The sequence below is a fragment of the Electrophorus electricus genome, chromosome 17 (genome assembly GCF_013358815.1).
Source record: "Electrophorus electricus isolate fEleEle1 chromosome 17, fEleEle1.pri, whole genome shotgun sequence".
Taxonomy (NCBI): domain Eukaryota; kingdom Metazoa; phylum Chordata; class Actinopteri; order Gymnotiformes; family Gymnotidae; genus Electrophorus; species Electrophorus electricus.
In genome coordinates this window covers 2,534,265-2,654,773 of record NC_049551.1, presented here as the reverse complement: position 1 = coordinate 2,654,773, position 120,509 = coordinate 2,534,265, and the positions used below count along the sequence as shown (strand labels likewise).

At 41.0% G+C, this 120,509-nt stretch overlaps 8 protein-coding genes across 15 annotated transcripts; 4 read left to right on the top strand and 4 right to left on the bottom strand.

Moving 5' to 3' along the window:
- Window positions 1–1,987: 1,987 nt before the first annotated feature.
- Window positions 1,988–24,404, bottom strand: ubl3a (ubiquitin-like 3a). Its single transcript, XM_027022120.2, has 5 exons — window positions 23,805–24,404; window positions 9,612–9,720; window positions 7,548–7,634; window positions 5,960–6,037; window positions 1,988–5,560 (listed from the first exon to the last, which is right to left on the bottom strand). Exons 1-5 carry the CDS (start codon window positions 23,829–23,831, stop codon window positions 5,508–5,510), a joined length of 354 nt encoding a protein of 117 aa, XP_026877921.1. The 5' UTR covers window positions 23,832–24,404; the 3' UTR covers window positions 1,988–5,507.
- Window positions 24,405–31,041: 6,637 nt separating this feature from the next.
- On the bottom strand, window positions 31,042–42,087 carry katnal1 (katanin p60 subunit A-like 1). 3 transcript variants are annotated; one of them, XM_027022128.2, is made up of 11 exons: window positions 41,899–42,081; window positions 41,017–41,318; window positions 40,661–40,821; window positions 38,582–38,744; window positions 38,239–38,366; window positions 37,553–37,658; window positions 36,871–37,029; window positions 36,502–36,628; window positions 36,272–36,406; window positions 33,740–33,866; window positions 31,042–32,685 (listed from the first exon to the last, which is right to left on the bottom strand). In XM_027022128.2, exons 2-11 carry the CDS (start codon window positions 41,179–41,181, stop codon window positions 32,487–32,489), a joined length of 1,470 nt encoding a protein of 489 aa, XP_026877929.2. In that variant the 5' UTR covers window positions 41,182–41,318; window positions 41,899–42,081; the 3' UTR covers window positions 31,042–32,486. The 3 variants fall into 3 exon arrangements, with proteins under 3 accessions (XP_026877929.2, XP_026877930.2, XP_026877931.2); XM_027022129.2 differs by lacking the exon at window positions 41,899–42,081 and adding an exon at window positions 41,444–41,574; XM_027022130.2 differs by lacking the exon at window positions 36,272–36,406 and having other exon boundaries at window positions 41,899–42,087.
- A 2,415-nt stretch (window positions 42,088–44,502) lies between these two features.
- Window positions 44,503–48,056, bottom strand: hmgb1a (high mobility group box 1a). The gene is made up of 5 exons (XM_027022127.2): window positions 47,960–48,056; window positions 46,079–46,238; window positions 45,742–45,887; window positions 45,443–45,617; window positions 44,503–45,239 (listed from the first exon to the last, which is right to left on the bottom strand). Exons 2-5 carry the CDS (start codon window positions 46,223–46,225, stop codon window positions 45,093–45,095), a joined length of 615 nt encoding a protein of 204 aa, XP_026877928.1. The 5' UTR covers window positions 46,226–46,238; window positions 47,960–48,056; the 3' UTR covers window positions 44,503–45,092.
- A 1,856-nt stretch (window positions 48,057–49,912) lies between these two features.
- uspl1 (ubiquitin specific peptidase like 1) lies at window positions 49,913–57,119 on the top strand. Its single transcript, XM_027022126.2, is given in 10 exon segments — window positions 49,913–50,024; window positions 50,372–50,536; window positions 50,841–50,957; window positions 51,363–52,017; window positions 52,120–52,230; window positions 53,209–53,338; window positions 53,639–53,764; window positions 53,868–54,028; window positions 55,179–56,347; window positions 56,349–57,119. Coding segments are annotated over 9 exon segments (2,895 nt in total). The 5' UTR covers window positions 49,913–50,024; window positions 50,372–50,404; the 3' UTR covers window positions 56,643–57,119.
- Window positions 57,120–58,440: 1,321 nt separating this feature from the next.
- alox5ap (arachidonate 5-lipoxygenase-activating protein) lies at window positions 58,441–63,306 on the top strand. The gene is made up of 5 exons (XM_027022125.2): window positions 58,441–58,611; window positions 58,712–58,793; window positions 59,813–59,883; window positions 62,214–62,295; window positions 62,700–63,306. Exons 1-5 carry the CDS (start codon window positions 58,542–58,544, stop codon window positions 62,860–62,862), a joined length of 468 nt encoding a protein of 155 aa, XP_026877926.2. The 5' UTR covers window positions 58,441–58,541; the 3' UTR covers window positions 62,863–63,306.
- Window positions 63,307–65,422: 2,116 nt separating this feature from the next.
- Window positions 65,423–68,213, top strand: btg3 (B-cell translocation gene 3). 2 transcript variants are annotated; one of them, XM_027022122.2, is made up of 5 exons: window positions 65,423–65,503; window positions 66,432–66,638; window positions 66,858–66,995; window positions 67,194–67,395; window positions 67,588–68,213. In XM_027022122.2, the coding sequence occupies exons 2-5, from the start codon at window positions 66,466–66,468 to the stop codon at window positions 67,810–67,812; spliced, it is 738 nt and encodes a 245-aa protein (XP_026877923.2). In that variant the 5' UTR covers window positions 65,423–65,503; window positions 66,432–66,465; the 3' UTR covers window positions 67,813–68,213. The 2 variants fall into 2 exon arrangements, with proteins under 2 accessions (XP_026877923.2, XP_026877924.2); XM_027022123.2 differs by lacking the exon at window positions 65,423–65,503 and adding an exon at window positions 66,207–66,225.
- A 1,744-nt stretch (window positions 68,214–69,957) lies between these two features.
- Window positions 69,958–107,559, top strand: cltca (clathrin, heavy chain a (Hc)). 4 transcript variants are annotated; one of them, XM_035535968.1, is made up of 34 exons: window positions 69,958–70,299; window positions 77,941–78,148; window positions 78,560–78,562; window positions 80,708–80,976; window positions 81,224–81,385; window positions 81,792–81,905; window positions 82,163–82,336; window positions 87,657–87,854; window positions 88,059–88,259; window positions 89,218–89,370; window positions 89,517–89,639; window positions 89,771–89,908; window positions 90,100–90,264; window positions 90,459–90,639; window positions 91,459–91,622; window positions 93,169–93,294; window positions 93,387–93,529; window positions 93,902–94,136; window positions 94,232–94,354; window positions 94,581–94,726; window positions 94,813–94,996; window positions 95,257–95,449; window positions 95,685–95,842; window positions 96,188–96,352; window positions 96,476–96,583; window positions 96,908–97,075; window positions 97,528–97,677; window positions 97,864–97,995; window positions 98,460–98,570; window positions 99,416–99,586; window positions 102,243–102,464; window positions 104,142–104,162; window positions 106,523–106,598; window positions 107,275–107,559. In XM_035535968.1, exons 1-34 carry the CDS (start codon window positions 70,258–70,260, stop codon window positions 107,412–107,414), a joined length of 5,067 nt encoding a protein of 1,688 aa, XP_035391861.1. In that variant the 5' UTR covers window positions 69,958–70,257; the 3' UTR covers window positions 107,415–107,559. The 4 variants fall into 4 exon arrangements, with proteins under 4 accessions (XP_035391861.1, XP_035391862.1, XP_035391863.1 ...); XM_035535969.1 differs by lacking the exon at window positions 78,560–78,562; XM_035535970.1 differs by lacking the exon at window positions 104,142–104,162.
- Window positions 107,560–109,105: 1,546 nt separating this feature from the next.
- ptrh2 (peptidyl-tRNA hydrolase 2) lies at window positions 109,106–110,019 on the bottom strand. Of its 2 annotated transcripts, none has more exons than XM_027022135.1 (2): window positions 109,953–110,019; window positions 109,106–109,741 (listed from the first exon to the last, which is right to left on the bottom strand). In XM_027022135.1, the coding sequence occupies exon 2, from the start codon at window positions 109,724–109,726 to the stop codon at window positions 109,238–109,240; it is 489 nt and encodes a 162-aa protein (XP_026877936.1). In that variant the 5' UTR covers window positions 109,727–109,741; window positions 109,953–110,019; the 3' UTR covers window positions 109,106–109,237. The 2 variants fall into 2 exon arrangements, with proteins under 2 accessions (XP_026877936.1, XP_026877935.1); XM_027022134.2 differs by having other exon boundaries at window positions 109,835–109,984.
- Window positions 110,020–120,509: the final 10,490 nt, after the last annotated feature.

The window sequence follows — 120,509 nt, the reverse complement described above, 5'->3', positions numbered from 1 at the left end:
TGACATTCCTCAGGCTCATGCAGAAAAGGAAGGACGGGAACTTTATGGAGCTGTGATGAACTCAGAGGTACGGTCCATGTGAGGAATGTGCAAACAGCTCCAGTTAGGACAGGGATCTGAGGAAGACCAGGCTATATTCATTCTTCAAAATGCTGTATAGGTATTTTTAAACATTACTGTAAACGATATTATTCATATTATACGTGTTTTTTTTTACAGTCGCTAACCTCCTTTTGTCAAAACTGTGGTCACATTTTCAAAACTCACAATTAGCACACAATTAGCACAACATCCATCTGTTTGAACTATACCATTAATACAATTCATGGTGTTGTCACAGAATATGTAGTTAACATCTAAAATGTTATTTTCTAAAATGCTCAAATTCTCTGTACATACAAGCTTTCCCAAAATTATGAATCTTTCTAGTCTCATTTACAAGTCCTTGAACACAGCATTCCAGAAATTAAAACCTAATGTTCAAAATCTTATACACAATATAAAACATCTATTTCTGCAACAACAACATGACATACAGGAGCAGAGAGTAGGAAAGCGTGTCCGTATACTGTGTTTAATTTATTTCCGAGTCATGGATTTGGAGGCTAATCAGACCTCACACAGACTCATTTATGTAGACCTGGCCAAAACACGTCAGCGGGGAAGAGTCATCATCGGGCAAAATGACCACCACTGATGTGCCGGGTCAGAAAGGAGCAAATATCACAATGTGTCCCGCAATCTCGAGTGCTGGTTTGGTCCTGCAGAAATGCCAGCTTGTTCCCTACAACACTGAGCTCATTCTTTTGTTTTTGGATGACCTCTACTGACAACTGCTGCCAGGTAATAAGTAGGAGGAACCATGAGGACATTGGCGATTACATGGGACAGTACCATTCACATGCCAACACAAACTGGTCTGAAGCCCATCCAAGAATCGTGCTCCTAGTCCTCCCCCTCTACTCGCCTTTCCTCAAGCCCACAGAGGCATTTTCTCAGCCTGGAGGTGGAAGATGTATGACCAAACGTCCCTAATGGATACGATGGATCCCAGCTGCAGAGATGCCTCCGTTGAAGACTTCCAGGGGTGGGTACGGCATGCCAAGCGTTTCTATCCAAGGTGCATAGCAAGGGATGACATAAGATGTGGAAGAGAAAATGTGGCCAAATGCTGAAGACTATAGAGATTACTGTAAAACAGGATTGTAGAGATTACTGTAAAACAGGACTGTAGATTACTTTAAAACAATTGTAGAGATTACTGTAAAAGAGGACTGTAGAGATTACTGTACATTAACTGTAAAAGACTTTAGTGATGACTATAAAACTAGACTTTAGAGATTATTCTAAAACAGGACTGTAGATAATACTGTTAAACAGGACTTTAGTGATTACTGTATCGGGATTGCTGAGATTACTGTTAAACAGGACTGTGCATTTTTGTGTTTTGTTTTTTTAACTGTATTTGTGTATTTTATTTTTGCACCTTAGGGACAAAAGGCTATATATGTTGGATTTTTGATCATTGGCAGCAATTTCATGTCCCTACTATAATAACTCTTTTACTGCACCAAGTCTGTCATTAACTTTTTTTGTCTAGAGTAAATATACAATAAATATCACTCATTCACTTGTAGATAGTATGTTATCAAAAATGTACTCATTTGACTCTCAAGCAAAAAAAAAATGTAGTGGTTTCTAGTAAGAAGACTGTAATCATAAAAAAAACAAAAAAAACAATGGATGTGATGTCTATTGTTTGCTGGTAGAACTGACACATGAAAAAAAAATGCCTTTTCTGCAATGCCAGCAACTGTTTTTCACTGTTTTGTGCTTTGACTGACTATATGTTCCTTTTGGATAGAAAACATTCTGGTGTTTTAAAAGAATAACCTGATATTAAGGCGGGTTTGCTGTGTTTTGACACATTTAGCGTATGTAGAGAAGGTTTTCTTTGCTGTAATGTATTTAATGAACAAAATGTGAATGCCATTTCAATATTCTTTATTCAGTTTATAGATGTATTTCCATTTCGTAGATTGGATGGAGATAAGATTAGGTTCGTATTTACAACAACTTCTGAAAACCAGCACTGTACAGATTTGCAGAACCCTGATCAAAATAAGAAGTAAAATGATGGCATTGCTGTTTTAAGAAGTGTAAAAGGGAAAAAATAAATCTTGTTTTAAACATTTAAAAAATAAAAATACAGAAGAAATCACAAAACAATAATGTTACTGTTAAGGTGTTTTGCTGCTTTATGTTCAAGATGTCAGCAGATGACTTGTGTGACTGCAAATAAGATAGCTAACTGTTTAGACAATCATACACTATAGACACTGGTATAGCTATATCAATAATGGACTGTCATATTCTCAATATGATTTATATTAAATATATGCTACACAAATCTAAGCTTAAGGTTTGATTCCAATTTGACAAAAGGGGAGAACAAATCATACAAAATAACACATGCGTTTTGTTGTGCAAATGTATTCCAATCATCTTCAGTGTCCCTTAAGTCTCAAGGTAGACAGAAATTATTTAGATATAGGCCTAAATCTTTTGCTCTAATAAATCATTCCTTCATTTACAGATTCATATATATATATATATATATATAAATTTTTTTTTTTCATTTGTGCATAACTTCTCTTCCAAAATCATATACTAGTACCAGTCTAAATAGTCTATTAAAATCAATTGCAACTTATGGCATGATAAAAAGTTTATTTCATGTACTTTCATTCATTAATCCTTTCTTTCTTAGAAAATAGACAACGAACTTGAGAAATCTGTCTTTATACGTAAATACTGTAAATATATATTTAGTAAATTTCTGACATTCATTTTATGGGTCCTGACCTCCAAATTTTCCTAAACTTTAGAAACTTAAATGTAACTGACATATAGCTTGGTAGTCGAAAATACCTATGCTCACATAAGTTCACCAGTTACCGGTGACCACCTGGACACAAACAACTGGTAGCTGCAATTTGGGGATGTAATAAATTTCCAGTTTTAGAGTTTACTAATTGCCCTGCAAACTTACTAACAATGTAAAGTACCCAAATCCATGTCTAGGCTTGCAGAGATGACAACTCCAGATGAGTGAATTACTTCAAATCAGTTTAACATTTTGATATGAGACTTTACAAAATCAGAAATACCAGTGACTTGACTTGGACACTATGACCACTAGATTCCAAAAAGTGTATTTTTCCAACAAATGTGTGCTGGACAAACCCATCACATTAACAAAATGCACCAACAGGCTTGTACATTAATATAAGTACAGAATGTTTAATTGAGTTCATGGGTGCCTCCCTCGTTGATGATTTGGTGCATGTCATCCACTTCATAAAATCTCAATTGCAAGGGTCTGGGACACTTAACATAGCAAATCTCATCAGCTAACACTATAGCATGGCTATGGCTTTTCTGTGTGTGCAGGAATGCTTCGAATTTAGCTTTTAGCTTGTGACTATTTTTCATTAAAGTAACATATTCAACTCCTCTCCAAATAATGTTACTACGAAGATAGGTAGAAAATGAGTACTCGTCAGTGCAAGTACTTAAAAGTGAACTACTGGCTATCTTAATAGTGACATACTGGCTAAGCTGTTGTCTAGCAAAGTCTATGATTCAGTGTGAATATTTGCAAAATAGGCTGGAACAGAAGGCAGAATACATATAATGCATTATTAGTTTGTCTAACTATTTAATGCTATCTATACATTCTAAGTCTCATAAAACTTATCTCAGTCAAATGCATTATTTTGGTGTACCAATTTGAAAATTAATTATGAAATCAAGAGATTATTTTACTTAATATAAATTGACAGCATAATTATTAAACTAGAGGAATGAATTATTAAACTGAGCAAACAAGTTAAGCCTCTAAATATTTTCACCTGAGACATCAGGTGCACCGTGTTAACATGCCTCGTTTCCTGAACACAGCCTCATTCCTATAAGACCTCGTCATACTAGAACTGACACTGTTTAAAAAGTGATTGATGCTATGTGTATGATGCTATGCTACACAGACTTTTGAAACCTGAAATCTTAATCTAAGCTCTCTTACATTAGTAATTTAACTAGGCTTCGTGTTCAGCAGAGTTCCGTGTCCAATCAGTATCCTGTATTTTCCACGGTATTATTAATGTAAAAGCAAATATGTTATCCACACTTGGCTCTGATCATATGTTTTGTTTTTGACAAACTTCATCATCAGCTTTGCCAAGATGAAATAACCAACCCTACAGAAGTAACGTGCTCTGGTGTTTTGCTCCCCTGTCACAGTTGCTAACGCCACTAAACTTTTCAACTGTGCCTGTCCCTGATTTACACTATTGTCTATCCAACCAACAACATTGCGAAGGGCAAGTAAGACTTTGAAAACAAAGGCTTCAGAAACAACAGCAGCTATGATATGTCAATGAATGACTTTCATTTATGGACAACCATTTTATTATGATCTCTCAATGCTATTTATACATATAATCTGCCTGCTTCACCTTTAGAAAACAAAGGACAATTGATCTGCACACTCCTCTATGAGGAGGAATCAAAACTATCTAATAAGGGTGGACAGAACACTGGTTGGTCAGTTACAGACTGCAGTGACTGTCAAAAACACAGTCAGAAAACGTTAGCATGCAATAGCAACCAATAGCATTGCCCAGTTAGTGACAGAATCAAGTCTACTATGTTTGCTTGATCTGTGATCCTAAGAAATTGAACTCTCAGAATTAGGACATTTACCCATAACATGTGCACTTCGAAAGACACAGCGTTCATGAAGAGAGAGAATGAGGGAAAAAAACACAGTCATTAACATTGATCAGGTACAATAATACTTGGTCTGCTGTGCTGAAAACAATAGACTACAGATGTTGATCAAATGTGGTTAAATGATTGCCACTGTAGTTGAGTAGTGGTTAAACCACTACTATGTAAACTGTGCCTATTACACGCTAACCGATTGAGAGCTTCTTCACCTCCCTATTGGATACAGATAGCTCTAGAAACTAAATTAAAAATGCTCTGTCCATATCTGGTTTATCAGTAAAAGTGAAAAGTTCATCAGAGATTGTGTCATATTTCACAGCCCTTTCTCACTCTTGGTTCACTTGAACTAGGGGTATGGGTGTGTGTGTGTGTGTGTGTGTGTGTGAGAGAGAGAGAGAGAGAGAGAGAGAGAGAGAGAGAGAGAGAGAGAGAGAGAGAGAACGAACGAACGAACGTGAGAGAGAGAAAAGTGATATAAAGACAGGGATTGTGATCATCTACTGCAGTCTATACAGGACAGGCTTTCGCAATATCATGATGAATATTTGTCCCAGAGACTAAGAGCCCATGAATTGTAGATTAGAGTTCAGGATGATGTCCTTCTGTGTTTGTTTGTTGTTTTTCTGTCTGTGTGTGTGTGTGTGTGTGTGTGTGTGTGTGTTTCAGCAGCATATGGGACTACAGAACACGCTCAATGATGGAAAGGGAGAGGTCTACAGAATCACACAGCAGTTACTCTCTCCAGTTTTCTCCCGGTTTCTCTGACCTAGGACAGAAAAAAAGGAGATCACAGAGCACAGATCGGTCATAACCACCAGCAAAGCAACCATTTCTTCAAAACAATGTTTACAATTTAGAACACAAATGACATTTTTTCAGTGATAACTAAAACATTATGAACATTAATTGACAGAAGACAGGTCTACTCAGAAACACTGGAGGACCACAGCCCTGTTTTTAAAGAATAAAACAATATTCTGTCCTCTTAATAAACAATAACTGATTGGCTCATTACAACAGATTAGGTGTGTTCACTGTAGAAAAATAATTCAACAAAACTGCAATTTCACTGCATGAATTATACACACTATGAGTGGGAATGATCTGGGAGCGTGTGAAAGAGCAAACAGGAGAAGGGCAGAGAAGGTAAAAGCAGAGCGGTTACCTTGGGAATTTGGCTCAGGCAATGTCTCTCTAGCAACTAAATGCATCACTGTGGTTTTTCCAAGGGGCAGTTTTAAAGCTGCATTGAAAAGAGAGTGGAAAAAAAGCCTCAGAATGAATGGACAAGACTGGCCATTGCAAGGGCAACACACTGAGACACATGAAGTCTAAGTATGGGACTGACTCTTAAGAGGGCTTAGAGAGAGCTAGCTGAAGATGTAAGGAGGAACACAAACCCTGCACTGGCTTTACGGAAAACTGCCAGTGCCCTGACTGGCTCAACAGAGTTGACACTCTTCCTCGTGCCAGTCTTGTCTTCCTTATTCTCTCTCAGGATCACAGAACAATCCGCTTTTTATCTTTCTCAGTCCCTCTCTTTACTCATTTCTCTCTCTCTCTCTCTCTTTCTCTCTCTCTCTCTCTCTCTCTCCCGCTGGTGTCAGCCTGTATTAACAAACATTCATTTACTTGGCAGATTCTCACTGCATTCCTGGTCACATCACTGAGCGAGTAGATTGGGTCTTGGAGCTTCTTTGTGTTTATACAAACACAGAATGCTTTACCGATGAGAAAGGGCAAAAAAGGATTAATATGTTTTGAAAAGTGGTAATATTTGAATAAATAGTTAAGAAATTGTCAAACAACTGAATTACAGTCTTTTTGTAGAAGATCACGAATATCATCTAGCGATTTGAAAAGGACTATGAGCCCTTTAAGGTGATCTCAAAGTTCTTCCAGCAAGAATGCTTTCAAATTTTAAATCTTTCTCATCATTTTAATCAATTGTCTACAATGTTTTGTCAAGTTTTTTCAGTTAGTCTCCCTATTTCAGTATCACGTTTTACATTAAGAATATTTGTTTTTTTTCTCAGTGACCATGAAGGAACAAGCATTCTTGACCCTCTTTTGCCAGAGCCTTTAGCCTGTTTTTGTTCACTTGCAAAAAACTGGGAAGACAAAGTAATGCACACAAAGGATGAGGTCCACCCCTCCACTTTTGTTATAAAACAGCAGCCTGGCAACCTTACCTGCACTCACTTCCCAAACACACCAAAACACAAACACACAAGTCCCTGGGGTTTTCTCTCTCTCTCTCTCTCTCTCTCCCTCTCTATCAAATGTACAGACCCCTTTAAACAGTGCATAACCCCTAATTGAAGCAAAGAGGCATGGATGCACCTCCCACTCCTCATCATAGCCTTCACTATCTGGGCCTAATGCAGCTCAGTGCAAACTGAGTCAACAAAATATAACAGCTCCTACAGAAAACTAAAGACATTCCTCCATAATCCTAAACCCTGAACTAACCCTGAACTGCAAATAAAATTAGCCATTTGGCTAAATTTCCTACATTTACATCATAAGATAATGATGTGGTGTGCTGTCCCTGTTAAATAAAAAGAATAAACAAAAGTAAACTAAAAGTAAAATGCTGAATTAATTTGGAGGCAAGTTTTTATTTTCACTTTTATGCATATATTAAAACAAACTTCTAAACACAAACCGTCAGGTGAGCTTGATGTAAACACAGGAATGGAAAACGCGTCCCTGTGCCATTTTTCACAAGCTGTGATGGATTGGGAACTCACCCCCTAGCGTGACGTTGCCATGCAGAAATCGTCCCTGGTAAATGAGCCGTAGGATACTGGGACTGCTCACCTGCTCCTCTTCCCAGTCTGAGAGAGAGAACACCGAGCACATCAGAGGGGAGATGTGTGCTCCACCAGTAGTAGTGCGTTTAACCTTCATTATTCTTTCCCTTATTATACAGGTCAGTTCTTTAGGACCCCACATGAGCCTTGACATGACAGATCATGCCTGGTTGTACCTGAAGTCTGATGCGTGTAATGTCACGGCTTTCCTCTGGCCACTGAGCAATTTAACTCCATACAGTATAGAAGCGCTCTCTCCCCTGCCTCTAAGCCAACACATGGCTGCGATAAAGAGCTCGCTCAGTGTGCCTTCTGTGAATAATTCATCGTTCTGTCTCCTCCCGTCACCTACAGCCTGGGCAAGCATCCTCATCGCTCTTCCCCCAGCCAGTACCTTTCAAGTTCAGCTGTCGTCTTGCTTGACCCTAAATGCTCTCTGATTGGGGCTCCTCGGAGCAAAAGCAAAGATGTGACATCATACTTAAAGTGGTTTTAAGCCAAAACTACAATTCATGCTTCTACCTTTTATGAATGAAATAATAAGCTAAATCAAAACTAATCCTCTGTAGGATTCTTTGAAACCGGATGAAATGAAGGCTTTTGCTCTCTTTAGGAAATGTTATATTCCATGCTTTGTATTCCTGCCCACATGCTTTTTATAGATAATGGTTAAATGATGAATTTCATAAAATAGCACTTACAGGAAAATGGAGCAATTTAGAGAATGACAATATTCAAGTATGTATATAAAACTGTGGATAGTTCTCAGAAAAAAAAAGCAGTAACTATCTATTACCGTGCAGTGTGCAGTAACAGTGAAAACCAGAGAAAAGCTGTCTGAAATAGGAACTGAGACATGAAGAGAACAAAAAACCTGAACCGATGAAAGCATATACTGGATACCATCTGCTCTACCTAGAGCAAAATGAATAGAGGGGAGTGTGTGTGTGTGTGTGTGTGTGTGTGTGTGTGTGTGTGTGTGTGTGTGTGTGAGTGTGTGTGTGTGTGTGTGTGTGTGTGTGTGTGTGTGTGTGTGAGAGAGAGAGAGAGAGAGAGAGAGAGAGAGAGGCAGACAGAGACAAAAGAGAGAGACATTCCAGATTTGAGTAATGAATCTATTCAAGTTGAAAACTCACTGTCTTTTAAAACAGACTTTTTAAGGTGAATCTGTCTTCAGCCCACACACACATGCACACACATACAGGCACAACTACTATCTTTTGGGTAAGCCTCTCAGGTACCTGTAGTCAGTCAGGTAAACAACACTATGGCATCAAAGAAAAAAATCAAAACATCCACAAGCATTTTGTCAAGTGGCACAAGTGTCAGAAAATGCCCCAGTACACACTTGATATGTACAGGCCACCAATTTCACAGAACCCTGGCTCACACTAGCTTACTGGTAAGTGTGTATGTGTATGTGAGTCAGTCTAGAAAAGAACACTTGCCAAATACTGAACATGTAAATGAAACTGTAAGCTTGATTTACATATTTAGAACAAATAGTGTCACCCATGTAACATAACGGAAAGGAATACGATCCATTAGCATGATGTCACAGTGAAGGTCAAATGCATTGCTATTGTTTTAAAAGGTCACAGAAATTTAAGAAATAGAAAAGACTTGACAAAAAGGCAAAAATGACTAAATATATTTGGCTTCAGCTGTGATAAGACTTATGACATGGAACTGAGATGCACTGTCAAGACGCATAAATTATTGGATGCAAGTATTACTGACTAGTATACTATCATAGGCATAGTTTGTATTCATAATAATATGAACAGATGAAAATGTATGGCTGATGACAGGAAGTGTTTGTGTGCGTGTATACATGTGTGTGTGAGTGTGTGTGTGTGTGTGTGTGTGTGTGTGTGGGTGTGAGTTTGTGTGTGTGTGAGTGTGTGTGTGTGTGTGTGTGTGTGTGTGTGTGTGTGTGTGTGTGTGTGTGTGTGTGTGTGTGTGTGTGTGTGTGAGAGAGAGAGATACGCCTTCACTCACCCATGGGCCAGTTGTCATACACATGCTTGGCGATGTCTGCAGCTGAATCATTGGGAGAGAACAGAAACTCTTTTGTCTTTCCACTCACCAAGATGAGCCGCAGATTTATCTGAAACAAGCACACAGAAACATGGATCAATGGGCATCTCCAGTGACCTACAAAGCACTAGGGACTCTTAACACATTCACAGTTCATTTAAGAGGCCATCCCCTGCTCTTAGAACATCAGAAGACTGAAAACACAGTTCTGATTTGGAGAGAAACATGATAAATTGATAATTTTTCTAACCATAGTGGTATTTATATATTAAAATGAGAATAAGAAGACCTTTTCACCAGTACCATTGTAAGATGCCCAGATTTGTGTGAAAATACTCAGTTAGCAACATATTATTAACTGTTAATAATGCAAGTAGATATTAGGCATTTTTAAAAAGGTATTTATTTATATTTAGATATGCATTCTTTTTCATATGTTAGGGAAAGGTAACATTGGTATTTGACTGGTATTCTAATCAGTCCAATTTAACAATATATTATCTAAATATTCTTATAATGACATGATTCTTCTTTTGATAGAGAAACAAGACAGTAAGGTTGCAAGTAGTGAGCTCCCTGGGCAGTTTCTGTCAGATGCACATGTTTACTTATGTGGATCAATGTGCCTTTCCTCAGTGAGTCACAAACACAAACACACACACACACACACACAGAGTAACAGAGCTAATGAAAGTGGAATGAAATACAGTTCTTTCAAAGCACTTCAACCAGTCAGATTTGAGCCAGGGCCAGAGTGCACACTTAAACAAATCCATGAGCACAAACACACAAATGCCCATACACTCTTCATACACCAGCACACACAAATACACAAACACCCACATACTTACCTCACCTACAGGCCTCAGATATCACACATAATCACACTCACTCCTTTAGCTACAAATGACAGACAGTGAATGAACAGGGTTTGAGTGTTTGAGTAAACTTTGACATAAGATTCCATCTTGCATCATATGTGTGTGTATGTGCGTTCTTAAAACTAACTTACACACTCATACACATACAGTATATGCACACAAATACAAACAAATACAGCACACCTAACCAATCCTTTGACTATGCCAAATACATTCAATTGCACCCAACACATTATATTGAAGTGCAGAACAAACATGGCACCGTGAATATAGCGTATAATTACTAATCACACATTACGTATTGATTCAGAGTATTATTCAGAGCGAGGTATATTTCAAAAAAACTATTTAGGCTTTGGCCAGAAGTTGCTGGTACGCAGAAAAGCCTTCCCCTTTCTTTAATAGCAGAAACTGTATATTAGCCTCGACACTCTTATGGGAAACACTTTAAAAGGCTGTGGTGCTGTGGTAGACATGAATCAGGAATACGGGAAGGTTTAGCAAAGACTTCACTTCCTCCCATTAGCTTTCGTATCCGATTCAGCTCAATCAAAGCGACCCCACTGCTAGCTCAGATCAATAAAACGCGGCTCTGCAGTGGCATTTGATGATGTAATGTCGTGAGATACGTCACTCCCAATCTTCTTTGATTAATTATGGATATATATTTGCTTCTGGTTGCCCTTTGGGTTTTCTCTCGCACACAGAAGCATAGAGAACCTCACTCACACACAGTGGAATTCCTACACAGAATTCCCTTGACCATGACTTGCCGGTTGCCGCACAATAGCTAAAAAAAAAAAAAAACATCAAAATGAAGTGGAACAGAACACCTTCCAGTTGCCATAGCGATAGTTACTGTGAGCAGCAGTTCCTAGAGGAGTTCTGATTTGATATCACTTTACATTACCTGCAGACAAGATTCTTTCTCCCTCCACCCCCATCCCCTCCTTTTCCCACTCTCTCCCTGTCATGTCATCCTCTCCTCCTCACCTTCCCTCCCTCTGCGTCATCAGCACTGGCTCCTCCCTAAGATTACGAATGAGCTCTCCTTAAGAAGCCAAGAGAATCGATTCTATTGTTTCAATACGTAAACGAAACAACTGGCCGAAGAGAGAGTTTGTGTGGAGAGGGGGAGGGGGCTCTGTTAACATGCAGGACTGTCTAAGGAACATGTAATTGTAAAAGTCAGCATTTTCAACACACAGCTCTGGGGTGGTGTGATGCAGACGGAGAGAGCGATGATTTTGAAATAGCTTCACCAAAGCAACCCCTGATTATTCATGAAATAAACTGTACAATATAAAACACAACTTCATTATAGGGCTGATCTAGGATCAAGGATACATCGTGTACATCGATCTTGGTCTCTGTTATTATATATAACAGACTGATCCATGAACACCTGTTCAGATAATTTAAAAAAAAACAGCATAAATAAGGTATAGAAATTTCACACCCCTGCAAGCTACTCCAAGCAAACATTGAACTCCCACTACTAACTGCAAACGAAGTGAAAGAAAGGGATCATTGGTAATGTATCTGCAAAACTGGCTCACGGTACACAGGGAGGTACACAGAGAGGTTCACATGGAGGTACACAGCAAAGTACACAGGGAGGTACACAGCAAGGTTCACAGCGAGGTACACAGGGAGGTACACAGGAAGGTACACAGGGAGGTACAAAGCAAAGTACACGGGGAGATAGACAGCAAGGTACACAGGGAGGTACACAGGGAGGTAGTCACACCAAAATCAATAAGGTACAGAAATCACATACTGTACAAGCAAACAAACAGCACGCAGTCGCCAGTCAGCTGTACTAAAGAATTATGTGTTCTAAGCACACTGACAAACTAAAAAATGTTTATGAACATCGGAATAAACAATGTCAGCAGTTATTTAAGACAAGCCATTTGAATAGTTCAGTGTTGCTAATAATGATGGGACTTTGTGTTTGAAATGAAATGACAACACTGAAGAGCTGATGATGATGATGATGATGATGATGATGAATTTCAGTCTCATTTGTGTAAATGCCTAAGGGAATACAGACACTAGAACATGCAGCTCCCGAGTGTGGTAAAAGGAGAATGAACAGCACAGTGTTTGCTATGCAGGCAGTCAGATACAGAAAGCGATATAGTGGCAGTAATGTGGGAGCCAAGCCAAACGAAAAACAACCCACAGCCAATGACAACTAAGGTAGAACAGCTGACTAGCTTTGCCCTTTGTCATGTTTTGGGAATGACATTTATGCAATGCGCACACACACGCACACACACACACACACACACACACACACACACACACACACACACACACACACACACACACACACACACACACACACACACACACACACACACACACACAAAGCTCTTATGCAAATATGCATCCACGAACGCAATATCAGTCAGCCCCAGGAAAGGATTTCTTAAGTAAGTCCAATTTTTTGAATTAGTCAGCTCAACACAGTAACCTGCTGCTGTTGACATAACGCACCCAACCAAAACAATTCAGACCTGCATTACTGCTATTGGTGTGTTTGACCACACAAGCCTGGTGTGAGATTAATATTCAAATTAAAGAGGCTTTTACATTTAACAGGTGCCTTAATCATGGCCAGCAGATGTGACCTCCCCCCCCTCCTCATCAGTGACACAGACAGCTCCGCTTTCCACTGTATTTCATTCCACTATTTGTGTTTTACAGCGGTAATAAGGTCATATTCCACATATTCCAAGGGGGAACTTTGAAATTGCAGTTGCCTCAACAACGAAGAACAGAACAATGAAAAACAATTTTCAACAATGAAAAAATGTTCTAGGATGCAAGACTGAAAGATAGTAAGAGAAAGAGAAAAAGGCAGAGGACAGTGGAAAATAAGGGGAGAGAGAGAGAGAGAGAGAGAGAGAGAGAGAGAGACTAAGAGAGTAAGAGAGAGAGAGAAATAGAACGAGAGAGCGCGAGAGAGAAAGCGAGAGAGCAAGAGAGAGAGAGTGACAGAGTGAGAGAGCGAGAGAAAGAGAGAGAGAGAGAGAGAGAGAGAGAGAGAGAGAGAGAGAGAGAGAGAGAGAGAGCCTGGGAGTTCAACATGAGTAATAGGAGATCGCATAAAGACTGTTTGGAAGATCTGTCATTTCAATGTATACCCCCTACGTACTGGCAATGGATGTCATGCATAGACTAAACAAAAGGACGCTGACACAGCAGGAGTAAATGTCACATTCAAATATGGCTTATGCTGCACCGGATGGTCTATGTAATTAACGGATAAATTACACACACAATGAATAGCATGAGAGCCTGCAATAAAGTAATATAAACAGAACTGTGTCTATAAGGAAACAAAGAGGAAACTATATGAAGGATTTAAATTCAAAATACTAAATACAACAGAGAATTCTTAGACATCAAATAGTACCAAAATTTTATGACATAGGACTAAATGCAGACCTAAACCCAACAATCATTTCTCCATTTTACTTCCCAACAAAAACACTCCATTTTAAATTAAAAAAAACCTTTACCAATATAATCTAGTAAAAAGCATGTCTGTTCCTGTTCCTGTCTTTTTCAAATTGAATCTGCACCAGCTCTGTATTCAGATCCTGCAGAAGTAATAAATAAAGCTATGAGACCAGCCATCTTTTACCTGCCACCACAGTGTTCATTCAAAGAGTCTGTGTTTGTTGTGTATGTGTGAGAGAAAGCTCTAGATCAGACGGCAGTCATTCTGAAACCTGTGATCACACAGAACTCGCTCCACCGTCCTAGGGCGTTGACAGGCTGTCCGCTTTGAAAATGGAAGTGTGCTTCCTAAGCATCAAGAGTAATGAGCATTCTTGTGTTTGTCTGACTTGCTTGTTCTGAACCCTTAACACCCAAAGTTTTACAAAGACTTATATTAAGCATCCCTGCTGAGAGTATATGGATTCAGCAAAAAAAAATATCAAAAGATAAGATTATAATTTGCAAATTTCTCAAATTTATTTTGGATATGAGTGTCTGTCAGTTGTAAATGAAAATGCATCCTTGAAAACCACATTGTATTTATGAACTCAGGCAAACACTATACAAAGCCCACTAAGATGAAAAATAACGTGGATCACTTTATGTTCCAACCATGGTCATTTGTGCTGAAAGTGGGCAAAAATTCCATCTCTTCCTGTCATTGGTACAATTCCTCAACATTATAACAGGCTGCTACACTTTGCCAGCAAAGACAAATAGTTCTCAGCATTCATCTTGCAGATTAATCCAATACTTGTGTAATGCAACATACAATGACAACTTTCCCATTGTTATATAGAGAATTTGTACAGAATTCCAACATTCCAGCTCACTTTGATTTTATTCTGGTTGGAACTGCAGCTCAGGATAGTGCTGAGCAAATAATGCTGCTGTTTTATATCCTAAGGTTTTATCATCAACAAGGCATGTGAACTTTAACCACATAGTTAAAGCATATACACCATGCCCTTAGGTTCTAACTGCAGTCTGACCCATAAACACAGCAAATATGTAACATAACCATTACGTCACTACAACATAACTATATCTGCTACTATTATAGTTCAATCTTAAATGCATACCCATTAAAAACAGGCTGCACAAAACCTTAAATGACAAGTTAACACCTAGAATGACTAATACACTGATACGTTTCCTGGATAACTGTCAGAATAAGGATTCATTAAAATATTTTTTGTCATAAACTGTTTATGGTATGTTTATGGCATTTTTGACAGAAGAGTTGCAAAACTCCTTTAGGTTTAAAATTTTAACAGGAAACTAAACATATTAACAGGAATATAAATATACTTACATGTAAATTAGATTTTAAAGGTTTCTAATTAAAAATATGAGTACACACAAACACTCATGTCTAAGTTACCCGAGACAGCCAGAAGTTGGATTTAGTTGTCGGAGGCTATTTGAGTCGCGTGCCTTGAGAACATTTGAGAGATAGTGGGAGCTTATCCTCTGTTCCACCCTTGGCTATGACAACCTTGGAACCAACACAAACACAAATCAGAGATATGGAGGCATGGAAGTAGGATGAAAAAGAATTTAATTACTTCATGACTCACTTCTCCTGCAAATAACTGATTGCATAATTTGAATTAAAATGATCTTATACACAACTCATAAAGGGCTACTTGAATAACCTTATACAACAATAAGTCAGTGTCTGAGATTAAGGAATCCTCTGTTAATTGGTAAGAGATTAGTAAATGATTTAAGTAATACATCAGGTTTTTCCTCTCTTCTTAAAAACTGATAGAATTAAATTTAATTGTACTTACACACAAAATAAGATGTAAAAATATCCCATGCCAATCCTATGGCAGATAACCAACCAGACATTAATAAATGTACAATGAGGCGTAAGCATCTTGGCATTTCTCAGGGGTGGTCACTTTTGCACTGCAAATATTCTGCAGTATCACCACATAACACAAGCTCACAAAAACACAAATCATCATAAGTGAGCATTGCTTCATATTTTCTGCATCTCATTTCTCTCAATACATGTCCATCGTGGTTTCTCTTACCTACGTACCGTTATGTAATGAACATTTCTATTAAGCCATTAAGCATTAGGCAGGATACATCAGAAGCTGCAGCATGCACACAGCTGCACGCCTCTGGTGCCTCACAGCGTGGTTTAATTCATTCAGATGCTGTCAGGGATGTTGAAATGCTGCATCGCTACATCCAGTGTGTGGGGTAAAGCAGGAATTCAGAACAGTGTTGATGAATGTGCCTACACAATTATTACAGGAGCTGCAAAGCATGTCGCAACAGTTTGCAGGCCATTTACATCTGTGTTCACAATATTAAAGGAGTGAGTGATGGCACCAACAGCTAACAGTTAAGCATTGCTGTATTTGACTGACTGGTATATTAAAACTCCCTATCCTCCCTGCTGTGTTGTGACTGAAAAAAGCAGATAATGCAGTATTTCATGAAGAGCCTATTAATGCACAAACATATCCAATGGCAAAAGGATGTTTCTTTGAAATAATGGATAGGTTTGAAGGATGTTGCAAATAAACAGCTCAGCTTCTAATTCTGCAAAACAATGAGGTCCACAGACATAGTTTTACTGCCAAAATATTATGCAAACCAAGTCAAAGTGGAATAAAACTTAACAAGATTTAAATAGCAAGTTGGCACAAATAACGAAATAACCAATGTTAATGATAACTCTAGTAAAACAAGCTAGTCAAAGTAGCTTCATGTTCATATCGACATCTAGTTCCATACATACTGAAATACCATGATCCAAATTAAAATGAGTGACCTGATATGTTGACCTGATAAAGGGTGCAAGATTCACTGAAATATCAGGTCACATAATCCTTTAAAAAAAAAAAAAAAAATATATATATATATATATATATATATATATATATATATATATATATATATATATATACACACACACACTAAACTGACTGGCTTGTCAGTAATGTATGGCACACAACTTAACAGGAGCTCATAGCCAAGGGCATAGTGAGACTGCTCGCAAGAAACTAACTGTATGTGTCATGCAGTGATGTACTTTGATGCAGCTGGACAGCATTTTTTTTTTTTACAGTTGCAGCATTTAGCTGACGTTTTTATCCAAAGCAACTTACGAGTATGACTGAATACAACTTGAGCAATTGAGGCTGAAGGGCCTTAATCAGGGGCCCGACAGTGGCAACTTGGAGGCAGTGGGACTTAATCTGGCAACCTTCCGAGTACTTTAACCACTGAGCTACCACTGCCACAGTGGTGTGAGTTTTTCTGGAAATGGCAATGATCGTGGCCTTGATAAATGTGTGTGTGTGTGTGTGTGTGTGAGAAGAGTGAGTATCAAATAAGGACTTAACTAAGGTTAACCTCTTACTGTGTGCTAGCTAAAGACAGGCAGTCTCACAGACGCTGCCCAGGTGTCTCCTGATGTGAAGGGCAGGCTGCAGAAAGAGTGGGAACACTCACCCATCCTGCTTTCTCTTCACTTGTTAGTGATAACTAATTTTATTTATAAAGTACTTTTCATGAGGAAAAAAAATCCCAAACTGCCTGTGATTTGAAAATGTAATGAAAGGGCACAATCAGAATGCATCACACCGATCTAAGAAAGCCTCCCTGAACAAAGCAGAGGAACTGAAGCATCAGTTTCACAGAGTGAATTAATCCTGAAAAAGTTGGAGTTGTGCCAGTGAGTATCAGTCAGTCAATCTCTGGTCTCGCATTTCACAGCTCTGACAAAACGACACCAAATGCAGGACTTCTTTTCCTACATACAAACTCAAACTCCATGGGGTACCAGAGTTCCTCAAAATGCATGCAAATGAAAATGCATCCTCTCCCCTGATGGGTTCTTCTCGGAAAGCTTGACCTTTGTGTCTTGACCATGTGACTTTCTAAAGCGCCACAGCACAACCTCTCCTTCAATTATCCCACCCCTGACTTCTTCCTAAATCATCTGAGTGCATTACATCATAGCTGTTAGCTGTGGAGCGTGAGCACTGGGTTCCGGAGCTAATCACCAACACAGCACAATAGCAGCTGCAGCCTCGGTCTGTCCAGACGCCTCATCAGCAATCCTAAAGGACACTCAATCACACTCATACACTTGCTCCCTCTCTCACACACGCCACACACTCAGTATGCACACCATTCTGGCCTGAAGCGTACGAGAAAACAACGGCTTGCATGCAATAATGATAAATGTAACATTAAAGGACACCTGTCTGAAAACTACTAATACATCGACAACAGATGTATCAGATGTTTCACAGGTTGGTAGACAATTTTGTATTACTAATAATCCTAAATCAACACCAAAGATTGATATAAGATCATGAGGTAGCACAGAGGACAACAGTGGCATGCTACATTACCCTCAAGCTGAAGGTCTTCCAGTGTCCTTGAAACTAAATAAGAGGTGAAGTCTGTTGCTTCTGATCTCATCCAGGGTGAATATTCTGAACCAAAATATTCTGAATCAAATATTTAATCGTGGCATGATTGATTTGACGTGACGAGCATCTACAAAAAAGCTTTGTAAAGCACAGCTCAGTGTCTTGTACTGTTTTCACACCTGGGCTTAAAAAGGAATTGCATGTAAATGCAATATTTTGGTAACATTAAGTGCATTCTGAGGTGTGCTGTCTGACCTTGTATTACACTGCATTCGCTGCCTTTGTGAACTGTTTTATACATTTACTGTTATGCAATCAAACTATTCTGTAGTGCTAATCACATACAAACACATCCTGAGAGGTGATCTTTTTAGGTAGAGCAAAGATTATTGTATCCACTAAATAAGATAAGTCTGCACAACCCCAAATGTGTTGTGATCACATTCCAGACTCTAAGGGCAGTGCATGCATACACATTTTCTGATATATAGTTAGCAAGGGGATTACTGGAATGCTATTGAACCTTTAGTTAGTATGCATATCAGGTATACTAGAAGAATGTCATTTAACAGTCATCATAATACTGAGCTGTAAACTTTAAATGCTAAAACCAGGTTGGGGTCTGTGTCAAGAAATGTTCAAAGAGCAGTAAAAGGACAGAAGGAAAATGAGTAAGTGGGATCCAGAGGTAAAGAGGCCGGGTGGGAGGGGATGAACAGTGTTTCTTCCTGTGTGCTAGAAGAGGACAGGCAGTCTCTCAACCTGCAGACGCTGCCCACGTGTCTGCTGATGTGAAGGGCAGGCTGCACAAAGAGTGGGAACACTCACCCATTTTGCTTTCTCTCCACTTGTTAGTGATGACACTACATGTTAGTTATAAAGTGCTTTCCATGAAAAGAAATCCCAAACTTCCAAAATTCTCAGATCTAAAAATGTAATACAAAATAGTGCACAGGCAAAATTGATCCCAGAGATCACAAGCAATGCTCTCAACAAGTGAAAATGCAGTAAGGAGCTATGCAGCTTTAAGGCTGTCTTTAAATTCCATCTGGAGGCAACAAGCTACTGAAGAGAGAACATGGCCTTCCACTGAGTACAACTTGTTCCAAGGTACTTAAAGATTCCTGAACCTGAGACTGCCTTGACGTCAGGCTGTATAGAGAGTGTTCAAAGAACAATGTGCTCTTCCTGGGTGTTTCCATGAAACATGACTATGCATTGATATGTACAAAAGATTTGCTCAAAATTATCTCACACCTGACCAAGCAAAAGAAAACTAAGAATCAATGGGATCACCAAATATAGTGAACTAATGAGTAACATTTCCTCTGAGTTACAATCATAACTACAGCCTTGGATGCCAGCAAGATGGTGTCTGGTAATGCATCTTAGTCCTTCTCTTCCAAGAGCATCATATTATTTGTCCAGTTATGCCATTATAACTGGGAAGACACAGACTGGTCTATCACCCGACCAGACAATTAAAGAGTTCAGAATAGCTTCTATGTTTGTTCCTGTGTTTGCCAAACACCACAGAACCACATTTTTTCACAACCCTGCAATAATACATTGATTACCTATCCATTACACCCTTGGACACACATCTTTTATCCTTGGACACAGCCTTTCGCTCAAATGAGAATCCATTAGCTATGGTGAGGTACGAGCATGAGCTGATAAGATGGTTAATAAAATAGCTTCTTAAAATTCTACAAGAGACATTAAGACATACGGATGCATGAAGATACATCAAGATGCAAAAAAACATAGCTGTTATTTTTCAGTTTAATAAACTGTAAGCAGTAAAATGTAAGCAGTACATTTTACTCAGGCTTTCTCAGGCTTCTCAGGCTGCATGAAATTCTGGTATTTGTTATTGTGGTTAAGGGACTGTCTCACACAGCTCATTGGTACACTAATTTAAGAGGTAATTTAGAAGTAGTGCCTTTTCTAACTAGAAATGCATGGTTGTGATGTAGCAGTCATACTAAATAAAATGCAGGCTATTAACTACAACCATTTGCCATAATCAGGATTTGTATTTGCGCAGCTATAAAGTGTAACATATACCATGTATAAAGTTAAAGACTACTGATTATTATATTTAAAACAAAACATAATTACCAATCATGTTAATTGTTCTTAAATGACTCAACATGTCAAAAACAGAGAAGCCCCCACTGGCAGTTTAAGTAAATGAGAGCAGCACTCTTATAGAGCTGTTGTAAATTGTTCCCCATTCCTCTCAAAGACTCATTTATTGAGTCGGTCTCTGCCACTTCCTCTCCCTCTCTAGAAATGTTAACCCTTTCAGCACCAAAGGCTCCGGTTTCTGTCTGTACTATTATCTCTTAGCCGTTCTAATCAATATTAGTATGGATCCATACACAAGAGGTTATTCAGAAGGAGCCATCCATATCAGATGCCAGTTGTCTACAGCTTCTGTGGATAACCTAATCAAGCCTGACTCCACAGGTTTGCATTAATCCCAGGGGATTTACCCACCCTCACGCTGATATTAATCTATGGAAAGTGAAAGACTGTCCCTCCCTGTATTCACCTATTATTTTCTGAACTAGGCATCCTCTTAACACTGCTTGACAAGGTTGCTCACCTTGACACTCCATAGGCATTCAGTTTGCTGCACACAGAAACGAACCCGCAGATAATTATGATGATAATTATAATAACGATGAATGAATGCATGAACGGCTGCCAGAAATGCTGAAAAATAAAGGTGTGTCCACCTATTAAGTGAAAACTGAAAAGCTAATCTTTCGTACACTCAATATAAAACCAAAGCAAAGTTGATGAATAACCATGCACAATGACTTTGTAGATTAGAAAGAAAATCATATCAGAACTTTTAATTTGCCGATTTAGACCAGCTACTGTTATGTTTAATGGAAAAATAACTTCAAACAGTACAGCCAATAGCAGAATGACACAGACAAACAAATTACTGTTTCATTAAAAAACAACAGATAGGAATTACATCATACGAACACCTTGCTTGTTAATGTAAAGGAACACTGGCTTTGTAATGTAAACTAACACTTTTCTCAAAGGCCGATAAAGTGTGTCATGTATCAGAATTCTGACAGCCATATCACATATCATAAGCCATATTTTTAGATGCCCTCAAGGTGACACCGTCCTACATTCATACTACCTTAATCAGGATATTGCAAGATGTATTGAACAATTACAGTACAGGAGACCTGTCAGCCAGACATTACCATGGGAGACGTGAAAACAAAATGAAGTGGGATATTTAACAGCTAGTGTCTTTCCTTACATAATGGCCTCTCCTCCAGGAGGTCCCAGCTAAGGGTGTAGCATATAATATTACAACCTAAAAGCTTATTACAAACACAAAGTGATTTAGCCCTGTCACTCCTACTGTAATATAAAGTACTGAAAATATTACCACATCTATCTGTGTAGCACACTGACTGATCAATGCATTTTAGAGAATTTGAAATTTACGATTTATTTTCCTCAGTACTTATTCTTCCAGTGTGAAAGGGAGATCATTCCATAAAGAGACAGCCAATTCACCCAAATGCCCACACACAGACTAATGTGCCAGAGAACACACACACACACACACACACACACACTGCCACTGTTGTGCTGACCCAGCCCCCAACCAAACTCTGCTCAAATACAGACCACACACTGGAGTGAGGTCTTTTTGAAAATTGAGTGTGATGGTCAAGCCAAACAAATTCAAAATGAGCATTTAAACTAAAGTAGATAAAACATAATTTTCTTCACCAACTCAATTCCATACAGGCTATTATTAAGAAAGCTGCTTAAGCAGACAAACTAGTAACCTCCTGCCCTGTGCTTAAAACTACAGCTGCAACAGACTGGGTTGGCAAGCATAATGCACTCTTTTACACACTCTTAAAATCTTTTGTTACCCTTAGAATACTCAAGTATCATCTGAAAGATTGTAATGGTGATATATTTTAATGGCGTAGTGACCATGTCAAAGAATCCTGCAGTATCAAAGTACAGTACTAAGAGTTAGCCTACATTCCATAAACACGTTTCTGTTATTCAAATCAGGGCAGAGGGTTTGGCTATTACTGGGATGTTCTTAACACAGTAAAGCTAACATTACAAAGGCTCATTTACATAATCAGAGACAGCCAATAGATATGCTTTGCATATTCTACCTCATTTACAAACATAAAAATTAACAGACTGAAAGTTTGATTTTGACGGTGCATTATGTAGAATGTGTTATACGAACAAAACTGAACTAGACTGTGGCTAAATAAACAAGAAGTCTAAAAATTCATCATACATGTATGTTATACTGCTCATAGAAATATAACATTGTAATATATGGAATATAGTTACATTTTTAAGATTCTTTAAACAAAAAGGGTATTACATAAGTGTGAATCTTAATTCAGAGTAGAGGCCTACCATGAGATGGCTTTTCTGCAGTCAGAGGAGTCAGAGGACATAAAATCAGACACAGATAAAGTCGTCATCCATATTTAAAAATGCATACATGTTGGAATAAAATTGGAATTATGTTCAGTGGTCACCAGATCTCCTGGAGGTCTAGCTCCTGCAGGTTTAAACTCCAAACCCAAAACCTATTACACCTGATCCAGCTACTTCCGAAGAAAATAATGGATGGTGGATAAGGGTTGAAACTAAAACTTTAAGGGTGTGTGTGTCCCGGAGCATGGTGGTAACCACTGTTCTAAATATTTATACCTTTATTTATAAAAACAATATGCAATAATAGGACTACAGCCAGTTTTGATAGTTTGCAATCTCCAAAGGCTCTGACTGTCAATTTGTCTGATGAATGACGAACAAATCTGTTGTTCAGTGTGAAAGTCATAGCTACTGTGTAAACATAAGATATGCCAAATCACCATGTGAATGCACTAAGATACAATCCAACAGTCAAACGAGATTATATGGTCTGATATCTACAGGGCAACGACTGTCCTAAAAACGACACCGGGGGTATACTGTTATACTGTATACTACTGCGGCAGTGAGAGTGGTTAAAATGTACATTACGTTTCTCAAAAAAGTACAAAAGGTTACACAGATTTCACGATTTAAGTTTGGTGAACTATAGCCTGATCATCTGTCTTAGGTCAAAACAATAACACAAACAATAACACAAACAATAACACAAACAATAACACAAACAATATCACAGCCCGTATTTCAGTCATTATTTCAGAAGACCTAAAACTTCAGTAATCCTGACTCATGTACAAATAGACATGCTTGCAGTGTGGATGTGCCAAGAAGCAAAAAACCTGACATTGTATAAAAACTAATAATATATAACATATCCTTACCATATCAGAAGGGATATTGCCCGTCATTTTGGGCTCTTCTTTTCAAACGTCGCAAAAAAGTTTCCCTCCTTTTTGACACCACTGATAAGTTAAAATAAACCAGCTCACCGTACAAAAATGACTTGTGTCGATTTAGTTACTCCTCTTGTCGGAGTATATTCGTTTAATATCGCTGCAATTAAACGAATATGGAAATGTGTTCGCCTTTAAACACGCATCTAATTCGTTTATCTCTCATGGTAGCAGAAACCTTTCACAAAAGAAGCGAAAAATGCATTTATATTTACGTGGGAGGACTCCCTCCCATTCTGAAATAAAAGGTACGTAAGGAAAAGGTGTCCTACGCCATAGAAAAATCAAATATTACTACAGTAACATCCAAGACTTGACCTTTCTGGAAAACCTTGCCGATGACAAATAAATCCTAAAACTGACTTCCGTCCAGAGTATCGTTGACAGATAAAAATGATTTTCCGCTGCAAAAATCTGCTAACTAAAAGCAGTCTATACCAGTCTCCTTCTGCGGACTCTCTGCTGTCATACTGGCTCACGAAAACATGGCGGCAGTTCACGGGGAAACCGGAGCTGCACGGGGCCGTTCGGTGCGTAGACGCGTGCGGTACGCCCCCGCGCAGCGAAGGCAAGGGGCGGGAGGCGGGTTCCCCGGTTCTAAGAGCAAAGCTCTCGCCGCAGACCCAACGAAATGACGGAATAGCGTTAGATTAACCACACAAGTATTTGTTTGTACTTTCTTGCTAGATTTCAATCATTTCTAGAATAAACTGACGATTGCATTAACAACAATAATCTTTTCTATCTGTATTTTCTTCCTTTTCAATGTTTTTGTTTCTGTGATCTTCAACTACTTTTAGAAATTTGGGGATTTAATGCTTTTTCATGATGATCTACATACAGTATGTCCATCCCTGAATAGATTGGCCGATTTAATCCTCCAGGTTTGTAATGGACACCTTTGAATCCTCCCAATTTTAAAGTTACCACACATGTCAAAAAGGCACACAAACCGGTCCTTCTGGTTGTGTTTGCGCTTGTCGTTGTGTCTATGTATTTAAACTGGATGGCGCTAGTAAGCCCGACATCTGTATGAGTGCTGTTGGCTGAGTTTCATTCTCTTCTGTGGAACTGAGAGGAATTCCTCCCATCATAGAAAGTCTGTCTCATAGATCCTAAGGGGATTAACTCTTTAATCTGCAATTGATTCTTCTGTGCTGCCACAGTACAGGGTTTGTGTTCCTCTAAGGCACATTTCTGTCTGTCTTCTTAATGATAACAACTACACAAATTCAGGTGGTTTCTAGAATATAACGAGTTAAATGTACATTCACCACTCACTTTATTAGAGACATTTGCTTAGCACCTACACTTACTGGACACTTTGATAGGGAAAGCTGATTTTTAAGTGCTGTATTATAACAGCATTATAAATTCATTCCCAGATGGTAACCCATGTGTTGTCTTGTGGGTTAGAACCACCCTCTGCCCTATTCATCACTGGTCATTTTTTGGCCACGGGATCACTGCTGACCTGATATTATTTGCATGGTGAACCATTATCAAATTCTCAACACTTGAAATGCTAGTGTGCCCTGTCTGAAATTGATCACTGATCAAAAATATTTCTAATAAAGTGGATGATGATTGCATACTGACAATTCACTGAATCACTGTATTCAGAAATATGTATACTGACATTTGGATCACCATGTTCAAAAGTGTGTATGTGTCTCTTAGTAAAAATGTAACAACTTCCTGACTGTTAACTTTAATCTGCATACTAGGATGTTTACACAGAAGCCATTTTGTTGAAAAAGAGAACTGTCAATGACAATAGAAAAGCTACAGTACTAAAAGGGCACCACCCACCCACCCACCCATGCGCACGCACGCACACACACACACACACACACACAAAGACAAAAAGCAAAACAGTTACAAGTGATTCATGTAACAAGGCCCAGGGTTGGAATTAGACAGAAAAATGAACGATTTTCCTTGTCTGCCAGACATTTATTGTTTCAAGGGTGTCTGCATGTGATTGGCTACAGTATACAAAGAATAACATCAAGCACATAATAAATATAAGGAGAAAAATTGACACTACCCATTTACACACAATCCATACCATTGGAGATGGAATTCTGATGTTACTCTGATTAGCCATACACTGCAAATAGCCAAAGGCAAACAGTCATTAGACCTTATACAGGGTAGTAATTACAGTGCATTGCTGGTTATACTTATCCCTTTTGCACACACCAAAACTGTCTTATAAAAAGACAAAAATTCTCTATGAAAGCTTCAGTGTAGATGTGATAGATTTCTCAGTCACGCTGAAATTCTACAATCTGATTCACAGTTACCTCTTTTTAAAGGTTGCTTGTATGTCTACTCGAGTCATTGTTTTAAGTAACAACATTTTTACCTGAGTATGGGTTTACCTCTGCACTCATAATGAGGCACACTGCTCCTAAGATAATAATGGTGTAGGTGATTCAATAACTGTGCTCTCAATTCACAGTACTCTCATGGCCTGGGGGAAGGTCAGAGCCTGTTGAATGTGATGAATGCTAGTCACACCTCTTCTTGTCTTTAGGTAATTTGTTGTGCTAGATACAGATGTTTCATCAATTCTTCAGCCATTTGATATGCAGAAATGTGTCAAGTTGATTATTAACATTGTCAGTGCTGGACTCCGTTGGGCCTTGATCTTATTTTGAAGATGTTGGATTTGCTGTGCACAATTTACCATAAATAAACATGATGTCCCATTAAACCTTATGGCTGATATGACTGATAAAAGTTAGGCTGTGATTTTTAATGGATGATACACAGGTTCGTCTTATTTCCCTGTGTTTCCCAGTATGTTAATCTGTACCTATGTTATCACTAGTTGTCTGTGATTACACAAACACATTAATATGTTCTGCACATCTCTGTGGTAAAGAAGCTTATTTGTTGGAACAGTTAAACGGTGGGTCTTTCCAAGCATAGAACTTCAACACACATACCTGTTTATTGTTATAACCGTGAGTGAAAATGTGCAGGTTTCCAACTTTTGGCTCTTTCCAGTAGGCTGTTATGGTTATATGGAGCTGTATCCGTTGGAACAGTGACTAGTAATACTGGATTCTGCATTTCACTGCTCGGAGACTACTGTTCAGTTCTCCATGGCAGCCACCACAGGCAATGTTTTCCTTTCCACGTTTAAGCATATGCGTCTGCTAGGTTCCCTCAACCATTCCACTGTCTCAATCACATTTTTCAAAGCAGGTATTCATTAAACTTTGAAAATATTGTGCTTTCCCAAATGTTAAATAAACAAAATAATGATGTAGTTAGGGTATAACTCACTTGCTGTTAAATTCTTTCACTGAAATACCTAGAGTGTTCTCTTTTATTGTTCAAGTCAGCACGTCTTTGGGTGGGTTTTTTTTTTTTAGCATGTTTTTGTCCTGAACCTGTACATCCAGACCTCCTTTCAAAGAAATGCCTTTGTCAGAATTGGAATTATGAAGTCACACCAGCATTATGAACACACCCATGGACTGCAGTAAGCTCCTGTTTGGATTGACCTCCAGCCAGTTCTACAGCAACACAGCTGTGTTATTAAAGCATAAAATGTGGTTAGTATATTAGTTTCTTATCCAGAGATTCACTGTTGTGGAGACGCAGTTCTGGAAGACATCATCACTGAAAACATTTTTTTCTCCTAAATGCCTTTTAATGCATAACCTATCATCATACACCATGTGTTCCACAAAAAAAACCAATATGATGACCAAACTTTAATTTGACTGGTTACTATATGTTTTGAGGTTAAAGGTAACATCAATATGGTCATTGTGGGTGGTGATAAGTACCTGAGTCACAATGTTTGAGTAATGGCATACAAAAATCCTCTTATTTTGGGATAAACATTACCAGACTGAGTCTTCACTGTGTCTAAGCCACACAAAAAAACAAGCAAGAATCTCCAAATGGATGCTTAGTGTTGCTTGCAGTTAATCTTTTCCAGAGATATAAGAATGGATAATGGTTTCTATAATAATATTTTTTATGTTAGAGCCTGTTAGCCAAAGTGTTAGCGTCCCACAGTGTGTGCACTGAGGTAAGTGACACTAAACCCAGGCCAACAGTAGCAACCAACATATGATCATACATCATTATGACCTACTGATAATCAGTAGCCTTCTATTACACCAAAATATTAATGAACTATTTTAACATGAAGAAAAATCACTACAAATTTCATGTGGACATAATTCTAGACACAATATCCTTTTTACGTTCTCAGACACAGTGACATCTGCTGGACTAAAGAGTAACAAAATTGTGACTTGGTGACAGTGGATCAGCAGGACATGAGCATGTAATAACACATGGTAAGATAATGTGATTTATTTACACATAGTATTCACATATGTTGACAGTATTACCCACCTTCACATGTTTTTTTAAACATCCATATACGTTTTGAAAAGACAGTGGGTTCTGTGTCCAGACCTCGGCAGTAACATGTTTATTCCTGTTTGGGTGTGGATTGTTCTATCATCTGTAAGGGGAAGTGAGTGTTTTGTAATCTCTCCTGAGGGATATCCTGTATCTGACTGGCATGCTCATAACAAGGGTTCAGGCTGGGCCGAATGCGCTAGACTCATTTAAAGAAGGAAGCTCGTGTGATCTGAGCTTTGGCTCCAGCTCCTGGTCTTCCAGCCCAGAGACAGCAGCTACGAACGTTCAGGGCTGTGTAGGAGCCACAACTGTGACACCCTCACTCTGTCTACTTTCAGACACAAGTGGGAACATGCAAAACTTAATTCCATGGTACCTGTGAAAATAACTAACCACAATGATGAACAAAATAGGTGTTGTCTTTACCCCCAGTGCACAGGTATTGTGCATTATTGGTGGTTTCTTCTCTGATAAGTAGTATCCCATTTCGATCCTTGGCCATTCCACATGCTGTATTCCAAGTCATGTCAAGTATTAATTTCAGGAAGTGAGGTTTTTTTTCTGGCAGCCAGGGTATCACATGTGTAAGACAGGAAATTTGGGGCTGAATATCAACTGACACCAATAATCTCTGCTTCTCAAGGGAGACATTAGAGGGTGCACAACAACTCAGTTCCAAGTTTCAGAGAACAAACCAGCCCATAACTTTCAGGAAACACATGTTCAAATGTCCGTGGGGCACGTGATCTCAGCTTCCCCTAAAGTACTGAACCCGTTTTTAAGGCTCTGAAATGCAGTATGTTTAAACATAGGCTTAAAATGCATGATTTTGTTTGCCTTTACTGTACATGTGACCATCACAGAATCATGACAAATGAAGTATACGTTTGCATTTTTCTAAATACATATTTATTTCAAGTGCAAAATGATTTTCTCTACTCCCATTCATTTTTCCATGATATCCATTAACTGTATGGACCACGTGTGACAGAGGTCACAGATTATGTTACTGCACAGACATATGGTATAGACAGCCATTGACGGATGGATAAAAATAGATGCATTAGACACCCCACCAAGAATGTTCATTTATCCCTCCAGAGACAGAGAAATAGCATATAAACCTGCATGCACAATCTTACCAAGGACTTCCATTCATGATAATATTCTCCCTGCATTAAAAATGAAAATGTACTTGAATTTATATAACGAGATTGAAAAGATTTTCTATTTGGAAACAAGACTAGATGCAAAATACTGATGCAGATTCACTGACAATGTTCATAAACTGGCAACAGCAGGAAAACAGTTTGCTGTGAATAATCATAATCTCCTTCATAATATTTCTTTATCCGTCTACATGACAACAAGCAACAAACATAAGAGAAATGCCTTACAAGATGTGTGTGCGACAACAAGCAAAAAAATAACTGCATGCAGTGGTTTTGTGTGTCAGCAGCATAGACTGCATGGGCAAAAGTGAGTAATGTATCAGTTTTGGCAGTTTTGAGAAAAAATCCACTTGTACAGTGAACTTGATAGGAAATGTTTACAGCAAACGACAGAATGGTGCAAAGTCTTAAGTCACTTTGACTGAGAGCATTCAAGACTGCAAAATACTTGCTGCAAAATATTATGTAGGAGTCTGGTTATTCTGTAAATCTCTGGTGCATTCACACTAGGGATTTGTCACAGTATTGAGTCCATCTGTGACTGTGACTGTGCAGACCTTCTGTGAGGGTTTTGCAGTCAATAATGTTAAGTCATTTGAATCAATCAATTGATCTATTTAGATTTTTATATTCTGTAAACATTTTAAACACTCAGTTAAAATCCTTTCTAACTACCATGACTCTTTCACACAGAAATATGCACATATTAATTATTTTTACACTTACAAATGCAGACAAACGTAGACCAACACTCACAGTACAAATCACTGAAGATAAACTCAGTGCTACACACACACACACACACACACACACAGCCCATGAAGAGCGAGTCATGCTCTCTTTCCCATCATCCTCACACCACCAGAGCTTTCTGCCATCTGGGATGATTCAGGACCAGTGAACCCCATGTTCTGCACTCGCCATAACAAACTAGCTCCCTTCCACTTTTGGATCTGCTCCAATCTGGCTGCTAGACTGGTAATCTAATAAAGCAGTTAGTTACATAGAACCTTTCAAAATTAAGGTACATTCATTACAACTGTATAAATAGTCAAGACTAAACTGAAGTGTTTGTACATTACAGAAAACCAAAGACATAAATAAAACTCATTAACAGAGCATGTAGACTTATTTCATAATTACAAAACATTAACAAGAATAAGAAACATTGTTTCTCAGCTAGTGAAACAACAGCAAGACTGATCACCCATGGATGTAACTTAGATTTAGCACAGCCAAAAAGCTCTATTCAGTCATGATATACCAAGATAAATGCTGTTGCCTTAAGACATATAATGCGCTAATATAAGGCCTTTATAAGTATCAGAATTTGAAAGTTTACTTAGATCTTTACTGGTAGCCGAAGCCAAGTTGTGAGTTATGAGTTCAGTGTGAAACTCAAGACAGAAGCATTGCAGCAGCAAGGATTAACTAAATGCGACTGTCAGCAGAATTGCTAATCCATGTACAATTACAGTTCCAATATCAATGGGAAAATATCTGAAATGCTAAGAAAAAAAACAAAAGTAGTGATTTTTAAAATTCTGACCTGTTTTATATTGAAAACAGTACAAAAACACAATTTGATAGGGTTTCCTGAATATGATGTCTTTATTATTCTGCAAAATGTGCATATATCTATCAGTATTAATGGTGCCTTCACAGATGTTCAATTACCATGTGGCGATATCCATCACAGAAACATGACAGTTTTTAATGCCGCACCATTTCAAGGATCAAAGGTCATGGAAAGTCTGTTGGGGGTTTTGGTCTCTCTTTTATGAGATTTAGAGAACGAAAGAGGGTAAAATACCTCCAATGCTTGCAATCGCTCATTGAGGAATGTTGTTCTTAAATTGCTGTGAGTGGTGAACAGTACAAGCAAGACTGGGCCAAAGTACCTTTCCTGGGTACTCCTTTTATACCCAAGCATGACTGCATCACCTGTCTAAGATATTTTTTAACATTTCACAATTTTTCAAGTCTTCCGATGACCCAGTCTCTACTTTACGGGGACATCTTACAGGGATTAATTTAATCAATTAAGTAAATTTACTACAAATGATAAAGCTAATAAAGTAAAACATTAAGTATCATTGCTAGACAGACCTAGCAACATATAAACAAAAATATTTAAGGATTTCAAGATTTAAAAGAACAATGATAACGATGTTTTTCCTACACAAATTGTTGCGTGCACAGTGGATGCAATATAAGCAATTTAAGATATGCCCACAAAGCAAATAATCAAATCTTATTAAATAAATCAAAGGAACAGCAGTAGTGCAAGACAAATCCCCTGTCACTGTAGGTCACTCACCATGACTGGTGTGCACTGGACAAATATCTGAAAAGTAATGGTTTCTAGGTATGCTCTTTGATAATTATAAAACCAATACGACGGAAATGAGACCTTTTATGTAACATATCATATTTATCTTATGTGACTATTGTTACATTTTTTTTCTTAAATACACAAATAAAAATAAATTCTGCTTGAATGTAAACAATTTATTATGACTATCAGTCATTAAAATCACAATAAACACAAAAACACAATACATGTACCTTCAAATCAGTTCTCCAACAATTTACAAAAGCAAATTCAGACCCATCATTATGTACTGTCCTTGTCTAGTTTTACAGAGAAGAACTTTCAGAACAAATTAGACCGACTAGATGTTTTATAACTGGTTGACTAAAACATCATGGAATCATAAAATCAAATCAAAATCAATGTTAAATCTAACAGATAAAACTGCTTCAGTTTCAAGTTACAAAATTAGTGCATTTTTATAAGATAAATGTGCTAAGAACTAGCAACACTGAGCTGTCATTCTTGATCTCTAAATCTTGGTGGACACTGACAGACTGCACACTCTGAGTCCTCCATGTCAAAAACGGTACGTTTGAGAGAGCAGAAACTTTAGCCTTCAGTGTATTGATTTGAACTGTCAAATGCAAGAGATTTCTGAGGTTTTCCAGACCCCTCAGAAAACTGCACTTCCTTCAGATCATCGAGGTCCAGCTCTCTGAATCAAGCAGAGCCAAATTCGTTCATCCATGCTTCATATTTCTCAAGGTCAGCAGAAGAGACTGACTTGGAAATCTTTTTGAGTGCGAGCTCAAAGTCCTCCATGGTGACGGGCATCTGTAGCTCGTCTTTGGAGAGAGCTCGGATCTCCTCCGGGCTCAGCCCCTGGATCCGTCGACGCATTGCCATCATGGATGCATCTCTGCAGAGACCAACACAATCAGCTTTTGTTAAAGGTTCAGGAACGGATTTGGTGGATACACACTGGATGCTATATACAATATTATGTTACATGAGAAAAGAACACAATAAAAAGATGTAAGGTGTTGACACCAGTCACCAGCCACTATATTAGGAACAGCTACCTACCATCTGTGGGCATTAATAGAGATAGCTAGCCATTTAACCCTGTAGTTCCCATATACAATTTATGAGCTACTGTCAACCCTGTTCTCCATCGATCAGTTTCTGATTAGTCAGTCTGGAGAAACTGACCATGGATGAAAGGCTTACGACAGACTACCTGTACCCCGGCTAAACACTTTTTAATGGAGGACCACACTCAGCTCAGCAGTGACACACTGTATACAAACATTACCTGACAGACTCATACCAAAAAAACCTGCTGCTGACATTACAATGTCACTAGTGTGCTGAGAATGGTCTACCCCCTAAGTGATATCCAGTAGCAACAGTACTGTGGACCAGTGGTAAAAGGGGTAGAGGGTGACTGACAAATTGTGCATAGCAACATGAACAAATGATTACACTCTGAAATTGTACATTGTGCCCCTATGAGACAGGTGTACTTATTAAAGGCTGACAGAAGACGCAGGGTAGGTGTTCCAGAAAAAGTGCCTGGTAAGTGCTTTTTGCCACATCTACTGAATTAATTTGAATTAAGTTAAAAATAAATGTTCTGCTTCCCTTTCCCCCCCAAAGGATGGTGAAATTCCTGCAGTCACATGGATGTTAACGAAACGCCAGCTGGAATCCAAGCTATCAACCCACCAGAGGATTAGTCCGTTAACCTTATTTTTCTGTAGCCTAACTTCCATGCTTGGTAATAAAAACAAGCTGGACAATTCAGTTGCTATCACTATGACAAACATATTCCAATAATTTTCTTTTTTTTTTTTAAGTAAATCTTTAAGGCAAGAGCGAAATATCTCTTTAAGGAACAAGAATTAAGCAATCGCCACAAAGGCGATGCTATGTCTGGGACAATGTATGACTTATAGCCGTTTCCTGAGTACCTGCAGACATTTGTGATGTCGGCGCCAGAGTAGCCCTCGATCTTCTCTGCGATGACGGCCAGGTCGACATCTGGAGCCACGTCCACCTCCTTCAAGTTAATCTTCAGCAGCTCCGCTCGTCCTTTTGCTGGAGAGGGAAGTCTCGGTCACTACAGCGTTGCACCACACACCTTCACGTCCTCCCCGTTCTGTTCCAGCAAACCTCACTCTGCTCACTGAGGACTTGATCGCTGAATTTCTGTGATCCCCTCATGATCGTTTCCTATTTTTGCATACTTGTCACACTTAATTGTGGGTTGATTGTAAAGTGTCCTTGGGTTCTAAGAAATTTGCGATGCAAGTGTAACTTCCCTCATTCATTCATTCATTGTTTAAGATCTGCAAATAAAATTTTATATTACAAAGAAAACAAATAAACTCTCAAATACAGATGAAAATCCATCCTATACCAACTGGCCATGAGAAAAAGTAATTTCTCCCATAGTCGCTGAATAAAGGAATTAACTAAATTTTAGTTGGAATGATATTTTAATTAGGATTAATTAGATTACACATGAAGCATGATTAGCGCTACTGGACCTAAATATCATTTGGATTTTCCAGTAATATTAAACGGGCTAAAAGTTCTCAACAAGCACACATACTTTGCCCTGATAAAAAGAAATTCTGCAAGAGATAAAGTTATGGAAATATATTCCTCCGGAAAGGAATACAAAGCCATCTCTAAGTTTCTGGAACTCCAGCAACCCAGAGCGAGACCTATTATCTCCAAATGGAGAAATCCTGGAACAGTGGTGAGTCTGCCCAGCAGTGACCAACCTTCCAAAATAAGAATGCAGCGACAACTCATCGAGTATGTGACAGACAAAACCAGACGAACATGTCAAGAACTGCTGGACTCGCTCACATAAAACATGGCATTAAACTATAAGATTATCATGCCAAGTGTTCTCAGGTCATCTATGCCAAGTGTTCTAAGGCCACTTATGCCAAGTGTTCTCAGGTCACCTATGCCAAGTGTTCTCAGCCCACCTATGCCAAGTGTTCTAAGGCCACCTATGCCAAGTGTTCTCAGCCCACCTCTGCCAAGTGTTCTCAGGCCACCTCTGCCAAGTGTTCTCAGGCCACCTCTGCCAAGTGTTCTAAGGCCACCTCTGCCAAGTGTTCTAAGGCCACCTCTGCCAAGTGTTCTAAGGCCACCTCTGCCAAGTGTTCTAAGGCCACTTATGCCAAGTGTTCTAAGGCCACTTATGCCAAGTGTTCTCAGGCCACCTCTGCCAAGTGTTCTCAGGCCACCTCTGCCAAGTGTTCTCAGGCCACCTCTGCCAAGTGTTCTCAGGCCACCTCTGCCAAGTGTTCTCAGGTCACCTCTGCCAAGTGTTCTCAGGTCACCTATGCCAAGTGTTCTAAGGTCACCTATGCCAAGTGTTCTAAGGTCACCTATGTCAAGTGTTCTAAGGCCACCTATGCCAAGTGTTCTAAGGCCACCTATGCCAAGTGTTCTAAGGCCACTTATGCCAAGTGTTCTCAGGTCACCTATGCCAAGTGTTCTAAGGCCACCTATGCCAAGTGTTCTAAGGCCACTTATGCCAAGTGTTCTCAGGTCACCTATGCCAAGTGTTCTCAGGTCACCTATGCCAAGTGTTCTCAGGTCACCTATGCCAAGTGTTCTCAGGTCAACTATGCCAAGTGTTCTAAGATGTTGGTGTGCTTAAGGCTCTGGAGTGGCCTAATCAAAGTCCTGACTTGAATCCCATTGATACTCTGTAGCAGGAACTTCAATGGGCGCTTCATGCACAAAAGCTCTCAAATGCAGCTAACTTAAAGCAAGGTGAAAGAATTATCTGCAGTTATAGGAAGTTCTGGGTTGCAGATGTTGATACTAAAGGTGGAACAGCTGGTTGGGTAAAGCAGTGAAGGGGTTCTTTTACACATGGGAGACAAAAAAAAATTTCATTTGCTTTTGTTTCCCTTTTGTAAGAGGATTTTAAGCCAACTGATGTGACTAATAGCTCCTGTAGCTCCCCTGTTAGATGAGCTTGGTTGTGGTACTAGAACACTAAGGGCATGGGTTTGACGCACTGTTGCACTCAAATATGTAACTCACTCGGGTTGCTATAATGCAAAATGCTCTAAATGTAAATATGCAAAAATAGAGGGAATCAGTATTTTAGAGGTAATAAATCCAAAATAGATTACATATCTATTTTGAAAATGGACAGCAAAAAACAGAAAAAGTAGTAGTCTTATTCGCATTGTGGTCATCAGCATTAGTGAATTACCCGAGTGAGTGAGTGAGTGAGTGTAACACAAAACCACTGACTCTGTAACCCATGAATGGAGCATATGGAGGGAGACAAATATGTGCTCTGTCAAGGAGTGGGATGTCTGTGGGTGAACTGGAGAAGCAAAGACTGTTCATATGATATGCAGTAGTATGAGGGAGCGGGGGGGGGGGGGGGGGGGGGGGGGTGCGCACGTGTGCAAGACTGTGAGACGAGAGCGAGAGAGAGAGGGTGCATTTGATGTTACCACTGGGCAGGGGGATATAGATCCTCTTTTCCAGTCTCCTTCTCAGCGCTTCATCGATGTCCCAGGGGAAGTTAGTAGCAGCCAGAACCATAACCATTTTAGAAGGATCATCATTTTCTAATGTGCCCCCTACACCTGAATGTGATTTACTGGGAGTTAGGTTCACAAAATGATTGAAATTGTAATTAAATCCAAATCTCTCTTTGCTGGTCTCTCTCCCTCTCTCTCACCATCCATCTGGACCAGAAGCTCAGACTTCACACGTCGACTCGCTTCGTGTTCATCTGATGTTCCACGTCTCCCACAAATAGAGTCAATTTCATCAACGAAGATGGTGGTAGGTGAATAAAATCGAGCCTGTAAAAACACAGCATTATGGGAGGATCCCGAGAGGACCAAATTCAAACTGATCTGACCTCCTTCCCATCGTTCTTTACTTGAATAAAAGGCTTAAGAAATCTCATTTAATTAAAAGCCTACGTTTGAGCCAGCATATCATCTGCCTCAAATTGAATTCCCAAATTACACATAATTTTTTTTTTTTAAAGAGAAATATGACCAATTGGCTTGTAGTCGCTGATGCAGACAACCTCTCTTACCATCTCAAAGAGCAGGCGGACCAGCTTCTCTGACTCCCCTCGGTACTTGGAAGTGAGTGTGGAGGATGACACGTTAAAAAACGTGGTGCCACACTCTGTAGCTACCGCTTTAGCCAGCATGGTCTTCCCTGTGCCAGGGGGCCCCACCATCAGTACACCCTAACACGCCGAACACAGGCTCAGGAAAAGGCCACAAAACACTGCTCAGGCTCAGGAAGAAAGCTCTCCAAGCAGAAAATCACTGACACAAACGAAGTCAAAACTACAAAAAAAAAACTGTTTGTAAATATCTGGCACCCAATTTTAATTAATCCTATCACATGGCATAAATTGATGAAATGATGCCACCAAGTGGACTAAAATACTAGGTGCCATCTACATGGATGAATAAATTATATGCTTTCTATGGTTCCTTTCTTACATATTGTCACTGACACATGAAACACCTTGCTCCAAAAGAATAATTTTACAGTAGGAGAAGGATTTCATACAGGTAAAAAATTAGTCTAGTTTTAGATCCCAATGAGTAAAACCTTCAGAGGCCTAATTAAGGTTATTAGCGCTGCCAGTTTCTGGTGAAACAAATAAGGTCTACCATAAATAGAGTTACAAAATGTGTGTTTTGCTTGCAAGCCTGGGGCACAAGATTCTGCACCCCACTGGAAAGATCTAACATATTAACCTTCCATGGGCGACGGATGCCCTTGAAGAAATCTGGCATCCACATTGGCAGGACCACAGCCTCTCGCAGTAGCTTCTTGGCATCTTCCAGATCTGCTATATCGTCCCTGCGTGAGTCATGACACACAACAGCTTGGGTGAGTCACAGACCAACACCGAGTGACTCACCACCAAACAGACTGACAGCTGTCACTCATACTGCATGAGTCTAGTCCCACAGAGCGTAACAGATCAACAATGTGGTGCTGAACAAAATTTGTAAATTTCCCAATTTGTTTTAGCAATTTATAATGCATTAGCCTCATATTCAGTATTTAAGGAAAATATTATGGGTGAATTTTAGGCACAATTTTATGTCGGCACGCAAAATTTGTCATCCAGCCTCTAATCAGATCATCAACAGTCAGTTTCCAAACATAGTTTCCACTCAGCAGTGGACCTAAGGGTGTAAAATGTAGCATCAACAATGGCATGAGAGTGTTGCTAGGCTTTACACATCACTGCAGCTGCTAAGCTGTCGCTAGTCTACTACCAATTATAAAAGGCTACAGGATGATGAATGTAAGTTGTGCTTTGCAACAGATGACCTAAAGAGAGTGTTTTATTACCTAATAATACAACACACTGCTAAAAAAGTTTAAAAAGTCACTCAGTCAATAAGCATTCATCAAGGGGCACAGCATTTACCAGTGGATGTTTGGATTCCTTGACACAATGTCTCTCTCCAGCGCATCAACTAAGTCACTGTCATACCCTGTACCATCAAATTTCTTCAATTCTCCATCACCTTGCCCCTCCAGTGAACTCTTCTTAGACTGACAAGACAAACACAATAATGCATTACAGATGCATCTGTTTCAGACATAAAGCCTGGCTAATAATATATGTATGTCAGAAATGTAATTCAAAAGGATAGGACCTTAGAATCTCATCTGCTTATTTTTTAACTGAAGCATCTTTCGCTACAATTGAAAGCAAATTTCCTTAAACAGCACTGAGTTTTTGCTTTTTTAATTTCTGGATTACTGACTTTTTCTTCTTTAGCTTTATTTGTGCGTCCGTCACGGCCACCGGGTCGGTCTGATTTTAAATTGGGCTGGCCCTTCCCTGCAGGCACACGGGGCTGCAGCCCAGGAGAGTCCTTGCGCTGGGGCCTCAGGCCACTGGTCGGCCTCTTCACCTGGGCAGGTGCTCTGGGAATCAGAAAGCAAAGAGTGGTTTTTGTCACTGTGCCCAAGTGGCAGCTCCTTACTCAGGCTCCAGTAGGAACCGGTGCCCTAAAACCTGCACTGGCCATGTTTATTAGCCTGATCTCTCACCTAGAGGACAAGAACACATACATAAGAATGCGGTTAAAGAGCTTCGGTTCAGCATTCAGTACCATCTTACCTGCCATGCAACAGTCTCTAAGCAACAGATGCTGGGAATTACCGCCACCCTCTGGAGCTGGATTCTAAACTTTCTGACTAGCAGACCACAGTCCATCAGGCTGGATGATCAAACTTCCTCCACCCTCATCTTCACCTGCTGGTGTGGTGTTCTAGGTCTGAAGAAAGCTCATCTCCGCCATCATCCTCACCAGGTTCTACAGAGAACACCCTGAGCAGGTGCATCACTGCCAAGTTTGGGAATTGCACCGTCTCAGACCTCAAGACCCTGCAGCGAATAGTGATGACATCTGAAACCATCGGGGTCGCTCTCCCATCCTTCACGTATAGTTACACCGCACACTGCATCTGCAAAGCCCTCAGCATGGTGGATGATCCCATATGCCCATAACTTGAAATCTTCTCTCCTGTTGTCGAGAGACAATCATCGAAGCATTCAGGCCCTCATGGCCAGACTGCAACAGTTTCTTCCCCCAAGCCATCAGACTCCTCAACTACCAGAGACTGACCTTACACTCCCTTGTGCACACACATACTAAACTGAAACTATCTTACTGCCGTGCTTTCTCTGTCCATCTCCTATCTAAGTCAGTTGTCAGAATTCTGTATTTAACAAAACTGTGAAACTCACACTCTTATTTTTTCACATTCCTTAATAATCTATGCTGCTGGAATATAATATTTAACGAATATCCCAGTTAATAAATATTGTATTCTATATTGTTGTATTGGCTGCAACCTCTTTGAAAGCTGTGTTTATATATGCAATACGTTTATCTGCTAAACACTTGTATGTCACAGTATGTTACATCTTTGCATATCCACTCTGTGCGGTGCAATGGTCAGTGCTGCACTATGCGATTGTCGTTACTAGTCCTGCATTTCATATTTATTGTTGTTGCACTTGTGTTCTTTTGTGTTGCATTGTGGTCACGAAGGAAATGTTATTTTGTTTCATTGTATACTTGTATGTAGCTGGAATGACAATAAAAAATACTCGACCTCTGAACCGCCACACACCTGCCATGGTCCTGTTCACCTTCTACCATTTGACAAGCAATAGCAGGGCATCATGTTCCACCACACTAAAGAACCATCTGTAGCCTCATGCTGAGAAACATGTCCAGCATCATTCCACTGCCAGTGGACATGCGTAGACACTCACACTTTGCTGTCACTTTTTACATACTCTTGTATACAGCATTCTATTTTAGTTTATTTATATTTCATAAATCGGCCCCAGCACATCCTGTGTATACTCTATAAACAGAACAATTATGCACCTCCATGTTCAGCCGCACACTGTAAACCTCTGAGCACTTTATAATACAAGAACAACTTGCACACCTTCACACTTTAAAGAGAACCTACAACTGCACATGCATCCATGATACTGATCGGAAATACGGATTCTAATGCACTGATACATCTGTGGTACTGAACATTCTCAAAACCGTCCACTTGTACATTAACGGCATTTTATCCAAAGCGACTTACAATTATAACTGAATACAACTTTTGCAATTGAGGGTTAAGGGCCCTCAAAAGTTACAGTGGTAACTTGGCAGCATTGGGGCTTGAACTGGCGACCTTCTGACCACTAGTTAAGTACCTTAACCACTGAGCTACCACTGCCCATGACAGAGGAAAAGCAGAGCAACATGGAGGTCCTGTCTGTCCTATGCAGGAGGAGGGAATGGGCTAAAGAAGGGCCCGTATACCTGTGCTCTGCTGGAGTTGGAGGTGGCCACACCGCAGGTTCCCTTTTACATTCTTCTGGTTGAGGATTGGGGAAGTCAACTGGCTTGTCCACCTTGAAACTCTCCAGTGTGTTTACAATGCTTCTGACCTGCTCATACTCTTCCATCAGCTCCTGCCTAACCTGTAGCCAGGAGATAAAGAGCCACACTTTGTCCTGTTATTTCTCGTCATAGGAATTATTTATTCATGCTTGCCAGATAAGAGCACACGGCCACAGAAAATAAGCCATCGGTCCTGAATTCTTATATAGTTCATTACTTGTAATACACAGGCCAAGGATTTTACTATGCGTTGTAACTGTGTATTTTAATCTTACCTGCTGCCATTTAACCTTCAGTGCAGGATCCCTAAGAGCCTGACAATGTTTGTGGATCTGTTGTATAACACCCTGGTAGTACACCATGGAAGAGTCATAGTTCCCAAGCAATGCATACTCTCTCCCCCTCTTTGCATTGTCACAAATCTCAGTCAAATTCATCATGGAAAAAATCCAAAACACAATTTGCTACAAGGGATACAGGCCGAGTGATCAAACTGCCATTACAGTGGTTTGACTAGAGGGGTTTTTATTCTTGTCGATGTCGCCGACTGCAGACAAGCCATTGGAAGTCAAACGTCCTGCAAGGTACACAACAAGAGAAATACTTTAGTTGGGAAGCACTGCGGTAAATTATAGTTATGGGGCTCTATTGAACACTCATCACATCAGCAGTCATTCGAGGTAAGATACTGAATACCAGTACCTAAACACTAAAGTACCCTTCTAAGAAGGCCACATCTCAGTAATTATGATGCATTATTCGGGATTAACTCAAAAGGCGAGTTGAGAACCGATGAATACGCACGGCGTTAACCTGAGGAAGCAAACAAGCTATTCAATCATGCTTAAAAATTGAAAGCTAGCTATAGCCACTTGCGTCCTTATCGTTGTTGTGAGTCTTGGCTAGGGATTTGTAGTTTAATACACAGAGGCCCTTTTAGACGATCAGACAGCAAAGAGAGGCCAATGGTACAACAATTCCCATCAGGCACTTGTAAAAAAAAACGCCCCAAGACCTAGGCCGCCGAAAGCAGTGCGGGTTCGCATGGCAACACAATGTTTTTGATTTCTTTTGGTATCGTTAAATGAACATGTGACATTACGGATCAGTATTGCATTCTAATAACACACTTGATCGAGGAAAAATTAAGTAGTTACCGTTTTCTAAGGATTATTTATATGTTCTTCTGATCCGCTGATGTCCTTCACGTACTGATGTTACCATGGCCGCAGAAAGACGCCGAACGGCGTGACGACTGGCGTATGAAAGGGGCGTGGCTTACAACACTAGCCCATTGGGTTGTTTTCTAAGGATGAGATGAACTGTCACTCTCAAGCACGCATCTTTCAGCTGAACTGCAGCCTGGCAAAGAGATCACAGACAGAGAACTTCTTGTGTGATTCCTGTCACCAAGAAAAGGCAATTGAAATGTCACCTGATATCATGGTCACGTCACTGCCTGACCCGCTGCAATTTGCATACGAGGACGGCACTGGAGTGATGGTGTAGTTATCTACCTTCTAGACAAAACACAACAATCAGTACTGTGAGGATCTTTTTTATGATTATTTCTCCAGTGTGTTTAGCACCTTTCAGCCTGTCCTTTTAGGGGAAAGCTTCGTCTGATGGAGGTGGATGAATCTGTCACCTCATGAACTATCTGACTGGGTATCCTCGGTTTGGCACAAGCCTGCTTGTAAGACAGACTGTGTGTAGCACTGGGGTTCTCCAATGGATTGTATTCCATTGAATTCCATTCCTGTTCAATCTGTACACTTCTGATTTTATGTACAACACAAATTCATGTCATCTACATCAATTCTCTGATGACACGGCTATTGTTGGGTGTATCAGAAGTGGACATTAGGATGAATACAGGAAGCAGGGGGTGGAATTTGTTGACTGGTGTAAAACTGAACCAGATGTAACTCGACATCAGTAAGACTAAAAAGATGGTGGTGGACTTTAAGAAATCTCCCCTATCACCAGTCACCATCAACGGAAAGAGCATGGAGGAGGTCGGGATTTACAGGTACCTGTGTGTGCGTTTGGAGGACAAACTGGACTGGAGTACTAACACCCATGCAGTGCACAACAAGTGCCAGGGTGGTCTATACTTTCTGAGAAGACTGAGGTCCTTCTGTGTGTGCATTAAACTCTTACTGGACATTCCACCAGTGTATTGTCGCAAGTGCTTTATTATATGCTGTTGTGTGTTGGGGTAACAGTATCAACTGAAGTGTGCTATACACACTGATCAGGAAGACTGGCACTCTTTTAATAAGTCCATGTTACAAGAGTCCAGTTGGACCCTCTGGAGTTTGTGGCTGAGAGAAGGACCCTCAGTGAGCTGCTAACATCACATCCCCTGTACACTACAGTAGAAAAATAGACAAGCACATTCAGTGGCAGAATGATACAGCTGTTAGCACCATCCTTCTTACCCACTGCAATAAGGCTATACGACGAGAGCCTTTACTGCAGGGCGGTCCCAGCTGCCTGAATAATACCAACTACAATATACAGCTCAAAGTATACAGAAAGCAGCATGCACTGTACACTTGCATATTCCACAATCTGTAACTGTTATGACACTCACTTTCATTATGCACCTTAGACTAAGCACAGCTGCTCATTGTATTGGTAGTATTCATTGTGAATGAAACGGCTACATGCAAATGTCATGCAAATCCTCATATATGTATATAGATATGTAAATATAGTTCTCTTTTTATATTTATCTTTATATATCCCCTCCCCGTTCTTTTTGCTTAATATATGTCTGTTCATGTGTTATGTCTTGCTAGTGCAATGCTCCAATCTCCTTCAGGAATTATAAAGTTTTGATCTACATATCTTGTTTCCCAACTTTTCCACATCCCAACGAGTTACTCATGTTTTGATCTGCAATGACAGCACACATAATCTGTGGTAAATTCACATTTCACTGTCCTGCTGTTCTTGTCTGTAAGCAGGCTCACCATGTCATTATAAACCAAATGCATTTGGAAAGCCTGTTCCCCACGTTCATGGACAGGAAGTGTCCCACTTCTTAAAGGGTGTGCTTGCTCTATTTAAGGTAAGTGAAAAACAGTTTCTATTCTAGCATTCTAAAAACACAGCACATGGAAAACTATTCTTTTCGAACTATGAGGTCAGAAAAATCAATGTGGCACAATGTGTTTACTTTTATCTCGATATGCCAAAATTTCATCGTGTTAACAAGTCGACATCCCAACAAAATGGAAAAAAGTAATGGATTCTCTGTGATCACTGAAGATTGATCAATGTCCATTAGCTAGAGGGCTGCAAAAACACATACCAGCGTTTGGTTATAGGGCTATTTAGCAAAACATTATTTGACATTTTTATTTTGATAGACACTAGATGGCAGTACATTCCTCGGTATATTCTTTTGATGTCTGTAGTCTGAAGAAACAAGACACTAGGATAGGTGTTTGGGATTGCAGAAATTTAAGTCAAATCTTAACTCATTTTAGGCATTTGTACATTAAGTACAACTGGCAACCAGCAGCCCCTGCTGTTTTGTGGGAAGGATTTTACTCAGGTAAACGTAGGGCTGTTTGTTGTAATCTCCATATGTAAAATTAAAGTATTAGTAGTCCTAGGAGAGAATAACATACATATACACAATAAAATCAACACGGGCTATTCTGACATTTTAACTCTATAAACCCTTTAAAACCCACAATCCTCATATCTGCAGGATTTGGTAGGAAAATAAAAATAAAATAAAAACCTTTATTAAAAAAACGTTTATTGATGTCAGAGGCATATCAGAATGTCAATGAAACAATTGCATTTTTCTTTTTTTAATCATTGTGACAATTACAGTGGTATTCAAAGTACAGTAAAATAACTGTATGATACGGAAATGTACTAATGATAGTGACGTGAAAAAAAAATAAACAAAATACATTAAGATATGAACTACAACCTCACAATAAACTAGGTTGTTTGCTGCACATCTCTAAAACTCCAACTCCAAGCCAATTTTTCAACCCCCTTAAACTGTACTGGGCAAGGATAGTGGCTTAGGAACTACTGTTACAAAAGAATGGATTTTAAAAATAGAAAGAAAAAAGGGGAGGGGGGGGTACAAGTTGGAAATACAAACACAAATGACACTTTGTAGTGTTACTATACAAAAAAGGGGGGGGGGGGGGGGAAACTGTACAGCTTAAAAACCATATCATATACACCAACTTAATGTTTTTTCCTTTCCTTTTATTTTTGTCCTTTATTCGTCTACTTTATGGCCTCAGTTAAATGTGTACAGGGGGGTTAAATGTTTTATAAACAAGAAGCTAAGCTCTAGTTTGTAACCAATTTACTCATCGTCATCATCATCGTCCTCTTCATCGTCATCATCCTCGTCGTCGTCATCATCGTCTTCTTCGTCGTTGGTTTTGTCTGGCTTGGTGGGGGCTTTTGCAGCACCCCCCACAACTTTTCCCTTTCGATATGCAGCAATGTCCTAAAAGAAGTCGGCGTGAGTTCATCTCCAGTTACATGAGCTTAAAAACACAGCCATTTACTACTAGCTAGCTCCTAGCTAGCAACTACTAGCTCCTTCAAACAAATGAACAAAACAAGTGAAATTGAAATAGTCCACAAAAAGACTTCCAGGATTCATGCAGTAAGTGAATAAATGGATAACTGTGAGCGACATTTCCTTACCTTCTCATATTTCTCCTTCAGTTTGGCTGCTTTCTTCTCATAAGGCTGCTTCTCTTCAGCAGACGTCTTGTTCCACATCTCTCCAAGCTTCTTGGCCACATCTCCGATAGACAGACCTGGAGTCTCCTCCTTCACCTTGGGCCGATATTCCGCGCAGAAAATGAAAAAGGCCGACCTTGACGATGAGGAAGAAGAGAGGAAACTCCATGTTGGGATTTTTCAGACTGTTGACAATGTAAAATTACATCACCTCGTTATCCGCTGATGCGCATCATTGTAGGATCAACCAGAATTCTTACGGTGGTCTCTTGGGGGCATTGGGGTCCTTAAACCTCTTCTTCTTTTCGCCTCTGGGAGGAACATAGTTCTTCATCTCCCGCTCATAACGTGCCTTGTCAAGTCTGGCCATCTCTTCAAACTTGCCCTTTTCCTTGGCTGACATAGTCTAAGCAGAACATGGGGGGGAAAAAATATTAATTATAATAACAACAAATTATTATTATTATTAATAATAAATTGTTATTGTTAATAATAATAATAATAATAATAATAATAAATTATCATCATTATTATTAATAATAAATAGGAAAATAAATGTAAAATTTTTTTTTAGATCATCATGCAAGTATAACCTACCTTCCATCGCTCAGAGCACTTTTTAGAGAACTCTGAAAAGTTGACAGATGTGTCAGGATGTTTCTTCTTGTGTTCCTCTCTACAGGTCTGAACAAAATAGGCATAAGAGGACATTTTTCCTCTTGGCTTTGTTGGGTCTTTCCCCATCTTCAAAATATCCCTAAAATAGAACAAAATGATTAAAAGGATTGCCCCATAACGTCATCAATCTGTACAAACGTCCAGATATAACTACACCCCGTTTAGATCTGAATCTACTGTGCATATCCGACGTTTGACGAGCTCGAAATAATTTATGTATTTCCTACTCTTAATTGCAACTTGTAAAATCAAAATAGTTCGTTACCGTCACGACTTTGTTTAAAGTATTAAAGTTTCGGAAGCATTCAAAACTTTAAAAGTGAAAAATTAAAACTAAACTTAAAGTGATCATTGAGCATAATAAAAAATATATAAGTTTAAAATTGGCAATGATAGTAAAAAACAACCAAGTCGTTCAAATTTATTTTACGTTATAATGAAGGTTCAAAACTGTTTAAGCATCAAAATTTCTTAACATTTGTGAAACCTTTAATAAGCTCTCCGTTTTGTGTTTTTTTTTTTTTTTTAAGCGATTTCTTCAATGTACTCATACACAGCAATGGCGCACAAGCTGTCTTGTTGAAGGAAAGGAGGTCAACAACGACAGCAATATTTCTCCTTCCATTTTGTGCGAAAGCCTTCTTCATGAAAGAAAGTCCCCCTAAAATGTCTCCACCCGCCTTCCTGTTTGCTTTTTAACTCGACAAAGCAAATCGCGACGGTCGGCGCTCCTGACATATTCTTTCCCTTCGGAAAACCCTATGCACTCGCCCCGGTGTATAGTAACACAGTGGGTCTGCACTAAGCCTACGTGCGGGCTGTGTGGAGTTTGCTGTGGGCTCGGAATGGCCGCTTGTCTTCATGCACTAACACTGAGAATATGGCTCCTTCTCTTTGTGTCAGCGCTCAGCCATTACACTGCGTGCAATAGGGGGCAGCGCGACCCGCCTCACTTCAACCCAGAATTTGACAAGGTTGCGACGCGCGGAAAAACGCCAAAAATGGCTCGCTGCAACGGGGAAAGGTTGAATTTTTATTTCCCAGCGAAACGCGGTCCGCGTCGCCACCGACAGTGGCAGAAAAGGCGGTTTGAAAAAGTTGAAGTGAACTGCGCTGGCCACGGGCTCTGTAGCTTCGCCTTGTTTCCTATGCGAGTACAGTCAGCCATTACAGTAAAGCGCAGATCCTGAGGTGAATTTTTAAAATCTATTCCTTCGTCATTACAGCCAAACCGACCACATGAACAAAAACATGTCCAATTTTTTAAAAAAATAACTTCTTTTTTTTAATAAGTCCATTTTTCTATCCATTTATTTCTTACATCTGTACGTCCTCACATGTCAGACATCTCTTGCTATGCACTGCAATGGCTAGCTAAGCTAGGCTAACGTTGCTAGCTCGCTAGCTGCCAGTAACACCGTCCAGACCTTGTTTGTACGCAATTCAGTCAACCAGTTGTCCGCCGAACGTTAGCTACAACGAATATTCAGGAATTGTAAAATTATGCCCATTAAGAATTTCATTTTTAGATTAAGGTACACATTTTATTTTTATTTTTTTTTTAGCATAAAGAAATTAATCTACCTGAGGTTATAATGTACTCATTTCAATGAGAGAATAATACCCTGGTTAATTTTGGGGGTTATTTAACGCTTAATAAAAATTTAAATATACAAAATATCGACATCACGAGCTTTTTTTTTTTTTTTTTTTTTTTACAATTTACTCGCGACTCCTCGCATTATCCTAGACGTACCTTTACTTACCCACACTTCAAAATTTCTACAGCTTGACACTTACCAAAGGCTTGAGCTGATTCTCAATGTACTGCAATGGCTGTGTGGAGGTAATAGCGATACGCAGTCTTCTCACTCCGCTCTCAGCTCTGTAACGTTACTCTCAGTGGGGCTCGTGTCCTATTGGCTACCGCCAAGCCCAGCGTTGCCGTGATTGGGCCAAAGCTTTCCATTGTCCTAATAACGGGCCTGCGCGGATTGGCTGGCTTTTGTGAAACGTCACGGGTGTTTTAAATGGCGGGTTAATACGAACTGCGCAGGGTCTCTCTGCTGAACTCGAAGCAGTGTGTTGGTGGATAGTGTGCACTGTGTAAGCTATAGTATTACTGAGTTCTGTGTGTAGCACATGCAGCTCTGAATCACTGGGTTTATGCGCAGCTTGGTAGGGAGAGCTGTAGTGTGATGCCATGCACTGAATCAATTAGATCTTATCAAACCTGGCACACCTCTTAGCTGACGGTTTACAGGTGCTTGAGCAAATTTCTTCAAAGTATGCAATTACTGTTTAAATAATTTTAGATTAGATATTAAAATTTCTTATTTTGTATGCATTAAACGTGTTTTAAATGAGAGTCTGAAATCTACAGTTCACCACAAAATAACACATTTCAGGAAAGTGTTTATCTTATGAGACCCTAATGGGGTTAATTGGAGAATAGGTTTAAAAATATAAGTGCTATCCCATGATATCAATTCTAACTTCTGGGAAAGATGTTACTTGATTGGAGGCAATGTTTGCAGAATTATAGCATCAAATTAATTCTCAAATTCATACATGTAGATCCACATTAGCATCTAGCTTTTTTTTTTACATTTAGTAAATGTTATAATACATTTAAAAGTCTACCTTCGTTGACTGAACAGTGAAATATCTGGACTGTTTTTTTGTTTGTTTTTTTACAGTACATTTACTAAATGTAGACACATTATTACTAAATTATTTGAAGAAATTATATTTTGTATAATATATAGAGATTACTATTAAAGTGGTAAGGAATTTATGATTTTTAGTTTTATGAATTGTGTATCTATACATCTGCCTGTTTCTGACTGTTTTGCATAACCAACTGTTTGTTTACATTGATAACTGCTTAGAGTATATAATATTGTGAATATGTAATAGTATTAGTTTATGAGACTGTGACCAAGAGATTGTGATTAATGTTATTTGTGAGATTGTGACCAATAATTCCAAATACACGAATATAATAATAATAATAATTTGAACTTTTTATTGTTCTTTTGTGCACAAAAGAAATCAGTAGAATAGTTTTCTGGATAACTGATCACATAAAAAAAAACTGTAAGGAAGGAGAAGCCTCTGCATGTTAATGAGAATTTCTTGGGAAAATTATGCAAATGATTATGGTTAGGGACAACGGTGACAGCAGTAGTGAAGCAGCAGGGGAAGTGTGAAGGGGAGAATTAGCCGTCCTGTCCTATTGTTTCACTGGATGAGCAGCTGCAACAGTCGATGATGTCTCAGTGTGTGCTCACGGGTACAGAAACATGTCCTGTTGTATAGGCCTATTGCATACATTGAGGAGGGGGCTCTGCAGTACATTCATTTTGACTTAGTCATTAAAATTCAGTTAATAAAAATGAAAGTTAAAAAACGATCAAAGTAATGAATTGGTTTAATTATCTTGTTTTAACACTTTTTTGTCTGTAGGTAAAATGATCAAAATAAGATGGATCACCTGAAGAAAAAAAAAAGATGAAAACTTACAAAGACCATTTTGCAAAACAAATGTTCAACGTGTATTATAAAGTGTCATCTGAAAATAACACCTTATGTGACGCTTATTTTACATCTTACTTCTATTTCACTCGTTCATGCACTGTGTCCTGTGTTATTGTTTAGGTACCTGCACTACAGGTACGATACACATGGTGGCGCTGCTTTCCTTCAAAGTTCCCTGCGGTCGCCAAACCGGAAGTTGAACGTTGAATTTACGTCGGCTCGCCAGTCTGTACACATGGCGCTTTCTCCTACCGGCGTGTTGGAGCTGTCAAACATTTATAGGGATATTATTTTTAATCTTACACGTGGCGGACTCAGTTTAACGGTACGTAGCTGCGGTTTCATTTTTATTTTAACAGCCATTCTATAGCAAATGCAAAATGCTTAGCCTTAGTCAGGCTTTTGCTTAGCTTAGCTAGCTCACGTTAGCTGCCGGCTAGTCCATAAAGCAGCAGTTATCCAACCTCACTGCCCTTTCGAGAAATAGATGTTTGCTTTCAGGAATGCAGTGAAATTGATGGGTTGTGTTGTGGGAACATAGTTATTAATGATCTTTTTACATTTAAATGCATCATTGGAGCGTGATCGTGGGCTACCAAATGCTTGCTAGCTGGTCGGATCATTCATGTGCCCCTAACTCGCTCCTCTCACGGGTCTTTTGTGTTGTTTCAGCATCTGCTGGCCTGAGCCAGGCGATCCAGGGACATGGTAATGTTGACTTTATTCCGGCGGGCCACCCTAAGTAGCGGAGACGAGACTGAGCAGACAGTAGCGATGAACGGTGAAGGCGCTGTTGTAGGGCAGCGCAGCCCAGCGCTGGCGGGGTACTCCGGCGAAGTCAGTCCTACTCGGTTCTCCCCTTCTGTCACTTGTGCAAAGCTGCTTTGGTGATCTCTAAAATCTTTTCGAATTGGACGCTGCATGTGAACCAATGGGTTTTCTTGAACCTTCAGAAAACAGAGAACGGAAATCTTTTTAAAAGGCGAAAGACATTTAAGTGCAGCACTTAAATGGTGAAGCGAGATTGTTAACTGTAAATGACGTAGGCTGTGTGGTAACGGGTGAATTGTGATGGAGACAAAGAGTGTGTTTTGTGGATGCTTTAAGCTGTATTTCGATGCCTTGTTTTTTCCTCACCAAGGATGAAGGAGGGTTTAATGGACACTGTCCTTGGTGCTCTGCAAAAGGACAGACCAACAGCCTTCACTCATATGCAGTCAATTTTAAAGAATCCATCACACTATGTACCAGCCCACAGGTATGCCAAGTCACACCTTACCACTGTGAGGGTTTCCCTGCTTTTTTAAATGTGGATTTTATGATCCGAATAAGATAAAAGTTGCATTATACCAGCTTTATCTGACTTATCTTAGAAAGGTGTCCACCTATAAAAATAACTACTACTAATAATAATTATAACTGAAAAATACTCTACTACTAATTACTAATAATTAAAGCTTTACACTGCTAAGTAATTAAAGTAAAAAAAAAGTGTTAAAATGTTGTAGACCTGAAAGATTCATAGTTGATTCTGTAATAAATAAAAAGAGTCTCTTGCATTCCAGAATGCTTGACCTTTCAAATAAATGAGGCAGATATGCGCGGGAGTCCACTGGACCTTGTGTTTACAGTAACGTTCTGTCGTTTCCTTCTGCCTGTGCAGTGCCTCTTCCCTCTTGTCAGCAGACCTCTGGAAGATGTTCGTGCCAGCCTTTCTTCAGCTCCCCATGTAAAGGGCAGTAGGAAGAAGCCTTCCCAGGATGATTGTGAAGATTTCCACCCATCCCCCAAACGGAGTAAACATGCGGAGTCTGACGCTGTGTCTGAGGTGAAAGCCGGCCTGTCCGGTTTTGATGTGGGTGATTCCCCAATGTCTGCAGACTTATTTGAAGAGAAGCTGTTCGCTAATGGTCACAACGGGCAAAGAGTGGTCGTAAATGGTGAGGAGAGGGCGCGCACCGAGGTGTCCACTGCCACTACTGGCTATCCTGAACTGTCTGGTAATGACCAGGTAGAGGATTATGTGAGCAGTACTCAGGAGGACGTCGGAGAGACGATGCTGCTCGATGGGGCAACTCCAGAGCAGATGGAGATGGTCCCTACCCGGCCACACTTATTCTGGAGAAACAGATACAACCTGTGCTGGTTAGATTCCTTGTTGGTCGCTCTTGTGCACTTCAGAGCATTCAGTGAAGCTCCATGTGAGTATGTAAGTTTGCCTGACAACTTTTCCAGCAGAGACTCCACCGTGGTTAATTTGTACGGACGGTACAAAAATATATGTGCATATCTTAAAACCAAGGAGCAACAATGCCAAGGTTAGTGGGTATACCTCAGATGCTGGTTATATCTGGTGGTGCATTAATGTTGTGAAATTTATCATTTGTATTAATTTTTTTATCACCCTTTTATCCCAACAGACAGTGCTGTGCTAGTTCCAGTCAGTGTGCTCCAGAAAGCAGAGAGAGAACTAGCTGCCTTCCAGCTCTCTTTGTTCAGACTCCTCAAGCCAAAGCTACAGTGTAAACTGGGTAAGAGCCTTGGCATTACTGTGCCATTAACCTGTTTGTTGTCAGTCTGCTTGCCGTGGAGGTTGAACCTAGTCTGCTATTATGTCCCAATTTGAGTAAGAAGATAATTTGTGAATAGCGGGTGTTTCAACTCAGAAGTAGCTTTTTAAAACTATTTTTTATTTAGCAACAGCAGTAAAAACCAATCATAGCATTGAGAAAATGCTAAACTCCCTGGGCAGGGTATAAGAGAGACTTGTGCATACAGAATCGTCAGGCGCCAGTGATGCTGTGGCACTGAACTGCTATGTGTCTGTCTATCTGGGCAAATATTCAGCACCAAAAAAAGAAAATCTCCAGGACTGTTAAGTTTGGGTTCTGTTAGGCCAGTATACTTCCCTTTGTGTAATATTTTTCCTGCTCTGAGAAACATTGGAACGCTTTTTGGACCTCAGACATAGTAACAAATGGCAAATAGTTGTTTTTATTTAGTCTAAGATAAGACTGCACATTATGGTGAAAAATGGTGTACATTCTGGTCATATTACTACATATAGCAATTGTAATATACTTTACAGCAAATTAAATGGTGACCCTGTGTGACATAATTAAAATTTGGTTTGCATTATTTTTACAAAAATGATTCACACTTGTCAGATGATGTAAACATGCAGAGAATGCTCATCTGAGGACTGTGAGGATGCTGCCTGATTACAATCACTGCTCGGGCCAATATCCTGATATAGATCAATACATCAGTATCCTGATATAGATCAATACATCAGTATCCTGATATAGATCAATACATTATGTATTGTGAAGCCCTAGTCCTAGGTTAGACTAGGTGTAATCATGAATAAACTTTGTGGTGCTGGGTTTGGTTGTAGTGAAGACTTGCTGCTGTACTTGGTGTTGAGTGTGTGTGTGTGTGTGTGTGTGTGTGTGTGTGTGTGTGTGTGTGTGTGTGTGTGTGTGTGCGTGTGTGTGTGTGCGGCACAGGTGAGCAGGAGACCCCCGTCTTTGCTCTTCCTTCTCTGCTGCAGACAGACGACTGGGCCCGAAGTGTCTTCCAGCATACGGCTGCATGGGAGTTCACATGCACATCCTGTGGTTATGCTCTCAACACCTGGTAGCACTTTTACTTCTATTACTTTTGTGTTTTTGTTTATCTGTTTCCACTCCTGTATCTGTTTCTAGCCACTGGTAACCAGAAGCTCGTTAACTACACATCTCTATTAGCTCTCATTACCTCCCCCCGTCTTGAAATAAACTGCATTATCTAGAACTGCATAATTTTAGCAAATGTCCTGTTTGTGAGAACTGTATATAGTGGTATCATGTTATTGTTGATATTACTTTCTATAGATCCAAAACCATAAGGAAAGAAATGTAAATAATGTCTTTACGTGAGTGTGTTTCATGTTGACAGTGTGGAGAAGACTGTAACAACGTTTACCCAGCTGGTGTCTGATTGGCACCCACTCAACGCAGTCCACCGAGCGCAGTGTAACAACTGCCATCGGAAGAACCAGAGGAGGAAACTGGTTTTTCAGAAGTGAGAATACGGTCGTGACCCGGCATTAACATTAGGAGCTCATGTTTGGTTTTATGTCTGTATCTGTTATTTCTGGTTTAGTTGATTGACGTTCTTTTTCCAGAGTGTCTTCAGTGCTCACCTTGCACTTTGTGGAAGGACTACCTCGCAAGGACGTCTCGAGGTACTCCTTCGATTTCCAGGGGACACACTACGACATCACAACCATTATACAGTATGACAGGAAGATCGAGCACTTTGTCACCTGGATCCTCCAGCCTGATGGTGAGTACCAGTCTTACTATGAAGTACATTTCAGATAATAACTTTTTTTTAATTTTTCTATAGTTGATTTGATGGATTTATTGGATTATTTTTCAAATTTACTCATTCATTCTTCCATTCATTTTTGTATTTTATAGCACACTGTATCCCTTTAGTTGCTGGTAGAGCTCAGATTGGTAATGCTTGTTCACTCCAGCTTTGCTTACCTGGAGAACACACAGCGGTTACTGTCCACCAGTCAATAACATCTGCACCACATTTAATGCCATTACTATTGCAAAGAAAACCATTCTGTTAAACTAGGAAACTAGAAAGAATTAAGACTCACTTCTTACAGAATGTATCTCGTTAGAAAAAATGTTTCACTTATCCAAACTCATGCAACATTATGACCAAGACTGGGTCCCTTTTTTTTAGCTTCAGTAATATCCGGACTGGAATTATGCATGTCTCGAATACACACACATGTGCATTTGCACACAACTACATACATGCAGCTCTCACACGTTATTTACTTTCCCTGCTTTGTTCTCTCATTTATGCGCATAGATTAAGTGTGAGATTTAAACATCGTCATACAAAATGCACACCTGCGCAGACACAAATGTTTTAATTTAATGTCATTTGTTTTATTTTGTCTTGATCACTCTTGGTTCTGTGTGGGTCGGAGTCCTGGGGGATATTGAATTCAGTTATTTTGTATATAGTTCTTTGTGTAATTGCACACATATATTGAGAAATATTAATAATCATAGTAGTCCCCCAGAGCTTCAGGACCTGGGAATTAGAGGGGGGGAGCATTCCAGAGTCAGATTTGCTCTCTAAGGTGTAAATGCATTACTAGCTTGAATTATAAATTCAAAAGATCTTTGCCTACAAATATAAATCTATTTGAAAGTACTTTAATTTGCAACAAATAGCTGTTTTCTTCTGTAATACTCCGCAAACACTTATTAGCTTATATTGATAACACAAAATGCTGTTCACAAAATACTATTTCTTCAGTTTTTTCCCTTATGATAAAATCCTGTATATTCCATCAGACTACACTATCGATTTGCCAGTTCCCTCAATCTATTAAGAGTTTGAATGATGCACATCAGCAACGGTCTGGTGCTGAAGTTTGTGTAACGTTTCACTTCTTCCACAGGCTCATGGCTAGAGTTTGATGACTTGAAGTACCCCCATGCCATCACCCACAAAAGGTTTACCCTCCCAGCCAAAGAGTTCCACCTTGTCTTCTGGGAGGCAAAGTCCAGGAAAGAGGACCAGCTTCTTGATCCTGTTCTGGAGAAAGACACCCCAACTGTGGACACCAATAATGAGGGTGACCACTGTCAGGATTTTGCCAATTCCGTACCAAATGACACTTGCATTGTAGATGCTTTGACTGTAAGTGAAGACAGTGACAAGCCTCTCACTAGGCTGGATATGTCTATAGGAAATACAACACTGCTGGATACTTTCGAGGGTCTGTCCCACGATGATATTGTCACTCTCACTCTGGTTGAAGTGAAGGTAGATGCAGAGAGAAACCCTCAGGGAAGTGTAGAAAGGCCTGCTGAGTCTACTGTCACTGGAACAACTGCAATACCAGAGAAAACCTCCATATGTCAGGTCCCATGCACTTCAGAACCCAAGAAAAGTGGTGCTCTGGAGACTTCATCCACACCGGCAGCTACAGAACTCATTCTTCCTTCAGTAGCGAAGCCGACAGCTCCAGCGACAGTAGAGACCCTACAAGCTGCCGGTGTCCCATCAAACCCTACTCTCTCCAGCATGTCCTACTTGTATCAGCAGCACCCGTCTCATCGGTCCACACCGTCGAGAACGCCGCTTCATGCCTCACCACCAAAGCCTGACCCGTCAGCCGAAGGTGGTGATGTCCTCCCAGCCAAACCTGCTGGGCTTTTTGGCGGCTTCAGAGCCAAGAATTCCCTGACTCCCGTTCTTCCGCGAGGAGAATTGAGGCATCCACTCACGAAGGCGCCTGGCCCTCATCCCGCCGCTCCTCTTTCACAGAAGCCTTTGTACCTGGACCACACTGGCGGCTCAGCTGCCGCCGTTCGAGTGCCTGAGACGTGGGCAGATAAGACAGCACTGCCTCCTTCAGCAGCCAAACTGGCTCTGTGCCCCACTGATGCCCTCAGGCTGAAGCTCATGAAGAAGCTGAAGGCAAAGAAGAAGAAGCTGGCTAGACTGAATCAGCTGCTGGGCAAAGCTGAGGGAGTGGCCCCTCCCAGACCAGACAGCACAGACCTCACCTCGCTGTACTCCGTCACCTCTAGCACGTCAGCCCACAGCCCAGCGTACGACCGTTTTTTTTGCTGAGCTTCTTTCTCCCGCTACCACCGCCAGCAACCTGTCACCTGATAGCACAGGCCTCTTGGAGGTATTGACCAGTGGGCAAGGAGGTGCGACCGCCGAGAACAGTCCAGGGGAGAACCCAGAAGCAGCCACAGCAAACCTTTCAGCCTTTGTGCTTCCAGAGGCTACTCTGGACAACCCTTCCTCCACCAACGATGACTTTCTTGATGAACTCATCTCGGGGTCAGGGGTACAACAGTCCACCATTGAGAACCCTGATTTTAATGCTTTGGACATGTTTTTTTGATAATCATAAGGTCCTTAGGCTTTCATACAGTAAGTATTAGGGTTTTGTGCCATGTCTCAATGAACAAGCGTTAAACAAGGATGAGCTCCTCTTCTAGAATTAATTTAATTGGCAAATACTGCTCTTGGATCAGTAGTATACTTGTGTTAGACCACAGTCTTCTGGACAACCTGCTAAATGGCCATTCGATCAGTTTTCAGTAGTAATGGCCTGCTGATGTAATGAGCAGAAGTATTTGGAAAGGGGGAATTTTTATCATCAGTGTATAAAGGATTATTCTCAGAATAGATCATTTATTATTTGTCCCATTCTTGAAGATCAGGATGTTTAAAATGTTACGGACTGCTTGCATGTTCGGTTGATGTTGGGGAAAAGTTCTGTTTTGTTGTCCAGGGCATTGTGCAACGTCCTTGTAAAACTTTGTATAGACTTGTACAATTTTGTAAAGCATAATAAATTACGATTTCTTTACCTTTGTATAGTGTTGTCTCACAAATAAACAGTACACACTTCACATCTTTATAAAAGAAACACCAAGAGAATTAGCATTGTAATAATTGTAATAATATCAGTGTATTAATGCCTTCCTCCACAGATAAGCATTCATTCTGTCTGTAGCATTCACGGGCAAAATGATTGATAGGCAAGGAGAGACCTGTTTCCTGATTGGTCATCTGGACAGATTTGGGAGTTTTTAGTTGCTTATTTCAGAGCTCAGAGTAGTCACCGAGATGCATTTCCTTCTCAGAGCAAGTATTTCAGGTCAACGATGTAAAATTAATCTACAGGCTTCTCAGATCGCTGTACTGTTTGAAAAGACGCTGCACCATGTAACGTGGTGGGCTTCCCTGTTGGGAATTATAACGGTGTGTTAATTAGTCATACCGCTAGAGGGTGCGCTCTGGCTTTTTGCATTCAGCTCAAATTTGGAATACTGTATATAGCTGTCTTACCAGATAGATTTTGGGAGGCAGCCTGCATATAAAGTAGTTAACTCCCATGACTGCAGAACATGTCTAGAGAATCAGGGAAAGGTTTGGGAAATACAGAACAGAAAATACTCTGGGTTACGATGCTGAAAACGTGTTTGAGGAAGACTCGCAGGCATTGATCTTACGGATAATTTCCTAAACAGGTTATATGAAGAATTTGGAGCTAAATGCTGTTTTAGATGTAGGCTCTGTACAGTTATGTGCTGTTATGTAAAAATTACCTAATGTTCATCTGAAAGTCATCCAGAGATTTTTTGCTGCCTTGACTGGGTAGTCTAGCATTCTGCATAAAGAGAGAAAATCAATGGCTTGAAAGGAAAATCATATCTATAAGCACCTATAGGATTTAATCCAATTAGAACTGGCATGATGAATGCCAGGAACACCTATCAAAATTGCACAATGTGACGGCTTAAAATAATACGCTTTCAAGGTGGCATTTCCCTGTTACACAGTAATTTGCATATAACAAGATAAATACTAGCTTTCTCAGTGACTCACAGTATTGCATGCCATAACAGTAACATTATCATACTATCATGTAATATGATAAACAAAGGTAACAGAGTTATTAATTTATTTAGAAGTTAATTCAGTTTGTTCATATTTTCATCAAAATTTCACTTAACCAGAGTCTGTTGCACTTGAAATGTCTAAGCATGTTTGGCTTGTTTTATTTTTAAACCCCCTTTTATTTTTCATGACCGTTTTCTGGCCCATACACATCAATGAATACAACAGTTTCCTCATTCAATTAGCCAAAAAAAAACCTCCCTCATGATGAGTTTCCACAACAGGAAATGCACCATGAGGAGTATGATAAGAGATCTAACACTGGCTGATTGTGATCAGTAAAGCGTCTGATCATCTCAGAGAGACAGTTACACCACGTTTCTACTGAAGCAACATGGACGACCTAGTGATGGAGTGTATATTCTTACTGGTGCTTGTAACACTACTCAGTGTTCTGCAAAATGGTGGGTAATTTTATTTTTTTAATTTTAATTTTATTTTTTATTTAGTTTACTGTCAGGCTTTTAAAAATGCGCTTTTCTCTTGTGTTTTCATGCATCGAAGCATTCTTCGCTCAGAAAGTTGAGAAGGAGTGTAAGGCGCATAATAGCAAAACAGCTGCCGTTGAGCGTTTAGTCTGTGCCAAGTGAGTATGTGTATTCTTATAAACCTGATTGAATTTCACTTATTCACTAATAGAATAAAGAATGATATAATATTTTAATTTAATTTTGTTACATAATTACAAAGTAGAGAATGGTTTGTCTTTGTGCGCAAGTTCTTTTGCATAATGTACAGACCCTTTCTATACCTGCATGTACTTTCCATCTGATTTGCCTAAACTTGCTTAGTGGGAACAGAGAACAGGAATTTCTCCAGAGGAGTATTGGTTTGTCTTAGTACTAACCTAGCTCAGCTATTGCTTTTTCTCTCTGAAAGGCAGTAAAGGGAAAGTTACCTTAAAATTATCCATAAATAAAAGGCTCTTAAATTGCACATAAGTAAATTCATAAGAGTTTTGTCATATACTGTCACTCAGTAATCATGCAAGAGAAAATGTTCATTGACCGCAAGAGGAAATGATCTTAGCATGGTTTAGAACTGGCTGAAGGGGTGGGTTTCCACATCCTTTGAAGAGGCACACAAAGTTTTAAGAAGTTCTTTTTTTGAGATTCATTTCGAAATTTTGCACATACTGGTTGTTAGTTTGGCCTCTACCAAATGCGTTGCATGTGTAGAGGAAAAGAGGATGGAACATGTTACATGTTACACAGATTACTGAATTGTGTATTGCTATGATCTGAACTGACAGCTTCCTACCAAAGTTATTTGTAGCTTGTTAACTACACCTAACTTGGATTAGTATTTAGTCATTTCTTAGTAAAAAGAGCCATTATTAATCAACGCTTTATTCCTTGACCAGTATTTATAATGCATCTCAAAGTAGGAGTGGCATTTCTAGCTGAGCTTTTATTTTCATCTTTTACTGAAGAAGATCAGACTAATCAGATAATATGCCCACAGCTCATCACTTCCATGAAATAAGAATTCTTACAGTATTAATCAAATCATTTAGTAATTATTTTAAGATAGAGTTATTGTTGAATCTGTCAGTGAATGTGCTGCATACGTTTTATTTTAAATAACTGTCTTCTTTCTTCTCAGTCGGAACTGCATGGACATGTACCCAACGTTTCTAGCTGTCATGTGGTGTGCTGGTTTCTGCCTCAGTCAAGGTGCTGTGATGGATTTGATATTTATAGTAATCTGTTTACAGCACTACCTAAAGCACTACCTAAAGTTTGAAACTTAGCATAGGGTGAATTGGTTGCACTGTCTTGTATTACTTCCATTAGTTTGCAGTACGCTAGGGTGGCTAGACATCCATTCTTTCAGTGCCCTGTCCTCTGGCAGAATGTCTGGATGAACACTTATTTGTCGTCCTTCTGAAGTGAACTGGTAGCTGCTTTTCACTGATCAAAATATAGATCATGCAATTATAATATGCATAGGAACAGAGTGAGTGGAGAGAATGTGAAAGAGAGGGTAGCATATGTAAACTTAGAGGTATCCAGAGTAAAAAATAATGTGCAGTGGGTTTATATACAGTATACAATAACTGCAGATATGAATAGTTCAGTAATGAATAGTGAAATGATACTAGGACATAAAGTACAGTAACAGTAGTAAGTGCTAGGAAATAAAGTACAGTAACAGAGTAGTAAGTGCTAGGATATAAAGTACAGTAACAGAGTAGTAAGTGCTAGGATATAAAGTACAGTAACAGAATAGTAAGTGCTAGGATATAAAGTACAGTAACAGAGTAGTGAGTGCTAGGATATAAAGTACAGTAACAGAGTAGTGAGTGCTAGGATATAAAGTACAGTAACAGAGTAGTAAGTGCTAGGATATAAAGTACAGTAACAGAGTAGTGAGTGCTAGGATATAAAGTACATTAACAGAGTAGTAAGTGATAGGATATAAAGTACAGTAACAGAATAGTAAGTGCTAGGATATAAAGTACAGTAACAGAGTAGTAAGTGCTAGGATGTAAAGTACAGTAACAGAGTAGTAAGTGCTAGGATATAAAGTACATTAACAGAATAGTAAGTGCTAGGATATAAAGTACAGTAACAGAGTAGTAAGTGCTAGGATGTAAAGTACAGTAACAGAGTAGTAAGTGCTAGGATATAAAGTACAGTAACAGAATAGTAAGTGCTAGGATATAAAGTACAGTAACAGAGTAGTAAGTGCTAGGATATAAAGTACAGTAACAGAGTAGTAAGTGCTAGGATGTAAAGTACAGTAACAGAGTAGTGAGTGCTAGGATGTAAAGTACAGTAACAGAGTAGTAAGTGCTAGGATGTAAAGTACAGTAACAGAATAGTAAGTGCTAGGATATAAAGTACAGTAACAGAGTAGTAAGTGCTAGGATATAAAGTACAGTAACAGAATAGTAAGTGCTAGGATATAAAGTACAGTAACAGAGTAGTAAGTGCTAGGATATAAAGTACAGTAACAGAATAGTAAGTGCTAGGATATAAAGTACAGTAACAGAGTAGTAAGTGCTAGGATATAAAGTACAGTAACAGTAGTGAGTGCTAGGATATAAAGTACAGTAACAGAGTAGTGAGTGCTAGGATATAAAGTACAGTAACAGAATAGTAAGTGCTAGGATATAAAGTACAGTAACAGAGTAGTAAGTGCTAGGATATAAAGTACAGTAACAGTAGTGAGTGCTAGGATATAAAGTACAGTAACAGAGTAGTGAGTGCTAGGATATAAAGTACAGTAACAGTAGTGAGTGCTAGGATATAAAGTACAGTAACAGAGTAGTGAGTGCTAGGATATAAAGTACAGTAACAGAATAGTAAGTGCTAGGATATAAAGTACAGTAACAGAGTAGTAAGTGCTAGGATATAAAGTACAGTAACAGTAGTGAGTGCTAGGATATAAAGTACAGTAACAGAGTAGTGAGTGCTAGGATATAAAGTACAGTAACAGTAGTGAGTGCTAGGATATAAAGTACAGTAACAGAGTAGTAAGTGCTAGGATATAAAGTACAGTAACAGAGTAGTAAGTGCTAGGATATAAAGTACAGTAACAGTGTATATATATATATATATATATATATATATCTTTTATATATATATATATATATATATATATATATATATATATATATATATATATATATATATATATATATATATATATATATATATATATATATAATAAATAAAAGAAAGATATTTCAACACCAGACATAACTTGGCTGATCTACATATGAGGAAGAATTCTTTGGACAGTCTGTTCCTTTAAATTTAGTAAGAATCTGTTGAGTAAGTTTGTCAATCGGCCACTAAAGCTACCAGCGATGTGTTTTGTGCGATGATAAATTATGAAGTATGAGTTGAAAATGACTAACCATAACTAAATGGTTTAGCAGTCTCTAGTGAAATCACTTTAAAATGTAAAAATGACAGAAACAAATCCAACTTTATGAAAAGTTTTATCAAGCAACTCCATAAACAAATGACTAGAACTATAATATATTGTTTTGCAGCCCCAGCTGCCTTTGCTGGGCTTCTGTATCTTGTGGCCAGGCACAAGTACTTCATTGGATACATGGGCCAAACATCTCAGAGGTAATCATAACAGTATATTAGTGTATTAGTATTTTTATTATATTATTAGAACATTATATTCTTGTTTTAACATGTTATTTTGAGTAATATATTATTGTCATTTTGGCATTATTATATTCTACTGCATATGCTTTTCTCATCTCTCATCATATTCTGTTATTCTGGTAAAGTTGTCACTCATAGAGGCTTCTGGGCTAGTCTTGCAGGATCACAGTCTTTAGCCTTCAGAGTAACACAGCAGGTGCACTTAATGATCTTCACTGTTGTTGCCTTTGTGATTGGGCTGTGTGGAGCTTTTGATGGCTGTAAACATGCCAGTGTGTAAACTTAGCGAGATGTTACTGAGACATTTCCTCTTGTTTTCTTCTTCTTCTTTTTTTTTTTTTGGGTTCTTATTGCTACAGCACTCCTGGCTTCCTGTTTGGAAAACGTGTCCTCTCCTTCCTGTTCCTCATGTGTGTCATTGGTATTCTGAACTACATACTAGGCACATATGGGAGCGAGGAATATAAAGAGTACATTCAGACCATCACCAAAGCAGCCTCTACCCTCCTCCTTCTCCCTTAACACACCTTCAGCCTGTCGCACAGAACCGGCCTGTCGCACAGAACCGGCCTGTCGCACAGATCCAGCCTGTCGCACAGATCCAGCCTGTCGCACAGAACCAGCCTGTCGCACAGATCCAGCCTGTCGCACAGATCCAGCCTGTCGCACAGATCCATCTAATTCACTGACAGCACTGTGACACATACACATCCCATAATATGTTCAGAGTGTATTGAATTGCTATCCTGTCTGTTAGTTCAAACACATGGTATCCATTATATTATTTCAGTATCCCATAAAAAACATGACTAAATTATAATTGTTTTTATCCACCGTTTATGACCTTTAATCCCCTTTTACTATTGTTTACTGCATTGTGCATTGCTTGGAGAACATTTGCATCAGCCCTTGTGTTTCTCATTATCGGCCACAACCAGTGCTTCATTAATAAAAATGTGAACGTTATTCAGAGTGTCCTTCTTATCTTCTTGTCATGTCCACCTTGAATTCATAGAAAGGTTTTGGAACTATGCTGTACACCATTATAAAGGTGTTTTACCTTCCCCCAGGGTAAGGCATTAAAAGAACAAGCACACATTGAAAATAATTCGTAGCTTGTTAGTGTGACCAATGAACAGGACTCGTTAATACCATCTCTCTCAGAGTGGGTGGAGGGAGCACAGAATTGCCTTTTTAAACTTACAGTAACTAGTTCTGTCACTGCCCTCTATGGGCCATTGTTACCCCAGACATAGATGACACACGGTGACATTATGCAAAGCACCACTTCTACATAGCAACCCTTACTTGAATACAAATATCACCCACCCCCCTTGGAGAGCATCATCCTGCAAAAAGTGTGTGATTGAGTAAAGAATTTAAAGCCAGGCCTCAGGACACTAACCTCAAGCTGTCACAGAGACTCCAACAAGGAGGATTTTTCTTGCCGTGTTTACCTTCTGCTCTTCTGACTCCACACTGCCACTTTCCAGACGTGTCCATCTGTTACCTACCGATGGATCTGTTAATGTTCCTGGATTTGTGCAAATAAACCCTCTTTGCATATTCCACCTAGACTGAGTATGAAAGCTCTTGTCAATTTCTATTTGGTTTAACTCAAAAATTCTGGGGTGAGATATTTTTCATTCCATATATAAATTGCAATGGTAATGACAAACATAAATGAGGACCATCCTATGACCTTTGATTTGTATCCCTAGTCATATGAAGGATAGCACAGCCTTAGGTGGGGTTAACATAGCCTGTTTTTTTTACATCCACATTCTTAGATGTAACAGAAAAGGGGAAGTGAACAGTGTTTGTAAACAGTGTTTGTAAACAAAAATAAAGGAATGGAATAGATTGGAATAACGAAAGACTTAAAAAACAAGAAATGGCTCCATCCAAAACTTTTTTGCCACGATGTGTATAGCCCAGAAACAGTATATTCTGTTTGTAAAAGTTTATTTGGATAGTGCTTCTACAATGAGAATGTGGTATGGTCTTGTGTGACTGACAGTTGTAATGTTAGCATAGTGCACATCAAAGTGGATAAACGTTTAAGGGGTTCTATTCTCCTAGATCTGAGGTTCTCATGAATTCTTCACCACTTACCACCACAGGTAGAACTGAAGGCAAGTAAATATAACTTTCACTTCATGCACGTGCATATGAACATGTTCACGCATGTTGCTGTTTATCAAACCTAATAAATAGTTGTAATTCGCTCTCACTATTGTCACAAAGTCACAGAACACAGACCTCGAAGTGGCTGGCAAGCAAGCAAAACACACATAGAACAAGAGATGCACTGTCCAGGTTGGTTAGCCAAACGGACATACCACAGAGAGATGCGCTGCAAGCTAGCAAATCAGCTTAACATTACTATTTTCTCACATCAAACTTGGGAATGAGAGAACACAAATTTATCTGATTGTTCTTCCCGCAGGACACACTCGTGATTATTTTTTTCCCCTCTTTTTGTAAACAGAAGAAAGAATCGTTCCACTTCATCTTCTCATTGAAGTTGTAAACGTTGGCACCTGCTTTGACATGAGGTAGAGGCAGGGCCCTTAAGTAATTTGTTAATTTGTGGGGCTCTTTGCAACTTGCGTAATGAACAGCTCAGCTTTTGCTGGAGCCTCAGGTTACACCAAATGCTCTCAAGGATGGTAGAGGTGGGGTAGAGGAGCTTGGACATTCATAGCTAAATAGAATATGCCATAATAAACCTATTTACACAGAAAATATTGCATCAATTTACTATGATGTCTACCTAGCTATTCAGCTCTTCTTAAATTTGAGCATATCCAATGGATTCAGTCACAAGATTGAAAAAGCATATATCTATATATAGCTAGGGATGACATTAATTACATTAATGGATTTGGATGCCAGAATTTGTTCGACGTATAGAGTTTCAATTTAGTATGTTTCCTTAATCCCTGATGATATATCATGGTCATTTTCTGATTTAGTACAGTAAAAATATTACATATTGTTTCTTCAATAGAACCGACTCCTGAAAGGGTTCAAATGGGAGGTCCCTTTATTACCACGCCCCCATCAGAGAGGGGCTTGGTTTAAGTCTTGCATTCAACAGGATCTACTAGTGTCTGGAAGAGGCAGGAGTTCATCCACATGTTCATAAACGGAGACTTCAGTAAGTGTTTTCTTTTGTTTTTTTTAGATATCCATCAGAACATGGGTGATCCAGTAACAAAAAAAAAATTTTTTTTGAAGAATAATCAACAAATTGCGACGACGAGTAAGTCAAATGGTTTGCGTGAAACGTTTCCTTGGATTAGTGGTTAGCGTTGCTGGTATATCCCTAGCTAAGATAGCTAAGATAACTGAATGAGGAGCCATCTAACTTGAGGTAGAATTAAAACAGATACCGTCTCATTGTGAAAGTATTGGTAGCTATTCTACCCGAATATTTAAGTGAAGCTCTTGAAAATAGCAGTAGCTAGTTAAAATAACCTAGCTGAGCTAGTTATCTTAGCTTAGCACTGTGCCTGGGCGTTAGTAGCAAGCGAGCTAACCTCGGTTAGCTGTTGAACGTATGTTTGAACAATTTTGATTTTTCGTGTTATAATGTGTTGCGTTAACGACGTTAATGTCGACTTAAACTGGTGATTTGATTTATTTCATGGGTTCACCATTAGCCCAACGGGCTGTCTTAGATTCTGTAGCTAAGCGACGGTTTAGGACGTTAAGAGCGCGCCATTACGGGGATTGTCCCGCCGGTGAAGTTCGTCAGATAACGTCATTCTTCGGTTTACCCCACGCGTGGCTAAACAAGTAGCCATCTTAAATCGGATTAATTAATCCGAATTTAACCGTGTGGGAGCTTGGTTGATGAACTAGATCGCGTTAGCAATGGTAAGGGCCACATGAGATACTTTTGTGCTGGAAGTGATGCACCAATGACGATGAAGGCTCGCTTGCTACTGTTTACTTAAGGTTTGATTTCACTGAGAAAAGTAATGAAGAAAATACTAACCATTGCAAGACACTTCGATCGCTCATTAAAACGATACCATAATGTATTATGTTTCTGTTAAATTGTTACTCATGTTCCTTTCTAGAATTTGGACCAGGGTTTCGGCTCAACAGCTAACAATGAAGAAGGAAATTGCAGCTGTGGTGTTTTTCCTTAAGCGGTTGATTAAGAAGGCAGAGAAGTTGGAAGCAGAGAAAGTGGACCTGTTTGTGGAACGACTGACTGTGGCTTTGCAGGAGAAGTTTAGGGGTCACTGGTATACGGACAACCCCAGCAAGGGCCAGGCTTTCAGGTACAGCCCCTGAAATGATGGTTGTAGAGGACACACTGCTTTACACACCTTCATGACTTGATTTGAATGTGTGCTTAAGTGAAAATCTATGCTGCAATGGATTTGGCACAGAGAAACCCCATCTTTGCATTTTACTTCTTTCAGTTTGACTGTCGCAATGAAATCACATTTGCTGGCATTTGGGGTTTTTTGCTGATGTAGTTTTATAATACCTTGCAGGTGTATTCGAGTGAATCGATTCCATAAGGAGGATGCAGAATTGCTGCGGGCCTGTGTGGAGAGTGGGGTGCAGTACACAGATCTTGGCCTCCCTAAAGAGCTCACATTGTGGGTAGATCCAGGACAGGTGTGCTGCAGGTGAGCGATCCTTCACGTCATATGTGGATTCAAGGTTTTATCGTCAGCTAAATTCCATACATATAAATGTTGGTTACTCCTGTGTTGTTTCAGGTCTTGCTGTCTGTATCTGTCTTGATCCATCTTACCTTACTGTATATGTTTGCTTGCTTTGCATTGCATAAGAAACTGTAATTTTGCTTCTCTGATATTTTGAAGATACGGTGAAAGGAATCTTGCCTTCACGGTGGCAAGTTTCTCAAGTGACGACAATGATGATAAGGAAGATGTTACGAAGAAGGTGACAAGTGCTGTAGAGAGAGTGACATCTGATTATCATTCAGGATCTTCTTCAGATGAGGACAATGGTTGCAGGGAGCCAAGATACATCACTGGCTTCTCCCATCGCCCTCCTTACCAGGTATTATGGCTTATAGTTCTTCAGTGCATCACACTGATGTGACTGCAACTACAGATTAAGCTGTTTTAACTAGTCATTAAGTGAACTTGATCAAGTTGTTTGCCATGTGTTACAGGATATGCATACATGTACATATATGGTGAATTTAAGGCTGTAATTACACCTGTTTTGATCATGCATTGTTTTGAAAAGCTTATCTACCCTGCAACTCCTATGTGGCACCCGGGATCCAGGAGGAATCTCGGTCAAGGAAAAGGACATGGCCCTCCTCGGCCAAACTACCCTCCCCGACCCCCAGTGAGACACAACCTCTCCTTCAAACCAAATGGCTGGGTATCTCATAGCTATCGCAGCAAGCATGGATACTGGCCCAACGCACCGCCATATTCGGCTGTGCAGCCGGAGCAGCTACTGTAGCGATGTTGACAGGAAGGAAGAGGTTTTTGAGTATACCACTAAGATGACTGACCAAATTTTTAAAACGTATTTTTGTAGTTCAATTGTCACTTTTTTCCCTTCAAATTTGACTTGTATTTTTTTAAAGTAACATAACTCTTTGCACTTTAGAGGATTTGTAATCAAGTGTTTATAACTTAATCTTTGTATGTGTTGGATTAGGAATATTTTTGAGTATTTGAATATTTTATAGTTAAGGAATTATGTACTGTATTTATGTTAAATGGGATTATTTACTGATACTTTAGTGATTTAGTTCAGATTAAGTGACCAAATGTTTTATTTATTCACAGTGATGTATGTATTACTCGGACTACTTAAATTATGGATTACATTAAAATACAATTTCTAATCAAATTCAACATTTCTCATGGGTGTTTATTCCAGCATTCTAGTGGATTGCTCTAACAGCCACGACAGAAAATAAAATGCATAAGCATATCGAGACACTCCAAATGTCGCCACTAGGTGGCAGCAAGTGCGAACAATCCCATTATAGTTTGATGTACGCCCTTTTTTGAAACATTTTTGTTTTTATTTTTGCTTGTTCTATTGGTATATAGCTATTTACATGTCTTCTGTGTTTTTGTCACTGTTGGCAATTATGTTTTTGCTTAAAATATGCAGGTATGGTGAATTTGAATTACTGATATGTTATTCCCTCACACAGAATCTTGGATCTCTTAAATATACATTCCCAAACTGAAAATATCTGCTATTATGGTGTCAACAAATTAGTAACACATAGCTACACTGAACATTGATTATTGTATGGTTTTAGTTTTTAGTTATTCCTGAGCTAAGAAAGTTTCTTTCAAATTGACGAAGTGAAAGAGGAAACAATTGTATTTCATTGTGACAACACCTATAACAGCCCAGTACATACTTCCACAGGTGATGACACTAAGGCATTATGTCAGACTTGTCTAATTCCATTGTAACTCTGCATATATTAATTAGTAGACCCCCTGTCATATATACAAATAAAATGCCAGTGTTTAGTACACTTCCTCATAGGTTGTTTTCTGCAGCATATGTATCCAGATCCACCAATTGGGGGGTGTGATCACTATTTACTGTCCCACTGATGTGTGTCAGTATTGGTCAATACCATAGTATTGGCCAATACCATATCCTTTATGTACTAGATAATACTGAGTCTGCATTAAAGGCCTACTGTTTAAGCAGTGGAACACAGACATCTGGACTTGCACAGGAAAGAGGGTTGCTGACTCCAAAAAAAAAAAGAGCAATTGTTGGTCTGCTATGCTAATGGTATCTGCTATTGCACAATTACGTTCCAGTACAGCATGGATAGTGGTGTGTCATCATACATTTATTTTTAACTTAGTAAGCAATAGTGTAAAGAAAGCTGCACTTAATCAAATGCCTTAGAAAATACAAGGAAATTTAATCAGTACTATGCTTAATGTTTTGTTTGTGCTATGCTATATATATATATATATATATATATATATATATATATATATATATAGGTAAACGTTTTATTTCCCAGATTCGTTATTTGCGAAATAATAATAGTAACAGTAAATGTATAAGTATAATAGGTTGTTATAGTCAATATCTTGAGAAATTTAATGCACTCTGCGGAAAATGCAACAGGAGCTGAAAAGCCGCATTTGGCGGCTTCCAGAAGCGTTCGTGCTACTGTAGCCTATTGATGTATCAGTCCGGGTATCATATCACTATCAGTCAAGGTAGCCTACAGTTTCTGATATCTCTTAATTATCAAGAAGGAGCGGATTTTGGTGCCAGAAGAGTAAACTTTGTCTTTTAAGTAAAGGTTTATCACTTTTTTTTACACCGCTCTTGATCCGTAAAACGTGATGACATCGGAACTGACGTCAGTCCATGAGTACAAATGATGTGGCAAATATCAAAGGGCGAATTCCAAAGAAGTAGTGCCGCTAGATTCGGATCGTCTTTAGTGGTCATAATCTAACTTTATCATTTAATGTCTATTTTTTTAAATACTACAACTCTTCACGTTAACGTGCCAGCAAATTCAAAATATCAGTCGTACACGAAGCCGCAGATTTAAATGTCAAACATCCGTGTCTGTATCCCTCCGCCGCGTACCACTCCAGACCCGCTTCCGGAATGGTTCTACCCCAGACAGGTTCGGTCGCCATTGCAGGCTCTCCGATTTCAGTCTAGCGGCCGCGGATTGTCATTCTGGAGTTGAAGCGCCTATTTAACGCTCATCGGGCGACTACAGTAGCTAAACCAACGTTTTCCCCCACGGCACCGTCGCGGAGAGAGAAGCGCCCTGTCAGGTCGTTCGGACGCCAACCGCCAACCGTCCTCGGGCCAAAGAGACAGCGCGAGCTGCGGTCGTTTAGCCGTTAGCTAGTAGCTATTATCGCAGAGGGAGCAAGGACCGTCATGGCTCAGATCCTGCCCATCAGGTTTCAGGAACACCTGCAGGTATATTTTAGATTACTACCCTTAATTTTTATCGTTTGGCCCCACACTCCGTTTCAGTGGCTAACCATTCTTAGCCGAGCTAGCTAGCCAAGCTTACTGGGACCAGTAAGGCCACCAGTAACTGGGTTGGTTGGGTTAGCTAGTTTGGTTGTCGCAGCTGTTCGGCTAATTTGAATTTGAATTGGTTGAATCACAGAAGTGCTTTTGATCCCTAGATGGCTTTTATTAATCATTTCTCCAGCTAGGCTTGTGGGTCGACAGCCTTGCTTTGAACGTCTGATTACACAGTAGACGGCTAGTGAATGGGTTAAGCTGTCAGGTAGCGGGCTGGCTAGATGGGTAACTAGCTATTTTAATTTGCAATTTCATGTCACTAACGCTAAATGTGTAAACATGTACAACATTAATATATGTTGTTCGAAGTATGTCACACAAAGTTGTCGGTTGTACCCGGAACCCATAACCCAACTGAACTAGTCATTTTACTGTCCTAGCAATGAAGCAGTTTTCGGGTTACTATCAGCCGTCCAGAAATCTTGAGCAACGTTTGCTTAAGTAACAACTGTTGTGTATGTGAATCATCATATTGTAGGGACAGTACAAGGCCAGTTTAGCCGGCCATGCACCTTAAAGTTACCTGGTTGGGTTGTGCAGGTGCACCCACATATGACCACGCCTCTCGGCATATAACGCAACAGCAGGGCTATATATGCCACGGACACACTATATGACTTTCAGAATCGTCAGATCACTGTAATGGTCACACTACACAATTGTTTGTCTTGAAATTGACGTTTCGCTACATGGGGCATCACGTACTACAAGACCTTTCACCATCCGACGAGTCTGTCTGGTCTGCAAACTACGGTTTTTCACGAAAACACGCGAGAATTAAAGTACTGGTTTTACTTTTGATCGTGTATGTATGTGTATGTATGTATGTATATATATATATATATATATATATATATATATATATATATATGTGTGTGTGTGTAATATATAAAATCTGTGTGTGTGTATATATATATGAACGAATGTGTGTCTCCTCACTCCGTTGCAGCCGCACTCATAGCTAGTCATAACCTGGTTGCAGCATATAGAAGAATCTAGAGTACAGGATTTGGACTCGTCGTCATCAGGTCCAGATATTTAACATGCTAGATATTCTTAGGGGCTCTGCGAATGACCGGCCAGCCTCTCGAGTAGTGTCTTTGAATAAATTCACACACGGCTGCCGAGAGCCGATTTTCGAGACACGAAAGAACGCTCATTTGCCCCCGATCTGGAGTTTTTCTCTGCGACCTCCAAAACCGATCCTGAAAATCCGGGCGAAAATCGTGTGTGATCTTGGCATTAGTTGCTTGTAAAGCATCTGCTTTGTAGTACAATTGTCAGACGCGTGTTTCGTTAACATCAGACATACTAGCCTAATGACCTAACTCTAATGAGTGTAGGACCAATTTAATGTCTGCTGGGCCTTGTATGAAATCATGGGGGCTGCAGATTCCATACTGCCCAAAATTGTAATCTGCATGAAGGAATGTTTTTGGCCAGTGCCTTGGTAGTAAATACAAAGTGAAATTCCTGAGCTTAATTAGTGCACTCATTTGATGAGTAGAGCCTTTTCTACATATTCTGTATGATGCAGTGTGTGATTTGACCAGTGACATCATTTACAGGTTTATTTGATTAAGTAATTGTAAAGGTCAAAATGGTAATTTTTTACTGATTTGTTGTCAGTTCGGCCCAGTTAGGAGCTGCTGAGACTTGAATGAGATAAAGAGCCTCATTATCTGTAATAAGGCTGCAGTGAATTGAATGCGTCAAGTTAGGGGTATATGACTTCTGGTGTGTCAAGGTCATTTCGCATGACGAGTCATCAGAGGCTGCTTGTTTGACATGCTATTTTCAGAGTATTAAGCTCTGTGCATTCACTCCTGCACGTGATGAGTGTTTCTTCCTCAAGGTGATTTGTGTTCTGCATATATCAAATCTAGTGATCCACAACAATAAACATTCTTGGCTGGAACCGACACCAAAATTCATATTATACTTCTTTGAAAAGTTACTTTATTTATTACTGTTCAGCACAGGAGAGATGGGGAGGTGGTTAATCACTGCTATTGATGCTTATTGCCATTAAAATTTGAAAGGTATTAGACTTTAAGACTTTTGTTTTAGTAATATTTAAATTTCATCTTTCTAGGTGACAAGTTCACTTTTTTCCTCTTTCAACTGTAAAAGTGCTGTTTTTGATAACATTTTAAATGGTTGTACTTTTGGTGTATCCACCATCGAAACAAATCAATACCTCATATGCTATTCAGGAACCACAGAATGTAAATGTGCATTTGTGCATATGTAGCATGCATTCTAATGAAAGTGTCAGGGCTTACTTGCATGCATTTACAAGTAAGCAAACTCAGGCTTATCTTATGCTGCTGACATTAAGCAATGCTTACAAACTGTCCCAGTGCTTTGGCTCAGTAATTCACTATGGCAATGAACCTTTTTAGATAGTGTATGGTCTGATCACACAGGGGCACATTAACTGTAAGGTATCAACATTCTTAGAGCCGATGTTGCCCGCTCTGAAAATCCACCTGTTGAAGCGGCCTGGGTCACATTGCTTCTGGATCTCAGTTGTGTGTGGACATATATCTAAGTGTGACAAGAGTTTGCAGGCATACTACTTTACCATAAACCTGGTCACACTTTTTTCACTAGTCTTCTAACTCTAGTGCTAAATTATGCAATTTGCTTGATACCCAGAGTTGTGTGTTGTGCTTTTTTGTTTTACCTGTCTGTTGTGATTTCTCCATGAAAGAAAACATGAACATCAAGAACTGAGCAAGAACTCTTCTTGCATCTCAAGATTCACTTTATTATGAAGGAACTTTGGCTTGGGCATCCATACATACTTCAGAAGAAAACATTCCACATATGTTATATAAGATGCAATTTTTGCCATCTTAAAAAAAGTCTATAATAAAGACAAGCATAACCTGGGCCTTTGAATAAGTTTAAGAATATGACCTGATTCAGGCTTACTTGCTTATAGCTTGGCTTTTATTTTTATATACAAATTATATATATATATATATATATATATAGATAGATATATATATATATATATATATATATATATATATATATATATAGATATATATATATATATATATATATATATATATATATATATATATATATATATATATATAGATATATATATATATATAGATATATATATATATATATATATATATATATATATATATATATATATATATATATATATATAATGTCTGGCTTTTACAGTACTAGTGCATTATGGTTCCATGAGTGATTATATAAACAGATAAACAGAAATGCCCAATTTCTAGCCTTCTGGTGGGTGTTGGAGTTGTGGGTTAGAAGGAGCCTGTGGCCAACACCAGTTCAACCACACTGCTTAACCACTGTTAAATTATTCACTTAGTTGCCTCATTACTTCTTAAAGTATTGGAAAGTGTCTCATGCAGGCCAATTTATGACATTGGTCCAGCATGTTTGTGTTGTAGAAAGAGAAGAGATGACATTGCTGAACTAGTGTCAAGTTAGAACTTCCTCAACCGCTTGGTAGATATGGCTTGACTCTAGGACAGTGCCCTATTCAGTTCTATGGGACATGAGTTTCTGCTTTAGAGCTCCCATCAAACAGTGCAGTAGCAAAATCGAAACATAAAAAAAAGTCAAATTAGGTGTAAGTTTTGTACAAAACTTTCCAGCCTACGTGTAACAGGGCCAGTCTGTCAGGAGCAGGTCATGCGGTGGTAAGCTAAGTAGTAAATATTTGATGTTTTACAGCAGTAGTATAGCATTTAATATCTCACCTTAAAGTGTTAGAGCTCATTTGATCTTTAAACCTTCAACTGCTAACCTGCTGACAACTCATGACTGCCTCGTGTGGATGCAGCTCATTATCCTGTGTCGAGAGAGAGAGAGAGAGAGAGAGAGAGAGAGAATATTCCAGCTTTTTCCTTTCCTCTTCCCTTAGCAGTCTCTGCTGTGCCACCGCATGGCTGGTCACGTTCCCGTCTTTTGCGGTGACCGTGGAGACAGCCGTCGACATGTTGTTTTAGCTCAGTAGACAATAGGTTGCTGCTTCCTGTTGTGGAGAATGGCAGAGCGCTGCACGCCTCAGCACATTACATATCCTTCCTTGCTCTTCCCTGATCTTGAGCCGGTGCAGGACGCGAGGGGTTAGTGCTGAGCTAGCGGCCATCTTTGCCCCTTGCTCACATGTAGGGGGTCATAACGGCCGTTGAGCTTCCTGTGGGGCATTGGTAGTGATGAAGAGAATATGCAGTCAGCTTGTATAAAGGATGCACCAACTTATTTGCTCAAGATTAGAAGACCCCAGGGCATCCGCTTGCTTCTCTCATGTTACTTCGTGATTCGGCAGGGAGGTAGTGGTTACGCTGAAGATCTCAGAGCTATGCCAGTGTAACTGAGTACAGGCTGGTGGGGTGAAAGGTGCCTCAGCTGAAAGTGGCACACTGCCCCGGTTGTTTACTCGAACCGTGCTTTGTGTGTGGTGAGCAGCGGGCCACGCTCGCAGGTAAATGAAGCCTGCTGACTTACGAGAAGGGTGTGGAGCGGCCGTAGGCTTGTGTAACCAGTCCGTGTGTTTACAAAGGAACACTGCTTGCTGTTAGTTGAAGGGCACTGCTTTTTGAGACACGGGTCATTTTTATTATTATTATTATTTACTTTTTTTTTTTCCTTGCGTTTGTTTGATAGCAAATATCCCCATTTTGTTGACACTGAGTGCACCAGACTGCAGAGTGCCGGTCAGACCTTGTGTCCACACAGCCAATATTCTTGTGTTCTGAGAGAAATTCCTGCCAGGGTGAACTGTGCAGCCTGATCTGACAGAAGAGTGAGCTTTGCCAAGGAAGCCATCAGTCTGATAGGAGTCATGATTTTATAGTGAAGTTCTCCTTTCCTCATCAATTTTCCCTCCCTCTCTCTCTACGTGTGTTTGCTGACTCACTGTTTTTCAGTACTCCTCCTCAGCACTCCTCTTGGACTAGCAGTCCAAGAGTCCGTATAATATCTCCCTTTAGACAGGAGGCCGGGTTCTCTGTGCTCTCATGATTCTCCCATATGTATATTACACAACAGGAGTAAACAAGTTTTTGGTTTTCATTAACATGCAAAAACTTGATTAAGTCTTAATATGATTGCCAAACAGCTATACGGAAGCTTAAAAAAAAGTTATTGTTTGGTTTGAAGTTGATTGTGTGTGCCAGGAAAATCTGAGCCAGTGTCAATATTAAACCTAAAGAATTGCTCTCAAGAATTGCTCGTAATCACACCACTTGAATTCCAAGCTGGACTAAACCCCTGAGTGGTTAATCGAGGGAGGCTTTGGGATAAAACACCATCTATTAGGCCTTTTTTATTAAACAAAGATTCTTGGACTGTTGGGGAAATGCAGGCTTCCTGCTTTGTTCTTTTGTAGTATCCTGAGCTTTCCCAGAGAGTTTCTGAAGCTCATGTAAGATGGTCATCTCTGACGGGGGAAGAGTTGCTGTTTGGCAGTGTGTCTGTGGCAGAGCTGAAATATCCAGCAGTGCTGTGTTGGATATTCTCTCACCCCCCCAACCCCCCCCCCCCCCCCCCCCCCAGGGTGCAGGGAGCTTTCATTTTTCGTTTGATTCAATATTGTCTCTCTCCCTGGCCAGGATATCCTTAAAATGACAACACTTTGTTGGGTAGTGATGTATGTGATCGTCAGGGATGTGTTGGACTGCATGCCAGTCGGCAAAAGGGATCAGAAAATCAACCGCTTTTAGAGATGGTTTCACCATCATGCTTTAGCCATTTGCGGTTATTAATTCACAGTCCCCCTCTACCTCTAGTGCACGTGATGGATTTGCCATGTGTTCACTTTCTGCTCATGTGACAGAATGTGGGTGTGGTGTATGGGTGTGTGCCCTCTGTTTTCTCTATTGATAAAAAATTGACCGGAGTTCTGTTGAGCTCTTCCTAGAAACCAGAGCACTGTTCTGTGTATTAGGATCAGGGTGCAGAGTCTGTTCTCTGGGAGATGGCGTGAGAGTGAAGCCTGTCCCTCAGCGCAGCCTGTGCTGCATTACGCTCGGCTGTGCTGGTGTTGAGACCCCTCAGTCAGAAATGATTACTTGTGTGGGCCGTGTGTCTTACCGTAGCTTGCGGACTGCAAACCGCACTTGGCGTGCGGGACGCAGAGCTCTGCACCTTTACGGAGCTTATGTCTCTCAGACCCGTTGGAGACGCAGTGAGTGCAGTTACGCCAGGATTTTAGCACTCTGCTACACTGTCACCTCTCAGTCCTGACATCTCCTGGCGCTGGTAGCCGGTAGCAGACAATTGAAAGCCCTGCTGCAGAGCTGTGCAGACGATGGTGGTGATTTATGAAAGCCCTGTATCGCCTGTTTGTTTTTTCTCCTTGTTGCTGCTGATCTATTTGATGTGATCTGAACGTAGGACCTACAGTATTAAACTGTACTCCCCTTTAGCCTTCACAAATGATGCAATTTCAGCATTAGCCAAACAGCTATGCAGTTAGTCTCCATAACTGTCATTAAATAAATTTTTAAATGATTTTTTTTACCTCCGTCATTCAGCTCATTCCTCATAGATTATATTTTGGAGCATTTTATATATATGGTTTTCTAAAGCATGAGAGTTGGATTGTTGGGTTTATGTGTAGTAAATGCAGTGGCAGGGTAGTTTAGCAGTGTAAGAGCTGAGGTGCCCTGCTTTACTCCGCTGTGCTGCCTCTGGCTCCGCCCTTTCTCCTCCACTGTGTTGCATCAGGCTCCATGTTGCTCTCCTACCGTGCACTTGGGCTGTCAGCTCCCATGGCTCAGACAGAGGAGTGGCATCTCCTGAAGCAGTTGGTGTGGTGATGCAAAGCCGGCGTCTTGCCCGGCTCCTGGTGGGCCCTCTGCCCGCCCTACATTCCCACCCACTCCTGCACACTTCGTTCAGTGTAGTTGCAATAGGTTGAACTTGGGGGCTTGTCTGTGCATTGGTGTGCTTAGAGTAATGCACTACACAGTGATACCACCTTCAGTCAGAAATGTGTTAAGCTACATGGTGCACCTTTTATAATGTAGTGCTACATCTGACGTGTGTTTTAAGATTGGAGATGATGATGGAAAAGTTTTATTCCAGATTAGTGTTTAGAACATGGCTTGTTTCTAATGTTTTAATGTGCTAAAACCAGATGTTGATATTCTCACTCACTCACTCACTCACACACACACCCCAGGTGTGTGGGATAACTGCCTGGTCATAGCGCTAATCTCTTCATAACATTCAGTGTGTTTTTACTGTTATTATTCTAGGTATAATAAAAATATTCACAGGATAAATTATTTTATGTGGGTTTTTGAATTAAATTGTAAAATATCCTTTGTCTGATCTTGATTAGTGCCTGCATTAGCTCTCCTTAATTGAGGCAAAGCCATTTTAATCCATATAGCTCTTGATTATCATAATAGTTAACAGTCAAAGAGGATTGACTGACATCTCATATTAAGTGGCAGAAATGTCTTTCTGTGTTTTCTTCCCTGGGCTAAAATGTTGCATATGTTGTGTCTTCAGCTTCAGAATTTGGGGATCAACCCGGCCAACATCGGGTTCAGCACCCTGACTATGGAGTCGGACAAATTCATCTGTGTCCGAGAGAAGGTGGGTGAACAGGCTCAGGTGGTGATCATCGACATGGCCGACCCAAACAGCCCCATCCGCCGGCCCATCTCCGCAGACAGCGCCATCATGAACCCTGCCAGCAAAGTCATCGCACTGAAAGGTAAACACCCCACCCTTTCCTCCGTTCCGTTTGGAGCGTTTTGAAAGGAACTGAATCATTTTATACAAGTGGAGATGCTCAGGTAGAGCTTCAGATATTTTCAATGCTGTTTTTTTTTTGTTGTTTAAAAAAACAAAAAATCCCTGTACATTCATTCTTGGTAGAATATCATTGATTTGCATATCACAGTGCCTCATCCATGTTTGCAGATGTAGTAGATATTCCTCCTTTTTCTTTATGAAATGATTTATTTCTTTGTTGACATTTGTGTACCATCATTTTCATATTTAGCCAGTTGTAGCATAGCTCCTTCTTTGATGATACTTTTGATGGCTTGATTTTTGGCCTGCGGCCATAATTGCTTTGTTTTTGTTTTCTTTTTTTTGTTAATGCTTTCTTATGTGTATGCAGACGGTGAGTGAACATTTAAGTACTCTGACTTGTGAAAGTTACAATCCTGTTTTTGCAATCAAAATTTAAGTTTTAGCTGCTGTTACTGCATGCACACTCTTAAATGACACATTTGTGTGTTGTGCAGGCAAGATTAATCTTTAATATTGAAATTTTCATGTAAGGAAAAATGGCTTTCGTATGATATGTGATGGTTCTTATGTTATAGTTCTTAAGAACTTTTATCTAATGGAAATTGGGATTTTTATCTTAAATCCCACACCATTCCACATAATGTATAATAGGCATTGTACAAATTTCTTGTCTACAATTCTCCAGCTCTTATCTACTCTAATAGCTCCCTGTTAGCAATTTAGTTTGGCAACTAAACCAAGACCATTGTTAAACAGGATTTGACTTTTGCAATATTCACAGTGTGAATGCGTTCTTCATATTGATTTTCTAAGACAAGTAATTAATAATTAATAAATGTCTGGGTTTCCCCCTCTTTTAAACATTTTCTCATACAAGTTTGCATTGCTTGCCAATTTGAGATCCATTCGTCACCTTCACAGAGTGTGCCTATCTACATGTATGCTAAAGTAGGCCACTCTGTTCGACTAGTTTATATGTGGGTAAATAAAGTTATATGGATTCAGGAAGCAGGTGCTTCTAGTACTCATAATAGAGGCCAGCTTCTTCCGAGCATAGAGCTAGTGTTCAACTACTTTATTTTAATTCTTATCTTTATTTTAACCATTTTTGTTGCCCAGTTTAGTGTGTCTGGTAAAGTTTAAATTGACTCCTAAAATTATTAAAATGAAACAGACACTTCTTACAGCCTTTGTGAAGTGTAGTTAAATGAATGACCCAGTAACAGGAACGTCACTGTCGATCAAGGCTTTTATTTTCTCTCATCATGTCACTGTCTGATGGTCATAATCTACTCAATAGATTATGAAGGTTCATTTTAATCTGGTACATCAGATTAGCCAGCAGTGCTTTGTGATTGACTGTGAAAATAAACCAGCATTAGAAGACCCATCACAGATGCAATAGCAGAATGTGGGCAGATTAGTTGTGATTTGATGTGCTATTTGTGGCCAGAGTTCTTTCATTAGCCTACTTCACAAGCATTACATCTGTTCAGATTGTGCCAATATGGGTCAGTCCTTCACAACTCCCTCAACCTAGTTAAATTGTCTGCAGGTAATGCCCTGTGTAATATAAAAGACATGCTTTTTAAATGCGCCAGCATCGCCCTGTTACTCGGGATGGTGCTGGTTGCAGACTGACACCCCCCCCCCCCCCACTAACCTACTGTGCTTGTTCTCTCCTTGCCCTGTGCTCGACAGAGGCAATCTTATTTAATCATCAGGTGACAGTGGAATCATATTCTCATGCGTCTAAAACACGTTAATCTGCTGTAACCAATGAAAGCTAATGCAGGATTTTTACCCTACTGTGCTTTAATTTATAATTTTCCTCGGCTTATTCATGGGTTGGATGCATCTGCACCTCTGCGGAAAACACGCTCTGTTTTGTGATTTTCCACTCCTGCTTCCCAATTTTTTAGAATTGCATTGGCCAGTTTATACGGCCACATGGATCATGTTTATAACTTACTACTTCTGACTAAATGTCTGTATATCTGTTTAAATAGTCTGTTGGAATTTACTAGTTAACAGACTTCCCTTTATCCTTTAAACAAATAAGCTTGTCTCACAGTGTGGTCATTAAAGTGAAATCAGTCATGTGACCACCTGCTCTTGCCAAAATTAGAGTGGAGCCCTTCAGTTATCCCAGAACATCCTTGCTGTATTCCTGTAAAATGTAATCTACATGAATGCAGCCGAAGGAGGGATTATGGGATTATCAGTCATCTTTTCCACATTGCTTTGTCTTTCCTGTCTTCGCTTCGTCTCTATCTAACCGCTGTGCAGCTTCTAGCTCATGGCACACATGCCTGATGCCATGGCTATCAAAAACCTTTACTTGATGACGATCAAGTGGAATTAGCTATCTTAATTTTACTATTTGTGTGTGTGTGTGTGTGTGTGTGTGTGTGTGTGTGTGTGTGTGTGTGTGTGTGTGTGCGCGCACGCGTGCGTGTATGCCAATTGTCAGACCTGTATTGAACTCTTGCATGTCTTATTCACTCCATTATAGCTTCGAAAACCCTTCAGATCTTTAACATTGAAATGAAGAGTAAGATGAAGGCACACACCATGACTGATGATGTCACCTTCTGGAAGTGGATCTCCCTCAACACAGTTGCCTTGGTGACCGATAACGCCGTCTACCATTGGAGCATGGAGGGAGATTCGCAGCCAGTAAAAGTGTTTGACCGCCACTCCAGCCTAGCAGGCTGTCAAATCATCAACTATCGCACTGACGCCAAGCAGAAGTGGCTACTCCTTATCGGCATCTCTGCCCAGGTGCCTCGGTCGTTTTGTTATGAAATATGTGAATTTGTCTGTTTGAATTATTCAGTGTCTAAATGTTAATGCAGGTGCATACGCGAGAGCTTACCTTGCATGATGGCGTGTGTTGGAATCATGTATAAGCATGTTCTCATGTACTGGAAGCTTGTTCAAGCAGAAACTTAATATTAAGTGCCTCATTGTGTCAAAAGCTGCCTCAATGAAATGGGTTCACCGTCGCTGAAGTGTTTTGTATTGGCAGCAAAACCGAGTGGTAGGGGCTATGCAGCTGTACTCCGTGGACAGGAAGGTCTCTCAGCCCATCGAGGGCCACGCGGCCAGCTTCGCCCAGTTCAAGATGGACGGAAACACAGAGGAGTCGACCCTGTTTTGCTTCGCCGTGCGGGGCCAGGCCGGAGGAAAGGCATGTCTGCACCTGTCCAACTTTACACTGGGGACCCAATTTAATCACCAACATGTGCTACACTTCATGCGTGCTACGTGGCACTGACAGCTCTTCAGTGTTTGTTAGCAGCACTCTGATGCTGGTTACTCTGAGTTAGGTAACAGTAACCCAGTGTAACATTGGTTTTGCCATTTGGTTAACTGTCACAAAATTACATTCAATGACATGTTTGAGACTTAAGCGCATTTGGAGAACTTGGTTAAGTACAGCACTTTATTAGCATACACAGCACAGACTGTGTAAGACCAGTTTGTCTCCTTACCATCACCTTTCACTGCGTTTTACACAGAAAACATGTAAGCACTATTATGATCACAGAATAGCATGTGCTGTTGCAATGATGTCTTTATTGTTGTGATTTTAGCTCCACATCATTGAGGTGGGGACTCCACCAACTGGTAACCAGCCTTTTCCAAAGAAAGCCGTGGATGTATTCTTCCCTCCTGAAGCTCAGAATGATTTCCCTGTGGCCATGCAGGTGTGTGCTGGGATGGGTTGGTGTATGTGCTGTATGGGGGTGGGCTTTGGGATTTCACACAAGGCAAAGTTGCTTTAGTGTACTGTGGGGGAGAAACAGGTCTTCACAAGTGTACTGAGCGCCCATAGAAGTAAACACAATACAGGCCATTTAAATATTTTTATGAGAATCATTGTAAAGATGAATGAATTTGTCAACAAATCATTCAGGAGTAATATTCAGTGGTTGAGTTGATGTGCGTTTCCTCTTTTTAACAGATCAGCCCAAAACAGGATGTTGTGTTCCTTATTACCAAGTATGGCTACATCCACCTGTACGACCTGGAGACAGGAACATGTATCTACATGAACCGAATCAGTGGGGAGACCATTTTTGTTACAGCACCTCACGAGGCCACTTCCGGGATCATTGGTGTCAACAGGAAAGGACAGGTATGCGTTTGGTGTAACTCGAGCATAATGCATTCTCTGCCTGAGGAATCTGTGCAGACCATTTGAGTGAGCCTGTTACATGCAGCCAGTTAGGATTTAGCCAAGCTGTAAGAGTTGTGTTGTTCCCTTGGTGAGAAAATACTTCCTTCCTGGTTCTTGCTCAAGGTTGTTATAGTTTATATAGGAGGTCACTTTGAAAGAGCCTATGAATGGGACACTGTGTGTGTGTGTCTGGTGTTAGTTTATTATAAATCTTCCAACACAATCCAGTTTTGTAGAGGAATGTTTACGCTTACTGTCTAACTGCCCCACTCTGCTTGCTTATACTAATGACAGAAAAAGGGCCTGCAAAGCTTTAATGTGTTTGGAAAGCTAATGGGGCTATATCATACCTTGGTATTTATGCTTAATACCTCGATAGCGATATGAATGACTGACTGATTATGGTTTTACAATTGATGCTTAAAGTGATGGTTAAACATAGTGTCATTATTTTATAACAAGTTAATTTACCAAATGCAAATGCGTTCCAGAATATTGTATTAAGCATAGTAACAGAACATGCACTGTTAGTTTACAATAAGTATAATAAATAAAAAATAAAATAAAATAAAAATCAGAAAAGATTTCTTTCTGCGCTTCTCATGCTTTTTCTACAGCTGTGAGGAAAAGTGGCCCACTGGCTTAACACGACGGCCTGTGTGAGACATGGCTCATGCAATCACCTTTCACTGCGCTTTATACAGAAAACATACACAAAGTAAACCCCATTATGCATATTAGTTTAAACTGAAATACTGTACTATTTTTTTTAGTTCCCTGAGCAGATTCTCTTGAACTGTCCACTAAATAAGGATTTGGTTTGACCTATTTAGTTGATTAATTTCTGCTTTCCAGTAATTCTTAGTTCAAATGAACCCACTCAGGAAAATGACTAAGACTTCTCAGCATAAAGTGCTGAAAAGCAAGTTTGGCCATGACTACAAGTTGGGCCGTGATCATGCACAGCAATATCAAACCACAGATTTAAAGGTGCAACAAGTAATTTTTATCACCAAAAGGTAGCAAACAATATTTATTAAATTGCTTTATTATTTTTTACTTTTTTTTCCTCTCTATAAAGTGCAGATCTCTTAAGAGGATCTAATTACTTTTTAGTCCTAAAATGAGTCAGTTTGTGGTCCATAGAGCAAGTCCCCCACATAGAGGCGAACATGTTTAAAATAAATTTAGTACAGAATCTATTAAATATCCAGGTCGCTGGTGTCAGTATAATGGTTTCATAATGTGAAGTTATCCATGGAAAAATTACTTATTGCTCCTTTTAAGATGTAACTAAATTTTTGCTAATTTTTATATCATGTAACCCACATTTATGTACATGTAGTTTAGTTAAAGCATTATATAAACATAACTTATACTTTTTAAGAAAGCAAACTGTAGCCTACCAATTGCCAGATGTACCCTGGTTTCAAAGTATTGAAGAAGAACCATTTATTTACAGGGAGTACCTTCATTATGTTGGCTATGTTATCTGTTGCAACACAGACCTTCTGCTCCTCACATAAGCCGCATGCAGGCTAACATTTCTTTTATCCCACGTGCCCTGTTCTCCCTGTGTGCTTAATTTGCACTGCTGTCATTTTTTGCACTCAATTCTACTGTTTATTTCCTTACTCACTGTTCTTTACCCCCCGGTTAAGAAAGAAAATGTAATACATTGCCAGCCACATTTACTGCCAAGGCACTTTTATTTTTATACTGCTTTTCATACACAGTGGCAATTCAAAGTGCATTACGTGAGACAGAAGAATAATTAAGCTTATTATATCCCAAGACCCATAACCTTGGGAATGTCTTTGGGAATGTCTCAAAAAAAAAAAACTTAGAAATACAATTTATTCAAATATAGTTGCTAAAGTTGTTTAAAGAAGTCAAACGAAAAATGAAAGAGATAACAATACATTAATAATTGGAAGTAATAAAAATAATACATAAAATAAAAATGCCCTGTAGTGCTTAGACATTAAAAGGGTATTTGGAAGGCAAATACCCAAGCATACTTGCTCATCCAGTGGTTCCCTCAGCTGGAAGTAGGACCTAAGATTGACAGACAGGTGTCCCTAAAGCTGCACCCTTTACAACCACTGCATTCATCTCTGCCAAGCGATATTGTGGTGGTGCATTGAAATGGCTCCTTGCACCCTGGTCCGCTAAACCGTGTGTGTGTGTCACATTTACGTCTGTGTGAGACAGAGGTTAGAGAAGCTCAGTGTATCTCAGGTGAAACCTAGGAAAGCTGCTTGTGAGGGACATTTCTCTGACACATCTGTGTGTGATCTGGAGATAATCGTGTGTTTGCTTTGACAGGCAAATCAGTGGCACATCTGCAACCACATTCATTCTCTCCTTCAGCTCCAAAGTCCGTTACAGACTGTAATTTTGCAGCCAGGCCAGAGTTGAAGCCTGAATAGTTTAGTGGGTGACGATCCATGTATCGTCAGACCTCCCATACAGCGGACTGAAGTTGGAGTATACACCTGCTTTTGTCACGCGGGGGGCTGCGGACCGCTGTGTTGCTGCTGTTTGTGGTGGTCTTCTCTTCCAGGCACTGTTTGTGTGCGAGCTGCGGGGGACTGTTTCTGTGACTTTAAGTGGTATTTAGTTTAAGTGTTAGGTTGGATTGTTTAATTACTGTTTTGCCTAAGGCATCTAGGATAACCCAGTTATGATGTGAAGTTGAGCATCTCTTGAACTGATTTATATGGCCTTTCCTTCTGGTTTTAGCAACTCATTTGCTAGCGCCTGGGTCTGGCCACCTACTGGCTTCTTTCAGCCACTCCTTCCTTCATCCCAGTTCCTCACATTCCTAATTCGTCTCTGACAAGCCGGTTCCACCCTAGGCAGGATGGAGGAAAAACTGCTTCCAGGATGTACCTAGACACGTGTGAGATCCATGACCTGGAACCAAAGGAATCCCTGTAAATAGCTGCTGCTGTAGAGCGGAGGGATTTGAAGAGAGAGCGGAGCATGTGGGAGAGGAAATGGTGCCAGATATCATGTGATTCTGCTGTGGGTGGCTTTGCCTTGTGGCCTCAATCTTTTCAACATGATGTAGGAGGAGCCTGATGTCCTCTCTCAGCCAATCATGTTTTTGCAAAGCCAGAAAGCATCACTGGGCTGTGTGACGATATCATTTTCTGTTCGGTTTCCCCCTGTAGACTCGAGCCAAGCCAAGCATATTACAATCCTTCTGAGCTTCTATCACACACACACTCATTCAGCATTGTGCTCTGTCAGATCCTTGGCCACACTTCATGTTTATTGCACATTAAGCCATTGTCCATTAAGGTTCCAATTAATAATTTGCCTATGTCTGGATTTCTGATATCTGTGAATTATTCAAATGTAAATAATGTCTCAACCAGCAGGGGAGAGGATGTTGAACAAAATAATTATTTGCTTAATGAGTTCTATCTTTATATATAATGACATGTATTATGCTTAGGTCACACCCAAGCCTGCCTGAGATCTGGGATATTAAGGAAAGTTAGTGACTGAGTGAGACATAATCGGACTGGTAGCTACTGGAGCCTACACCTACCCACCCCCCCTTAGCCACCATCCATCCTGTTTCCCATCTTTCACCTTCCTCTTTTGTATTCCTGCTGCTCCATTCCTCCCTCCGTCCTGCTGTCACTCCTCTTTGTGCTGTTAAGATGATGGTGGTGAAAAGCTCTATTTTTGCTCCTGTGAGCTGACCCGTATTTTATTGGGGGTGGGTTGGAGGTGCAGAGGGGGTGGCGCTCATGGAGGAGGAACAGCTGTAGACATGACGTGTTCCTGTTGATCTAGATTTGTTTCAACATTCGTGCGCACGCATGCACACACACACCACACACACACACACACTCTATGGGTGCACAGTCACATGCCGGCTGCCTCAGTACGTTAGGTCAGGATAAAGAGCTGTCGTGTTAGGCAGGCTGGATCTCCTCATGGGCATTATCTTCCAGGTCATCTGAAGTCGAATGCTGAACTTTACAGGAGCGTTAAAGGCCTCTGCTCGCTGGGTAACATCTTCACCACGTAAAGCACTGTCGATTCGATTTTAGATAAAATCCCCCACCTGGTCATAAAGAAATAATTTCCTAATTGTATTTTCATGAAAAGCGTTGCACTCCCAGACTGATTAGAAAAACCCCGAACAATGGCTCTGAATGAGCTTTTGAATAAAGCACATTCTTTTATATGACTGACCTTGGTAGCATAAATTAATTTGTGATGTCACTAATTTAACATCTGCTGGGCAAAATGACTCCAGTGTTGCGTCAAGGCACAGAGACTAGGCCATCCTTTAGATATAGACTTCCACAAAATGCGGTGTGATTGGTGGATGCAGGAGTGGAAGTCGTGTTGTGGGAACCTCGATGCCCATATCTTCTCACTGTTGTGTTTGGATAATCTCCCACGAATGAGACATGCACACATACCCAATCTTCAGCAGTAACTTGAGAAGACGCTGTGTCTCTAAAACAACAATCTTGGATAAGCCATTGTCTTGTGTGTTTTCACTCTTTTTAGCCGGTCATCAGAAAGCTTGAAGGTGTTTGCCAATGGTTAAATAGTCTCGAGTTGTTTTCGTACTTGAAAGTCAGCTGATTCTGCACTCACCTGAGCCATCATCTGTCAAGAAACTTACCAAAATGTTTATAGGTGAAATGTAGAATATACACAAAGTTTTGATACTTTACCTGGCACCAAGTGATATTTGCACAAGGGTAAAACTTAAGACCTTCCAAGGTATTTGCTTAAACAGTTTCTCTGGTTGGGGGAAATGTAAGGTTATTTAGTATGAACTGGCACATCAAAGATTAATTTGTGTCTGTGTGTTGGTTTACATGCTGATGCTCTTGGTCCTTTCTTCATTTCTGTGCATAAATGTTAATTTCTAATTTTTATTTCTTCATTGTTTGTAAACCGAAATCTAGAATACATTAGTTATATTTAGTCACTCAAACTGTGAGAGATGTTTGTTCTTTTTTATGAGTCAGGGGTATTGACACAGAAGCATGGGATTATAGCGCCATGGTTTAGAAAGAACGACGGCGCACTTATGAGCAGTATAGTCCACTCAGTATAGTCCACTATGAGGGTTGTTACAGCAGCAGACTTTGAAATATCTAAATGAGTGAAGTGGTATGTAAAGTATGATATGAATGTGTGAAGTTTTTATTTTTGTGAATGATGTGGGGGAAAAAAAAACCCTCATAATTTGTATTGCAATTCAAGTGTGTGCCTGCGCACATGTGTCCTGCAGGTGCTGTCGGTGTGCGTGGAGGAGGAGAACATCATCCCCTACATCACCAATGTTCTGCAGAACCCCGACCTGGCCCTACGCATGGCTGTGAGAAATAACTTGGCCGGCGCAGAGGAGCTGTTCGCCCGCAAATTCAACAACCTGTTCGCTGCAGGCAACTACTCAGAGGCAGCCAAAGTAGCTGCTAACGCACCTAAGGTGAGCAGAGACTGGGGACCGGGGAGAGCAGCAGGGGGACGGAGAGAAAAAGACATTGAGATGAAAAGGATTGTGGGAATTGTCAGTCATCTTTACTGAACACCGTGCTCTGACGAGAGCATTGAACCATTCCTTTTATATGTATGCCTGTGATGTGTCTGTGTGTGACGGCACTTTTTCCCCTCTCATTCCTGCGTGTTCCAGGGCATTCTGAGGACTCCAGACACCATCCGCCGCTTCCAGAGCGTGCCGGCCCAGCCAGGCCAGACCTCCCCGCTGCTGCAGTACTTCGGCATCCTGCTGGACCAGGGCCAGCTCAACAAGTTTGAGTCCCTGGAGCTCTGCAGGCCGGTACTGCAGCAGGGCCGCAAACAGCTGCTGGAGAAGTGGCTCAAAGAGGACAAGGTGTGTGTGGGGTGTGTGTGTGTGGGGGGGGGGGGGGGGTGGGTGTCAGATTTAAATGCTTCAAATTCCATGTGGGATAAACAATGTTAAATTGGGTTTTTAGAGACCAATATCAACCCTTCACTTCTGATGACAGATTTTACCTCTTCAAAGGCAGCACAAGCCAATGGGAGCTCCTACTGAGTTTAAATAATTTCCCATAGATTTCCACCCCAGTTTTCTGCTGTTAAAAAATAATAAGAAGGTGAAAACATAAAAAACCAAGACCTTACAGAAGATCCATGGTTTTAATACCATCACGGTTGGCCTCTCCCTGGCATCTCTGTCTCCTTGGTTTAGCCTGTTCGTGTGTTTCTGAATTTACATGTGTAAATGTCAAATAGTTAACCATCATTTTTGTTTTTAATAAATGCTATATGTCAGTAGTAAGCATATGATAATTAACATTCTCCTCGGATATATGTTGTACTATCTTTTTAATGTTTTATTGTGTGAGGGGAGAGAGCAAGAGAAATAAATTTGTAGTGTAGATTAGGATCAGCGCACACCCTGCTGAGAAGCTTTTCCTGTGTGTGTGTGTGTGTGTGTGAGTGTGAGAGTGAGAGTAGCTGGGCCTAGTGTGTTGGAGAAGGACACTCTGTACAGAAGCGGCTATGGCTGGGTTTGTTATCTAAGATGTTTGGGATGTTTTACATGTGAGGTAATGTTTGTTCAGGGATTGTTTGGGTTTTTCCACTTTAAAGGCTTAAAATGGGTAGAGTCATGGCCAGTCTTGGAGCTCCTCAGCCTTGACAAACACCAACCCAAGTCCAGGGGCAAATACAGTGATTTATCCACAATGCACAATACTGGAGAACAAGATCCCAGTGTCGCCTGTTGTTTTTTGTGAGCAAATGAAGAATCTCTGATGTAAATTAAAATGGGTTACTGGCAATAAATTGTGTGTATGTACACGCAGCTGGAATGCTCTGAGGAACTGGGAGACCTTGTGAAGTCCGTTGACCCCACCCTGGCCCTGAGTGTGTACCTCAGGGCCAACGTCCCCAACAAAGTGATCCAGTGCTTTGCTGAAACGGGCCAGTTCCCCAAGATCGTGCTGTACGCCAAGAAGGTAAGACTTCCTTCTGTTCTGGAGATAAAGATGATTGATCGCGTATTTCCACTTCAGGGCAGTCGTGGACATATTCATCTAATCTGTTTGAAAGCATTCTCCGCACTGCAGCTGACGATGTGCTGGGCCGCGTTGCTCTTCCTTAGGTGGGCTACACTCCAGACTGGATCTTCCTTCTGAGGAACGTGATGCGCATCAGTGCTGATCAGGGCCTGCAGTTCGCCCAGATGCTGGTGCAGGACGAGGAGCCGCTGGCCGACATTACCCAGGTGAGGAAGAGGAGCAAGTAAGCTCATGAAGGAACAGAAAGGGAACATGGGATGGGTGTATGCCTTTGTTGAGGGGTCGAAATGTCTCCAACCCTCTGACCTCTGATCTGTGCCTTGTGCTTTTGCTTCAGATTGTGGATGTGTTTATGGAGTACAACCTGATTCAGCAGTGCACCTCCTTCCTTCTGGATGCCCTGAAAAACAACCGACCCTCTGAGGGACCTCTGCAGACCCGCCTGCTGGAGATGAACCTCATGCATGCGCCTCAGGTGCGCACGCACACACACACACGCACACACACGCATACACACACACGCATACACACACTTGCATGCATACACATGCGCACATGGTCACAGTTCAATGTGGAATGTCCAAAATCAAAAGTACATGCCCTGTTCTCCGAGGTGGAGCACGCATTTGCCATCATCACCTGTAAAAGTGTGTGTGCTCTGCCCAGGTCGCTGATGCCATCCTAGGGAATCAGATGTTCACTAATTATGACCGTGCCCACATCGCCCAGCTGTGTGAGAAAGCTGGCCTGCTTCAGAGAGCCCTGGAGCACTACACAGACTTGTATGACATCAAACGGGCTGTCGTTCACACACACCTGCTCAACCCAGAGGTACACATCCCCGCCCGCACAGTTACGCACGCCTTTTATTTTTATACTGTGAAATGAAAAATGTGAAAGAATCAAGTGTGAGAGGGTCAATAAACTTGACACATCCAAAATGTGTAAACATTGTGTCTAGTGCTACTTGAACTCAAAACCAATATTCTCTCTCTCTCTCTCTCTCTCTCCCTCCCTCCCTCCAGTGGCTTGTGAACTTCTTTGGCTCTCTGTCTGTGGAGGACTCTCTGGAGTGTTTGAGAGCCATGCTCTCTGCCAACATCAGGCAGAACCTCCAGATTTGCGTCCAGGTAGCCTCCAAGTATCATGAGCAGCTCTCCACCCAGGCTCTCACAGAGCTCTTCGAGTCCTTCAAGAGCTTTGAGGGTAAGCGCACAGGTGTTATTTGGAGAACTCCTTTTATATTTTTAATGAAACTTCCATTAGCGCACCTTTCTAAAGCAAATGGATGATTTTTTGTTTGCAGTCTGTTTAATTTACATGATGAAAGTATTTCAATATTCAAAGTAGCTTTTTTTGGCACGACTGTTATGAGAACAATATTGCCAAAGCATTATAAGAGAAAAATGAACAAAAAAAATACCAAAAAGCAAGTACAAAATGGGTGACAACACTAAATAGAAATCATTTTAAATAAAAGTTGTCAACATTTACAAAAAGATATTTCCAAAATGTATACGTGCACTTTATAAATGTACTTATATATAGTGTATACACACACCTCTCAGGCGGTGATACCCACTGTGCAGCGAGGGGGGATATGTCCCTCTCCTAGAATTATTTGCAATTTCTCCAGTTCTGTGAGTGTTTCATAGTTTGAAATCAGCCCTTTAGATCTGTTTGTGAAAGATTTGTCATTCTTTTTTCATGCTATAATCGTGGTCACCTGAAGCTCAGCTGATCTGCCAGAACAAGCATGCTAGTTGCTCTCTCTCTGGCTGCTCAGAGTGGCAGGCTTCTCCTCCAGCAGGTCCGAGAGAGAGCAGAGTTAGACCTTGCCTTCAGGGTGATCGTCCTCCTCCTCTGTGCTCTCTCACCTTTAGTGTTTAACTAAGGAGGATGGTTGCCTGGGCAACCAGGGCAGGCACCGTTTCGGGCCTTGAAACCATGAACATGTCTGTCGGTTATCAGAGATGTCTCTTAATAGTGTGATGATGACCCGACTACATGTAATTGACTTCTCAGGTCTCTTCTACTTCCTGGGCTCTATCGTGAACTTCAGTCAGGACCCGGAGGTGCACTTCAAGTACATCCAGGCGGCCTGCAAGACAGGCCAGATCAAGGAGGTGGAGCGTATCTGTAGAGAGAGCAACTGTTACGACCCCGAGCGCGTGAAGAACTTCCTGAAGGTAGGACCCCCCCCCCCCCCCGGTTGACCTACAACCCTGCACAGATACATGTGGTGTCCCCTTGCTTTCCTCGGCCCTCTTTCCTTCTCGTATGTGGTTTTGGTCATGACCTCTTCCTCTAACGTGACCTTTGTGTGTGCTGGGAGCTCTTATGTGGGTCTCTTAGACTTGCTCTCTTTCGGTTTCTGCCCATGTACTTAAGGTTATCCTCTCTTAAAAGAAATTATTTCCTTTCATACTCACTTACAGCCATGTTTGGTTTATAATAGTGTATCCCCAATCTGATATCATGTCAATGTAAGGCATGCAATGGTACAGTAATACTTGAGATTTTTTTAAATCTCTTACCAATGACCCCCAGTTGATTAGCTAGCTAGTGTTAGCCTGTAGCCAGGAGGAAGTTAACATGAATTTAAAATTTCTTGGTGTTGGTTATTGTCTCTCTTGCTTTTTGTCTGTATCTTTGCAGAACATATAGCAGCTAAAGGTTCCACAAGTACAATTTTTTTTTTCTTGTCATTTCACAATTGTTCCCAGTGGTTAGAGTATTACTGTTAGTACTGGAATTGATATGATTGAGGGGTATGGGGATGTGGGTGGGTGGCAGTGGTTAGTTGATGGTGATCCCCTGCTCTCTCTGAAATGGAGCATGGGTGCTTTTATTCTGGAGGACAGGCTCATGTTGTTCGTGGTTTGTTGGCTATATTTTAAAAATATATATATTTTAAAAACCCTATTAATGAAGACTCATCTAATTTCAGTGTAGATTAAAATAGGACTGTGTGGCATTAAATTTTAGGTTTTGGTCGATTTGTTTACAAGTCTTTGTAAATGTTTTCACTGTTGTATATATTTTCCCAGTCTCTGTGAATGTGTATGAATTCCCCAGGGCTCTCCTTGTGCCATTGGGTACACAGCCCCAGTCTCTTAATCCTGGTTTTAATGGCAGTTGCTGTGGTTTTTTGTGCTTTTGTCTTACTCCATTTAGCCAACAGAGGGCGATCCAACACTTGCCATTCAAAGCCTGAGAGGCACCTTGATGGGTTTTAATTTAGTTCGTCTGCCCTATTTTATGTCTGTTCTAATCTAATCTGTACGCTCAGAGGCATTTTATCTGTGGTGGACTACCTGTCCTAACCTTTTGAAATAAGACACATTTCATGTGTTTCGGAAAATCTTTGTTGCTTTTTTTAATTAAATTTTCCAGGAATCATTTTGGCAGGTTGTATACAGTTAGATAATACGTCACATTTTCCATGGTTCTGATTGAATTTATTGGCAGTTCTAATCTATAATACAGATCTGTGCAGAATGCTCTTAAACTAGATCATATTCTTTTAGAAGTGAACTTAAATTCACAAATTTGTCAACATAAAATTATATAAATCTTTTTAGGCTTTTAAAAAAATCAATTACATGATATTTGAAGATCTTAATATATAAGATTCCCTCATTGAGTCCACGGCAGCTTATAGACTGCAGTCCCTGTGAAAATTCTCTGGGGGTGTGATGTAACCCCCCTGTTTCCTGCTTGTTTGATGGACAGGAGGCCAAACTCACCGACCAGCTGCCCCTCATTATCGTGTGCGACCGCTTTGACTTCGTCCATGACCTGGTGCTCTACCTGTACCGCAACAACCTCCAGAAATACATCGAGATCTATGTGCAGAAGGTGAGGACCTCCGGTCGTCTTTTTGAAACAGCCTTCTGTTTTTGCTTTGATGTGGGTGGGTGTGATTCTGACCATCCGCGTGTTCTCTGCAGGTGAACCCCAGCCGCCTGCCGGTGGTGATTGGTGGGCTGCTGGATGTCGACTGCTCTGAGGATGTCATTAAGAACCTCATCCTAGTGGTGAGGGGCCAGTTCTCCACTGATGAGCTGGTGGCTGAAGTGGAGAAGAGGAACAGGTACACGCGAGACCTCCTCTTCACTCTTTTGCTAAGGGTGTTTTTGGCACTGTGCCTATATCTGTGTGGATTATACAGCAGTTTTACACAACTTGGGTTTAAGATAATAAGTGAATCAGTCGCCCATGACAGAGCGATTTTGTTGTTCTCCAGTGATATGTTAAATTACAGCAATTGAATCCTAGCTTCTCGCAAGCTTACAGCCTCAAAGTTCTGTAAAACAATTTTGAATTAGAATTTTTATGTGCTTGAGTGTTGGCGTTAAACAAATACTGAAGGGTTGTCATAGTTCAGCAATAGCATGAACCAAATCAATCTTTATTGAGAGACTAGCAGACCAGCAGCTGTGTACGTGTCCTGTCTCCCCTCCAGACTGAAGCTGCTTCTGCCCTGGCTGGAGGCTCGCATTCACGAAGGTTGTGAAGAGCCTGCTACCCACAATGCTCTGGCGAAGATCTACATCGACAGCAACAACAACCCAGAGCGCTTCCTACGGGAGAACCCCTACTACGACAGTCGTGTGGTGGGGAAGTACTGTGAGAAGAGAGACCCCCACCTGGCCTGCGTGGCTTACGAGAGAGGCCAGTGTGACCAGGAGCTCATCCATGTAAGCGTCCATGCAACGGACTATGTAGATGCCGTTTGGTGGGGGGGGGGGGGGGTTGTTCTTTGCAGTCTTACGACGTTTGTTTGTTTTTGCAGGTGTGCAATGAGAACTCCTTGTTTAAGAGTCTGTCTCGTTACCTGGTGCGACGTCGTGACCCAGAGCTCTGGGCCAGTGTGCTGCAAGAGACCAACCCATACAGAAGACCCCTCATCGACCAGGTACAGAAATATCAGATCTAACCCACCAAACAGTTCATTTGACAAAAACCATTTAAGATGTAATACTTAAATTCCAAAAGTTGTTCTTCATCTGTGTGTGTTCTCCTTTTCTGCTATCTAAATCATGGAAGAACTGATTCTTCAAATTTAAAAAACTTTTTTTTTTTTTTTGTATTTTTAGCATTTAAAAGCACCAGCTTGACAGTGATTTTGATGCCTGTTCCAGGTGGTGCAGACTGCACTGTCGGAAACCCAGGATCCTGAGGAGGTGTCCGTCACAGTCAAGGCCTTCATGACGGCTGACCTGCCCAATGAACTCATTGAGCTTCTAGAGAAAATAGTCCTGGACAACTCTGTATTCAGTGAACACAGGTTCATGCCAGTCCTACCTGCAGCCACCCTGTGTTTCTGGGACTCCTCTGTGTCAGTCAGTAATCCATGCCTTATCCCGTTCCCAGGAACCTCCAGAACTTGCTGATTTTGACGGCAATCAAAGCAGACCGGACACGGGTCATGGAGTACATTAACCGCTTGGACAACTACGATGCTCCGGACATTGCCAACATCGCCATTAGCAGCGAGCTCTTCGAGGAGGCTTTCGCCATCTTCAGGAAGTTTGATGTCAACACCTCAGCAATCCAGGTTTGGAAAAATATATGCACTCCACTTTGTTCTTTCTTTCTTCCTTTCTTTTTTTAATACACTGGATTAGATGTGATGGGTTAATAATTTCTTACACTGGCATTAATCACAATATTACATAGTCAGTGGTGCAATACACTTCAAATTTCATCTAACCCTTTATTCATCTGTTTCTCTTATTGTCATGCTATAGGGATCAACAAAGTATAATTCATTATTTATTATAATCTGTGTAAGCACTCTTCGCACTCTTCCTGCAGGTTCTAATTGAGCACATCGGGAATCTGGACCGGGCCTATGAGTTTGCCGAGCGCTGCAACGAGCCGGCGGTCTGGAGCCAGCTGGCCAAGGCTCAGCTGCAGAAGGGCCTGGTGAAGGAGGCCATCGACTCTTACATCAAGGCGGATGACCCGTCAGCCTACATGGAGGTGGTCCAGGCCGCGGACCAGAGCGGTAAGGTCCACCTCATAACACAAATGCCTTGGAGTGTAGATCCGTAGGGATCTTCATGCCTGATACTTGTGAAGCTCCAGGCCAGAAATGTACATTTGAAGGGATTAAGAGACACTGTGCCCTGTAAAAGATGAAATCCTGGTTCAGGAATCCGGTACTTAAAAGATTTTAGTGATGTTTTGGGCGTGTTCCCGGCTGAGCGCGGCAAGTGTGTTATAAATGCCGCTGTTGCCAGGTAACTGGGAGGACCTGGTGAAGTTCTTGCAGATGGCGCGTAAAAAGGCCAGAGAGTCCTACGTGGAGACGGAGCTGATCTTTGCTCTGGCTAAAACCAACCGGCTGGCAGAACTGGAAGAGTTCATCAACGGCCCCAATAACGCTCACATCCAGCAGGTGATCCAGCAGCTCTCATCACTTGAAACACTGCACTGTTCTTCATGAGATGAAGAAACTAAAAAAAAAAGAATTGCACTTATTGTAAATAGAAACTACGGAAGCTTTATGGTGTGTAAGCAGAACTGGTTATGAATTAGCTGTCCATTTTTGATATGAAAAACAAAACATTTTCTAAAGAAAAAATGTACAGTTGCAGAGGAAGCTTAAATTTTGTACTTTATTTGTAGAGGTGTCCTGATGCTGAAGTTTACCTCTAAAGTATTACACTACATTGTAATGGAATACTTTATGTCCAAAGGATTAGTACCCTGAGAGTGACTTTCCTAATCTTGATCTTTGTAGGTTGGCGATCGTTGCTACGATGAGAAGATGTACGAGGCAGCAAAGCTGCTCTACAACAACGTGTCTAACTTTGGCCGCCTGGCCTCCACCCTGGTCCACCTCGGAGAATACCAGGCTGCGGTGGATGGGGCTCGCAAAGCTAATAGCACACGCACGTGGAAGGAGGTGAGCCAACGAGATCTCTCTGTTTGGCCACTAATTTGCATAACGAGGCAGCACCGATGAGCACAGCCGCCCGTATCCTGAATCTTAATGTAATGCGGTGTCGCCGGATTTGTCTTGGTGTAGGTGTGCTTTGCCTGTGTGGACGGCAAAGAGTTCAGGCTGGCTCAGATGTGCGGCCTTCATATCGTGGTCCATGCAGATGAACTGGAAGAGTTGATCAACTACTACCAGGCAAGCCTGGCCTCTAGGAAGGCTTAAGTAATTACAGTGAGGCACTGTGTTGGCGTATTAAATGGCTGTTTATGGGTTCCATTATGTGGTAAATTGGTATAACTTTGAGGGGAAAAATGGGTTTTAAAAAAATTAAGGATGTTGTGTTAAGGATGCTTGCTCTTCTAACATAAATCTCAGCATACATTTTATATTCAGTTTCATTTTATGCTGCAGTGCTAAACTCCTTTGGGAGTCTCTCTGAGATGTGTTAAGTGTGTAGGGAGCGTGGCAGCTCTGGGCCCTGGCAGGGCAGTAAACACCCTCCTTTGCTGCTTGGTGCAGGACCGTGGGTACTTTGAGGAGCTGATCACCATGCTGGAAGCAGCGCTGGGACTGGAGCGCGCTCACATGGGCATGTTCACTGAGCTGGCCATCCTCTACTCCAAGTTCAAACCCCAGAAGATGAGGGAACATCTGGAACTCTTCTGGTCCCGGGTCAACATCCCCAAGGTACAGAGTGACGGATTCACCAACATTAGCCAGCCTAATAATTCGCCCTGTGTAAAGGTTGATGTGTTTAGCAGGTGATCTGGGCTCTTGCCTTTTGTCTTCTGCTTGAGTTACAGGTAATGAACCTGCAGCGTGGTGGCTATACCTGCCAATATAGAGAATGGTCTTCCAATCATGAGCAGACAGTCAAGGCCCCATGCAAATAAGCATATATGTCAAACTGATCCATACAACTTCTGATTAGCTTTTGGTTGTGTTTTTTTGTTTTTTGTTTTTTTTAGTTAGTATAGAACAAAGACCAATCTAAATGTCCCTCTGACCTGTGTGCCAGGCTCATTTTTTCACCTAGTTTATTCCTGATAATGGAATGCAGTTGACTTTTAGTAGAGGTGAAAAGCAGCGAACAGGAAAGGAGCTGGCGGTCATTGCCTGAAATCCTGTACGTCTTGCAGGTGCTGCGTGCAGCAGAACAGGCTCACCTGTGGGCCGAGCTGGTCTTCCTGTACGACAAGTACGAGGAGTACGACAACGCCATCATCACCATGATGAACCACCCCACAGACGCCTGGAAGGAGAGCCAGTTTAAGGACATCATTACCAAGGTGCAACTGTAGTTCACAAACCTGATTTTCTATCTATCTATTTATTTATTTATTTTTACCTGCCATGTGGTACAACTGGTTTTGTGGCATATCTACAAAGCCGTCTCGACCCCCACCCCCTTTGGACCACAGTCTGGCTTCTTAACTCTGCTTTCCACTGGTGCTCTGTCTCGTGCGTCTGCGTAGGTGGCCAACGTGGAGCTGTATTATAAAGCCATCCAGTTTTACCTGGAGTTCAAGCCCTTGTTACTGAATGACCTTCTCATCGTCCTGTCGCCAAGGCTGGACCACTCCCGCGCTGTTACATTCTTCAGCAAGGTAAGGGCATGTGACGGGTAATGTACCTGGACATGGCTGCACCTGTATACCTCAACATCAGAGCCAGAGCACTAATCAGGGATCAGCATTTTGCTTTTCTTGCTAAGTGTGGTTTAATGGACAGTGAGGAGACGTAGGCTTGCATGCAAACTGCTAGGTCCGTGGACACGTACTTCACTACAGACTAACATAGCACAGTATGGACTACCTTTACATTACAGTAGCCTGTATATTACATAAGCATTATTGAACATTGGACCATCCATTTTACTGCACTTTGAAAGGCTATTCATAGGACGCACTTTGTATAAGAGCAAGATTAGCATTATTAGAGAAATAAAAGATTTGGATTCCCCTGTGCAGTGAGACATTTTGAAGGCCTAATAAAACATAAAACATAATTTTAAGAGCCTTTAATAACAATTGAAATAATTCATAACAAAAAAAAAACTTTGTCTCTACAGGTTAAGCAGCTTCCCCTTGTCAAACCATACCTGCGATCTGTACAGAATCACAACAACAAGTCTGTCAACGAAGCACTTAATAACCTCTTCATTACAGAGGAAGACTACCAGGTCAGAGGCCAAGATCTGTTCTCCCTTTGTTCAAAAGTGTCACTTGTAGCTTTTGGTTTGCTTTTTGTCCTGAAATCCCCCATCCTGACAGGTACATTTAGTTTCATAATTACACGTGTCTCCTAGGTCAGTGTTATAAAAGTGTTGTACACTTCATTAGTTACAACTGCATAGGTCAATTTTATAGGTGTACTGGAGACCAGACTCAGATCTATGAAGTATTGTCATCTACCCCCACTATGGTATGCATGTGTGTAGTCTCACAGAGAGAAGGATGGTCATGTTGCCAGCGCAAAATTCAGGACAATAAATCAGTCTGGTACTAGGTGCGAGTTCCCGTGCGTTTACTATAGTGGAGGTATACTGGTATGTGGTGGAAAACCTGGTTCTTGATCAAGATGAGACTGAATGAGGTCTGGGCCAGGGAGTGGAGAGTCTCTTTCTAACTGGCTTCTATTATGCTAACAAATTCTTTGTTACCTTAGCATTAATTTCATGTGAATTTATCTTGGCTCTTCAGATAGCATTATGAAATTAATTGCTTAAGTACTTAGTGACTAGAGTGAAGAACCAGCTATAGTTCTATAGCTATAATAGCTTTTTGCATTAGAGGCCCAAATGTTCAGTACTGTAGCAGACCTTTTTCATGCAACGTTTGTCAGTGAGCCATGCCCCCATTCTTTACTGGTTAGTTTCTGGTGACCGGTGTAACAATAGTTCTGGAGATAACCTTTTTATGTACTATTTCATGTATTTGTAAAGCTATTTCATGTATTTCTTTTCTTAGAGTTGAAAACTCTAAGAACACATGAAAGATTTTGTTTTTCTTGCCAACCCAATCACAGGCACTTCGGACGTCTATAGACGCATATGATAACTTTGACAACATCTCATTGGCCCAGCGGCTAGAGAAACACGAGCTCATCGAGTTTAGAAGAATTGCTGCCTACCTCTTCAAAGGCAACAACCGCTGGAAGCAGAGTGTGGAACTCTGCAAAAAAGACAAACTCTACAAGGTATGTGATATTTACAAAACAAAAGGGAAAAAAACACTTTACTTATTCATTGGCTTTTTGGTTTGGTCATTCCTTGTAATTCCTTGCATGATCCCAGAGTTACAATCTCTTCACAGACGGATTTGGTTTTGTATTGGTTAAGTCTTTGTCAGACGTTTTGAAGCCTGACGCATGTTGGTTTGGAGTTTTATGGCAGGTCCAAATGGCCCCGTATCCTAAATACGATTATAGCCTTTGTTACCATGGCAACCATGGGTTTGCTCTCTTTAGAATCCCCCAGGACTCATCAGATGATTCCCATGAACTTTCCCACCATCGGTCCAGTATGCTCATTACTCTGGGAGAGAACACTAAAAATGAGAGCTCTGTGGCATGTCATGTAATTAGTTTGAGGTTCTGTCTTGTATGCAAATCAAGCAATAAAGAAGAATATTATAATTATTTTATAAAGTAAAAAGCAGTTTGGGAAGTGCATGCGCGCGTGCGACTGCTTAGTCCTACAGTTGTGCAAAGTGTCCAAAAGAAGAAAAAAACATCTTCAGTTAGGACTATGCAGAGAAATTGTGTAAAGTCTTTGTGTTATAAGATGGCGGTATGTATCGACACAGCAGCTCTGTGATTTCCTTTGTGATTGTTCAGTCTAGCGAATCTTATCTACATTCGTCAAATCTTACAAATGTAGGATTACAGAGTATTCATGCTGTCACATCTGAATTTCTGCACTTGCTGACATGTCAGAGGATATAGTTAAGGCTCTGTTATGTCTGTGATTTGTTATCGGCTACAACAAGAGGCGGAGGTGGAGATGACACTGGAAAAAGTGAAGCTGTCAGTCCTGTACCATTAGAACAAAGGAAGGGTTATGCATTTATGTGCATGAATTAGTATGCTCTGGGTTTGGAGTATCTGACGGTTAAGTGCAGTCCTTTCTACCTTCCACATGAGTTTACCTTTATGGTTACTGATGTGTATATCCCATCTGCGAGAGAGAGATAGATAGAGAGATAGATAGATAGATAGATGGATAGATAGATATATAAATAAATAAAAATCATATATAATCTCTAACACACACCTAGCTCTTGGTCTCATGTAGCTATCCCGAAACAGTTCATATTATAGATAAATCCATGCTGATTTAAAGTACTCCCTGAATTTGAGCACCACATTAAATGTACTACCAAAAATTTACACTAGACACAGTCTATTCAATGATTGTGAATGGGTACCACCAATCACATTTAGGGCAGACAAAACTACTTATATTTGTTCTTAACTCTGGCACAGACCCCCCCCCCCCCCTCAGGAAAAAATGCTCTACTCATCACAAAGCGTGTTAAAACATCGCCTGAGGGAGCTTCTCCCAGCTGCAGAATTGCTTTGAAAGGACAAATTGGGATATTTTTGAACACCAGGACTTGGAACACTTCAACCGTACTCTGCTACATTAAGAATGATGTCGACAATGTCATGGTCGACAAGCGTATCTGGATGTATCCCAACAAGAAGCAGTGGCTGTCAAAGCAGGTCCAAATTATACTTGAGGCCTGCAGCGATGCCTCCGGGTCTGGGGATGGAGCTCAGTGCAGTGCTGCCAGAGCTGTCTTAAAAAGAGCCATCAGAGAAGTTAAGCTAGCATGCAAGAGGAAGACTGAGGATCACGTTCCTGATGATACACGACGGGTTTGGCAAGGGCGTTCTGCACTTCACAAACTACATGTCCAGCAATCTCTTATTTTGTTTGCCCGTTTTAATGTGAAGGCATCTGATGCAGTCACAACACACTCACCAGCCAATAGCAACCACACCCTCACAGTGCAGGAACACGAAGTGAGGTGTGTGCTCAGAGTGGTGAATCCAAGAAACACTGCTGGACCTATTGGTGTGAGTGAAAGGGTGCTGAAGAAATGTGGACACCAGCTCTCCAATGTTTTCACAAAGATCTTCGAGCTGTTCCTGTCTCAGTCCATCGTTCCACCTTGCCCAAAGTCCGCCACAATCATCCAGTGACTACCACCCAATCGCACTTACACACATCCTGCAGCACAGCAGAACCTGTCTCATCCGCATCCAACCTTTGACTTTCACCAGTTTGCATCAAATAGCTGAAATAGATCTACAGAGGATGGCCCAGTATGAAGCGTTATAGCTACATCTCCCCATCTTGAATTGGGGAGTTATGAGGCTGCTCTTTGTATACTTACAAACTCCAGTCAGCCTTAATACCATTAGTCTGAGCAGGTTGTCCACCAACAGACTTGTCTTAGCAGACTTGGGTCTTTCTCTGCCTACCTGTCACCGAATTGACTGACCACTCGATCAATTAAAGTAGGTCCCCACTTACCCTCCATGCTCCTACTCAGCTGTGTTGAGCCCCCTGTACACTCATGACTACACCCCTGCTCATTTGGTTTGTGTTGAGAACCAGAGAATTTCTGTGTGTTTGGCTGTGAAAATTAATAGTTAAAGGATGTCAGATACACCTATACTTTATATAATCACCGTCTGTGTTGGGTTAGGGTTTAAACCCTAGAGTAGACTCAAAAACTAACTTTGGTCTGTGCGTGGCCCTGTAAAATGTTTTCAGGCATAACTGCCCCCCTTTGTGTACTGTAGCTGAACGGTTTGGAGTAAAGTCCCACCACTTTGTTCCCAGGATGCCATGCAGTACGCATCTGAGTCAAAGGACATAGAGCTGGCGGAGGAGCTGCTCCAGTGGTTCCTGCAGGAGGAGAAGAAGGAGTGCTTTGCAGCCTGCCTCTTCACCTGCTACGACCTGCTGCGGCCCGACGTGGTGCTTGAGACCGCCTGGAGGCATAACCTCATGGACTTCTCCATGCCGTACTTCATCCAAGTGATGAGGGAGTACCTCAGCAAGGTAAGCGTGCTCAGGAAGTCGGAGATGCAAAGCGGGAACCTCTGCACTCATTTTAGTTTAGTCAAACATGCAGTGCCATGTATTTGGGTAGAACCTAATCTGCCCTTTTGATGGGCTTCAGGTGAGCTTGATGGTCTTACGTGACCTGTAACATGCAACCTTCACGCGCCGCCCAAGGCGTTGTTGGGTGTTCACACACTGAGCTGAAATCAGCCATGTGTGGTCTATGCATAGAAAACTGCTTAAAAAACAAAAAACAAAAAACCTAATTTTCAGTGATGCATGAGAAAGTTAAATATTGAATGTCAGATGCAAACTGTAGGCGCTGGAGGAATTTGGAAGATTGGTTACATTCTTAAGAATCATAGAATATAAGAATTTTGACCCCTGAGATATCTGGTGGCTCAACTTCTTGATCTTAATATCTAATGAATATCCTGATACTAACAAATGTGATCAAACTACTGATTTTACATTGTCAACTAAAAACATTTTAGTCATGCAGTTTAATCCTCTTTCATGAGGCTTCTTCTACTCCATTTACCACCAGCGTTTCATTGAATGCATCAATATCAAGACCTCGCATGACTTGAGGTCTCACTCTCAATTGTCTAAGAATGGCTGCATTGACACTCCCCCTCCCCCTCCTCCAAAACGCCAGGATGTACGTGCAGACAGAGAACAACTGGACTCTCCAGTCTGCTTATGTACATCAGTTTAATGTTCTTGAAAAAGTTCCTCCAGCTAGCTCCATTGAGTATGTTTAGAGTTGGGTTCAGAGTTCTAGAGGAATCGCAGGGTGGGAACTAAAACTGAGTTGGGTGGGGCAGTGCCAAAGACAACAGTTGCTCCAGAAAAACCTTCACTAAAAACTAAGACCTTTCTAAATGTATAGCTCACCTATGTCAAAATCAAAAACCCTTTGAAAATTTGAGTGTTTCACATGCTTGTGAGTGCTTCTTTCAGGTGATTTGTCTAACATAAGCCTGTTTCAGTAATTTAACTTTGTTCACCTTTCCCCCTCACAAAAAGGTTGATAGTCTTCCAGAACTTCAGGTATATCTTTCATAGATTTACATTTTCACCAAAAAAGGACGGAATCACTCCCAAGTAAAATAAAACTACACATGGATTTAATCAGCAACCACTGATCACAATTAAAATGAAGATTTTCAGCTGTACTCAATGGTTCACACACTAAATATTTGTCAGACTATGATCAGCAAAACACAAATAAGTAAATGCTACATTAATTAATATTCTACCTCTGATAAAGTGAGTTCTCTGCTGTAATAAACAGTAGCTTGTTCATCTTAAGTGGTTTGTTCAAATTGTCACCCATTGATTGAGAATCTATGGGGATGGGATTTTGATGTGACAAACCTTTCCCAATCATTTGAAATGCTTCTGTAATGTTCAGTTTAAGAATCCTTTTAAGAAAGTCAGGGTGTATTATAACTTTGATATGAGTGATTGAATGTTCTAAAGTAGACAGTGTATAGCTTCTACAGTTGACCAGCTAGGTCTGAATTATGATAGTAAACCAGCTATTCAGTTTTGTTTCTTTTTGTGTCGCCCTGCTGTTGGGGTTGCCAGAGCTATTATTCCCTTGCTTCCAGTGTGTTATGGAAAATGTTTGTTTTCTTTCTAAGCTTCACCTCTTAAATTCCTTTTCAGGTTGATGCTATTAAGGATAAGGTGAAAGATATAGTTCTTTTTATTCATTTCCCTTGTTTTTCCTTTTGGCCTCATGAATTAAAACCTTAGCACTTTGCATGAGGTTTTATGTTTTTGCTAAACAGATGTTACACTGCTTCTTCTAAACCACATACATACACACTGGGCCAGATTCATAAAACCTGACAGTAACCACACTGTGCCATGCAAAATGTGCCACACAGTATTTTAATTCCTATTAATAGTTACCATGGTGATAATTTAATGCACTGGTGTCAACTTAGTGCTGTGCTAAATTAATCTGTGCCAGAGATAAAAGCCAATCAAAATGGACATATAAATGAGGCCAAACTCATTAAAGACCCACGCCAAGAAGCAAATGAATGAATAATCCCAGTCGTTACATCAATGGTACATTTGAACATGTCTAGTTGCATAAAAATGTAATAGTTTTTGTGCACTCCTACTATTGCAGATACAAAGTTTGCCATCATGCTCAGACCCAAAATGTGCCTTTTACATAGTCAGTTAGTCAAATACATGTCTGCAGAGTTTTGTTGATTATTTGCCTGTGTGACTAAATATTCTTAGAGAAAATATCATCCAGTTTACCAGGAAATTTACCATTCTGACAGATTCAGGTGGTATTTCTTTGCAGAGCAGTGTGCTATTAAGAATCGTTGATGTCATATGCAAATGAGGATAACACAGTAGCATTATATAGCATCCAAATGGTAAAATACACACACCAGTAATACACATTTATGAATGAGGAAATGTTACCTCTGCGCTAATTGCTGTTAACGTTACATTAAACCTGGTGGTAGGTTTTATGAATATGGCCCTTCTAAAAGTCACTTAAGTATTAGCCATGAACAGAGCCCTCACTGCAGTAGATATGTGGTTACTAATAGCATGATCCAGTCAGACGCATATGTGCAAAGGCATTTTGGAAAACCAGCATAGCAAGGTGCCCATGCAGAATACCCATCTCGGGAGTGGGGCTTTTAAGAGGGATTAATTGAAAACCGGCCTCCTTAGGAAGGATTGCCAGAAGCTAACACTGTTGTAGGGCCACATTCTTGGCCATGTGTTGCAGGTTTGTGGTGCCTACAGATATGCGGCTGTTATCCTGGCCGTTAACCTGTTTCTCCACCAGCCTCCCTAATGTAAACCCTGAGTCCCATTACCACATTACGCTTTCTACCCATTCTGTTCAAGTTCTTAACACACATGCTAACGGTAAATATGAAGGCTGTCCTTTTTTGTGTGGAAGAGGTGTTGGTAGTTTACAAACTGAACTTGGGGAGTAAAGGACTAGTATAGAAATTAGGTAAACCTTGAACTACTTGGGTGAGGGAATGATGCTTTGCTTACAAGCCCAGCTGAGGCAGTGGCAGTAAAACTATGCTAACTCGCTGTGAGGTGGAGTGTAAAGGTGGTCTACGTCTCTTAGTGGATGCACTGCTTAAATTTTGACAGTGGACATCTTGACACATGAATATTGTCCTCCAGCGGTTCAGCTCTACTTCCATATGCCGAGTTATTTACTGCTGCTAAGCTCATAAGTGTCATATTGCTTCTTGACAGTGTTGCAGATGGTTGGTTTTGACACACCTGAAGTTCTGGGTGTGTGGCAGATTTATCTAAGATGTCCTGCTCGTCTGGTACTTTGTGGGTCCTAATGTTGAGATAAAAGCAACAGACTCCAGATGTAAATGGCACGTCTGGAATCAACTCTAGAATCAACTCTAGACCTTGTGATTAGCTCTTTTGTGCATGAGCTAATGATGCAGTAATGCACAGCTGGCTTTGGAACAACTGAGCAACCAATTTCCTAATTATCTTCTATCCCTAAAAGGCCCATATGTAAACTGGGCTATAATTGCATTCTTCACCCAACATGGACATGCACACCCTCAAATTAAAGTTGATGGCCTGAACTCGTTTTAAAACCTGTGGGCTATAATACAAAGCCAAACCAGCAGGAATGGTCAGTGTCCAATTACTTCTGGATTGCACTGTATGCTCATCCCAGTTCAGATTGTGTAGTTCATCGTAGGAGGGATTCCTGTGCGTCATGGGTTTGGTTTCCTGTGAATGAATTCTGTTCGGGAATGTTGCAGTTAAAGAATGACGGGAGCATGACCTCTGCAAATTCCCTCTTTATAGATTTGAATACGCCTTGTTCTTGGCTAAAAATCATATGTAAATTTGCCAAGTTTCATCTGAAAACTAGAATAAGGGAAATTACGTTGCCAGGTATAGTCCCATCAATCAGTTATATTAAATGCTTGAACTTGCTCATTTAAGGTCATTGACTAACTACATTTGAGACCTTTACAGTTAACATGTCTGTTTTCTCCCTTGTGATTGCTCAGGTGGACAAGCTGGAAACATCTGAGTCTTTAAGGAAGCAAGAAGAGCAGGCCACAGAGACGCAACCCATTGTTTATGGTGAGATCTGCTTCTGTAGTGTAGCCCAGCCAGATGTAGGCTCAAGGATACAGCCCTCTCACACGCAGGTCGGCTTAGCCGGGCCTTGCCGTTGGCCTCATCTGGTCAGCTGCTTTTTTTTATCCATGACTAAAGTCTGATTCATGCTTAGTCAGATGTAGTTCTGGAAACTTTTAGAAAAAAACAGACTTCTGTAAGCCTGGAGTGTTCATGGTTTTACAGAACAGGGTGTGCTTAGAAGTTTGTACACTGTCCATCAAACAGGCATGGTAAACAGGAAGCAGTAATGGGTGATCATGTGCATTTTGTTGTTGATCTGTTTAAACAAATAGCAGCACACTTTCCCTGCGTCTCTGTAGTCCTGGCAGGAGTTGTCTTACAGGTGAGGGGACGCGTTATGACAACCTCTCCTGAAGCGCGTTCATCTCCACGCAGCACCTCCCAGTGTGTCTCCTATAGGGGTCACAACTCCCACCAGTTCCTTCCCCCATCCATAGCTCACTTCAGAAGTGCTTTTCCTGCCTTCTCGAGGCTTTGGAAGCCTGTTCAGATTGGAGGATAAAGCAGTCATAGCATTTGGTGGTGGTGATGGTGACTGTTGTTGTCTGAAGCTACAGCTTGGTATCTTCCATCTCTGGCACTGTCTGACCTTTGCCCTTCACCGTCTCCTCCGCAGGCACACCCCAGCTGATGCTGACCGCGGGCCCTAGCGTGGCAGTACCCCCCCAGCAGGCCTACAGCTACGGCTACTCAGCACCAGCCGGCTACGCCCAGGCTCCTCAGCCTCCTCAGCCAGGCTTCAGCTACGGCATATAAGGACAACACCCCCCCCCCCCCCCCCCCACACCGCTTGGTTTGGCCTGGACCCTCTATCCATACCCCCCGTCCCCAGTACTTCACCAGCCTCAGCTGTCTTCAACTTGCGTCTGAAGATAAGAGCAAAGTTATTCCAGTACTTTTTAAAAAAAAATTTTTTTTTTCCTTTTTTCCTGTTATGAAGGACTCATTTTATTTCTATATTGTCCAAAAAATAAAAGATTTAATCGCAGGAATTATTTTTTTCCACATTCCATATATCTGTTAGAATTTGTTTTTCTTTTTCATTTTATTTTTAAGGGGAATGGTTTATGAACATGAGGACTTACGGGAAGACTAAATTGTCTCTTAAATAAAAGTCTGTTGTGAAGCGTCTGATTTGCACTCTATAGTGAGAAGACTGATGTAGAATCTCATTCTCGTGTGTGTGAGCAGCTTCTTCAGTCCGTCTGTAAAATGCATTTAACTGTTTGTTTACTGTTCTTTGAACAAACAATGTTCCAAAAGATTTGAAAACCCTGACTGCCATGAACAAACACTACTCAAAAAAGCCAGTAATGCTTTCAATACAGGGGTTTGTGGTGCTCTTCATGTATTGGAAAAGGATTATCAATGCATACAGACAATATAACTTAGAAAGTGAGTTTATCCTTTTCCTGACCTGTGTAGGTTTCCCTGATTAAAACTAGAAATCATCACTTGGTCCTCCTCCTCCTCCTCCCCTGTTTACAATGTTACAGATGGCCTTCCTTGTGCAGTACCCAGTGCTCTTGGTGTAGAAGCATTCCAGAGGGGTTATTACAGAGAATACTATTATATAGGCCCGTGTGTGTGTTTTACTAACAGTCCCTCTAATCATGATTGTGTGCGTGCGTGTTTGTGGATGGGTCAGCTATCATGGTGTTTTGGTCACCTCCTCAAGTGTACAGAGAGATTATAAAATATTCATCAAATGGCCATGACCGTTTCAATCTGCATTTAGAGAAGAAAAGAATTGTCAGTGTGGTAAATGCACAAGTGTAACACATTTCTCTACACCCTATACACTATATTAATCATGCATAAAATGGATAACTATGACTCTCCCAACCACATTAAAAATAAAAGATTCATGTCCAAGAAAACCCGAGTACACTTCTACACAGCATGTTCTGCTCCAGTCATTCTGTTTCACTTGTACCACTGCTGGGACAGTAACCTGCCTTTGTCATTACTAATGTTTAGACTGTTTTCCTTGCACCATACTCAGTGGACAGCACTTTAACTCTGCATTGCTTGTCAGTGAAACTCGGTTGCAATCTGTAATGAGTTAAAGTAACTTTCCCAATTTATGTTTATGGCCCATTTTCCTGAGGGCAGTTTGGAATCCGTGCACGTTTTGAGATTTGATGTACATATTGGTACATAAACGTGGAAGGAGACATTAAGGGATTGGGGCTCACCCAAGCTGTGGCTAGAGTTTGTGCTCCAGGTCTCCACTGGGTATGGGAGAGAAGTCACCTATTTTGAAATTTGATGTTCAAGGTTAAAAATGCTTTAGAATCTAGAATTATAGAGAGCTGCCTGATTTAACCTGAAGCTAGAAGACCCATCTCTGTACATACACACTTACAATGCAAACAAAATGTACTCATATATACTCATAAACAAGTGAATTAATTGCTTCTTAAAATAAATGGTCAAACAACAAATCTGTCTCATGTTAATTTTAATCCAGAAATTAATCACAAATATCCAACACTTTACAATTTATGCCAACAAAAGTTTAAAAAAAAAAAAAAAAAACTTCCAGAAAGTCACACACCAGCAGTTCAGTTCAACATCTAGTAAAGTTTCAAGTGACCTGTTACTTTGTCCACAAGCTCAGCGGGTCCTGGTCCAACCCCAAGAACCGTCCTGGAACCTGGAGCAATTTGGGTTCTTCCAGCATCCTGAATAAGGCTGACCGTCAGCCCAAGCTCTTTAGCATGAATCAGCAGCTCCTGCAGACAGTCCTCATCGGGTGCCTTGACCACTACCTTGGGCTGGCCGCAGTACTCCCACTGTTTGAGCAGGTCAGGACTTCTGTGCTGGACCTGCCTGTAGGCAGACACTGCTGCGTGAGAGCACTGGGCTGCCACTTTGCCTCTGCCCATTTTGAGGTCGGTCCGAACTACCAGGATCATTTTGACTTCGCCGTGCTCCCCCAGCGTGCTCGCCTCGTCTCCGAGAGCTGCCAGCGCGCCCCGACCACGGAGGTGCCAGCCGAGGAAAAGTCCACAACCGACACCGGCCACGATCCCCAAAGACAACGAGCCGTAACACGAGTCCATTCCGAAACCTAGAGGCTAGCGTTAAAAAGGGATGCAGTTAATGAATCATACCCAGAAAACAGTAGCGCCATGGCTAACTCTAAATGAAGAAAACTTCTGATTACTAACTGCTTTCAAAGTTGGCTGCTAGCTCACTGACGTTAACCGCTGTATTGAGGAGTCGTGATGATCAAAGCTCATGTGAGGTCACTACATCTTATACATCCAAAATAGAAAACGTCCTCACCGTACTACGGCGTCGCCACTTTCTAGTGTACTATGAAACCCGTCCCGTCCTGATGACATCACTGTCGGGGGTGGACCCTGCCCGAGCCTACAGCTCATATCCATTACATGGGAGGTTTGCAAACCTGCATAGGCTCTGCTTGAATGACAAACGTATCGTCCTAATTTTGCGAATCATACATTCAAATGGAACCACGCAACTAAAATACGTACATAATATTTTATTTATACATAAGAGCAGGATATGTAATAGTAACATTTTAGCCACATAAAGAAAATGTTCCAGAAAATGTTTCACAGTGGTTGAGTTTGACTTTACGTGCTATTACACTGCAACTGGATTGTCTGTGCAAGTCAATTGTCATACTATCCAAATGCTGCAGTGTCTGTTAGTAATCTATCCTAGATTGATTCACTGCTACCGCAGGAGCGGAGATGCATGCCTCATATCTAGCGCTGCAGCAGGCAAAGCGGAAGGCCAGAAATACTGATGATTATAGCTCCCAACTAGTGCTACAAAGCGTTTGGCATATTAGGACATGGTTATCAATACAACTAACTGGGCGCTGCAGTTTCTCCATGCGTGTCGGGTGGAAATACTGACGGAGACAGGGTCCACCTGGGTGACGAGCAGGACGTGGGTCTTCTGCTGTATTTAGGCTGTTGTAGGGGTTTGCTGTGCTGCTGTGTGTAAGATGATGTAGGGGTTTGCTGTGTGTAGTCTGTTGTTGGGGTTTGCTGTGCTGCTGTGTGTAAGATGTTGTAGGGGTTTTCTGGGCTGCTGTGTGTAAGATGATGTAGGGGTTTGCTGTGTGTAGGCTGTTGTAAGGGGTGTCCAAGAGTGCAGGCATATAACTGCTGGAACTCTTCTTACTCAGTCTGTGAGGATAAAGTGGCAAGGCATGAACGACTCAGGTGCGTATACTTGTTAGCACTTCAGCCAAGCTTTCTATATGTAAAAAAGTAGCGGCACTATTTCACTTCAAATCTAACAAGTCCGACTTTCATATGTAGTGTGATGGGATAAAGGACATGGTGCGGATAGGGTTTTGATATTTGTTGGTGATTTATTTTCAGTATACTCCTGAAGTACTGAAAACTTTAACACAGTGCTTGGAAAAGTTCATTTACTTTAGTGAACAATCTGATTTAAATGTTCGTTTTATTTTTGTTAGTTAATCCTTGGTTTGCAGTTTAGGATAAATCCTGGTTATCAGGTTTAAAAAGACCTAAGCATAGTCCTTTAAAAAAAAATAAGATTAGAGCTTTTTTTTTTTTTTTTAGAATTTCTTTCTAGCAGGAGCCTCCACCTCTCTTGTTTCAAGGCTACGTAATTTAGTCAATTTATGGATTTCCAGTTTAGAGTCACCATTAGACTAGAAATATATACAAGATTGGTCTTAATCCTGCCGATGAATCCTGCCCTTAGTGCTAGTTTGTATACACAATGACAGTCTTATGTGGGTTCAGTGCTTCTGTTGTTTTTACTGCAAGTCTGTAGCAACCTCTGAGCAAACTCATAATAATATCATTGTGTCTTGTTGTATGGGTGATGGAGCTGAGGAGCTGCTTAGTGTTCTGCTCAACAGAGTTCACTGGCACCTTTTAAATATAATGAGGTCACTATCGCCTGTGTATGGCACAAATGCGCACTGCGCACTCCACCGTGAGGCCCCATTAAGGGGCCGCATTAACTGATCTGCTTTGAAACCTGTGTTACACTTGCTCCACTGAGCCCAAGGGCCTGACCTTAATTTAAGGCTGACAGTTTTAAAGTCAAATTTCCTGTCATTCTATTGGCTGAAAACCTAAAGAGAACTTATGAGTTAATTTACTTTTAGTTGTGATGTATTTTCATAGAGAGAGAGAGAGAGAGAGAGAGAGAGAGAGAGAGAGCGAGAGAGAGTGAAAGAGAGTGAATGTCTTAAGCAGAAGGATTTGTGTGTGGGCTGTACTGATAAACCTGTATACAACAGAGAGTCTGTTCTTGAGTCTCAGGCATGTCAGAGTCAGGGCACTGGACCCAACCACGGTTGTCTTTTAAAGGCCAGTGTTTGTGCCTGAAGGAAATCTAATCCTAGCGACACACTTCACCTACTACTGCTCATCTACTGTAAGATTATCTCTAAAGTATCTCACCAAAGTCCTGCCTTCCTTGGTTTGTGTGCTTCCTGTTTTAAGTTCCTCTTTGAACTACTGTATTAGTCCTCTCATGTTCTCAGTTTTTAAAAGGTTATTTTGGATGCCACTTTCAGGCAAAGGGTGAGTTCGACTTGTGTTCAGTGACTGTGAGATGGAAGTGTGGTATTTGCTATTTTGGGTCAGTTATTGTAGCAGTTGGTCATAGGCACAGTCTTCAAAAATCACACGTGTCATTCACATCCAGGTAAAGGTGCTTTCCATAAAGCCCTGCTGCACCAACACAGAACTTGCAAAAGGTGTTGGAGAATATTACAGTGACACACAATTTCAACTGGTCCTTTTTAGATTAAATAAACACTCAACAGACTCTCAGTAACATCATCAATGTAGCAGGAGAGAAGCATCTGATTACATTCAGAAGATTAATCAAGAAACGTTAACAGTGTAAATAATGTTGTTTATAATCTGATAAATTCACTTGTTTTTCACTTTATTTGGAGTGTTCATATCTGTTGATGTTAACCTGAGAAATCACTGAACATGTAACATGTATAATAAACATCCTCATGGCACACTCAACAAGGTGTTATAAACATACTAATGACAACATTCTGTAATTGGATTTTAATTGTCTTGGGTTCGGGTTGGGATTAGGGTCAGCGTGAGGGTTGTATTAGGTTTTGGATTAAGGATAAAATTGAGATTAGGATTAGGTGTTGGGTTGAGGATAAGATTGGTTAGAGGTCTGATTGCTGGTTTCACGTATCAGTAAACTTGACTGCGATTGTATCCAAACTCTCCTCTGATTCATCCATGACAACGTTACAGAGTTTATTTTGAGTGGTTCTTTATAGATGAATAATAAAGCGTTACCAATGTTACTGTCATCTGCCTCTAGTAAATGAAGATCATTTATCATTGTAAATTATACCACCTTCACTCACAGGAAAATGCTGGAAAAGCCGTGAGTGTGTAGCTCTCGAGGTGCGTGATTATGAAGGGTTACCTTCTCACCCAGTGCCTGGCTTTTTGAGAAGGAAACTCCAGAGGTGAGACCCCTGAAGTGAGACCCCATGACAGTCTCTCGTGTAAAACCAGGCAGATTGTTGCTTGTACAGAGACACTAAAAAGAAAGAAAGAAAATAGACAAGCTCGGTAATTAATGAATTCTTTCTTTCTTTCCTGAGGAGGTGGCTGAGCAGTGTGAGCGTTCTCACAGGAGAGTGGGTGGGTGTTGATAAACAGCAGTGGAAAGTCTGCTACTGAGGAGATGGATAATCCCTGGAGACACTCAGAAGTGTCCTGCAATGGAACCTGAAAACAGAGGACCACAAAGGAAATCTCTTCATTTTAATGGCTGTTAATCCTCCGTGATTAATTTATTTAGTTCACAGGATGCTTTATAGGACACAGAAACCAAAATAAAACTTTATCAAAGTAAAACAGGATTTAAATTCCTGATTCAGCATTTGGTGTATGTGATGTGAAGATGGCTGTGAGACTAATTGTGTGTGTTAGGGGAACTGGAGAATATACACAAACACAAACATAAATGGACAATATACAAAAACACAAACATAACTGGAGATTATACACAAACACAACAGACTCTTCATAAGACACTTTTTTGTGAAGAGACAGGGCAAAACATACTTGCCCCCTCTTTGAAATGAGCTGAGCAGGTGAACTGAGTCAGAACTTTCACTATCTAATTGATTTAGCTTGTTAAATACTTAAATCTCTGTACAAAAAGGAGAGGAGCTAAGAAAGAATGTGCCAAGCAGACAGATTTAAGTTTACCAAAGACGTCATGCTACAGGTGTTTACTTCTGTGCCAGGGATGGTCCATTACCAGCTGCACAGCCATCCAGTGGCAAGCATTGTTTTGAAAATAACTCACGGGTGAAAGATGTAAAAGGAACGTGACCTGAACTCTGAACTCAACAGATCTACATTCTCAATGACACCGGCAGCACTGGATATAGGCCAAATCCGCCAATTAAAAATACACATATGATTTTTATCTGCTGATTGGGCTGTAGCAATATTTTGGTGCATTACTAAATTATTGTGTATATTATGTCATATTTGGTTCATGTATTGCATCCCAAAATGTCAGTTAGAGAATCTCTGCTTACATCTCACTATATCTAATAAAATCTGGTCACGAGGGGTAGGAGCGTGGAGCAGTGGCACTCTTAACATGTCTGTCTCTTTGTTTTCTGTGTGGTTGGGAATGGCTATGGCTGTGCATTCCTGCACATGCTCGTGCACGTGTTGGGATGATGCATCTCTGTGAGGTGAGACTCACGCTTGTGCTGAGTGGGATGGCCTGTTCACATTCCTGCCTGCTTCCTCCTGTGACGGACCACGTTAGAAGGTGAAGGGAACTGCCCTTGTGTTCACAAAACCCTCTTCAGAAGAGCTTCCGTTTGACTCAGGCAAACATCATGGGCCACAATACCTTTACAACAGCAGAACTAAGAACGATGACCTGGTTCCTCTCCCATTTACAGCATATGGCAGTCGCCCTCATCCAGAGATATATTTCTCACTGTGATAGTACATGTGCTCCCTGGAAACTGAACCCTTGACCTCAGTGTTGCTAACACCTTGCCCTACCTGAACTACAGGAGAACTCTCTCTTCCTGTCCCTGACCTCGATGCTGACCAATCACAGGCAAGTATTAGCTCACATATGGAGAGTAGGAGAGATAACATTCTCCTCCAGGAAGGCTCAGCTCAAACACGTGCGACGGCAAAAGGAAGCACGTGCCAATCGGAGCCTACTCCCTGGCGGATAGCTGCCATCTGATGGGAACGCCTGACTAACCTGTGGAAAACTGCAGTAACTAAATTTCGAGACAATGGGGTAAAAATGTCTTAAGTAGGAGTATTTATGACAAGTTAAGTTTTTACCAACACTTTCAGTCGCTTTCTGACCCTTTGTAATGCATGTTGTGCTTTGTGTTAAGATGTCCCCTTTTTAGATACTTTGCATGCGTCATAATTGTAAGTGGCTTTGGATAAAAGCGTCAGCTAAATGGCATAACGTGAAGTCTTGGTGCCTCCTTGAAGCTACTCTCCTGCACACGGTGATGCTCTGATAGAATAAATTTTCCGCCAGAAGCTGATGCCCTTTGTTTCAGCGTTGGGTGAGTGAGAACCTTTTTTTTATTTTTTTTTATTTGAGCGGTTCATGTGGTGCTGTGAGAATGATATGGAGGTGTTTCTTCTCTGACTAACGGCAGCTGTCTCCGCCCACAGACTGCAGGCAGGCCCTTTCCCTGATATTACTCGGAACTGACGTAAATGTTTCTCTGGAAAATAGGTCGAACATGCTCAGCTAGCCATGGAAGGATTCCATTTAATGGCAGATATATTTTAATGTTAAAATATCTTACGGTCACAATAGCTGCTGCCAGGAATGGATTTATTTTGCAGGTGCATGCCTATGTATATGTTCAAATATATACATGGTACAGTATAAAATTATGGTATTTAATTTTACTTAAGACACAAATAGTCCAGCAAAATATGGTAATATTTAGGCTAGTTGTTTGCCACCCTTTTTTTTTGTGAGGACGTTGTCCTCTCTGTGTGCAGTGGGTGAACTTTGAGCGTCTAGTTGATCCCGGCGGTCCGATCCGCTCTTGGTGTCGTGTGAAGGCCACTGGAAGTGGAGTGCAGGGAAAGACCCTCCACGACGTTAGCAGGACTCGGAGACTCACCTGTGTGTCTCCGTGCGTGTGCGCGTCACTGCGGTCTTTCCCAACACTTCCTCGCCAGGCTTGGGCAGGTCTACACTGCACTGTTGGGCCCCTGAGCGAGACCCTTAACCCTCAATTACCCAAGTTGTACTCAGTCAGAATTGTAAGTCGCTTTGGATAAAAGTGTCAGCGAAATGCCATAAAGGTAAATAAATGTATCAGAGAACACAAGCTGAACTAGTGAGTACAACCCCCTCCAATCCCTGAGCCCGATTCAGTAAGGCGCACGCTAAAATGGTTACCACATGCTGTTGCGGTAGGATGATGTATGAGTGGCTCATGACAAATTCCTCACCCAAATGTTGGTTTTGCTCCATCTTTGAAATGTGCATGTTTTGCTTTGGCAAAACATGCTAACCCTGTTGTGAGGGACAGTACGAGATATAGAAAAAAAGAAACAAATCCATGTTCAACCTCCTTTCACGGTAATGATGACTGCAGAAAGTTCTCGACTGACATGTGAGTGAGAAAACGAGAGAGAGAGAGAGAGAGAGATAGAGAGAGAGATAGAGAGAGAGGTGGAGCGGAGGGGAGGGGCAGGTTGCGTGCGTGCGTGAGTGCGTGCGTGCGTGTGCGAGAGGGAGGGTCTTCTGAAGACACGGGAGGAAGTCCATGTGCTGTCTTCTGTTTTGCTGGAGCTACAAACTGTGGCAGACACCCCTAAAGTTCCCGTAATAATCCAAACCCGTAAATTTCTCTGCGAAAACAGCCTGCCCCCGTCACCGTAGGGCATCGGGCTGTCTGACGGGAAGTGGCACACAGAGAGACGGAGTGGGCGATTACGTGCAAGTGGAGGATCGAAAAAAGAAATGCAGTGAATGCGGAACGACTGAGGGTGTGCACGACTGTGTGTAAACACACGAGAGAGACAGCAGGAGGAGAGAGTGACAGATATGCTGAGAGAGGGGACACACACACACACACGGTGCGATAGAGCTCGGCTTGCTGTCCTGCGCGCTGTGTTGTGTAAGACCTGGCAGGCTTTACTAGAATAACACTCTTATTCTCTCAGTGTTCTGAACTCTCTAACCCTCAGCTCTGTCCTCCCCACACTCAGCAACAGGCAACAGCAACTCGCACAGAGGTGCCCCTGGCTCTGCCTCGCTCTCTCGCTCCTCCTCCCTCCTCCCTCCCTCCCTACCTTGTGTCGCACTTTCTCTTTCCCCTCTGCCTGCACGCTTGTCCTGTCATTCTCCTGCGTCTTCAGAGCCCTCGTTCACGAAGCTTCGCACGGTGGCCCTGCGGGCGACTAGATGAACGTGCGTACCAGCGCGCGGGGCTCCTCGTTGACAGGACGTGCGTCTCCCGGGGCAGACGTGCGCGCGCGGTCTCCTGGCTCCCGTCGCTGGACACCTCGCTGCTCCACCTGGTGAGTGACACGTGCGACATCTGGACTCTCTGGGTTAAATGGCTCAGCACATTTGTCTGTGATGGGAATGGAAACGACGCAGCACGCCTCGTGCCTCTGCAGACCGTGCTTAGTGAAGTGCTCGTGCAGTGGACCTGTTGTTTACATAGTGGTTATGGGTGTATAAATAAAATGTCTGGATGTGAACATGGGTTGTGACATTGGGATATTCTAAATATGTATTGACCATAACATGATGATACTGATGATGCTGTGTGCTGATATAGGGAAGTGTTTGCGTCCCTGCTGTGTGCGCGTGTATGTATGTGTGTGTGCACGTGTTTTGTGCGCATGTGTATATGTGTGTGTGTGCGTGTGTGTGTGTGTGTGTGTGTGTGTGTGTGTGTGTGTGTGTGTGTGTGTGTGTGTCCATGTGTGTGTGTGTGTGTGTGTGTGTGTGTGTGTGTGTGTGTGTGTGTGTGTGTGTGTGTGTGTCCATGTGTGTGTGTGTGTGTGTGTGTGTGTGTGTGTTGGTAGGGTACATGGTGTTTGGGATCAGTTGTCATTTCACGAGCACTGTTGGAATGGACGAACTCACTGACCCTGAGCTTAGGGTCCTCCTTCTCACTCTCACATGCACCTCCCTCTCTCACTCCCTCCCATCCTCTCTCTCTCTCTCTCTCTCTCTCTCTCTCTCTCTCTCTCTCTCTCTCTCTCACACACACACACACACACACACACACACACACACACACACACGCACTCGCTCAGTCTCATTTTGTCGTACCCCCCCGTCTCATTTTCTCTTTTTTCTGGTCTGTGTTGCTGGGCTGATATATAGGGGTTGTCACTGGCCCAGAGAGCAGCTTAGATCCCTGCCGTCCCAAGCCGTGCAGGCCGTGAAGAATGTACGAGGCTACCTTTCTGCACTGGATGTAATCAGATAACTTTTTGAGGGACTTTTGGGAAGCGTCATGTGTGTTTTCAGATGGAGCCATGGCGCCATCTACTGGTGTGTTTTAGAAATACAATTAAAATGCAATTATGGGACACAATGTTCTCATGTTTATCTTGACACTCAGTCTGATTTGATAAAGTTGGGTCTCACATTGCAGACTTGTACGATGTGTTGTTCACACTATACATTTGTTAGTAATTTACTGCGTAATTTGATGCTCCATTTATTATGAACGTAGAGTAGTAGTCAAATATAAAATGTTAATAATTTGGGATCAAATGCAGTGTATTGTGTAAAGTACAGTGTGTATGTGTATGGGTGTGTATGCGTGTGTGCTGGGAAATTTGTAAGAGTGAAGGGGATGCCTATGGGTGTGTGTGTGTGTGTGTGTGTGTGTGTGTGTGTGTGTGTGTGTGTGTGTGTGTGTGTGTGTGTGTGTGTGGAGATGCGTATGGGTGAGTGTGTATATGTGTACAAATGGAGGCCTTTTCTGTTGGATTTTGTTTTGATTCTGGTCATTTATTATAGAATGTGTGGAGCTTTCGTTTAGCAGCCCAGTAGATGGCGCTGTTACACCAGCACGCAGCCCAGTAGATGGCGCTGTACATCAGCACGCAGCCCAGTAGATGGCGCTGTACTCCAGCACGTAGCGTGCCAGAAATTTGCTTTCGTGTGCAAGTGAAACTAGCGCAGATTATCTGAAGACTGCGTTTAACCCAGTTTAGGAGACTCTGCTTGTCTATGCAGTGACCCAGCGCTTTCGTAAACAGTTTCATGGACCTGTGTTACTGGCATTAAGTTGCTCACCACCACATGTGTTACAAACGCCCACCCTTTCCTGACACTTTTTGGCTATTTTATCACTCACACCTGTTTGAGGTGTATTTGATAGAGGTCCAGGTAACCCATGTGATGCTCCTGTTCCGGCCTGCTCCACCCCTGCTAACCTCTCGTTAGTTGGGTTGTGAGAGCGGGTGGGAGCAGGCGTTGCGCAGGCCAAATCCATCAGACTGGCCGCTGGTGGTGAAGTTTTTATGTGTGTTATTACCACTGGGTTGAGAGTGGTGTGATGCCCATAAATCCTCAGCCATCAGTGGTTTTGTGGTGAGACACCGCTGGTATTAAGGGTGTCTACATATGGCAGCGGAGTTGCAATATTCGCAAGTGTAAATAAATGTAAAGTGAACAGTGAGTGTATACACAAGTATTTAATTTTCTCTCTTTTCAACAGCAGTTACTGAAGACTTTGTAGACTTTTATAGTTTCCTTTGAGGAACTTGTAGAGATAAATGTCCCGTTTATGCCAACTTAAGGGCAACGGTAACCCTAAAGTTGAAATACCACAATCAATCAGTAGAGGGCGACATAATCACATATATGACTAACTGCTAAGCATCTTTTTTTAAAATTTTTTTTTATAAGAGCCTACAGAGCGTATACTACACATCCACTGAATACACAGTTGAAAAATCAACTAACGTTATATATACGTTCAGCATTCCCATATTTCTCCATTAAACACATCCCTGTGTCTTTGATTTCTCCAGGTCTCTTTAACAAAAGGATTTTAAAGCTCCCCTGTTTATGTGGGAAGGAAATCATTAGTTGGTCTTGTGACTTTGCGATTGCTTTCTGATAGCTGTTATCTGCAGCACAGTCCTAAAGGTAACCGGAGGTGTTTCTCAGAATGTCAACCTCGTCCTCTCTCTGTCTCTCGCAAACAGAGGCCCTCCATCAGGATCATGTTTCAGTCGTAACATTCACTCCACGGCGTCTAAAGCTCCAAGCTTGCAGATCAGTTATTTTTCTTTGAGTTTCTAATTTCATTGCTGCCATAGTGACAGCTGACAAACAGATACATCGTTCAGGCCTTTTGAAAATGCCTTGCCACTGGAAATGACAAATCCTTAATTGTGACTGTCTGGAGCTTACGGATCGGCTCCTCTTTAAAGACGCTCCCAGGCCTGTAGTGTTTACAGCACTGATGCTGCAGTGTGTGATGGGGTTTGTCGCTGAACACGGAGAAGATGCCGATGAGTTCACATGAAAGAGACCCTGACTCAGCCAGCCAGCGGTCACTCTGCTGTGACGTTATTGTTGTCAGCGCTTAACGTGGAATCACCACCCAAAAATATAGCATCATTTACAGAGCTATTATATTCCACATTAAACACACGGTGTGCGTGCGTGGGTGGGTGGGTTTACATATATACCTGCTAGTTCCCCCAGACGTTTGCACACTCACACTGTGTGTGACAGAATGTAATTTGTGGTGTGTCACTATAAGCAGGTGTTTGTGGGCTATGGAGAGACAGCTGGAACAAGCGGAACACTAATCCT

What these genes read in the sequence shown, in the direction of transcription:
- alox5ap (XM_027022125.2), top strand. Translation starts at nt 58,542, where the DNA reads ATGGACGACCTAGTGATGGAGTGTATATTCTTACTGGTGCTTGTAACA. An exon ending in ACTCAGTGTTCTGCAAAATG is followed by an intron (nt 58,612 to 58,711) that starts GTGGGTAATTTT and finishes CATGCATCGAAG; the next exon opens with CATTCTTCGCTCAGAAAGTT. An exon ending in TGGTTTCTGCCTCAGTCAAG is followed by an intron (nt 59,884 to 62,213) that starts GTGCTGTGATGG and finishes ATTGTTTTGCAG; the next exon opens with CCCCAGCTGCCTTTGCTGGG.
- katnal1 (XM_027022128.2), bottom strand. Translation starts at nt 41,181, where the DNA reads ATGATGAATTTGACTGAGATTTGTGACAATGCAAAGAGGGGGAGAGAG. An exon ending in GCATCCGTCGCCCATGGAAG is followed by an intron (nt 37,030 to 37,552) that starts GTTAATATGTTA and finishes TCGGCGTGTTAG; the next exon opens with GGTGTACTGATGGTGGGGCC. An exon ending in TCCGCCTGCTCTTTGAGATG is followed by an intron (nt 36,629 to 36,870) that starts GTAAGAGAGGTT and finishes GTGTTTTTACAG; the next exon opens with GCTCGATTTTATTCACCTAC.
- cltca (XM_035535968.1), top strand. Translation starts at nt 70,258, where the DNA reads ATGGCTCAGATCCTGCCCATCAGGTTTCAGGAACACCTGCAG. An exon ending in TAGCTGCTAACGCACCTAAG is followed by an intron (nt 87,855 to 88,058) that starts GTGAGCAGAGAC and finishes TGCGTGTTCCAG; the next exon opens with GGCATTCTGAGGACTCCAGA. An exon ending in AAAAAGACAAACTCTACAAG is followed by an intron (nt 99,587 to 102,242) that starts GTATGTGATATT and finishes CTTTGTTCCCAG; the next exon opens with GATGCCATGCAGTACGCATC.
- hmgb1a (XM_027022127.2), bottom strand. Translation starts at nt 46,225, where the DNA reads ATGGGGAAAGACCCAACAAAGCCAAGAGGAAAAATGTCCTCTTATGCC. An exon ending in AATGCCCCCAAGAGACCACC is followed by an intron (nt 45,618 to 45,741) that starts GTAAGAATTCTG and finishes CTCATCGTCAAG; the next exon opens with GTCGGCCTTTTTCATTTTCT. An exon ending in TGAAGGAGAAATATGAGAAG is followed by an intron (nt 45,240 to 45,442) that starts GTAAGGAAATGT and finishes GACTTCTTTTAG; the next exon opens with GACATTGCTGCATATCGAAA.
- btg3 (XM_027022122.2), top strand. Translation starts at nt 66,466, where the DNA reads ATGAAGAAGGAAATTGCAGCTGTGGTGTTTTTCCTTAAGCGGTTGATT. An exon ending in AGCAAGGGCCAGGCTTTCAG is followed by an intron (nt 66,639 to 66,857) that starts GTACAGCCCCTG and finishes AATACCTTGCAG; the next exon opens with GTGTATTCGAGTGAATCGAT. An exon ending in CCCATCGCCCTCCTTACCAG is followed by an intron (nt 67,396 to 67,587) that starts GTATTATGGCTT and finishes TGTTTTGAAAAG; the next exon opens with CTTATCTACCCTGCAACTCC.
- ptrh2 (XM_027022135.1), bottom strand. Translation starts at nt 109,726, where the DNA reads ATGGACTCGTGTTACGGCTCGTTGTCTTTGGGGATCGTGGCCGGTGTC.
- ubl3a (XM_027022120.2), bottom strand. Translation starts at nt 23,831, where the DNA reads ATGACGGGCAATATCCCTTCTGATATG. An exon ending in GTATGACAACTGGCCCATGG is followed by an intron (nt 7,635 to 9,611) that starts GTGAGTGAAGGC and finishes TCTCTCTCTCAG; the next exon opens with ACTGGGAAGAGGAGCAGGTG. An exon ending in GCCTGAGCCAAATTCCCAAG is followed by an intron (nt 5,561 to 5,959) that starts GTAACCGCTCTG and finishes TTTCTGTCCTAG; the next exon opens with GTCAGAGAAACCGGGAGAAA.